The 140634-nt window shown below is 43.6% G+C and overlaps 11 protein-coding genes and 1 long non-coding RNA gene across 18 annotated transcripts; 11 read left to right on the top strand and 1 right to left on the bottom strand.

The window, feature by feature from the left end:
- Positions 1 to 8480: 8480 nt before the first annotated feature.
- Positions 8481 to 10907, top strand: HOXA13 (homeobox A13). The gene is made up of 2 exons (XM_088150713.1): positions 8481 to 9213; positions 10663 to 10907. The coding sequence occupies exons 1-2, from the start codon at positions 8481 to 8483 to the stop codon at positions 10905 to 10907; spliced, it is 978 nt and encodes a 325-aa protein (XP_088006839.1).
- A 16936-nt stretch (positions 10908 to 27843) lies between these two features.
- HOXA11 (homeobox A11) lies at positions 27844 to 32156 on the top strand. The gene is made up of 2 exons (XM_007428227.4): positions 27844 to 28555; positions 30342 to 32156. Exons 1-2 carry the CDS (start codon positions 27844 to 27846, stop codon positions 30572 to 30574), a joined length of 945 nt encoding a protein of 314 aa, XP_007428289.1. The 3' UTR covers positions 30575 to 32156.
- A 9352-nt stretch (positions 32157 to 41508) lies between these two features.
- HOXA10 (homeobox A10) lies at positions 41509 to 44427 on the top strand. 2 transcript variants are annotated; one of them, XM_088150711.1, is made up of 3 exons: positions 41509 to 42194; positions 42261 to 42512; positions 44153 to 44427. In XM_088150711.1, exons 1-3 carry the CDS (start codon positions 41543 to 41545, stop codon positions 44425 to 44427), a joined length of 1179 nt encoding a protein of 392 aa, XP_088006837.1. In that variant the 5' UTR covers positions 41509 to 41542. The 2 variants fall into 2 exon arrangements, with proteins under 2 accessions (XP_088006837.1, XP_088006836.1); XM_088150710.1 differs by having other exon boundaries at positions 41509 to 42512.
- An 8313-nt stretch (positions 44428 to 52740) lies between these two features.
- Positions 52741 to 56098, top strand: HOXA9 (homeobox A9). Its single transcript, XM_007428228.4, has 2 exons — positions 52741 to 53559; positions 54740 to 56098. The coding sequence occupies exons 1-2, from the start codon at positions 53025 to 53027 to the stop codon at positions 54976 to 54978; spliced, it is 774 nt and encodes a 257-aa protein (XP_007428290.2). The 5' UTR covers positions 52741 to 53024; the 3' UTR covers positions 54979 to 56098.
- Positions 56099 to 63147: 7049 nt separating this feature from the next.
- Positions 63148 to 66668, top strand: HOXA7 (homeobox A7). The gene is made up of 2 exons (XM_007428229.3): positions 63148 to 63589; positions 64786 to 66668. Exons 1-2 carry the CDS (start codon positions 63211 to 63213, stop codon positions 65082 to 65084), a joined length of 678 nt encoding a protein of 225 aa, XP_007428291.3. The 5' UTR covers positions 63148 to 63210; the 3' UTR covers positions 65085 to 66668.
- Positions 66669 to 72248: 5580 nt separating this feature from the next.
- HOXA6 (homeobox A6) lies at positions 72249 to 75395 on the top strand. Its single transcript, XM_088150714.1, has 2 exons — positions 72249 to 72730; positions 74443 to 75395. The coding sequence occupies exons 1-2, from the start codon at positions 72271 to 72273 to the stop codon at positions 74700 to 74702; spliced, it is 720 nt and encodes a 239-aa protein (XP_088006840.1). The 5' UTR covers positions 72249 to 72270; the 3' UTR covers positions 74703 to 75395.
- Positions 75396 to 75600: 205 nt separating this feature from the next.
- Positions 75601 to 80602, top strand: HOXA5 (homeobox A5). The gene is made up of 2 exons (XM_025170395.2): positions 75601 to 77658; positions 78865 to 80602. The coding sequence occupies exons 1-2, from the start codon at positions 77001 to 77003 to the stop codon at positions 79113 to 79115; spliced, it is 909 nt and encodes a 302-aa protein (XP_025026163.2). The 5' UTR covers positions 75601 to 77000; the 3' UTR covers positions 79116 to 80602.
- An 8692-nt stretch (positions 80603 to 89294) lies between these two features.
- On the top strand, positions 89295 to 95128 carry HOXA4 (homeobox A4). The gene is made up of 2 exons (XM_007434016.4): positions 89295 to 92809; positions 93281 to 95128. Exons 1-2 carry the CDS (start codon positions 92182 to 92184, stop codon positions 93610 to 93612), a joined length of 960 nt encoding a protein of 319 aa, XP_007434078.2. The 5' UTR covers positions 89295 to 92181; the 3' UTR covers positions 93613 to 95128.
- A 905-nt stretch (positions 95129 to 96033) lies between these two features.
- HOXA3 (homeobox A3) lies at positions 96034 to 119244 on the top strand. 6 transcript variants are annotated; one of them, XM_025170392.2, is made up of 5 exons: positions 96034 to 96153; positions 101045 to 101126; positions 102907 to 105585; positions 114303 to 114909; positions 117507 to 119244. In XM_025170392.2, the coding sequence occupies exons 4-5, from the start codon at positions 114420 to 114422 to the stop codon at positions 118268 to 118270; spliced, it is 1254 nt and encodes a 417-aa protein (XP_025026160.1). In that variant the 5' UTR covers positions 96034 to 96153; positions 101045 to 101126; positions 102907 to 105585; positions 114303 to 114419; the 3' UTR covers positions 118271 to 119244. The 6 variants fall into 6 exon arrangements, with proteins under 6 accessions (XP_025026160.1, XP_007434076.1, XP_088006835.1 ...); XM_088150709.1 differs by lacking the exon at positions 96034 to 96153 and adding an exon at positions 98993 to 99206; XM_007434014.4 differs by lacking the exon at positions 102907 to 105585.
- A 16-nt stretch (positions 119245 to 119260) lies between these two features.
- On the bottom strand, positions 119261 to 130884 carry LOC148214592 (uncharacterized). The gene is made up of 3 exons (XR_015797866.1): positions 130564 to 130884; positions 120837 to 126979; positions 119261 to 120298 (listed from the first exon to the last, which is right to left on the bottom strand). It is a non-coding gene; the product is annotated as an uncharacterized LOC148214592 (long non-coding RNA).
- HOXA2 (homeobox A2) lies at positions 124216 to 126069 on the top strand. Its single transcript, XM_007434012.4, has 2 exons — positions 124216 to 124591; positions 125292 to 126069. The coding sequence occupies exons 1-2, from the start codon at positions 124216 to 124218 to the stop codon at positions 126062 to 126064; spliced, it is 1149 nt and encodes a 382-aa protein (XP_007434074.1). The 3' UTR covers positions 126065 to 126069.
- A 107-nt stretch (positions 130885 to 130991) lies between the features above and the next one.
- Positions 130992 to 133881, top strand: HOXA1 (homeobox A1). The gene is made up of 2 exons (XM_007434011.3): positions 130992 to 131666; positions 132162 to 133881. Exons 1-2 carry the CDS (start codon positions 131012 to 131014, stop codon positions 132515 to 132517), a joined length of 1011 nt encoding a protein of 336 aa, XP_007434073.2. The 5' UTR covers positions 130992 to 131011; the 3' UTR covers positions 132518 to 133881.
- The last annotated feature ends 6753 nt before the right edge of the window (positions 133882 to 140634 follow it).

Here is a 140634-nt window from a genome sequence, read left to right as displayed (position 1 = left end):
ATCAGAACAGGCCACACCGAGTTTTAAATCCCTGTTTATTCAAGTAGTAATTCTTTGAAAGATTGTTTGGAGCGTACATCGACAATGTAATTTAGGAAAACTCTGCTCAAAATTCACTCCCATTACATTCAGTGGGACTTACTCCTTAGAAGATTGCAGTCTTATCCATGCACGTGAGAAATAGCAACTGTAAAGTTGGGTTCACGCAACTCAGTCAGCTACGCTAACTGACTGGGGTGGTTTACAGTTCTGCATATTATGGGAACTCAGTCATCTTCTTAGCAAGTTGTGTGAAGCGGGCCATCACAATAAGTTTTAAGATGGTTTCGGCAGAGATAGCATGCTATCTGGACAGACAAAATTGTGATTGTTCTAAGGTCTAAAGATATGATAGTGGCCCTATGTCAAAACCCTCATACAGTTAAGATATTTTTCAGTCATAAAACTAGCCACTGGAAAATAATTCCACTGATTTGATTATTTATTTATGGTCCATTTCCCTCCCCCCACATGACTTGTCCTGGAACAGAAATAATATTGTTCCAAAGCAGCTTTAGTTATCTGGATTAAGTCAGTAATTCTGGAATACACTGAGCTTCATGGAGTTCTTTCACTTGTAAGATGTATATTCATTAAATAATACTATGGAGGTTATTGTAACTGGAAGCCTTAATTTAAATAGAAAACAATCCATTAAGAAGTTACTCCATGTATGACCTTCCTGCATCTTGGTGGTACAGTACTTTTTAATTTTTCATTCAGTCAGTCAGTCAGTCATCAGATTTATATTTGGCTTTTCCACCTTATATTTGGAACTCAAGGTGACATAAAGTCCTTCCTTCTCTAGTTCCATTCCCACAACAATAATCTTATGAGCTGGTTGAGCTGAAATTAACTGGCCCAGTGATATCTGGAGAACTTCCAAGGCTGTGTGCATCAAAAGATGGGTTTTCTTGATTGTTGGACAACACCTAACCATTATACCACATTTCATGAGAGAACCTCCCCTGATAATATATTCTTTTAAAAAAAGAAAAAAAGCTTCTGAATCTGTGGACCATTCAGACTGGGGAAGGGGGACTGAAGAATGGAGCACACTTCTATCTTAAATATACATACTTGGGAATTCTACTGAATTCAGGAGATCTTATTTCAAACAGGGTAAATAAATACTATGCTCTACCAAATTCAAAAATACTTGGATTGTAGATTGAAGAGGTTTGTTGTTGAGGCTACAAGTCACAGAATGGGTAAAACCATCAGAAGTTGCTCAGGCATGCTTGTCTCTCCGTGGCGAAAGAAGGTAGGATTTTAATACCATAAACAACCACCATCATTGAACAGAGAGCTGTCCATATTCTATGCAACTTCATTTTTAGGCTGTGGAGTGCCTTTTAGTAATGATCTCCTCCCTCCTCATAACCATCTAATAATTCTGGCCACATTCACAGTCCTATTTCAGTCAGGGACAGGTAAGGGAGAAAGAGAGAGAAGGCAACACCCATATCTTTCTTATAATGGCTTTCCAGTATGGGTCTATCTCAGCTCAACGTCTATGACGCCTCACCCAACTAGATGCAGTTTCTTTGTTCTCGAATCCTCCCTCTCCATTAAGCGCTCTGGCAATTGCTCTGAACTGCCCTGATTTTGGCCTGTAATTCCTATAATTTCCAATGGGGCGGAAATTAGAGGAATTGTAATTGCTTCCCACACATTGGAAGGCACCAGATTAAGGGAAGATGGTCTAGAGTATTTTAGTGTGATGTAATTATTAAAGCCATCTACACTAATGAATTTTCTCCCTGGTTATCAAACATTCTTATAGGCAGTAGGGTTTGTTTGTTTTTTAATTTTTCCCCTCCTAAGAGAATGGAGGTGGGCAATTGCAGTTGAAGTATCTTGGGAGACCCACTCAAGGACCACGAGCCAGGTTAGTCCTTCCTTGATGTTACTAATATTTTTGCCTGAATCAGAAGGATGATACTGTGGTCACAGCTCCATCAGAAAAGTTATGGAGTTTGTTCTGCTGCCAAACCCTAGACACAATGGGAGCAAACCTGACATCTATCAGAGTCTCCAAGGATTTATCTCAGACATGTGAGCTGTGTGGATAATTCTGCCTCCCTTGGTTGTATTGCAACAATTCACACAACTCTTGACCCAGGATTCTTCACATTCCCAGTGAGTGACCTGCTGGCATAGGGTTATGTTTGGAAATATTTTTCTGCAACCATTTTGGCTTAGCAAAGGATGGATCTCAATGGAAAGAGTTTCAGCTCAGGCTAATGGGATGGGATTATTACAGTATAATGTATCCCCCACCCCAGTAAACAGAGAAACGGTGACTGCTCCTGCACTTTCCAGATCTTTGTGATAAAATGGGTCAATTAGCAAGATTCTCTCATTCCTTCAAAGAGGAATTCTTCTGCTTTTTCATCTTGTATCAGCCCTCTATGGATGAAGGAGGAAACACTCACCTACTTCAAAACAGGATCATATCTAATATAGTATCCCTTTCTCTTAAATTGGTTTGTCCATTGGGAGTATCCACAAAATAGGGAGAGTATGTTCATTTCTAAAGGATGAAATAAAAACAAGAAAAGATAACACAGCATAACTTAACACATTCCAGCACAAAAGAGTACTGGGCACTCCTGATTACTGTATACTTTTAGTTTAAAAATATGGTTATTCTTCTTAAATGGCCAAAGCTCATCTATTTAGGTAAATTCTAAGAATTATGAGAAATTTGAAGTGGAGTAAAGGAATTTTGTGTTATACGTTCAAGAAAATCTCTTTTAAAACACCTTGTTTATCTTTCTGTCTTAAAAATGGGATCAAGTGCTGGCTTCAGAATCGACTTCAAAACAAATTCAGAAAAAAAACTTTCTATAAAGCATAACCTGATAAAAGAATAGCACATTAATTTTAAAATAAAGTTTTGAGAACACACACGATATATAAAATGTTATTTCTGATATTTTTCATACATGCATATCACAGCTAAATGGAAGTTCAGGAATAATCATAAATAATATCAGAGATATCTTTAATCATTATTCCTCTGCAACAATGCAATAATTGTGGAAGAAATTAATATAAGCTCCAGGCAGAAACAAGGAAAGGAAAATATACCCACAGTTGTAGACAACATTATACTCAAGAAAATTTTATTTTCAAAATAGTAACCAATCTGTATGTCTCTTTGTATATTTGATTATTGAATCAATAAAATATATTGATATATAGCTATTATCAGTCAGTCAATTAACAAACGTTTTTTTAAAAAATCCTGGTTTTATTTTGCTTTCTCCACAGCCTTTTTCCATAAATTTTTGGATTGAACATCCTATTTTGTTTGCAGAATAGTAATTATAATAGTAATTATGACTATTTACATCAATCGGCTAATCCCAAAAACAGATCCGATATCTGCTTTTCATCTAGGTATTCATATATTTTTTCCTAAAAGCCTTTAACACAATGCTAATATGCTAAAGTTGCATCACAGAAATGTGGTTTGAAAGGAGAGAAATAAATTAATCTCACCAATTCCAACTCAGTGTATTTGTCATTAGATATACTGAGAGAGAGAGAGATTCTCCACCAATGTCTAATTCACAAATTCCAGACAACAAAAAGTTTGACAGAAATGTACACTGTACATTTTGTCAATACTGGCAAAATAGACACCAAGTCATCTCCAGCCTGACTCTGACTTATTTATGTTTCCTAAATGTTTTACGCTTCTTTTGAGTTCTGAATCAAGGTTCGTAAAATGCTCAGTTTTTAAATCACAAAACCAAAGACTGTTGAACATTGTCCACTTTTTTTTTTTTTTACTTTAGTCTACCTGTGCTTTTTTTTTTTTTTTTCATATCTACCCTCTTATTCAAGAGAAATCTACTTTTGGGGGATTATTCTCTGCACCCGGCTGCCTTTTGAATATCTTTCTTATTTTCTAATTATCTAAAAAAAAAAAAAAAAGCCCCAGCGCTCAGTGGGAAAGGAGGCTATGGGAGGCAAATGCTGCTCGTAAAGCTGTTTAGTTACATGAGAAACACATGAATATCCTTAAACGTAACATGTTCTTAAAACTGGCTCCGGAATGTTGTTACAGAGAAAATTATAGAGAAAATAGACTTTTCCAGCTCCCCTCCAAAATAAATACAATGGCTGGTAAATTGGATGTTCTAAGGAGACTTAAATCCAATTAAACGATTTTCCCACTATCATCCAAGAGTTTACTTCATTCCTGAGAACGGGATTACTAGGGAATTTAATATGGAAAACACATACATACATGCATACTGTTACTACTATTGTGGAGATCATCATGTGGCAAGGCCCAGATTAATTAAAGTGAACCAGATTTGTGCTGTTGGCTACAATAAGAATGCTCAATCTAGTGAAATTTAAGAGTGAGATTTTCCTGTTGAGCTTCATTACAAAATTCCATTCATTACAATGTAGCATACAACGTATCTTTAATCAGGTTTCTACCTTTGAAATAATGCTTCAAATTATCTCTGTGTAAATCCCAGTGAAATCAATGGGGCTAACTTTCTCAGTCGACACACACAGGAGTGTGGTAGCAAGTTTGTTGATTTCAGTGACATTTCAGTACGGTTGTTGGGGGGGCTAAGGGGGGGAGAGCAGGGCCCTGTATTGCCCTTCTGTGCACATTCTCTTGATTAACGCTAGGTAAAACTTTGTGCATGTACCTATCATTTATTTTTGACCTGGTTTTAATGTTGTGCATTCTGTTAAATCTTGACACAATATTCTTTCATGTAACATAAAAGCTCATTCCAAAGTGGCACCACCAGCTGTGCATGAGTGGAGGGCAGGGCTGGGATATCAGCCCTGGTCTTTTGTTTCTAGGACCGTGGGAGGTCCCCCATCTCATTTTTGCTACCAATACCTTAGTATATGAGGAATACTGGGAGGACAAATCTCAGATCGTCAGCTCTTCCCATTTTCTGACTTCAAGAATCAACGGACCATTTTGGTCTCATTACTTTTAAGATTCTCAGATACTCCTGGATAAGTACAATCCTTTGATTCTTAGCTAAGTTGGAAGAGGCAGAACAGGAAATAGTCAAATGATTTTTGTTCCAGATAATTTACTTTTATCTATCAACTTCCTCCAAGGGATAGGGTAGGATACAGTTACAAAGTAGTTGCTACCAATTACGTTTCAGCCATTTCTCCTTTCCTTTCCTTTCCTTTCCTTTCCTTTCCTTTCCTTTCCTTTCCTTTCCTTTCCTTTCCTTTCCTTTCCTTTCCTTTCCTTTCCTTTCACACACACACAAACTGGGCTGGGAATTAAGTTGCAGTCCTCACCATCACTGGATAGGATTCATCCAAATTTTTCGTGATGAATCCGGAAGACCATAGTTACGAGCAGTAAGCAATTCTCTCTCACCTTGGAAATAATCTCTTAGGCCACATATTGAGAGGGGCGATTCCTGATGGGTCATGATAGCAGCGAGCCAGTTCCACCAAACTGAAAGATTCCGGCTTAGAGAAAATCTCTAACAGGCGGGCAAATTAAACTGGGGTATATATTTATATTTCCTGCGAAATTAATATCCATCATGAAAGAACCCAATAACACAACCGTCTATATGGACCCCCAACTCGCAGCCCCGGACGGATTCACGTGCAAAGCAACAGCGAGGGAAGGAAGACTCATTTTGTGTTGCGTGCTGGTCTCTTTTCTACACCATGTTCCAGTCTTCATTCGTGCCCTTTCATCCACCACCCCGACTGGAGTGCTGAGTAGAACAATTTAAAACCGAGGTGCGTTAACCCGCGAATCTCCCCCTTCTGAGAAACTGGGCCAGCTGCGCCTTTGAAAGAGCTTCACTTAGGAAATCAGAGAAGGCTTCACGCAGATTTTGACTTGTCCAGTCCAGCGAGACAAAAAGCAACATGGCCCATGTGATAATCTTACCCAAGGCTCATGGTCCGTCTTCCCTCTTGCTCCTAGCTGGATAGTTTTCAACTTGCGCGTTTGACTACAATTTAAGACGTACCTTTGCCTTTGCTCAATTATTTATTTACCGGGTTCTCTCATCACGGACATTATCAAATGGAATATTTGGGACACTTTTCCAACAATGATGAACCCAAAGTCTAGTCTCTTCTTTTCCTTGGAAACCATTTGGAACCATTGGAGACGCTCTTAATAACTCTTTGCGCGGAAAGAAAGAGAGAGAACATATACATAAACGTCTCTATGCATACATATGGGTCTCTGCATATGTGCTTATACAGACACATGCACACATACTAAGTGTGAAAGTAACACAGAAGTGGCTTTTCCGGGGGAGGGGAACAGGAGAGAGGAAAGAAGCGATTCGCCTCTTTTCGGGGGCTGCCTGTGCGGAGGCTCCAAGCGCTGCTGCTGCTGCTGCTCTTCTGGCATCGGCCGGACCGCAGTTTTCAACTTGACCTTGGCCTCTAGTCAAGTCTAACCGGTATATAGAGGAACGCTGCCTCTTTAGCCTCTGCGAAGGGGGTGAAGAAGACGGGGGTGCGTGTCCTGTGCAGGGTAGTTCCCTTTGGCCCGGCTGTGTGGCATTTCAAATCCCCAGCTGATCAGGGACAGAGAGAGCCCCCCTCTCCCTTCCACCGAATAATGGAAAGATTTCGAAGCCCGCATTTTTCCAAAGGTTCAAGTCTTTACAGAAGGGAAGGAAGGGGGGGGAGGTTTTGAAAATATGCTAGGAATAAATATTTGCCTTTGGCCATGAGAAAGAATGCGGAAAAGATAATCCAGGAGAGGCTGGGACTGGAGGGAAAGAACCCTTTACTGGCTACAATTAAAAGAATTTGCTGAAATATTGTTCAGGGACAAGCTCCCTGGATTGCATACCATTCTCAGCAAAGGGCTGGCCGGACTGGGGGCTCGGAGAACTGACAGATCGGTTCCTTCCTTACAGACCAGGGGAAAGAAAGCTGCTGAACAATGCACAGTTTAAAATGCCAGCCGGAGAAAATAGTGCGGCGACGCCCACAATTAGCACAGCCGTTCCTTCATACACACCAAGGGTACGTCAAAAACTAAAACAAACCACCAGCAGCACCCCAATAACAAACAAAAAAACACCATCAGGCATGGAAAACAACATCAACCTTCCCTCTTCTTTTAGGTCTAGTGATCGTCATAGTTCTAACAGACCTCTTTCGGTGACATTACCTTTAATTTACTTGTTGTATGAGGAATGCCTATCCTCAATAGCTCTCTGTATACAGGTTTCTCTGTAATAGTTTCTTCGGGAACACCCCCCCCCTCACAGTCAATGTTTTTTTTTATTATTCAAAGAAGAGCAGTGTTGAGGTTGCAGGCTTAGAGGCATCGCTGTTGGTATGTATGTTTATATTAAAAAGCTTGGTTTAAAACATTGTTATTAGTAGTAGTAGCAGAAGCAGCAGCAGCAATATTAGTTCCACTACTATTAGGAGGCCTCTGTGGTCTCTCAGACAGTACATTTTCCCAGGTTTTTTTTTTTTTAATGGTAAGGGATGATTTAAGCAACAATTACAGGCTGTACATTTTACTGTTGTAGTAATGATGTAGTGAGGTTGATTCATTTCTGAGGTCTCCTTTAACTCCTTCTGTACCCTGACAAAGCCAATCTACAGTCTGCATTTCTAATAGTTTTCTCCCTTTTGGGGACTCCGGGGTGTAAAAGAGAATGATAGCATTCTCTATCATTCTTGGAAAAGTAAATCAGCACTTGGAGGAGGCAGAAGAAAATGTGTGGCATTAAGCGTTTACCAAAGTATTGTCACGTTCTTGTGGTTTGAAAGTAGCTCTTCGCTCTTTCCTTTTTAAATGTGGTTCTGGTACATCCAGTTGTAGTCGGAACAAAGCTAGACGCTTCTGCAATTCGAGCAGGTGAGAAAACTTCAGTTTGTAGTGAGGTGGGGTGGGTGGGATGGAGGACCTAAACAAAACAAAACAAAACAAAACAAAACATAACATAACAACCCCCCCAAACCTACCACCAAGTAGATCAGCAAAAACAAGTCAGCGAGGGTTTGACATTAGGGCGGTGGATCTCCTGCTGAAAGAACTTCCTACAGGCCATGTGCTGAAGAGAGGGGAGACAAGGGGGACAGGCATACTTTGCAGAGGGGAGGGAGAAGTACCTGTTCTTAAGCACCCCCGTTCGTGCCTCCCTTGACCCACAAAGTCGTGAGTGGAAGGGGCAGCCGCGCGCCAGCGCCGTCCGCGTGCAGGAATTCCAGCCCCAGCGCGATTAGGACATTATTGAATTATCTGCACTTTATTCCTCCGATGTTTATCAGCTGCTTTGCATATCACGTGGGGCTTGGCGGGCCAATGAGCGCCGGCCTGGCGCGACACTGGCGCGTCAGCCCTGGTCAAGTCTGAGAGATTGAGTATCTCTTTTTTCAGTCTTTGGGGCTTTTAAAAAAGAGCCACTGGTCTCAATGCAGATCGGGCTATGACAGCCTCCGTGCTCCTCCATCCCCGCTGGATCGAGCCGGTCATGTTTCTCTACGACAACAGCCTGGAGGAGATCAACAAGAACATGGAAGCGGGGTTCCACGCGGCGGCCGCGGCCGCGGCTGCAGGCACCAACTTCGTGGCGGCCAACCAGTGCCGGAATCTGATGGCTCACCCAGCCTCGCTGGCTGGTCCGGGCAGCGCCGCCGCCGCCGCCTATCCGTCGAGCGAAGCGCCCAGCGCCGCCGGGATGGCCGAGCCCGGGGCAGCTGTCAAGCAGTGCAGCCCGTGCTCGGCCGCCGTGCAGGGCGCCTCGGGCCCCGCCGCCCTGCCCTACAGCTACTTCGGCAGCGGCTATTTCCCCTGCAGCGTCAACCACCACCACCACCACAACGCCTCGCTCAAATCCTGCGCCCAGCCCGCCGCCTCCTCCTTCGCCGACAAGTACATGGAGACGTCGGTGGCGGCCGCCGGCGAAGACTTCCCCTCGCGCGCCAAGGAGTTCGCCTTTTACCAGGGCTACGCCGCCGGACCTTACCAGCCCGTGCCGGCGGGCTACCTGGATATGCCGGTGGTGCCCACGCTCGGCGGCCGCGGCGAGCCCAGGCACGACTCTATGCTGCCCGTAGAAGGCTACCAGCCCTGGGCCATCCCCAACGGCTGGAACGGGCAGGTCTATTGCCCCAAGGAGCAGAACCAGCCGCCCCACCTCTGGAAATCCGCTCTGCCGGGTAAAGCACCTGCGCGGCCCTTCCCTTACCGCGGGTACGCGCGCAGGACCCGAAGTAGCCCAGCAGCCCAAGCGCCAAAGGGCGGCTGCTGCTCCGCTGCCCCCTCCCCCCGCCCAGAATTGCCCGCCTTGCCCGCCGCTCCCCTCCGCTCTGAGCCCGCAGCACAAAGGGAGCCCTTTCCCCCCTCCTGCGCTTTCTGCCCGCTCAGACGGGGCCGGGAGGAGGCTGACGTTTGCGACGCCCTTCGCGAGCTGTGCAGGTCGGGGGCCTTCTCCACCTTGCCTAGACCCTGAGTAAGGAGTCTGCGGAGCACTCCCCCATGCGGTGCCCCAGCTTTTTCCCAGACGTGGTTTTCTTCACCCTGAGGGGGATGCCAAGGAGGCTGAACCATGGGGTTCAATGGAAAACCGCGCATTCTTGGTCGGGCAATAACTGAGCTTTTTAGCAAGGAGGCTCTTGCTCCCATCTCCTCAGCACCCAATTCCCAGCAAGGAGGAAGCATTTTAATGTTTTGAGCCTATGTTTGCTAGGTTGATAAGAATAATAAGAATTAGCAACAGCAGCAGCAGACATCCTCTTAAGGACACTCCCAATTCTCTTATTAAATCATCACTCCCAGGAATACGATTGTTTCGGTTAATTGTAGTTTCTGCCTTCTACACATGAATGCTCCTATCAGCCATCTTAGATTAGAGTTTCCATCTTCGGGCACAACCTTTGCCTACTGGTGCTTCCCCCCCCCCTTCCAGCGTACCACCTTCTCATTAATAACATTGCTATTTGGATTTATTTATATTATTTAAGCAATTGATATAGCCACCATCTCATGACAGTGACTCTGTGGGTTGTGCTGTCATCAGAATCCTGGACTCTACTCTTCCACTCCTGACTACCCCTTAAGAAAAATATTGGGGCCTCTCCCTTTCATTCTAATGTCAAAATGTAGCTGTCAGCAATGGTGGCTCTGCTGCTAAATTATGTGGGCCAGCAGCCTCCCAGCCCCAATTCCATTTTGCAGCTGTACTGAGACTAGATACCCGTTGTCTTGGCTGTGAGAACAGGGGCAAGAACGTTGTGTTGGTTTTCTTTGAATGTGTGCTAAGAGGGAATGGGGGGGGGGAGCAAAGAGACTGCTGAGCACATTAAGTTAACTGAAAAGTCATTTTTAATTCTCAGCTTGGCCACCTCGTAGGTTGTGACAATTCCATATGATTTTCCTAGAATATTTTTTTAATGTAAATGCCAAGCAGTCTGCAAGCAAGGTTAATAGTCCTACAGAAGAAGGTTCTCACCTGGAGGATTTGTGCAGATGTGTTGATTGAACTTTATTTAACCCAACCAAGATGCAAAAGGATGATCTAGTGATCCATAGCACTCAATAATTAGCATGTGTTCAGAATTGTGAATAATAATAGCACCTGCCTTCTTGTTTTTGGCTTTCTGTTCTAGACGTGGTTTCACATCCTTCCGATGCCAACTCCTACAGGCGTGGAAGGAAGAAACGAGTGCCTTATACAAAAGTTCAGTTAAAAGAACTCGAGAGGGAATATGCTACAAATAAATTCATTACCAAGGACAAGCGAAGAAGGATATCTGCTGCTACAAATCTTTCAGAGAGGCAGGTCACAATTTGGTTCCAAAATAGAAGGGTGAAAGAAAAAAAAGTCATCAACAAATTGAAGACGAGCAGTTAATGGATTTAATGGAAACGTAGCTGCTTTGAAGCCTAAAAATTCTATTTTTCTCCCAGCCCAGGTTAAAATACTAATTAGAAAGACAATGAACATTTTCTTTCAAAAAAACCTCTGTCTTTGGATATATGGCTTTTGAAAAAGTATGGTTATTAGACACCCTTTAAGACGCTCTCCTGAAAATCCAAAGGAAGCCACTTCAGGGACTGACTTGTAAAATCCGAACGGACCAGGGATATTTCAGTTCAATTTTTAAAAGATACACATATTGTCGAAAACAGTGTAAGTATTACTTGTGACTATTTTAGGATGCTTTTGGATAATAATTGGGAAGATTTTTTTTAAAAAAGCACACACACACACACACACACACACACACACAGAGTATTCCATTGCTTCTATTGCTATCCCCAAAAACATGCCAAATAATGGCTCAGGTAAATTTGGTGCAGGAAAAAAAAGTACAATTACTGTACATTTAAGCAATATATTCCATGTTTTCTTTTCTTTTAAAGGAAGGTACTGAGTAAGGGTTTTGGCAGACAGCAATGAGGCAAATTCTATGGAGGATTAATCTTGAAAGGAGGTTAAAAGCAGGATAAACAGCTAAGAGAACCTTTCTTGGTAAAGCTGTTAGCATATTTTTCAGTATCTCATTTCTTGTATAAATTCAGTGAGGAGGCAGGATCTTCTCTAGTTTTATAAAGGGGCTTTATACATTTCAAGGTCAGTGGCATTAATTAATTATCAAGTGATAGTTAGTGACATTAATTAATTATCAGCAATCCCATACATTGCTCTTTTAAAATATGTGACACTTGGATAGAAACCGGCAGCTCAGCCCTATCAGACCTGTGAAGAAGCTGTTCTCTAGAAGAAAAAAATCTCCAAGAAGCCCATAGTGAAAATTATAATGTGCTTCCCAGAAGTATTTTGATTTCTGTGTTCTATATTTGATCTATGAGTAAATAGTCAGTTTTCCGTCTTTATTTTTCAGTTATGAGGCTGCATTAGAAAGAATAGGAACTCATTTTACAACATCCCGCCCAATAAATCAGTTATTTCAACCAGCACATTCTATGCTTTCTCCTGTTCACTAGGTGATACTATTTTGTAAATAATAATAATAAAAAAAATTACACTGTGAAAATGTACTTCTGCACCCCTATTTTTTTATATTTTTACTGAAATGAAAATCTAAAATCTATAGATAGATAATAGCATTACGCCTGTTAATAAAATAGTCACTATAATAAAAAACTGTACAAACCCTTCTTTATTTTCTCCGTTACATGCTATATACGTCTTGTGAAGACTGGAATTTCTGGCAGACCTAATACATTCTGTCTTAAATATAGCCCTTTTTAAAAATGCTACATTGCTCAAGCAGAGAACAAACATAGGAAGATTAAACAGTCAGGTATTTTGAAATTGGTGGGGGGAAAACTGAAAGAAATATAAAAACAGGGCCCAAATACCTCTTCCAAAATGAAAAACAGTTAACACTGAAAATGTAAGGACTGTCCATATTTAAGATGTATTAGCCAATCTGGTTAAATGGTGGAGTGGTGGCGGGTGGATTTTGGTACTGGAGAAAATGAAATGAGTAGAAAGACCTCAAACCTTGACCTTGATGTGGGGAGAAGGGGGAGACAGAGACAATATGTGACCTTGACTTTTGACAGCTCATGACTAGTCTTCTTCTGGATTAGTAGATCAAGGGCGCCACCTTGTGTCCCTACTTTAGCTCTGTTGGCATACCAAGTTTCTGAGTCCTAAAAAATCAAGCAAGGCAAGTCACCTGGCAGACGTCTCTTTGCCCAGACTGCTCGGATGAAAGCTTGCTGTATTCTAGTCTCTAGCTCACTTCACGTTGCCCTCTCCCCTCCCCTGCTACTGGAAGGCTAGAGCCAGGATGCTGGTAGGGTGTGGACTCCTGAAAATGTCTCTGCAGTACTTTGTGGGGACAGCTTCAAAGGCCCTAAAATAGGGAGGTGTATGCTAAAAGCAAAATATCACAGGCTACTTTAAGCAGTGATTTGCTTGGGTGATCTTGCAGCTTTACCAAGACATTTGCCTCTGTCTATACATTATGTATGCATCCCTATGGTGCCACAATGATTTCATTCATCTCTAAGGTATCACAAAATCATCAATCATAGCCATCTTCAAAGCAGAATCAAAGCTATACAGTATGCTAAGTGAGGTAATTTGAGAAATGGAGGGAAGATTAAATATCTATAGTGTATATATACTATATCACAGATTTAGTATAATATATACTGTACTACAGAGAGACTCTTATTTGTAACCTCTTATGGCACAAGAAATATGCTAGGATCTTCCTTTCTTTTGTTAGTACCGTCTCTTCATTTTTCCTAACTGATAAATAAGTAGGGATCTCTCTTGTTGGAAAAACAAACTTGGTGGAAACTTGAAACTGCTAATCCATAGTTTTAGGAAATTGCACGAAGAATCTCCAGAGATAACTAACTGGTTCTGGGGAGTTTCTTTTTGGAGATGTGAAATTCAAAGTCTTTACTATTGTGTTGACAAAATGCCTACCAATTCAGCATTCTGTTTCCCCCCAAATATTTTTTTAAGATTGCTTCACTTCTCAATGCAAGTTACCAAAATGAAATAATCCAAGTAATATTTTTTCCAATAGAAGCGAATATGTGTAGCTCAGGGTTGAACTATGGAGTCCTTGGGGTTCTCTGAGCTTGGCTATTTTCTTGCAAACATTTCATTACCTGGCTTGCAAACATTTCATTACCCAGTGCACTGAAGATGTTTCCTAGCCAGGTAATGAAACATTTGCAGGAAAACAGCCAAGCTCAGAGAACCCCAAGGACTCCACAATATTTTTCCCCTCTGGATATCCACGTTTTGAAATACTCAGTTGTAGAAGATGGATGGGACTAAACACTCAGATGGTTCCAATTATATTGTTTTATTTATTAAAAGTTTTTTACATCATTTTTCATTATGGTATATGATAAAAATTTCAGTTGCCCTTTTAAAAAAATCAAAACAAAAGCAGAAGTAGTACAAAAACCTCTCTGTATTTTTAAAACCCTAAACTGGTGCTTCAGTTAAAATGTAATGCTATGAATCAGTGAAAGTAAAATCTTTTATGTAAGAAAGTTAAATGTAAAATCAGAACATAAATTATAGTTTGTAAAAAATGTTTTTGGGAGGGCTTTGGAAATTGCTGGGGGCCTAAGTTACAATTCCTCACATCAGGAATCTGTTTCCAGGAACTGAGAAAAAAAAGGTCTCCATTGTGATTATCCCTTAACAGGAAAAACATCCTTATTGAAGTGCATGTGTTCCTAATTTTTCCTATACATTCAAAATCCATCTTCCTAAACTAATGCAAACAGATATTCTGGACTCCCCTAAAGCCTGTGGCAATTTCTTTGCTTTGCCTGCTGCCTATTACTCTGTTCTGCAACAGACCTTCTAAGAAGGTTTTTTTTCTTGGGCGCTCTTTAGCCATTTCCTACCTGCATAGAACAAAAACAAGCATCTCTTGGCAATGTCCTTCTGTTGTGTTGCCTTGATTCCTTGCCTTCATTTTATCCCCATCCCATAAATGAGACAGGCTTACATCCTCCTTAGCTTCACCATTGGTAAAATAGCATTTTTCACATTCTGAAGGTGTGCAAAATCTGCTATTGTTTCATACCCATTACCTTGGAGGGAAGTCATTTGACTGGCTGTGCCTGGGAATAGAGGCAGGATAGGGATTGGCACTGGGGACAGCAAATGCCACGCTGGTATAGTTTTCAGCTGAAGGAAAGGATTGGTGGAGAGCACTTCAGCTCAGGTGTGGGGAAAGGTTTTATGCGGAGGACAAAGTGAACCCAGTAACTGCCTTGGATTCTGGAGCTAAGTTGTTCCTAGCCCCTTTCTGAAGCACCTGATGTAGAATCCAGGTCTTCACATTTGAGGGATAAAGTGCTAACTGTTCTCTCTGTATCCAGAACTAGGTGATTGTACCCAGTAGCTGTTCGGTGCTATCGCTCCTCTTTATAACCTCCAGTTCTGAGATTTTGAGAATTGTGTTCCTGAAAATAAATCTTTTCAAGGGTTCAGACAGAGTGGTCAAGGCAGAACCAACACACGCAGATGCTTCTGATTCTACCAGACAAAAATCTGCTGGACAATTCTCAGTGAACATGGGTGTGCATGCTTGTGTTTGTGTGCAGTGTGGTGCGCAAATAATCTGTGTTTGGGTTACTGGTGGATTCAATGTGTCCTGGGCAAATACAAGAGTATGAGAGACCTTTTTTATGCAGACTGGAATTTACATATCTTATAATACTCCTTATATTAACAAACTATTGTCTTTCTATTGCATATGTGAAGATATATGTTGCCTTATTATAAGGCAAGAAAGTGCCAAGTTACATGCACACTTATGAACATGCTGTACATTGTAGTCCAGAATACCCATTTATCACCTTTAGATGTATATCACCAGTATTCCAAAATAAGTCCAATAACTTCATTCAGTCTGATTTGTTTTCACTCAATTCACTAGTTGAATTCGCTTGGAGTAACTAAGCTGCAGAGCTGGACTGCCTCTGTTTTGGCACATGAGGTACAACCCACAGAAATCAACAAAACTTTTATGTGAGATATTTAAAATGAAAGAGCTTAAGGTATACATAAAAAGCAGTTTTTTCCCACATTCAAAGCATACTGAAAAGACTTATAATTCTTTCCAGATATTCTCCCCCCAGCACAGGGCGACTGGAGAATCTGCACACCACTATCGCTTGAGGTTTCTGACAAATGTGATCAAGAGAGATGGAATGCAAAAAAAAAAATAAACATTTTATGAAATGACTCTGGGAAAGTTTTGAAACCACACGTTAAGAATGTGTGGACAGCTTGAAATGAATACTTTGGCTCTGAAATCCATTTTCAGTGGACTTCATTATTTTTATCTATATGCATTTCTTAGTTCTAAAAGAAGACTTTTCCTTAAGTATATAAACATGTAGCAATAATAATGGCAACAATACTAGTAGCATCAACAGTGGTATAGTAAGAGCTGCAGTAGTTATAGTTCTTGCAATATTAATAGTGGTGGTAGCTACAGTAGCAGCCATAGTAACAGTAACAGCAATCCCAAGTGCCAAATGGTATTAAAACCACTTACAAATATATGGTTTGGGGCTGCTTTTTCAAGCAGCGTGAAGGTTTCCTTTGAATTCAGTGGGTAGTTCAGTTCAGCTGTTCAACATTGGTCTCTCTAATCTACAAAGGCCTATTACTACAAGGGTGGCCCTAGGGCAATAGAAAAGGCCTCCATGGCTTACCCAGGATGATGAATATGGCAACAGCATGTGATCGCCATCCAGTTTATCTGATGAGTTATCAGACGGAGCGCCCTGTGGCAATATGGATCCAGATGCGGGCATGTCTAGAGCACAGCCATGGAAATGAGAGGGATTTCAGGACATCACGTTGATTGCATTAAGCTTCTTTGTGGTGTCCAGTGAATCTCCTCTAGGTAGGGCTAGATCTGTCTCGAACCCTCCCTCTTAGCCAAAAGCAAAAACTTCTAATATTGTCAAGCGATAGGTTTTAAGAGCATAGCATATATTATAAAGTAGCTAAGACAACAAAATTCTGACATCAATAGTTTCATTAAAAAAACTAAAAATTAAAAGTCTATATAACTATGTGCAGGAATTTCCTATCAAAGGTTATTATAAGAAATCATCAGAAGTCTTCAGATGTGGCTCCTAAATTTCAGAATTTGATGGAATATGTACCCCCTTCCTCCTCCTGTTACCTTGAACATTCCTCACGTTGTGGCTGAACGCTTAAATGCTCCATACTTAGAGAGCAAATTGTTACCTGGGGGCTGTAAACCAGATCTGTTCACAAGTAACCATATTATAGGACTTACCACAGGTAATGTAGTTAGGAGTTCAACTTAACTACAACTTCCAAACAAATAATAAAAATAATATCAAGGTCTGGCAGAAAAGCCAATTTGAGAAACTAAGTCTGAATAATGGTGCTTGCTTCCTTTTTTGTTTTATATTCATTATGTTCACATAGCCACTTTGTTCTGACATGGCAAGAAGAATTCATAAATGTTTTTATATAGGGCATATACCTAATGTTTATTGTTTTAATTTACCTTTTAAATGGAAATACTGTTTATATTTCCAAACATAAATTGCTGTTGTATCAAATTTTATTTTTTCTTCTCATTTGGACCCTAAAATATGTGTGTAGTACTGCTTTACAAGAGCATATAACACTAATGAAAATTGTTCACTAGCACATATCACACCTTGACTTCACGGCATATTTCCATGAACCATTCTCCAAATAAGGTGCTGTAGTTGTGAATTCTAATTTTTAGGTAGCTAAACTGTGCCAGAGAAACTTATAAATTTAAGAATTTTTCCTCCTTATTTTAAATTAATTTAAGACTGATTTCTAAAGAACTGGGTCTTTGTCGTAAGTCCTATTGTTCGCTTCTTTTTTTACTACTTGCCCCCCTCCCCCAAGGAAACATTCATAGCCACAGAAAATGTTCAATTCTTTCCTTAATTAGGAAATAAAATAACTGTTGACTAAATCATTGTATTGTAAGGAGTTGTGTGTAACAAGAGGGTTTCTCATGGCTCGAAGGAAAAAACAACTTCATTTTAACAGGTTGGGTGACTCTCAAATGCTATCGATCCTTGAAAATTACAAGCCTTCTATTTATCTGGAAGTCTACGCATGATTATATAACTCCTGTTCTTCTTAAAAGCATCATTTTAGAAGCCCTTGAAAAGAGAGGATTAAAAAAAAAAGACAAGATATGCTTTGCTCAAAAATAATGTATACTCGAGCTATCTCTGCCTTTTAACTCCTGGAAACAACAGATGTGTTTTTTAATTCGGATTTTTATTTGTTTATTTTTATTACTCAATGGAAATAATACTCGGCAAGAGAGGTCTTTCCAAGAACTGTAACTGAGAGCCGTTTTGTCCGTATGTGTCTTTAAATATACTTCCATTTCAAAATATTTAGCATTTAGCCCTTCAACTGGAACCAAAAGAACATAAATTGGATCTACATGTTATGTTTTTCAGGAAAAAGCTTTCTGTGCGTGGATGGATGGATGGATGGATGGATGGATGGATGGATGGATGGATGGGTAGAAAATCTACAACTCAGCAGGGTTTTGCATTAAATATTGCCCCAAATATTAATGAAATTTTTTGGAGGCACATCTTATTTTTCTTGCAAAAAAGTCGTAAGTGACGGGGGACACCGGATGAATTCGATCCCAAAGGACGTTAGCAATGGGAACAACCTGCCAGGGCTGAGACATTAGAAGCGCCTTGTGACGGCGACAGTTGCTCACTCGCTCATTCTGCAGGTTGGGAGAATGTCCCCGACCTGTCCCCAATTCTGCAAAGAGCCGCCGTGGTCGAGGAAAATGTGCATCCTTCCCTCTCTCAAAAGAGGCCACGTCCCTATTCTCCTCCCCCCACCCGCCAGTATCTTGATCTGGATCCTGTGTTCGCCGCCCTGCCCGCCCCCCATCCTCTCGTTTGTTTTCGGGAAACTGGGGCGCACGAAGGGAGGTGATCCCATTAAGAACGAAGGCATCTAACCCGACTCTTGATCTAGCCTTCCTTCTTCTTCCTTTTTTTTCTGGAAAGCAGACCTTCCTGGATCGTTTTCCTGGGGTTGCAGGCATTTGGCTCATAAGTTACGGGCTCTGGAGAGGGGAAAGAACATCTCCAGGCGCTGGTGAAATAGACCAAATATGGCGCTAAGGAAAACTCAGGGCCGCTGCCTTTCCTTCCTCTGGTTTCCGACGAGAGGTCCCCAAAGAGAGCATCCTTCCTCCGCCCTCCCCCTCGCCCTCGCCCTCCCCCTCCCTCCTCATCTCTTCCTGCAGCGTGAAAAAAGAGCCCTGTTCGACGTAGTAAAGGTCAAGTCCTACAGCGCACGATCCACGGTCATTACTGTACGCTGACCCCTGGTGAATTGGGGAAGCAACGCCAGAGGGTCCCGTCAGGAAAAGCAGTGGCTGCTTCCGAGACCGGGAAGAAAGGGGAGGGGGAGAAAAACAGGAGATTCGTGGGATTACGCAACCCTTGAATCTGATTTCCTGGACTTCGTTCTGCTTAATCATCTCCGCCGCCGGCCCTTTAAGCAGCAGGAGTGGGAAGGAAGAAGCCGCCGACAAGCCGAGCGGTTGAAGGACGTTTGGGCTCAAGTTCGCGGAACGGAGGAAGGCGAACCGGAGAGCTTCCTGACCGTCGGGGGAGCCGGTCCCGGAACGTCCCCTCCTGCAGAACCGTCCTCGGTTCTTGAAATGGTGGGGGGCCTCTCCCGCCACGGACCATCCAGGCTCCCTGTCGGCCAAATCCCCCCCGGATGTTTTACGCCGCGTCACTGGATCTTGGCGACTGGGGTAAGAAAATTCATGAACCTCCAGCCACTGAATGTGGATAAATGTTACATGGCTAGACAATTCAGACGCGTCGTGCCCGCTGAGGCAAAACAACCGGTCCCAGGCCGCGGTGGTTGCAGAGGTGCCATTCCAACTGTCTTAATATGGTCTTCTCCCTCTCGGTCTTCCCCCTTCTGCACGGTGTGATTTTCTCACTCGATGCAGCTTCTCCTCACCTCCTATAAGACATAAACAGGTTGCTAATGCATTTCGAACATACCTTAGGGTCGTTAATGCACTTATAGCAGCAGGTTCTGCAGGAGGGAACTATGGTGATGATGATGATGATGATGATGATGATGATGATGATGATGATGATGATGATGATACAGCTTTTTGTCCCTCTCCAACAAGCGTCCTCTCCAAACTCCCCACTTCCACCCTGCAGGGGGGAAAAATCCACCCACCCACTTTGCATAGGATAGCCTTAGAAGAACAGATGTGGAAAAAGCCACCAATAATTTTTCCAGGCTTGGCTTATAAACAAAAATGCATTTAAGAAATGAAAGAGGGAGTGTCATAGCAGGCAGGCATGAATGATGCATGCAATATTTTCCATTTGGCAGTCCATTGCCTTATACACCAACCTCTTTTCTGTCAGCTAGGGAGAAAGGAAGCTTTCCCAAAGGAGAAGAGCATCCATTCATTCCTGCAACTGCTCATGTGATTATCTTGGAGGCAGCATTCATTTTTTTAAAAATGGTCACCCTTCCGCCCTAATCGTTTTTCCTTTTATTCATATGGAATCCTAGGGATATCCCACAAGGCCTATCTTGTAGTTGTAGAGTGTTTCTATTACGCAGCAGAATTTGGTTGCAAATACTAGTTGCTTTGCTCTGTGCTAGAGATTAGTGGCTTTGATTTCCCTGAATCCAATTTAGATTAACACAACAAGTACTTCTCCTGGGAAAAACTGTATAAATCAAGGCAGGTAGGAGGAGAAAGATGTTACAGAGGAAGAAATCAGTGCAACCTCCCCACTTAGTTTTATCCTTCTGGTCATTTCTTAGGCAGTTCTGATATCAATGCATTCAGAGGATACCCACCCTCTAGAAGACCAAAAATGGGGAGTGGGTGTGTAGCCTTCCAATGTAACATCAGATCAGCCTAGGGCTCCTTTTTAAACGAACCAATGTATTATGCAGTTTATATTACAATCTGCATCTGTCTCAATGCTCCTGGTAAATTAAAGCTATAGGGCATTCCCGTTCAACTCTAAGACATTCAGCGGCAGCACTCTGGTAATTATTTGTGGTAGAGGTTCCCCAAGCTGACATGAGAGCAGAAGACCATAAAGCAGAAGGGCACAGAGGAGGCTCTGTGCCTGAATCCCCTCTCAGCCAAATGGCTCCATTGCATCGATCTCATTGTGCCTTGCTTCTCCTGTCCCTAACGTGGCCACTGCAAAAGACAACTCTCACATATATAATTTGCCATCAGACCAGCCATAAAAGCTATTATTTCTTGCCACCCAACCTTATTTACATCAGTTTATTCTGCAAATAATAATAATTGCAATCCTTGACGCAAATAACGCAGAAAGGTAATGGCTATATATCATTTTCACTTCCGCACAGAATTAGCTATCAGACTGGAGGAAGATAGGAGGTTTATGCTGAAACTAAAATATATGCAGACCATATCAGCCATATTAGAGTGCTTTAGGAAGAAGGAAAAAATGGTACCTTTCTTCCCCTCTCAACATGTTAATACCAATAAACAGTAAGCTCCAGACCTGTCTTTGTCTAATTAGTAGGTTTATTATCCAACAGGAAACTCAATTTTAACCATTACTAAATTAAATTCTAACAGTGAATTTCAGGGAAATCAAGGAATGTTCCTAAGATTGAATGACCCAACAGGAATACACTTGTTTTAAACCCTTTTGGTACCCTGTTGTGGCTTGCAGTTTTGTTTAGTTAAGAAAAGTACTACTGAAGCACGTAATTTGGTTATCTAGAGGTTTTCTGACTTGTGAGGGCCCTACCCTGGACTTCTGAGAAACCTGGTGAGAGAGATGTATGATTGGTTTGGTGCATATCAGGATGTGTAAGAATTATTTTTAGAATAGTTTGGAGAACAGAAGGAGAACTCTTGTGTAATTGCTTGATGCTGTAGAAAAATACAATATAATAAAATACATTGGAAAATATTATAACTGGCAATCCAGTTCTGCAGTTGTTCAAACAAACATCTATATTATTCTGTATGGATTGTATAGGGATATGATTTTAAATAAACATTTGCGAAATCACCTGTAGCTGCAATAAGTAGAATGAAATAGCCTTGTTTTCTTTGGATCTTAAATAATTTCATTGGTAAAGTTTTTGAAATAAAAGGGAAAAAAAGGAAGGAAAAGGTGTAATTATTTTCTATATTTGATTTTTTTAAGAAGATATGATCACTGCAGGAAAGGGTTTTATTTTTGTGAATTTCCTTGATTAACAAAACTGAGGTCAAGTTCAAGGCATCACCTGTGACAATATATCTAAATATGTCAGACTTGGAATGTTGTCCACTGGTTGTTTGTTGTTTAGAAACTTGGAACAGCTTTTTTTTTTCCAAACTAGAAAGAAAGTCATAGCCTCTAGTTGTTGGGGAGCGGGGGAACCCCACCAGGTGCAGAATCCATGGCTGGACTTCTAATTAGGAATGGCTCAGCAAAGTGGTTCTTTAAAATTTACTGGAGGCCAATCTGGATTTTATTGTTTGGATGCAACAAATTGTAAACACAGAAATGGAGATATCATGATCTTTTGAAAAAGATGAACATGTACTTTGACATATCATTGTAGCCAGGAAAGATAGGAAGTTCTGTTGTTTGTATTAACAATTACACTCAGTTGGGGCTGGTTAACTTCCACTTGAATGTGGAAGAGATTCTGTATAATAGTGAAGGGCCGACAGGATTTTCTTCCCCAAGGAAAGTCCTAGAATGGAACTGGGTCCCTGGGTGACTTGAGATAGACCAGCAAGGGTTTCTATTGAGCAAGCACAAGTGCAAAATTATCCGTCAGCCTGAATTTTACTACTGAAAAATTGGGAAAGGGGGAGGCGGAGAAAGAACTGGTTTGGAATTTTGTACTAAAGACTTGTAGTTCAGTTCTAGTACTTAAAATTAACCCCAGATTTAGAATATTTAATTTTGAATTTAATGTAAGTAAATAATGTATACTTGTTCCAGTTTGTCAAACTCGAGCGGTCAAGCAAAAAATGAAGTAGAGTCAGTGTAAAGTTTAATGTTTGCTGAGCCTGATTTAAAGAGCCAAGCTACTTGCATCTAAAAGCCTCCTGTATCAGTATCTGGATATTGGCATTTGAGTATCTTGTCCATATTTTCATTGGGTTGGGGCAGGAGAGGAAAAACGGCTGTTGGGAACTGTACGTGAAACATACTAGGGCACCGGTTTAGGGCTTTTCATATTTGTCAGGAAAAAATTAGAACCTCCAAAAATTGTTTTTTCTTTTGTACATGAAATACTAATGCAGAGAGTCAGCTATTAAATATAAACGTCCATATTATGCATGCTAATTTGAAGTAAAGTACTATTGAACTCAATAGGACTGACTCCTGATGAGACATATCTAGCCTGCGCCAATGGTGCTCAAACTGGCATAGAAGCGATGAAGAGCAACAAGAGGGAACAATAGACAATGAAGTGTATTTCCAAGAAAATGCAGTTAAACTTGGGTGGGGTTTCCAAAGTGACCAGTAATATCTAATAAGCATAATGAAAATACATAAAGAGTCTCCAGAGGAAACTAGTGGCTATTAAGCATATTTAAATGTCTTTCAATCATATCACTACATTTTAATGGCATTTATATTTAGTTTCATTAGGATTAAGCTCTTATTTAATTTCTAACTAAATGTCAAAATAACGTTCTATTAAGAAGTAAAAATTCAATGTCATGTTAATAGTTTAATTTGCAGTAGCAATACTGACTTTAAATTTCTTAGATATTAAGCATCTTATTCCAAAATTTGTGTTTTGCTTATATATATTTTTGTTGCAAGGGAAAATACAAAAGATGCGACCATTGTAAACATTTATTTCAACATAGAATCATTTCACTTTCCACATGCAGAACACAATCCAAGAGTCAAGCCATCTAATATTCCATGGGATCCCTGTTCTAGGAAAATATTTCAGAAGTTTATATCTCATTTTAAAACAAGTTTGCACTTAAGAATACAGTAATATTATAAAATGATCTAAGAAAAATGCTGAGGGAGAAGTTGATGAAATGGAAATACTACATTTTTTAGTAAGGTAGTCCTCATTTTAAGAACGAGTTCTGTTCCTAAGGTCTGTCTTTAAGTTGAATTTGTATGTAAGCTGGAACAGTATCATTATATAATACTGTATAAGTACTATTGTGTAATGAACTCGAACCATTATGTATTTAACTCAAATTTTGCTACAATGGGCTCCATTTTTAACTATGGGTCATCTGTAAACCGGGTGTTCTTAACCCGGGGACTACCATATTTGAGCATTTAAACTATATTGCAATAATAAAATCTGGTTTTATTTGGGAGAGGGGATCAGGAACATGAACATTTAAAAAATATGAGGCAGCTTTAACACCCACATGACTATGATATTTTTCTCTCTCTGTTTGTATCCATTGTGTAAAAGCCTCAACCTTTTAGAAATTCAGAGCAGATAAGTTACAAATCCCATAGACATAAACAGAGCTGCATGAAATGTACACTGATGTATTCAAATCTTGAAATTAAAAAAAAAAAGTTAAAAATCCTGAGATGGGTACAATAGCAGACAAGTGATACGCAGAGAACCTGTTGTAATGAACTTGTTTTTGTAGACATGTGGCTAAACATAGCTATCTTCAAAAGCAAATGGAATGCTCTGACATGTTCGTAACCCTAATTTTTAAAAGCGCTTCTAATTAGGAAAATAGCTAGACTTTTAAAAAAATATATTTTATATCGGGGATTTCAGAGAGCAAAGGAAGTATTTTAATTATTCCCTTTTGTATTCTTTCAAAGCCAAATAGAAATTCCACATTTCCCCTGCAATACTTAATTTGGGTGTGGATGACCAACGTTCTTGCTCTCCTAAACTCCCCACTGCCATTCACTGCAACCTTATTCAAAACCTGAGACCATTTTGCTCTGACATTCTTCCTTGTGCGGAGAGCCCCCGTTGATTTTCTTTTTTGATTGTCCAGCAAGGTAAATTGGGATGAGACGGGCCCGGCGCTGCTGCCCTGCTCCTTCCTTGCCTCCTCTCATCCATTCTCACGTTCCAGGTATCATACGAAAAGTCAGAAACATTTCAGGAGAGCCCCCCGTAAACTCGCGTGTAGCGTGGAGAAAGGGAAGAAATGAGAGAGGGAACGAGAGAGACACAACCTTGGGAGCAGGTTGAGGGTGCCGGCGGACCATTGGGAGGACTCCGGGTGTTCCTTCGCTACCTAGGGGAGAAAACAGAGAGGTCTGCGGAATGGCACTTCTCGCCCTTTCAATTAAAGTCTCGCATGATACCGCCGATATGGGAGCTCGGCAGGAGGCCCTTAAATGCCTTGCATTGAGATACACTTTGCCCAAATCTCCAAGCGCCCTGTTAGTTGCGTAAGCCCAGAAGGAACAAGCCGAGCCAGAGGGTGGGGCTGCAGGTCACCGCACCCACTTTCTCCATTCCATCTCTCCCCCCCCCCCCCGCTTATCCCCTCCCCGAGAGCGGGTCCGTTTCTCCTTTGTCTGAAAGTATTACACGGACGGGTTCTTGGTTGTCCAAAGGAGCCCTTCCATTACAGCGCTTGCCTTCCAGGCCTGTTGCTCCTTTTACCCCAAAGGGCACCGTTTCTTGAAAGCATCAGAGAAAGGTGGTGCCGTCGGTCAGCTTTCTGTCGCGTCTGCTCGAGACAAGCTGAAGTTGACTGCCAAAAGTGCTATAAAAGCCCAGGTCAGTGGAGAGCTGTTTTCCGCCCCTTCCTAGGCGCGCCGAGTTCAATGAGCGCCTGAAAAGCTCGTCTCCTGCAAGGGCAAGGAAGCGGTTTGCTGTAGAGCAACAGAGGCGGGGCGAGACTGAGCAATGGTGGCGCCTTTGTTATCACTGGGGTGGAGGGGGGAGACCCGTTAGAAAAGGAGAGGAAGGGCTTTTTTCGTATCTAGAATGAGGGCAAGGGAAAGGTTGGAGCGCAAACCCAGAGTCAGGTATTTTGCTTGGTTCGAGAGAGAGGGGAAAAAACTACGGAAAAGCAAGAAGGCTGTTGTTGAAGCCAACTTGGCAAGCATCCCTGTTGCATATTTCTGCAAAAAAAAAAAAAAAAAGACACACACACACACACACACACACACACGCTGAAAGAAAAGAGAAATAAAGCCATTTTATAGTCCCACACAGACCCTGAGCAAGCTGTAACCGGTCCTTTGATGACACCCTTATCTCCTATTTTCATCGACTCTTTTGGCAAATGTGACAAAGAGGGAGATTAATTAATAATTTCAAGTTCAGTTTACAAACGTTGAAGGCCCATAAAAGTTATTCCAGTGATCCAAAATAAAGAGTTCATTAAAGGGATATGTCCAACGTGGTTGATTTGTGATGGGTTACCCTTGTAAAAAAAAGAAGAAGAAGAAAGGGGGAGAGCAGAAAGAAAAGAGAGGGAGCATAAAAAGCATATAATCATTAATGCTAATAAATTAGTGTGCTACACTACAAAGTACTTACTAGATAATATTGATATTTACAACTTGGTATACTTAAATCAAAGATAAAGAAAATACATAATCAAGGTATTTTTTTCCCCAGGACCCAACATTGTTAGACATATTATTGAGTCAGTTAGAATTAATTCAGTAATAAACAAACAAATCAGTCTTGACATTTAAATCCCAAGCACCCAGAATGTAGAGCAAGACTTTTAAATCTCCAGGGTATAACAACAGGTTTACTTTCCAAGAAGGGAGAAAAGGAATTGAGAAATCATTATTTCCGCTCCTAAGAATTTCACTTTTTCTTTTCCCTGGTATTCAAAGAGACCAGATCCCGCTGCCGCTTGGAAATCTGCCTGATTTTCTTCAGTAATTTTGGAATCAGTTGCCCATGGCCTAGTGATAGATCTGTTTCCTCCCCCCCCCCCACGAGATTCTAATTAGATACAACCAAAAAAGTTTCTTTTCTTTTCTTTTTTACCTACAGCTGCAGAATAGCACAGGCCACAGAAGTATGAGGTTGCTTCCTGCATGAAGTATGTTGTTCAGCAGGATTTGTCTTGTCTTTTCTCTTTTTTTGGCTCTGTATGGATATAACAATGTTCTTTTTACTGTTAATTTTGAGCTTGAGAAGCAATTCTTTTTGGATGCCACTTCTGAAAGCCTTTCCACAGGCTGGTGAAGAGTGCTCGGGAAAAGGGTAATGCTCTTAACTCTGAAATGCCACTGGGTTTTATGCAATCAGCTGGCAAAACCTGGTCCTTATTTCAAAGTCACAGCTTTCAGGGTCAGGTAGGAGAAGGGGTCATTCTACCCCGGCTGTTTCTCAGCTGTTAGGTCCTTTTCCTGATTACTTGCTGTCCCCAAGATCTTTTGCTATTGGAAGTCATGACAAAATCAGCAACATGAGGGATGGGTGAGAGAGAGAGAGAGAGAGAGAGAGAGAGAGAGAGAGAGAGGAATCAAAGTCCGGTTAAAGGTGCTTAATGTATAATTCAGCTTCCGAAGCAGAGATCAGATGTCTCCCAAGCTATCTGAGACGAATAGGTACCCACGGGAAGGAAAACACTAATGCGCCTTCGGAAGTAAACCGGGATAGCAGCATGTCATGCGTCTAGCAAGAAAATCATTGTGCAGACTTGACCCTGGCACATGCTGGCCGGCCGAGGGTTTCGGAAAAGCCTGCAGGTCTGGAAGATTATCTAATCGAGGGACCTTTCAGGAAGACCCCGAGAGGTTGCGGAGCGGCGCAGACCTGGAGTCAGACCTGCCTGGGCAGAAGGGGGGGGGGCGACATTGCTTCAGACTCGGGAGGAAAGAGAGGAAGGGGCATTCCATTCCATCAGAACGGGTTAATTGAGGGGGGGAATCTGGTGAAAAAGACTACGCACGCCCAGCCCCTTCTTTTGGAAGTTCTCGCTCGATAGTTAGAGAGGCATAAACTGCATTTGAGTCTTTGTGCTTCGGTGTTTTGTTGTTTAAGCCTGAAGACCCAGGGACGATCTGTTGCTTCCCTCGAGATGGCTCCCAAGGAGGGGAAGGAGAAGGCGGGGGGGAGAGGAAGAGGGCCCGCACTCGCAGCTTGTCAATTTCAACATTTGGTCACGTGAGCAGCGCCTCCCTGCTAAGGAAGGGGAAAGCTTTCCACGTCAGCCTTACGTCTCCCAATTTCTTACTTCACGGCTCAGCTTCCAAGAGCAGCTGCATTAGAGCGTCATGTTAAGCTCGGCTAATGCGGAGAGCCCGAGGTAGCCAGCCCCGTGATGGATTTGGACGAGCGAGTTCCCTGCTCCTCGAATATGTATTTGCCCAGTTGTACTTACTACGTTTCCGGTCCTGACTTCTCGGGCCTCCCTTCCTTCCTGCCCCAGAGCCCGTCTTCTCGCCCCGTGCCCTACTCCTACCCGTCCAACCTGTCCCAGGTCCCGCCGGTGCGAGAAGTGACCTTCCGGGACTATGCCCTGGAGCCGGCCAGTAAGTGGCACCCCCGCAACAGCCTCCCCCACTGCTACTCCGCCGACGAGCTCAGGCACCGCGACTGCCTCCCGCCCGCCGCCGTGGCCGCCGCCGCCAGCCGGGGCGAGATGTTCGGGAAGACCGCGGCCGGCGGCGCCTACCACCACCCGGCCGCCTCCGCCACCGCCGCCGCCGCCGCGGCCTCGTCCAGTTTCTATAGCACGGTGGGCAGGAACGGGGTGCTGCCCCAGGCTTTCGACCAGTTTTTCGAGACCGCCTATGGCCCGGCCGAGAACCACGCGGACTACGCGGGCGACAAGGGCGCCACCGGGGAGAAAATGCCGCCCGGAGGAGCCCCCGCCGCCTCGGGGGCAGCTGCAGCCGCGGTGTCGAGTTCGGAGACGGCCTGCGACCGGGAGGCGGCGGCGGCGGCCGAGAAGGAGAGGCGGAGAAGGGCCGAGAGCAGCAGCAGCCCCGCTTCGTCTTCCGGCAACAACGAAGAGAAATCCAACAGCTCCAGTACGTATAAAGGCAGCGCCCTAGCGCTTTTTATGAACGGGACTTGGAAATCTTAGCGCACCGCCGCTGTTAAATTTTTATATGCTGTTTTATAAGCAGAGAAGGTTTATGAAGGGCCGTTAGATTTCCCCCAACAAAACTTTGTTGTAAAAGGCGAGATCACGTGGCGAGGACTGAAATTGGCCATGAAATGCTTATCCGCCAATGGATGCCTTTTTTCCAAAAAAACAAAAAAAACCCCAAGAACCCAAAACAAAAAACAAAAACCCAACCCCAAACTACCCCCCTCAGGTGGTGTTTTTTCCTTAAATCATTAAACAAAGGACTAAACAGGGAGAGGAGGGGGAGGCTCCTTGTTCAAACTCCCGAAAATATAATGCACGTTTTGAACCTGTAAATTTGTTCTTTGATAGCCATGTAATCCTGTGACTAATACATACACACGCTTACACACATACTATAAAAGTCGTGTGTGTTGCCCCTAAAAGTCTAGTGAGAAACTTGGATTCAAAGCCATCCCAGGGCTTTATGGATTGCGGGAGAATAGTGTCTAAGAGATGAAGCAACTGCCTGCAACGCAGCTATATATATTAAGAGCAACAACTTTAGCTAAAACTAGCTCTTTTGTCTAAAGGAATCAGCTTCTCCTAAGCCACTGTCTGAGTTAAGTGTTGCCTTGTGTCCAACAGTTGGTTCCTTACAACTGTTCTTCAAGCTGTCACAGCTTGATTTTTTTAATGTGCTTTTTTCTCTCTTTGACAACTTCCTTCAAGCACTGAGGGGGGAAAAAGACCTTTCTAACACTGAGCAGTGACAAGAAAAGATGATGGGTTTCTTATTCAAGTGGGAAAAGCCCCAATATTTATATTTAATCCTTTCAAAGTTGAGGAAAGAAAATACAAAGCTCTGCTTTAAGGGAAATTGGGGTGGCTTAAGGAGGCTACATCTAGTGTAGCTGAGATTGGAAGAAAATTTTTGACAGGGCTGGGATTTTGAAAGAATAAAATAGGATGTTCCCTTGGTTAAAACCAATGAACTGGTGGTTATCTGGGTCAGTGAGAAGGCTGTTATTAAAGAGAAAGATATTGCAAAAAACAAACCAAGATTCAGATTTAAAACACGATTAGTACGTACATATAACAGGGCTCTTTTTACTGAATCCCAATCATATAATGGATTGAGGAGTGGAGTAAATACAGAGATAAACATTAAGACTGAGATTTTAATCAGAGGATCCAGAGGTTAATGAGTTCTGGAAGTCCCATGGATTTCAGTGGAACGACTAAGACTGGAGCCAGCCCAATATGTTTTTTTGCTAAGCCTTGATTGTAGAACTCTGGTAAATAACATCTTTCTTTATAAAATAAAATTTTAAAAAACCCTCTGATATATAAAATCTTTCTTGGCAGGAAATATTGCTCAGGGCCAGTTGGGCAGTACACGCGGAGACATTGCCCATTCCCAAGACCACAAAAGCTCCAGTATTAAGCGAACATGTTTAGAGCAGAGCTATAGGTCTATTGTTTGAAGCAAGGCTTCAAAGTGAAGTCTTTTTTGGTTTAAGGCAGCACCTGCAAGTGATTTCCCTAGATAAGGTGAAATTAATATACACAGCTGCTGAGTAAGATCATCACCATAATGACGCTTTCTAATAATGAGCTAAGAGTTTCTTTTTTTAAAAGAGAAACATAGGGACGTCCATTGCTTCAGTATTAGCAGCAGTCCTCCCTCTAGCCACATCTGATTCCAGACTTAATGGCTTCTGCCTTTATGTTTTGTTCCACAGGTGGACAACGCACCCGTAAAAAGAGATGTCCATACACCAAATACCAGATTAGAGAATTAGAAAGGGAATTCTTCTTCAGTGTTTATATAAACAAAGAGAAACGCCTTCAGCTCTCACGAATGCTCAACTTGACCGACCGTCAAGTAAAAATATGGTTCCAAAACAGAAGAATGAAAGAGAAAAAAATTAATAGGGACCGATTGCAGTATTACTCAGCTAATCCACTACTTTAAGCCTGAAACTTGTAGTGTTTTTCAATATGAGATTAAATTCAGATCTCACCCTTGACAAGGTCAAGCCACAGGGTTACTAATAAGGAGGAGGTGTGCAGAGGGTACTAGGACTCTGAAAAACTAAGAGGTTTTTCTGCCCTACCTCCAACATTGACCAAGTGTTTTTGTTGTTGCTGTTTTCTTTTCAACTGCTTTTATACATATTTAAGCATCAAGTGGAATCCATTTAACTCTTGGATCCACCTTTTCAAAAATCCATTGTATCTCTACAACTACAGTCCCTACAACTTCTTCCAACTGGGGTGAGCACATGTGAAAAGCTGAGAGCGAATTCCTGGCTTCGTATTATGGTTGTGGATTGAAAACTATGTTACCTTGGCTTTATTGTGGAAAATCAATGGGAAGACTCCTCAGGGCATCATATATGCTGGAGGACAACTTCAAAAGGAAACCTTCCAAACGCTTGCCGTCTTACTCGGGCAATCCCTGGTCCATCTATCTGTCCCCCTGAATGACAAATTAATATTTCTCCCCACAATTACACACACACCGACAGAGACGATTCCTTTTGAAAGGACTTCAGGTAATAATTTGCCATATATGGTAAGGAAACAATCACTGAGAAGACAAACACGGGTAGCGTGTGAAATAACTCTCATTTTAATTAATAACAATACTGGAGACAAATCATTATGCCCATATTTAAATACTAAAAGGAAAACTTATTTAAACCTGTGTGGGAGGAGAAGAGATGAAAGACTAATATAATAGTTCCAAAATAAGAAAACAAGTTAAAGTGAGACAGAAGTTTCTGGCTTCTGTCTCAGGAACTTTCTCCAGGAAATGTATCTGAAAAAGTGCAGTGGCAAAGATCAGACCACATTTAATTGAACTTTAGATGTGTGCAATGCCCTGAAATCAAAGAATGAAAACCACTAGTATTTCATAAGAAGGCCCAGAAGAAGGCAAAGTTTGTAAATACAGGGAATTTGTTGCCATATCTTGTTGCTCACATTTAGCCTCATATGTCCTACTTAGCTGCTTAGGCGGCAGAGTAAAAAAAAAAAAAAAAGTTCCTTGCAATGTGTGCATGTGTATTTATGCACATACTTAAACACACATGCATATATATTTCTTTGAAGGAACCAAAGAGCGTGTGAGAGGGAAAGAGACATGGTTTTAAGGGAAAAAAAGCTATTTAAAATTCTGTATCAGTTTACAAAGGATATGTATTTTATTGTAAAGGTCACTTGCTGTTGAGAATACCTGAATGTATGTTTCATACGAGGATGGTGTTTTACAAGACTTGTACAATTTAAAATGGTTTTTGTTGCCATTTTTCTAGTATTTTAAGTGTTGTTTCACTTGGAAGGTGTCAGATTTTTCTTTTCTTGTTTAACGTGTATATTGTTACCGAGGCTGTTTTTACGCTGCTTCTAGAATGGATGAAATTTCTTTCATGGCTGATGAATTGCAATACGTTTAGATTCTATCACTGGGGGGGAAAACGTGTATTGTGCTATATGTATATACCGTTTTCTTTGAATATGGGAAAGCTCTTTCTTGCATGAGTACAGTGGAATCGTGCACATTGGAAATAAACATGTGAGAAGTTTACAGTTTTTTAAGATTTATGCTCCACTCATGGATTTTCTTTGACCCAGACTGGAAATCTGAATCGTGAATTTTGAATTAATTGCTTTGGTAGAAATCCCACTCACCTATTGGTTGTACTGAATCCTGAGATGCCAGGAGATCAAGTCTGGTATTTATGAATGCGTGGGCAGACTGCTGCTGGTACCAGGCCAGGTTTGAATGGATTGCAGAGAAAGGGGCGAGTTATGGGGGGAATCAGCCCTTGAAATAATTGCAGACTATAGACTTGGTTCTTTTGTTCATAGATGTAAAGCACATTGCAAGAGCTCATTTTTTTGGCGTGGGGGGGGCGTGTGTTCTTGTTTGTTCCAGGCACCACTTACCTGAACCCAGAATTGAAAGCTGAAGGGGGCCTCAGACAGAATTCAAAAGTGAAAGCGTGCTGACTGAAATGGGCTTATCTGCCTATATGGGACTTGTTGGAAAAGATGTGTCTCTAAGGGATATCCCTCTGGCGAGCCAGCCAAAAGCGCCGTATGGCATAGACTAGCATTTACACGGGAGCCTGCACTTTGGGTTGTTTGAAACCCCACCCAGTGCCTTTGGGCGGACAGGGGCTCAGCCTTATTTCCTCCTTCCTCCTCGCAATTCATAATTAGAAAAGTACGTATTCTACCCCTCTAGGTTTATTGGCTTTGAACTTCTGTATTGCTTTGGACATCACCCATAAACTTGAGGTGAAGAGCTCTGGACTTCTGCTGACGACCCCCACCCAGCCAGACAGCGTCTGGTCAAAGGAAATGTACGAAGATGGGGAGGGGGAGAGGGGGGAGCTTGCTTGCTTGTTTATTTTGCTAGCATGCTACAAAGGAATGCAACTCTTAAAAGGCAGAGATAGAAAGATAGATGGAGAGAGGCAGACAGACAAGCAGAGAAATAGTGGGGTGGCCATAAACATCCCGCCAGCAACTTCCTTTGCCAGTTAAAAATTAACTGGTTATTCAAGGGCTAGGGTTGAGTCATGGAGTTTGTCTAGTGGTGGAGGGGCAGCTGGTGATTTCCTGACCCAGTAAAAAAAGAAGAAAGGGCAACATCCGAGTGTGTTGCTAGGACAAGCAGTCATAAAAATGCCCACGACGCTTCCATTTGCATAGTGAGAAAGGAAGGGTTATAAGCCAGAGAGAGCTTTCAGGAATCCCTAAACTGTGGAAGGTGATCCGTATTCAGCAGTTGTCTGCGCTACTTTGGTGTTGTGAAGACTGTTTTGAAACTGGCTAGCTGCTCTGCTCTGCTCTGCTCTCCACTGCTCTGCTGACAGGGCTGACAGCCACAAGAGGGCGTTCTTCAGATCAATGTCAAAGCCGCACCAGGAGGGGAGGGGGAGGTATATTCTGGCCTTTGTTCTCCAAACATCCAGGGAGCAGTACATTATATTATTTCACTTTTTCATGATCATATTTGCAAAGAGAAGGTGAATCTGATGGCTCACTCCTTCAGCGGGAACTAAAAAGTTGACCAGAAGTTACTTCAGAAGGTTGCCTTCTTTAGGTCTAGAATACATCAAAGGGTGAGTATCTCTTTGGGACTTAAATTGGGAAATTAAAAAGGAATGAAACAATTGTCAAGATACAGCTGGTGTGTCCTTTAGGACAATTTAGATAAACTCTTGATTTAGCTTTTGTGAGAGGCGGGGAGCTAAATTCTAAAAGTGTGCTAACTTTTCGGGAAGCCGATGAAGCTAATGATTAAATCTACGGTTGTGACTGTGATTTAGAACCTTTTAAAGTTTGAGGTTGAGCTCTTTGAAAGCAACAACAACTTCAGAAAAGGTTCCAGACTGATGTTTGGAGACTAGTCCATGAAGTAGTAAGAATAATTATAAGATAAAATGAATTCCTTTTAAAAACAAATCCGTGGATATTATGAATCTTGAGGTTTATAAGGAAAGAGGTGCTGTCTATCAATTGGATCAATAGCCATGCAGACTGAAAATGGCAGCTCTTTCTGGTGCATTATTGGATTTTGGTTGTGGTTTACTTATTTCAATTTGATTGAGCTCACGTACACAGAGTTGATTAACATCAATATTTATTGTACACCTTTTTCTTAGGGGGTTAAGTTATTCCCCACCACCATCAGGAAAAGTTGGAAATTGAGATAACTAGGTGTCAAGAAAATGTCCCTTCCCCTTAACTCTCATCCCCATTTCATATTGAATCAGGTCTTGAGTAAAGACTGAATTTAAAACAGCTACAGTGATCTATATTTATTGATTTGTAGGAGGTGTAGCCATAATCAAAAAGGAAAATTATGTGAAAAGAAAGTTAATAGCCTAATATTTTAATCATGCTAAACACACTAAGAGTTCAGTGGTGTTAATTTTATTTTATCTTTATAAAAAACTCACTCAGATGTACACTGAAAGGGAAATTATGGCTATATTTATAAAACACAAGGCTCCCTGAACTCACAGGATATGAGTGAATGCTGTGCTTCCCATTTAGTTCAATACACTTTGAGGTGCATAACATTATTTCGATTGGAAGATAAATTCCAAAGAGGAAAACAAGTGTCTCTTGACTTCTGAAGCATTTAGGCAATGAACTTAGGAAGAATTAGATATATACATAGAACTGACGTATGTATGTATATCTATCTATACAATGTAACACGTAGGCTAGATTAGAGGGAACTTTCTTGGTTTCCGAAGGCAAGCATTGAGCTGGTCTTGTCATATGACTACATGTATCAACAGGCAGAGAGAACAGAGACTATTCATTGTGTTCCTTCCAAAGGCCCAACTTTCTGTCAAAAGTCGTCTTGACCTGTGATCTTGATGTTCTTTGGTCCAAGTCATATGATGTATTAAACGGTCTATTCTCGATCACAATCTTTGAAATAGAATTTCTGAAGTCCAGAGTTGAATCTTCAGAGGATGATTATGAGTGGTGAACCACCCTTTGCTGCGAAGTTCTAGGCAAAAGCTTCCATCCAATTCCTTAATTTCTAATCTTGTTAGCAGTTATCACACTCCTTTATACATCCCTGTCTTGGAGTAAGAAATCTTCATTTAAAAAGTGGTGCCTAAATAAGTTAAGGACAAGATGGCTCTTTTAAAGCTTTCTCTCCCCCATCCTAAGATTTCAAAAACTTCTAGATTTGCTGTAACCTTTGGATATTGTAATAGAGATTTTTATTTTTATTTTCTTATGACTGAAAGGCCATCTTGCTTTTTGTACGGTCCACAGAATGAAGACTCTCCCTTCCATTATTTTTTACAGCATTATAATATCTGGCCTTGTCAAAGAAGAAATAAAATATTATATAGTACATATATGCTAGCAAGTCCTTCTTTCCGTTTAATTTAAAATATATATATAAATCAAGAAGACTCCTACAATGCCCCAAGCATTGCCTTTTTTAAAAAAAGATCCTTTAAGGACTTCAGTAAGAAATTTACAGTTTTTCTTTATTTATTTGGGTTAACAAAATAGCACACACTCTTTTCCTCCTATGAGCTGAGACAGACTTTGGAAGAATAAACAAACAAACAAAAAATGCATTTATAATACATTGAGTCCAGAGGTTAGTCATCCTTAAGAGTCTTCAAAGTCAATAAAATTAAAAGCATTCATTACAAACTCACCCCCTTGACTTCAGTGGATCTGCTATATAGTATATAATGTGACACAAACTCATATAAAGCATGCTTTCTCTACATCCTCTTTTAATAATACTGAGTTCATATTTCATTTCCTTGTTCAGTCAGCGCAATGAATTTCCAGTGAAGTAAACCAGCATCAAGGTTGAAGAATTTTTTGACAAGAACACCATCTTAGAAATGCAGACATCCTGATTTTCTTCAGGAATTGTCATTGTCTCTTTATCTCAAATGTCATTTATAGAGGAGGAAAAGTACAAAATGGACTCATCACTTTACCTATAATCTACCTGGCATTGCCTAGACTAAATCTTTTTGAAAGAATGAACCCACTTACGTAGCACTAATACAGAGATCAATACCCTTCTAAATGTCATTTGTGAGTTTAAATGCTAATGGATTTTATTACAAAATGAATCACATGCAGGGTACAAATAATAGAGAAAATACTAAATATTTGTGGAAATAATGACCTAAAGCTATGTGAATTTACTCAGAAATCCCACTGAATTCAAAGGAACTTATTCTCACCTAAATCCTGTTACTGTGTATAAAATTACAGCCATGAATCACTTTCTTACAATCCAGAGGCTCTGGTGTAGATCTCAGAAAGGCCTTCCTTTGAATTTACACCCCACTGAGATGCAAAAAAATAATAGATATTGCACCCCTGCTCCAAAATGTGTTGATTTAGGAAAGATGGTCTTGATTTCAGGCTAATTTTTCTCTGGGTAAATATACGCATTAAAAAAGGCGTTGCCTTAATGTGACAGGGCACACCATTGAACTCAGCAAACCAATTTACAGATCCACATGTTTGGCTTGGCTTTGATTGCAAGGGTGGGATTTTTACCACAAGTAAATCCCATTGATACCAATAGGAAGCCAGATAATTACCAGAAGGTGGGATTTCAGCCAGCCGAACATTCAAGCAGGCAGAAAATCTGCATTTGGAATGCAAATACAAACCATATTTTAAAGGGAATAAATCTCCCAAGCCTGACCTTCACTCACTCTTTTATTTTTCTAATTTTTTTTTAGCCTCTCCTTTTTGCATGACAGATCTTCAAAGAGAAGATGAAAATTATTTTAGTAGTTATTTTTCACCTTCCTTGCACAGAGATACATTCAAACAGCAACAATAATAATAGCCACCTAATGGAAGACAGCCTTTCTGAGAGTTTATCCAGAGGGAAAACTGGCTTGGTAGCAGTTACCTTTTTGACAACTTGATACTTTTAACAGTAAAGAAGAATGCACTGATTGCATTAATTCTATTTATGATTTATGGAATACAGGCGGCAACCATAAATTTGGAAGCAGACGGCTTCAGACTTCAGACTTTTTCTTCTTCCAACTCACTTCCCTCTAAACTCAGTCCTTAAATCTCAATTTGCCCATAACATAAATATAAAGCCCAATTTAATTAGCATACAATGCTGTTTTCCATGATTAACCTTGTTAGACTTTTTCCATCACTCTTGGAAACAATAAGTGGGTAACACCCCCTTCTTTTGCAAATGGAAAAGGAAGGAAGGAAGTGAAAGATCCACCTATCTTTGGTGTTTAACATTTTATTTGTTCTTCTAGTTTTAATTTTTTAGTCTAATTTCAGAAAAATGCCTAACATCTCTATTAGTATGACCATTATATTCTCCTTGATTCAATAAAGATTTGAGTGCCTGCAGTCAGTATGGGTGGGTTCCATCTACTCGCTTGGCTTGTGGAGAATCCAGGTCCTTTTCAGTTCATTGGTAATTCCAGTAAGGTGGCTGCAAACGTGAGCTTGTTGCTTCACTGGTCCAAACCCTTTTAGCTCCACTCGATTGTGGAACTGGCTGGTTGTTTTCTGTTGTTTCCACACACACACACGCACCTCATTTCCCCTTCACCTCCTAGACAAATTTCTTGTCAGGATGAAAATGCAGTGATTTCTCATCGTGTGTTTTACAGAACGGTCCCAAGAAATGCAATCATGCCCTGGTTAATGTCCAAGACACATTGTTAAGTGTTTAAAATGTGGCCACTAAACACAATGCACACCAAAGTAGTTTAGTTGTTCCACAATTGACCATTATCTTTTATAGTTAAGAATCAACTCCACATTATTAGTTTTACTCCACTGGCTTTGATGAGGCAATTTGCTCTTTGCTTGCCTTGGCCTTGTTAGAGATTCAAAAAAGCCCCACAGAGAAATCCAGGCACTTCTCACATGATCCAAAGCCTAAGTCAATGTGCCCCCTTTTATCGTTGACCTCTCTGGGGTTCGGATCAGACCCGAAGTGCCTTGACCATCAAAGCCATGTGTTTGGCTCCTAATACATGCCACAATAAAAGCAACTTGAATGCGAACGAAGGCTGGTTGCTGTTGCCCTATACCTGGGATTAAAGGAACCCACAGCGCACATAAAAGCAATTCCTGAATGTCTCAGGAATACATTGTGAAATGCCACAGCCTTAAAGAAAAGAAAGGGATTTCCATCCTTGCTCATGTCTCTTCTTGCTGCTTTTTCTTGAGCCTGCTGCTGTTGAAGCTTAAAGGCAGAAATGCAGCCTTGTTGGACTGGGCCAGAGATCTGACTGATCTCTCCAATCTTGGGGAATGAGGTGCTCCTGACAAGCTGAGATCCAGGTTGTGGTGGAGCAAGCCTCCCCGAATTACCATCTCCATTTGGAGATACGTATGTTCCTAATTTATCTGAATGCTTAGTCTCATCCCGGCTCGCGCTCTCTTTTTCTTCGTCTGCCAAACGTCGCCATCACCATCAGATAAATTATGTTTTATGTTAACAATCCAGAAAACTCCAAGGTCTCTAGATTCTTGCTCATTTTTTTTAGTTTGGAAATGATACAACACTTGCTGATGTTGCTCTGTTCAGTCCAACAATTCCCTCTTTGCACCTAGGGGTGTGGTTGGTAATGGCCACGATCATGAGATGAGACTATTATTAAACTTGGAAACCATTTTTTGATGGATTTGAAAGTTTGCATCTCATTTCTGTTGGCTTTGACTAAGAGATGAGAAACAGGCCACTCAAAGCAAAGGGGTTTATTTATCTATTTCTTCCTATGACTCCTCTGAGTCGAGCAAGATCTTGGGAAGGAGAAGCTAGACTGGGGTTGAGTCGCACTGCAGTATCTATCTTGCTATTTCTATTCACGGCTATGCTCACCGGTACTAGTTTCCCATATACCAACAAAACAGTTCTCTCTATAGCATTAATTTTGGAAGAAATGATGCCACTCTGGAAGGAATATCTGATAAGGCTTGTTCGCTCCACATTAACAGCTTGTAATGTAGGGAGAGCTGGAGAAATATAAGCAATCTTCCTACAAGGTGTGGGGAGGAATGGAAAAGAGAGAAAAGTATTTCTCTCTTTTACTGAGTCACTCTTTCTGGATAGCTTCCATGGTTCAATTCTGCTAGAAGCCATCTAATGATGAAGCCCTGGTTACAGTTCTTGGATGGTCATGGTGGGAGAGGAGGACTTTAGGGGGAAGGTGAGGGTGAGAGGGGAAGGGGGATTTTGTGCCTCTCCATAAAGATTTTATGGTCCTGCAAAGCTGCAACAACCCCTTCCAGGCTTCGCCTGCACAAACCCAGGAACCTGAGGAGGGCCATCTCTTTCTACTCGCCTTCGGAAAATTCCCACCGGCGAGCCCGCTGCCTTCTTCACACTTCAAAGGGACCTGTCTGCGGGAAAGCTCTTAGGAGAAGAAGGCGATTTCCTCCCCATGGGCCAAGCAAGCCCCGCGAGCGTTGGCAGATCACCATTCTCGCTCCCCGGGTTGGGAAGGGCGAGTTGTTCTGGATAGCTTTGTGTCTCCTATGAAAGCCAAGGGTAAGTACTGCAGATGAGGGCAAGGGTAAGGGAGCCTCCGGGCAAAGCTCGGGCAGAAGGGAAGCCCTCGCCTGGCCTCCTCGGTTTCCTTGCATCCCTAGCATTTTGGAGAGCGTTATGGGCGAAGACGTGGAGGCCAAAACGGAACCGAGCAAAAGATTTACTGCACAATATTGAATTGTTCAAAAGAATATTTCTTACTCGCTTGGGAACTGAGACAGGCGATCAGTTACGTGCTACCAGCTGGGGCGGCTTGGAGCAGGACAAGCTAAAACACGAATTGGTAACCTTTTCATGTTACACAAAGAGAAGAACATTTAAAAGGAAGCCTTCCAAGAGATGTCACGAGCTCTTGAGAGTTGTTCTTGCTCCAGACCTTGTTTGCATGACTTCCAAACAGCATCAGAAGCCAGGCAAGCGAGAAGCATGGAGTCTTCCCGTGCTTCTTCATTATAAAATCCATCTCCCTTGTCTGCTGGTCTCCCTCTCTTGTCTGCTGGCTGTCGACTCCCTCCGTCACAGTTATATATTGAGTGTACAGTATTGTCTAGCAGTTTCACTATTGCCATTTCTGGATGAAAGGTCTTCTGTTAAAAAAGGGGAGGGGTCCCTCTTATCTAAATGCAGATATTTAGAAAGAATTGTACATTATTTCTTAATTTAGGGTGCGTACTCTCGAAAAATCCTTAATCTGAGCCGGGGCTTCTGGAGAAAAGAAGTGTTAAGATGTTCTACCAGATTTTGCTGCTTTTCTTTTTGATGAAACGTTTTTGTTAGGCTTGTAACTTGGAATTCTGGCTTAGTGAACAGTTACAGACTGAATCGCCTTAAAACCTAAAACTCTTCATCTTGCTGCTGGGGTGGTAATTCTATAGAGGATGCTTGTGCTGTGATATTTTTGCTAAGCGGGGATGAACTGCCCCTCCTATGCAGAGGTATTGAGAAGTAAAGCTCTCGATTCCTATTTTTTAATGTAACGTGCGTAGGACGAGAGAGAGAGAGAGAAACACAGGTGTGAGAATTGTCCGCATTGCTGCAGCTGGTATCTTAAGGAGTCGTGTGTGTGTGTGTGTGGGGGGGGGTGTCTTCTCGATGTCGGTAAGCCTTGGCTGCTAATGGGAACTCGGATCGGGCTCCCAACTTGCAGCGGCCAGACTGAGGTGGTCACCGCGCCCAGTGTAACGCCTAGGCGAGCCACGAGAGGTACCGGACGCTTGCCCCAGATAGTGAGCCTGTCCGAGCCTCCGAAATGTCAAGGCGGTCACGAGTTGTGCAAAGAGCTGGTGAAGCGGATGGGATGAGAAAAGGCTGAACGGTTCGCTTACAGGTGGCTTGGTGATGTACAGGTCGTAATAATCTGCTCGCGCCTTTGCTGTGTTATATTAGTGCATATGCTAATAGTCCAGAACGCGCTAAATTATGAGTCCCACTAAAATCCGGCAATGTTTTCTCTTGTTTTCCTCCTCCCTCCACCTCGCCCTTCGTTGTATAACCCCACACATGTTTCGCCCCCTCTCTGAGAACTAGCAAAGGCAGCCTTGTGAAGACATGACCATCTACGCGTGGAATACCCCCACACTTGCATGTATGCATATATGCACACACACATACATATTTTCATCAGTATATCATACTTTCAAATCGATACGCACACATACCCATGCACGCACCCCTCCATACACATCTACAAGTACCCGCACGCACGCACGCACGCACACGCGCCATTCAGACGTGGACAGGAGAGCAGCTCAGCGCCTACGAAACCAAACTGGGAGGGGTTGCGAGCGAGGGCTGGGTTTCCATTGGCTGCACGCAGCCGCCGTGGCGCGGGGGTATCTCTCATCATATTCAGCATGTTTTGCACAAGAAATGTCAGCCAGGAAGGGCTCTCTGCTCTCTTCGCCAAATTATTCCACGGAAATGGCATGTTCGGAGACCCCAGCTGCAAACGCCTTTTTGGTGGACTCTTTGATCAGCTCAGCCTCAGGCAGAGGGGAAGGAGGGGGAGGCTGTGGCGGTGGAGGCGGCGGCGGAGTTGCAGTAGGAGGAGGAGGAAGAGGCGGCGGCGGCGGCGGCTACTACCCGAACAACGGTGGCGTCTACCTGCCACAGGCGTCCGATTTGCCGTACGGGTTGCAAAGCTACGGGCTGTTCCCGGTCCTGAGCAAACGCAGCGAGGATCTGCCGCCGCCGCCGCCGCCAAGCATGGTTCCCACTCCGCACACTTACATGTCAGGGATGGAGGTCTGGCTAGATCCCCCGAGGTCCTGCAGCCTTGAAGAGCCCACAAGCCCACAGGCGACCTCCTGCTCCTTCGCTCCCAGCATTAAAGAGGAGAGCTCCTACTGCCTCTACGACTCGGACAAGGGCCGCAAAGAGGCGACGGCCACCGACTTGTCGCCTTTCCCGAGGCTAAGCGCAGAGGTCTGCGCCGTGAATAACGTGGCGGCTGGGGTGCCTGTCCCGGGCTACTTCCGCTTGTCTCAAGCCTATGGCACCGTCAAGAGCGGCAGCTGCTACAGCAGCCCCCACCACCAGCACCACCAGCACCACCAGCAGCAGGAGCCGCCGCCGCCGCCGCACCCAGGGCAAATGGTGGCTGCTTCCCCGTTCGCCCCGCAGCCCCAAGTGAGCTTCGAGTCTTCTCCGGCGTTTCCTCTGGCCGCCCCGTTGCCCGAGCAGGGCAAGAAAGACAGCGAGGATTCTTCCCCACGCAGCACTCTGGCCGGGGATTCGCAAAGAGGAGAGGAAGAAGGGCAGGGTTCCTCTTCTGCCGCAGAAGAGCTGTCGCCGGCCCCCTCGGAGAGCAGTAAGCCTCCCTCCGAGAAAGAAACCCTAGGTAAGGATTCCTCCTCCACCAAAGGCGGGGAATTACCAAGGATTTTAAGCCCTTCCCCCGCCCAAAAGAGCTTTTGCCTGGTCAGTCCCCCCCCCCCCCCCCGGGAGGGCGGCTTGGGCAGACCTACTCAACCGCCACAGAGATTTTGGTGCAAGGATGCAGAGATACCACAGAGAGAGAGAGAGAGCGATAGACTCCAGAAAAAGCCTATACAGAGAGAGGAAGAGGACAAACACAAAGCATATCTCCTTTCTATTTTGCAACGCTTAATGCGCCGGTTGTGGGCAATAGAGCATGGGGGGTGGGGGCCAAAAAACCACACCCAAGCCAGTCCTTCGTGGCCCACCGCGATGCAGAAATGCCTGAAGAGATAACAGAGACGTTCGTTAAAAGGCCAAAGTAAGCAAGAAGAGCGCCCATAAATACACCCCCTCAGAACCTAAGTTCTAGTTTACGATCTTGGATGCCTTTACAGACCCCTCCTCAGAGCAGTAGCTGGGTTGGAATTCTCTTAGGCAGCCGGGTCAGTTTAGACTGCAGACTGCCCTGCCAGGGTTCCTCCAGGCTTTAACTAGCCTTCCGCGATAAAAATCCGAAGGGCCATTTCCATGAATGGGAACGGCCTTAAGAGCGCCCTGGGATCGCTCTTCGAATCCCTTTTATTGCAAAGAAGTTTGTGCAGGAGGCATTCCTGCTACAATGGAAGATTAAGTGATAGCAATAGCAACGTAGCAGTAGTAGGAATATTTCCAAACTTTTACGAAGTAGGACATTTTAATTACTGATCGCCCATAATTCTGAAAAGCGATGCAAGGGAGACATGATAAGTATACCCATGTTACCCATATCCAAATACATGCAAGAATATGTCTCTGTACTGAGTCTCGAGAGTGGAAGGGAAAGAAGCACACACACACACACACACACACACACCCATCTTCAACTCTGCAGACATTAAAGAACCACGTATCTCTCTTTTTCAATGTGCCAGGTGCAAGTCAAGTGGCTAACCTCTCAACCCGGCAAACCATGTAAATGTAATTAATCCGCAGAAGAGGGAATTGATCCTCTGATCCTATGCATGTTTGCTCGTCCTATTGAATTAAACGGCTTCAATTTCCAAATAGGCAGTCGTGGGATTGTATTTATTTATTTGTTTGTTTAGCCTGAGCTGAGTAACAAATTTGGGCTGGGAAAAAAGAAGTGAGAAGAAATCTCAGAAGGGGAAAGAGCGGAGCAATTTTAAATTTAGCACCCTACTCGTGGGGCTGTATTTTCACACTATCTGTCTCATCGCTTCGGAAGGACCTTCTTCGAGGAGAAATGGTTCAGGGCAGGACGCCACTGCCAAAGGCACCGGCATACCTCGCCGGCGTCAACTCCAAACGTCCGCCGCTCTTGCTCAGGCGACCGAGAGAGAAGCAACTCCAGGAGGAGGGCGCTAATTGTGTCTCTCGGCGCTCGGGCGGGGGCGGGGGCAGAAGTTAAGCGAGACCCTCGAAAGGGCCTTAGAAAGAGGACTGGGGCCCCTAGAAGATTGTCTCAAACTGAAGCTCAGTAGGGAAGTCCTCAGGTGTCCCTCCCATCCCCTTCCTGGTGTCCTTGGTAATGTCCCTGGCTGACTTTTTTTTTTAAACTAGGCGGCTCGAAGGGAGAGAACGCAGCCACCTGGCTCACTGCGAAAAGCGGTAGGAAGAAGCGGTGCCCTTACACCAAGCACCAAACGCTGGAGCTGGAGAAAGAGTTTTTGTTCAATATGTACCTGACTCGTGAGCGTCGCCTAGAAATCAGCCGTAGCGTCCACCTCACGGATAGACAAGTTAAAATCTGGTTTCAGAACCGCAGAATGAAGCTGAAGAAAATGAACAGAGAGAATCGGATTCGGGAGCTCACAGCCAACTTCAGTTTCTCCTGATGGATCTATGGACGCCTTTGAATGGTCTAAACAGCCAGTACGATCCTGCACCCCACCCCACCCCACCCCACCCCACCCCATCTGGTCAGGCTTTAAGCTATTGGCATCTGTGTGGATCTGAACCTTTCGATCCCATTCTCAGTCTCTCCATAGTCCTTTGTGATTGATTTTGTTGGGATAAAGCCATAACAAGGCATAACCCCGCATTCCTTCTGGACTGCCCTTCTTCTGTTCTTACTTCTGGAGAGCCTGGCGCTGAGAAATAGGATTTCCAAAACCCTATGTGCCTATTCAATTTTCCTTACCTACCCCTTAAAAAAACAAACAAACAAACAAAAACAATCAGAAAAGAAACCTAGCCAAAGGAAAGGTGCATTCCGAACCTCTCCGCTAAGCTATGCCATATGTTGCGAACTGGGGTTGAGTGTCGTTTTCAATCATTTAAACATTTGACCACACCACCCCAAATATGGATCGGGTTTGATATTATTATTATTATTATTATTATTATTATTATTATTATTATTATTATTTTCATTTTCTTGTGCAGCCAATGTTAAGCAGCCATTGTGGAAAGAAAAAAAGATCAGACTGTACGGTGTAAGAAGCCAAAACTGTTCATGTGTTTACTCATTTATTTTCCTAAATGCTTAATATTGCAGCTTTAAAAGTTTCCTTGGGAAAGAGAGAGAGAGAGAGAGAGAGAGAGAGAGAGAGAGAGAGAGAGAGAGGAACTGCTCCCCTCTTCTCTTGAAAGATAAGAACAGTTTTATGTTCCTTAATGGTTAAATTATTACATTTTCTGGTTGTAGGTAATGACTGAAAGTTGTTTTTGCTTTAGATAAATGGTTCTTATCATTCCTTATGCTTGACAAGCACATACAAAGAAAGATACGAAGGAACATTTATCTGAATGGAAAAAGGGGTGGAAGACCCCAATTTTGCCCATTCTGTTCCTAGAGATGTTTTATTTATATATATATATATATATATATATATATATATATATATATACACACACACACACACACACACACACACATACACATACATGCACACACATACACACATGCGCGCACACATACATATATGTGTGTGTGTATATACACACACATGTATGTATGTGTGTGTATGTGTGTGTGTATACACACACACACACATATATATATCCCCTACCCCAAGAACTGCCTGGCTGTATGAGATAGCAAAGAAGAAAACACCCTTATTTCCTTGATACTGTGAAGTTACATGCATTGAAAAAGTCAAGCGTGTAGTACAAAGAGAAGAAAAAAAAACTATGAAACAGATATGTATAAATGTCTATTATTATTAAAATAATTAATATTATTAAAATACCGATACAGTTGGAAGCAAAGCATTCTATTTCGTTATTTTAAATGCTAACTTTAGTTCGATCTCGTTCTTGCTCTTACCTTAAATCTTGAATAAATTAATATCCTAATGCCGCTGTGCACGAAGATGAACCAAAATGGAGACGCTGTTCATATTTTATTGAAAGAATAAAAAGATGTGGAATGAGTTTTCATAAAACAACAGCAACCACCACCACCACCAAAAAAATAAACTGGTTTGATGGCTGCTTATTCTCAGAATCCTACTTTTAAATCTTCAAGAACTTTTACAGTGAAGAATAGTTGGACTGAGCCGCCTGCAATTGCTTTAGGAATCGACTTGAATATTACCTAGACAATCGTAATCTGTCTGGGTCATATAGCAAAAGTGCAGTGAGATTTGTTAGCTTTTGTTCAGTTTTATGACTTGCTAGTATATCTGAGTTGCAGCCGTCTTGGAGGAAGAAGTGGTTTCAGTTGAGCGAAGAGCTGTGCAGACTAAGGAAGCTGAGAATCCTATCTTTGAATGTAGAGAATTGGCATTGTTGTTGTTATTATTATTACTATTATTTAATGAGTATGACTCTCGATTCATTTGGTAGAGTCTCTGAGTGTGAACTCCAAAGCAGAACCTAAAAGACTAAAAGGAAAGCAGTGTGAAAAGGTGAGCACTGAGAATTTGGATCTTAAACTTCACTCGCCTGTTACAGGTCTTCTGCCATGATCCACCTAGTTGCAGGATGTGACTAGGCAGAAATGTCATCTTAGGGTTCTATATTAATGCTTATTTATCAACTCTAAAATCCAGACAATGGAATCAATGGAGTGGGGAGGAAAGAGAGAGAGAGATAAGGAAGGAGGGTGGGGTTGGGTGGGGTGAGGTTGATGGGAATTTGAATAGTTGCCTCCAGCCAACAACAACAACAACAACAACAACAACAATTCTTCTTCTTCTTCTTCTTCTTCTTCTTCTTCTTCTTCTTCTTCTTCTTCTTCTTCTTCTTCTTCTTCTTCTTCTTCTTCTTCTCCTTCTTCTCCTTCTTCTCCTTCCTCCTTCCTCCTCCTCCTCTTCTCCTCCTCCTCCTCCTCCTCCTCCTCCTCCTCAATACCAGACTTTAGATCCAATAATCTTTTTTTTTTTAATTGACCATTTACGGAAGACTTTTTAATCACTCTCAGCCTGTCTCCCCACTCTTCCTTTACTCCTTCTCATCATGCACCTCTTTTAAGTTCTAAAGGATTTTGCTTGTGCAAAAACGTTTCTGCTGAAACGATTAAAAAAGACCCATCAGACTCCATGATATATATAACAAAGAAGTTTGGTAAGTGGAGATGGCGGAATGATGGTGGGAGAAGGGGAGGGGGACATAAGGAAGGGCTGGGCTCTCGTTACTGACTTGTATTTATTTATGTACTAGGCTGGGGTCCCCCCCTTCTTTCTTTCTTTTTAATTTTTCCCCCCTACCGGGGCTCTTTTGCTTAAGGGAAAGCGGCCACGGGGAACCCTGTTAATTAGAAAGCTGAGAACTGGTCGGTGATTTAGGTAGTTTCTCGTTGTTGAGGCTGAACATTTCTCTCTCTGCAGCACGAAACTGCCTTCATCACTTCAGTTTATAATCATCAGATGGGTCTAATCCCAAGCAGACGCCTAAGGAGGATAAAAACATTGCCTTTAACTACCGAAGGAATCCGGGGGGGGGGGGAGACCCCCCCCCACACACTGTCTCCTGGAGGCGTCAAGTCCCAACGCCATTGTTTCTTTCTGCGCGCCGAAATGCTGCTTCCAATCAGCCAAGGTGGAGGAGGGGGGCATTACAAAAAAAGAAAAAACAAAACCGCATGGATGAGACCTTCAGGGCTGGGCAGGATCCGCTGGCTTCGAATTTTTATTTCTATTTAAAGGGGGATCCTTCCCCCAACCCCGAGATTCCTTTCAAGGTCAGGGGCATTAAAGAATTATCATTGCTTTTCCTGTTCGAGGAATCCACTGGATTGCTTGTCCTTGCAGAGTACTGCTGGCCCTGGTTGCAGGCTCTGCTGTAAATGGGACACTATTACCGCCTTTCTTTTCCGTAGCTCTACCGATTTCAATTCGCTCTTATTTACGGGAGGGAGGGAGGGAGGGAAGGATAGGAGGGAGGGAGGGAGGGAGAGAGGAAGGAAGGAAGGAAGGAAGGAAGGAAGGAAGGAAGAAGGAAGGAAGGAAGGAGCTATTTTCAGCCCAGCTTCTTGGCGACGATTTTTCTCTCGCCGTCTGTTTTTAAGCTATATTGCATTAAGAGTTGCTCGCGGGGGCGCGCGCGCACTTTGACGCCTCCCTGGCTCTTCCTGACTTCCAGCGCGGGTCTTCAGACCCCCCCCCCCCCGCCTTTGCGTGGGACTCTCTCTTTCTCCCACTCCCTCCCCAGTTCGGTTCCTCGTTCTCTGAAGCGGGCAGGGGAAGGAGGCATCCAGGCGCGCGCTCACACACCCGGTCTCGGCAAGGTGGAAGGAAGAGAGAGGGCCACGGAGGTGAGAACGCAGCGATTTCTCGAGGGCTGGCAAGGCCTCGGTTACGATCATTATTGGAATGGGTCCGGGCGCCTGCATTCCAGTGAGGCGGCATAAGCAACAGCGACCTCGCTCGGGCTGAGGCGGCGTGCCGGCCCGTCGCCTTCCCTTTTATGTCCGGCAGCCTGCGAGAGGGAAGGAAGGCGCTGCGGCGTCTTGTTTACATCCCGTACACACGTTGTTTACCGCTAGTGTAAATGAACAAGACCGCTCCCTCGGGTATCAGGGGCTGCGGGGGAGCGAGCGAGCGGGTGGGCAGTCGTGGGGTTTGCAGGAATGGGACGTTTTTTGGTCTCTGTTTTGTCTCATCCCACTTTTAATTAAAAAATACCTTTCAGATCTCAGACTTCAATTAAAGGAGGCCTGGAGGTGGAAATGCGATTTTTGCTTAATTTTGTTTTCCCCTATCTTGTTTGAAAGCCGGGGCTTCTGCCCTGTTTTAACAATTTTAATGAGAGGCTCACAAGTTATGCAGGCAAAGTTTTGCTTGCCTATAATACATGCATATGTATAAACACACACACACACACACACACACAAACACACACACACTGTATTTTGCAGATTGGTTATGAAGCATATAGATAGATACATACCTACACCCCCCCCCCATATACACATATACATACATAAACGTGCAAGCATATAAACATGTGTCGGTGTGAATGCACATAGACTTTGGACTAGGAATCATACTTTTTAATGAAATATATAAACAGGATATGGCTCCCCATAACCACATTCAAGGGCTATTTTTGGGTGTCTATGTCCTATATTTCTTCCCTATTGTTTGATAAGCTCTTATTTATTTGCCATGGCCTCCAAAGTCTCAAAGCAAAACTTCTGAACTCCATAGAACGGTGTGCAGTTGAGGGCCTTCTACAAAATCCTTCTCTAAACCCCAAATGCTTTTGGGTGGGTGCTGGAGAGAGAGAGTCTGGTCTCCCTGTCTGTGGACAGGCACAGGGGCGGGAGCCTAAATATAAAGGCATCCAACCTCTGTTTGGAAGCAATAAGTTTATGAAACATCTTATCAACTGGCAGACTCTATGGGGAAGAAAAGCAAAAAAGAAAACAGATCTCAGTAACTCAAATGGCCAGATGAAAACTTACTTTCGTTTGCTGTGTCTGAGAGGCAGGTTCAAATATTTTATCTTTAAAAATGAACAGATATTTTAAATGGCCCAGTGCTACTCCATGGATATTAAATAGGAAATCTGTGCACACTTGCTGAGGTAGAGCCCATTGAAATCAGTGGGGCTTACTTTGAAGTAGATATGCATAGGATTGGGTACTAGATTACGAAAAAAAATGGCTGAGAACTAGTATTTTAGAATTAGGAAATAAATATCCCAAAACTCTCTCTAGGAATCCCTATACTGTACATGAGTGGATTATGTTTAATGACTGCATGTCCAAATACACTTCCTTGGAAATAAATCCCAAATATTTTTGTTCAAGGTAAAGAAAGTCTGTTAGCTGCCTTATGCGGCCCGGCACCACATTAAGTAACTTAATACTTACTTAAAGGATAATAGAATTATAAGTACAATCAAACCAACCAGTTTAATCCTTTTTCATATTGTTATTATAGTAAAATTGTCCAGATTGGTTACAAAGCATAGTTACAAAAATATAGATGTTATTGAAATAAAATCTCGTCATAGAGAAGAATACGAAGAACCTTGGAAGTGTCTGCTTATCCCTTGCTATACATTATCCATTTCTATAATTTCAAATTGAAATATATCCCCTATATCTACATTTCTTAATTGCAGTTGTTCCACAGCCACCCATTTAAAGAATTTATGTAGACTTTATTCTTTTATTATAAATAGAACTTAATTCTTCTAGTTCTCATTTAAAGAGGTTAATGAGAAAAAAATAACTGTAGCTTCTGAAATGCAATACAGTATAGAATATAAACATTGAAGAACCCTGTTGTTAAGATTTTTTTTTTCTTCTAGGAGGAAGGAAGTTCTCTACACATATTTCACAACAGACTCTAGATTTCAAACAAATATTACATAAGGCATCCATGTGCATACATACACACAGAGAGACATCCACATTTATACAAATATATTACATGTATGTATAGAAGACAGAGAATACACACACATACACTTGCACATACATATACACTTACACACACACATATTCATTCATTCCTTCGTGGCCTATACCCTGTCTCTCACTAAGACAGCCATAGAGTTCAACTATTTTACTATAGAAAAACCTTTGTCTGATTTTAAAATAACTTTGGGTGGGGGTAAGATGATCAATAATACCCCCTTGAAACTTTTCCTCTTCATATATGTAACACATTAATTATTTCTTGTAATTTCTAGATATCAGGTCAAAAAATATATGGCTAACTGCTAATTTTAGGGTTTTCCCCCCCAACTTTTAGCCATTGGAGGGGACCGAAAAAAGAGCAAAGAATACTGAGGTGATGTAAAACAAATAAGAAACATACCTTTTGCGTGCTGAATATTCAGACATGAGTTTAATTAGCACGCGATTCCCCCTACTACTCTGAATAAGTCTTTTTCCCCCTAAAGCATTTTTTTTAAATAGAGGGGTTGTAGAGATCTTCTTTTTCTTTCCTTCCACTGTTGAGTCAGGTTCCCCACGCCAAAAAAAAAAAAAAAAAACCAGGGAGGAAAGTGTAGGAATCCTTCGAGAAGATAATGGATTCAAATGTCACAGACACCCCGCATTTAGCCCTTACTTTAATTCACAACACTGGACTTGATCTGAGGACCGAATCACCTTTTTCGTTTCCCGGGGGGATGTAACCCTCCGCTCAGTTCCGATGTGCCAGGTTCTGCTCAGAAGCCGCAGAGCATATCCGGAAAGAAAGAACTACTTATACCCCAAACCCAGTTGCTTGGGATTGAGATCCTGGTTAAAAAGCCCAACAGGGAAATGCTTCAACCAGGCGAGAAAGGCGGGTTCTGTTTCTTATGGCTTCCATTCATCCTTAGGAATGAACCATAGATGCAGAGATACAGATATTATATAAATATATATGCCACAGACATCCCAGGCGATCGATATGCCTGCGATACCCCCCGCGCGCATACACACGTATGGTGTGTGTGTGTGTGTGTGTGTGTGTATCTATATCTATATCTACCAAGCGCACAATACACCCGTCCCACATAACCTTTCCGTGCTTGCGCCGTCCTAAGGAGAAGGTGTCGTTACACTTCAGGAAGAGGCTTACAAACCTCGGGGCGTGGATTCTCCTTGCAGTCAACTTGATCGAGGGTGGGGGTCTTTATTTCCTCCGTAAAAAAAGTCCGGGTCTTCCCTTCAGTTTACGCGCGCTCTCTCGCTCTCTCTCCCCCTCTCGCCCTCTTTTTCCCCCTTCCTTGTTCTTGTTTAAAAACGCGTCCTTTGCTGGCTGGTCCACGTGCCGGAGCCCGAAGCCCGAAGCATATCTCTCTTCCTCCACCACCCTCAAACACAGGGAGATGTCACGGATAAGATTGCGGAAGTGCCATAGAAATAAAGAGCCAGCTACAAATGCGTGTGTCCGTGCGTGTGTGTGTGTGTGTGTGAGTGAGAGGGAGAACGAGCGAGCGTGCATTACCTCCCACACACCTGCAAGTTACCTAACCTTCGTGACAGAAGATAAAGGGATCGATTGACCCCCGGTTGAAAAAGTTATCTTCTAATGGGGGTGGGGGCGCAGGCAAACCCCCAGTTTCCTAGCGAATCTGTTGGGAGCTCCGGCGACTCAGCCCGTCTTGTGACTCGGGGAAGATCCGCGTCCGAGGCGCCTCCAAAGAGGCAGGTCTCGCTGGGGGCTGGAAATCGCTCCCGCGCCTTGCCTCCGCTGCTGGGGCGCCCGAAAGTTGGGAGCGGAGCGTCTTTCGAAAGGAGCCCGGGGTTGGATTTGACTTTTTTCCTGCCAGCCCCAGTTAGCTCTGAACTCTGCGGCGCGCTATTATTTACAGTGAGTTTCCAAACTAAACACAATAGTATAATTTAACCTTTCCAGGCACTCGTAAATTTTTACGGCTGTGAAACAGAGCAACGCAAATGAATATGCCCGTAGTTACTGACTTAATAACAGCCCGCGGCTCCCGGAACAATAACTCCTTATGAAATATAATAAATATGTATTTAAATACAGATTGCCGCCAATGTTATTTTCTTGCTTTATGGCTTAAACGATTGTATAATTTTATGTGAAGGTCTCCGATCACAAGGAGAGCAGCATGTCTGCGCGGTGCCCTCTTTCTCTCGCTCTCTTTCTCTTTTCCCAAGGAACAAGAACCATTGATGGAATGATTAATTATGATATAAAATAGTCCACTTAAAAAGAGTGATCATAATAGACCTCCTCAAAAAATAGTCTGATCTTTTTATCTCATTTGGCCACAATTAAAACAAACTTTGCCGTACAACTTGCTTATTCCTTTGCATTAAAAAAAAAGAGCATATGGCTTTGCTATAAAAATGATGACTGGAAAACACTGACCCATTAATAGCCTGCGGACTGATTTATTCTTTATTGTTCTGCTGCCCGGACACGTGACACCCGGCAGCCAATGGGCTGACAGGCAGCCTTCAACTTATTAGGTGACTGTACTACTTCGCAAGGACCAAGTTGTTACATGAAATCTGCAGTTTCATAATTTCGCCAGGGCTCGCCTCTCCTTTGGCTCGGCTGGGGTGGCGATGTCTTCGTCGGGGACGCTCAGCAACTACTACGTGGACTCGTTCCTCCTCCACGAGACCGAGGAGCTGGTGCAGTCGCGCTACGCCTCGGCCCCCCTGGGCCAGCCGGCCAGGCAGGCGACCCTCGGCGAGCACCCCGAGTTCACCCCCTGCAGCTTCCAGTCGAAAGCGTCCGTCTTCAGCACTTCCTGGAACGCCGTGCACCCGCCGAGCGCCAACAATGTGCCGGCCGTGTACCACCCGTACGTGCATCACCAGCCACCCGACGGCAGGTACATGCGTTCGTGGCTGGAGCCGATGCCGGCCTCCTTGTCTTTCCCCGGCTTGCCGGCCAGCAGGCATTACGGCATTAAACCTGAACCGCTCACGGCCAGGAGGGGTGACTGTACCACCTTTGACACGCACGCACTCTCTCTGACTGACTATGCTTGTGGTTCTCCTCCAGCTGATAGGGATAAGCCAGCCAACGACGGGGCGTTCTCGGAAAACAATGGCGAAAGCGAGGCAAACGGAGACAAACCCCAGCTGGATCCAAGTAAGTGCACTTGCTGCGGGGCCCCGCTGGACTTGAGGAGAGAAAGAGAGAGGGAGGGAGGGAGCGAGCGAGCGAGGGAGGGAGGGAGGCAGGGTCTGCTGAGGCTGGCTTCTGAGGCGGGATCCATCTTGAGCTATGCGGCAAGGGCTGGGGGGGCGGGTAGGTAGGTAGGATGGGTGGGGGCTTCTCCGGACAGAGAGGGGATAGAAAGTGCTGCGGCTCCCCGGAGCTGGGGCATGCGAGCCCGTGTGTGTGTGTGTGTGTGTGCGCGCGCGCGCGAGAGAGAGAGCCTGCCTCTTTCTTTCTTTCTTTCTTTCTTTCTTTCTTTCTTTCTTTCTTTCTTTCTTTCTTTCTTTCTTTCTTTCTTTCTTTTTCGGAGTCTGCAGGCACAGTAGGCTTGGTAGGAGAAGACCGTTCATAGAGATGGTCTGATTCTCAGCCTCAGCCTGCCTCTCTCAGACACTGGGTAGGGGAACGTCACATGCATGGTTTCCCTGGCTGTGGCTTCCGCTAGAAGGCTGGATAGGGAAAATCCGGGTGGGGCAGGGGGAAAGGGGGGGGGTGGAGAGAAAGAGGGAAGGAAATCCAAAACATTGGGTGTGAATCCGTTTCCGTTAGCTCACAAAGCCAAGAACGCCCAGAACGGGGAAAATTCATCCTCTTTCTCTCCTGATTTTTGAGAGGAACACACCCACAAATCAGGTTCATAGGCAAGTCAGGTTTATCATTAAAAGCTGAAATGTGAGTAGGTTCTTTTGTCCCCTTATCCTCATATAAGATTCAAGGGGAGAAACGGGAGAAGGTCAGAAAATGGACACATTTGCAATGGGCCTTCTGTTCTTATGGGTTATCCACCACCATCTTTTTAATAGCTGGGGGGTGGGGGGAGGTGAGGAGGAAGGAAGCGAGAGCAGGGACTGACTGGGTGGAGAGAAAGCCGGAAATGCCGGCTTTAAAATTACACTCTGGATAAACAATATGAAGGAAGGTGGCCGCTGACATTTTACTGCAATTCCATGTGACTCTCCAATGTGTCCAGTTTAAAGCCCGTTGTAGCCCAAGTGAAAGAAATGTGGGAAACTAGCAGTACAGTATTTGGTGTGGGAGTGGATATCAAGGGGGGCAGAGAAGTATACATTTGTCTTCACTTCCTTCAACCTGTAGTGTTGTTTCTCTGCAGATAATCCAGCGGCAAACTGGTTACATGCAAGGTCCACTAGGAAAAAGCGTTGCCCTTACACCAAACATCAGACACTGGAGTTGGAGAAAGAGTTTCTGTTCAACATGTATCTCACCAGGGACCGACGGTATGAAGTAGCCAGGCTCCTGAATTTAACCGAGAGACAAGTGAAAATCTGGTTTCAGAATCGTAGGATGAAAATGAAGAAAATTAACAAAGACCGAGCGAAGGATGAATGATGCTGGGTGGCAGGTTTAATTGTGTGTCAAAACAGCAAAATCTGCCCCCCCCCGCGGTCCTTCAACGCCACACAACGCAACTCCCCTCCCCCACACCCTGAAACTGTGTCCAGGCCTCACATATTTTTATTTTTTCATTGCCATTTGTCCTTGGTCAATTCAGCTCTTGAATGTACCTCGCCAGCGTGCAGAGAGACCACCGTGCCCCGGTGCTATTCGGAGGTACCGTGTTTTTTCCGTTTTTCTATTCATAGGAAAGCAAAGGAGGGACATTACCGCACCAGGGTGATATGTTGCTTTGTCTAAATCTACCTGTCAAGAAAGAAAAAAGAAAGAAAAAAAAAAGAAAGAAGAAAGAAAGAAAACTACCTTTTAATGCACAATTCTTTATGGACTGTATAGGTTAGTTGAAGTAGTTAAATTTATTTGCTCGTCGCACGGCAGAGAGAGGTCTGCTGTAATACTTGAACACTGTGTTTTATTGTGGTATTATATTTGTGACTCAATTTTTGTGCTTGGGTGCTGTACCAGATGTGATTGTGTAAGCTAGAATACAATTTGAACTCAGGTTGTTTATTATAAAGATTGCATAGAGTATAGCTCTGTAGTGTAAGGACGGAGTCTTTTTTTCTGTACCATTAAACAGTTAACCTTGGATTGTACGGGATAAAAGTTATAAATCGTTCATTTCCTATCCTAACTTTTAAACATAAAAGAAAAGCAAATATTATCTGGACTAAAAAGGAGCTTATCGGTTCCTCTGAAACCAGTCATTTAAGTATGCACACAACCTATCTATCTATATATATAGTACAGTTTTCGTCAGTTGTATATATATAATCTATATATTAAAGAAAGAAACCCTTAATAATCAAATTAGCTTGAATATTGTTTTTGCACCCGTGAGCAGTTCTCAGATATCGGAGCTATACCTATATGTGAAAAAGGTAACTACTACCTATGGTTTACGTTTTAAGATTAATCAAATAATTTGATTCCTATTGTAATGAAGTTTAATTTTATTGATAATAAATTATACACTAAAAAACTACCTTTGGTTATTGCAGATGTGTATTAATTTTTTTTAACAACCTGAAAGTTATGTTTATGCAGAAGCTACACTTTGTATATTTGCAAGACTTACCTCGTGGCTTACTGACCAAATAGTTTTGTCCAAAATGATATTTAACTTTTTTGCTAAATAAAAAAAAAAGTATTGATTCTTTTATATTTTTGTGCTGTTTTAAGATTATTGTGGGCACTGCTCCACAAGCTCAGCCCACAGATGGCATCTATTCTGGTGAACAACCAGCAGCGTAACCTTGATTCTAAGCCCAGTTGCTCAGAAGTAAGTCCCTAGTCTTTTGACAGCGTTTACTTCCAAGAAATTATACTTCGGATGTTTGGAGCCCTTGAATGAAATGGCCTATAAGTCAGTGCATCATTTTCCTGACATCACAGCATTTAAAAACCCTGCCAACCCAAGTGACTATTGAAAAATAGCCAGCTTGCTGGAAGTCCTCAATTCTTGATGACACATATACAAATCGAGGCTTTATTTAAAAACAAAACACCAAGCAGCTCTGTTTGTGACTGTCTTCTCCTCTTCAGGGGTAGAAAACATTGCTGTTCCTTTTGTTGGTTTCATTTTGAACTTTCATACAAAACCAAATTGGTTCTCAGAGGCAAATAGATATGTAGCACCGGCATGAAATATCCCTTTGTAACTTCATGGAGAATGGGCTCCCTCTGTGAAAGGTCCCTTTGCATCTTCATCTACAGTGTCTCCCAAAATCAAGGTGCGGCATTTGAATGCAACGAAAGATACATGTTTATTCTGATAACGAAAGTCAGATTCTAGTATGATTACCCGGGTGGTTGTTTAAGCCCAGCTCACAAAATGAAGTTGTTCTAGCAACAGCTTGCTGGACATAGCCAACAGCTTCAAGAATAAATATGAGAACGGGTGGGGTGAAGTGGTAGTGGTGGTGGTTGGATTCAAGCCAATAACAAGACAAGGAATTATACTGAGATGAATGCCAGGTGAATCTCAGGAAGGCAACTAGAACCTAGTTTTAGCATCCACAAACTACTTGAAGAGAATTTTGCCCAGTACCAGAAACTGTTCAAGTGCCCCTCTTCCTTTCAAAACTAAAAACACGAGGACACCCTCCCAGCTCGCCAGTCTGGGATGGAGACGCTGTCAGGAACATGCGGGCCATCGGGGGCCATAAAAGAAAATGACGGCTGTAACCCTTCCAGGGTGTAAAGGCGCGGCGGGTGAAAGAGAACCTCGTCCGGGTCTGTAAAAGTTCCCCCCACCCAGGAAGACCCGGGACGGGTCTGGCTGACTGTTATTTTTGTTTTTGTTTCTGGCTATGCCTTGAGTGAAAATAAAAGGTGGGAATTATCTCTGAGTTATGCTTGACAAGTGGAAAAAACGGGATCGGCGTTGGCGACGAGAAAGGAAGACAGGAGGGGCTGGGGTAAGCTGGAATTGCTGTCTGTCCCAGCAGTTTGGGGTGCTGGGACGCCCTCTGTTGTTGCGGACAGGGGGGACTTCAAAGCACCAGCCTTCGAAGGCCCTAATAAACGGCGGGTCTGCAAACTGTCTGGAATTCGGTCCTTAATGAGTTTACAACTGTCCAGCCGCAATTAAGTTTTTCTACAAAAGCCCTTTCATTTGTTTTGTCTGGCTCTTTTAGATAAAGCGGGGCTGCGGAAATAACCTGCCTTTATGAGTCTCCTTCCTCTGAAACGTAGGCTGAACTGTGGACGTTTATCTATAATGAATTTGCCGCCGGGATCTTTTGCTATAATAGTCAAGGCATGGCGAGGCAGATTATTTAAAATGTTCGCAAGTGCAGGGAGCTCCTCGGTTTTTACGCCTTTGTAAGAGTCCTGCACCTTTTGGATCCTTTGCAAGGGCCAGGAAGCAACAGCAGATGGCAGTGTTGTTCCATGAAAACGAGAGCGGTCGCCTAAAAGCCACGGGAAGAATCTAAAATGTCGACTTTCTCGAAGCAGCCTAGAGTATGCGGATCTGCAACTGCTGATTGGATTTTAACAAAGGACAAAAGTGCTCACTGCCTATTTACCCTTATGGACACCTTAATACTTAAAAAGGAATGCAACAATGCTGGGTTGGATGCAGATTTAGTCATACCAAAACCAGGCTTGCAGATAATAGTGGGAATTTAAGCCAGTTTTGGTTAAAACTGGATCCAGTTATTCATCAGTATGTCATTTATTGTTAACCTTAACTTCAGCACTTGGAACGGTTAAGTTGTTGTCGTTGTTGTTATTATTATTATTATCATTATTATTATATATCAAAGATCAGTGTTTGTGAGCTTGTGACTTCAGACTTGTGAGCAATATGTGATGTGTATGCATATGCATATGCATATGCATATACATATACATACAAACACATACCTATGGATGTGTACACATAAAGGCTCATCTATATGAATATACTTTATAGGCTTAAAAATGGCTCATTTCAGCACAATAAAGAGGCTGAAATGGGTTCTGTCTGTATGGATATCTGTGAGTGTGTATCATCTTTGGTGAGATTAAATTTCCAATCGTTAAACCTATAATGAAATACAAATACATTTATGTTAAGAACCAATCCATAATTTAACTGCCCATGATATGCACAAATTGATACGCACAGTGATATCTGTATGCAAATACAAATAATGTAGGCAAATATATTCACACAGTACAATCATTTACAGATCTCAGTCCTGACCAGGCAGCAAGCTGTTCCATGAAGTAAGCCCCGCTAAATAATGTGGGGTTTACTTTCAAGTAAATACACCCAGGATGGCCTTATGACGGTGTGATTGTTTGCAATTTTATTCCATCAGAATGCCCTAATTGGAGATTCAGTAGGGCTCCCCAATAGGTGTATGGAACTGAAACATATGCAGACTTATTGAAAGCATAGAAGCAATATTATAGCTGCAAAGATTCAAATCCTTGGAAAGCCTCAGTGGATGATTGAAAGATTGCATTATTGGTACAAGCAACCCTAAGTAGGAGCTTAAAGGCCATGTTTCCAAGTGCAACAAATAGAATCATTTTTTCTAAAAAAAACAAAACTGAACACAACAAAACAAACCCCCTTTAGAGGGATTTTAGGCAGTCCTCTGTGGTGCAAATATCCTTCTGTTCTAATACAAGGATTCCTTTGCTCAGCCTCATTTACATTCCCCAAACGTGATTTTGTCTGCTTTGGGGGTCAGGCTGTCCTTGAAATGGCTTTTTTTCCCCCAGAACCAAAAAAACTGAATTGCTAGGATAAAGCAACCAGGCTGCAATTTTTAATTTGAAAATTATTTACCAGCCACTGAATTTTTCCAGCAGATGCCTTTTCTGCAATTAAGGGCTCTGTTCTGTCCTAAACAATTTTGACTCGGTGGGACCCGATTTAATTATGTTATGCAAATGCTCACAAGCTGACATATCACCGGCTGTACAAATGTCTGTACATTTTTATTCTGGGGCTTTTTTTGTTTCTTATATTTTCTGTTTCTTCTGATCAAAAATTAATACCTCTTTTTTGCTTCTGCTCTGGAGGGCTCCATTTATTCTCATTTAAGCCGAGCAAGGCACACACCGGCATCTGAAAACAGATGACTAGAATTCATGTTTAGCTGTAATAGGTCTTCAGAACATAAGAAACATAAATGCAATGCATCAAAATGAAAGAAAAATATGACATTATTGGGGAAATATTGACAATGTGCATCTCTTTCACACACACACATGCAAACCCGTCGCCAAAGGAGCCATACAGAACCAGCGAAGGAGGATTTAAGTGAGAAAGGTATTCTGGTTTAATTCTAGAATAAGAATCCAGGAAGGGAAAACAACCAATTATATCTGATGTTAAAAATAATGGAAGCCTATAGAGGGAATGTAACATTTACATTTAATAGATGCTCCTAGTGGAAAATGTAATTTATATGAACAGATTATGACCTATCACAGTTTGTAAATTTAATTCTTATTGTTAAGGGCATGCCTTCAATATAGCTTGCTGTTGTTATCTTGAACCACTTCACCCAAGGTGAAATGCAAAACGAAAGTTAAGTAATTCATATAAACTTTTAATTGAACAGCCAAGGCTAATTAAGGAAAGGGAAACCCATATATGCCAAATAGCAAAATCAAAGCTGTGATCGAACCTAATCAATAAATATTTTGCTTCCAACTGCAGAAATCTTAAAGCATTAGCAATTGGTTATTATTTCACAACAGCACTCTTGCGTTTTAACAAAGACTTCCCAGAACATAACAAAGCAATTTACGTCTTTCTATGTAACAGAATATTTTTGAGGAGCATGGAGCTCGTTAGATAGAGAGCAAAACATAGGAGGTGTAGGGGTTTTATTTGAAAACGCAGAAGTAAATGAAATGCAATAAGCAATACATTGTAAGACAAGGATCATTCCAGGCAGTGTTTGCGTGGGTGTGTGCGGGGCACACCTCCAAGCAGGTTTTTAGAGACAATGCAGCCTACAGGATCTTTTTCTTTTTGAACAGCAGAAAATTTCCGCATTCGTACGCCAGAGCCAGAACAAGGCTTAAAATGGAAAAAGAGGGAGCTTTTCAACCATACTTCTGTGGCAAGCAGGGAGCTTCACTTTGGACGTGCTTCTGAACTTATTGGGGCATTCTGATGGAATAGATTTGTACAGAGAGGATTAGACACCCGTCTGTTCAGAAAACCTTTCTCATGTTCCGGGTGAGCGTGTGTATCCACCCCTTACTACTACACCGTAACTCTTGTGAAAAATTTCGAACGTTTCCAAGAAAAGACTTTAGAAAACATGATCATTTTATTTTTTATTTTTCAGTCTGTCCCCCGCGGAACTCAGAAACCAGCATCTTGTCTTGATCGCCCCTGACTCATTTTAAGGGGTCTGGTTACAGAGTCATCTGCAAAGCCCCGCTCTGCCTTATCAGGAGCCGCGCCCCGAGCGCCGCTTCTGCTCGCTGTCTTGCTCCCCTCTTCCATCTTGCGGGCTGTTCCCGGAGAGGCATTTATTGGTTCAATGTTGAGGCTGGCCGGCCCCTTCTTTGATCTCGGTTGCCTTTGCAGGTTCCCTTTGCTTTCTTCCCACTTCTTAGCCATTTCGTTGGCTTTTTAGGGTTGTTTGTTTGATTTGAAAAAGATTTTCCAGGAAGGCGGATGAGGGTGGTAGAGAGGGAGCCCTCCCTTCCCTTTCCTTTGGTTTTGACAGCCATCTTAAGATGCGGATCAAAATTGCGGGGGCAAAAAGAGCCTAAACAGCGCGGCTGCGGATTCCCTCCCTCAAGCGAAACGCTTGAGGGGCAGACGACCTCATCTGAGTCCATATGATTACATATTAGGATTACCATTTCAGTCCGCAGCCCCACTGTACGACGGCCTTTATTGGTCCTTTCACTGGACCTGCCGGGCCGGTGGCACCGAAATAAACCCTCTCAAAGCTCCGTGAGAAATATCACTAGGGGCGTTTCTAGCGCGAGAGAGGCTCTTTGTAGACACAGGATAGCCAATTCCATAATTTAAGGGGAGAGTTTCCGGGGCAATTCCATTGTCTTCCTTCCAGTTTATGATGTGCAATAGAGCAGGGCAGTAAAAGATGCCTCTGTGCAAACTTCTCCTCGGAGGGGAGGAAATTCATTTTACGACCAAGGGGGCGGGGGGGGGGAGTAGGAGACGCACCACATCCTCCCTGGATGGGCTGCATGTGCCTGTGTGCGTGGAGGGGGATTCTTAAAAATTAAGGAGTCCTGTTGTCTGTGATCTGGGGGGAGGGGGCATTGCCTTTTCCCCAAGCATAGAAGATCCTCAAAGGTATGTGTTTCCTGAAGAAGTTGAGCGCGGGCGATTGTGGATAGAAGCAGGGCTTTAAAACAAGATGCATTTCAACGTCCTCATTCCTACTCGAGGAGATTCCCCTTCCCAAAGGTTATGAAAGCCCGTTTATTTTATTTGTCGCTGCAAATACATTTTTTAAAAAATCGGGGCAGTGCTATTGGGCAGATCAGGCCGGCTAATAAAGGCACTTCTGTGTCGTAATTCCCGCAATAAGTCTTCTGATGTAGCCTTCCCTGGAATAGCAGGCAAAATCAGGCACATGAAAGGCCTTGGAAGATATTTACCAGTCCTCTTTGAAAAACTTGCAAACAAGCTAGGATCCGTTCTCCCCCCCCCCCCCCCGCCCCTTTTTAGGCAGGGAAGTTGGTAATAGGAGAAGAGAAACGGAGGAGCCTTTGGCATTCCTAGATTTCCGCATCTAGCCTTCAGCATCTCAGGAAACCTGCTAGCAAAATAGGAAGGGCAACCCTTTTTACCGAATCATACAAACCCATCAATACGCACACACACAAAGAGAGGTGCACCGGCTGAAGGCCACCACGTGCGTGACGCCGTTTCCTTTTTTGTAGGAAAAAGAACACGACCACGGTGGTGGCAATGCGCTTGTGTCGATGTCTACTAATGCGCACGAGCCCCCCGGCCAGGAGTCAAAAAGAAAGCCCGTGTTTGCAGTTGACTGCGGGGGGAGGGCCTATATTAATGAGGGAGGCTGTTGTGTGGGTCCAACTGTGCTCTTTTTCCGAATAGGACACGCCGAAAGGCTGCCCACGGCACAGAAACTAGAGGGGAACTCCAAATCCATCCGGTAGCTTCTCTCAAGCAGTGGGAAGGAGACTGTCTCGGGGCTGGGGGAGATTTAAAGGAAGCACATGACGACTCCGTCACCCCCAGCCCCGTTGGCAGCAGCGGAAGAGAAGGGTGGGCGAAGGCGAAGACGGCCGGCCTTAGCTCTCCAAACGCCGGGCTCCAGTTGCCTCGTCACAGCCCGAGCCAGCCCCGTTTCTCGGCGCTCCTTCGGCTTCCTCCGGGGTCCCCGGCGTGCCGCCGGCCATGTGGCAGCCCGCCCGGGGAACACAGCCGCACGGCTGCTTTCGGTCATTCGCGAGGCACGGCTGTGATGCTCTTCCCCTTCCATTATAGGACCTTGTGCGCTCCCCTGATCTCTACCACCTGTGATGCAGGAGGAGATTGGCGGATGGGGTCATATGACTGGTCACGTGGTGGAGGCAGCTCGGTCCAAAAGAAAATGGGGTTTGGTGTAAATCTGGGGGTGTAATGTTATCATATATCACGCTACCTCGTAAAACCGACACCGAAGCCTACCGGACAACAAATCACCGGTCAAAATTATGAGTTCTTCGTATTATGTGAACGCTCTTTTTAGCAAATATACGACGGGGGCTGCTTCTCTCTTCCAAAATGCGGAGCCTACGTCTTGCTCCTTTGCTACCAACTCCCAGAGAAGCGGCTATGGACCAGGCGCTAGCGCATTCACCTCCTCCATGCCTGCCTTGTACAATGTGAACAGTGCCATATATCAAACCCCGTTCTCTTCCGGATACAGCCTGGGCTCTGATGCCTACAACCTGCATTGTTCCTCTTTTGATCAGAACATTCCCGTCCTCTGCAATGACTTAACCAAATCCAGCTGTGAGAAAGCGGAGGAAAGCAACCTGCACAGCCAGGCTGAGGGTAATTTCCGGATATACCCCTGGATGAGGTCTTCAGGTATGGGGAAGGCGGGGGGAGCGGGCGGGGGCGACCAAAAGCCTTGCTCAGAAACATAAAAGAACAGCCCGACCTGCGGGCGAACGTTACGCGACCTCAGGCAGGCGAGCCAAGGCGGCGCATGCAAACTTCCTCGCCAAAAGTGCGCCTGCCTCTCCGCTTTTAATTAGAGCAGAGGCGCCATTGCGCAAAAGCCTGTGGCATTGTATGTAAATGAACCTCATAAAACTTTTTATTGCCCAATTAATGAGTTCGAGCCTCGTAAATTTATCTAACTCCTCTTCGCGATGGAACTGGAGCGTCGGGCTGAACGCCGGGCTGCGCCACAGGGAAAACAGGCGAGGGTGGCGAAGGGGTCCGGAGAACACGCCTGGCGACGGGGCGCCTCTCTCCGCCCGCAGCGGCAGAGAAGGGGAATCTCGGGTGGGAAACGGGGTGGCGGGCAGAGATGGAGGAGACCGCAATGACTGAGAAGCCACCTCTGCGTGGATTGGGCTAAAATGTGTGATTTCTTTCTGTTCTCGAATTTTCTTTGTCAGAAAGGGATGATCCTGTGGCAGGCAGGCAGGCAGGCAGGCAGGGGTTCTTGGTGCAGCCTAAACCTCGCTGCGCGTCCTCTAGACCAGGGCAAGGTGGGAGGCGAAGGTATTCTTTTAACTTACACTGAATAGAGTTTGCGAGCAAGACTTGAACCTAGGTACTACCTAGAATGTGACCCAATATTCGGCAGAGTTCCGCTAAACCACTTTGCCTCTGGCTCGGATTTTTCTTTGAGATTATGGATTAAAAACCTAGAATCCAGCGCCCAGACTTCTAATGAAGGTGCCTTCAGTCGGAAAAGCAGAGCTACAGTCCCACGGAACAGGGCCGAGTTTATTTCGGAGGTGACAGAGATTCTAGCTGAGTGGAGAACTATCGACTCAGTGGGGTTTACTTTCAAGTAGGGGCTCATTAGGGCTTGCTTTCAAGAAGACCTGCCTAACCCTGCGCTGTTAATGGCCTTTGGGGCCGGCCGGGTATTGTAATCTGGCAAAAATGGAGGCGGGGGAGAGAAACAGGAGTGAGGCTGACTCCATTTATCTGCCGACTTGTTTGTAAATTCCGAGTTTTATTCAGGTGGATTGTCTTCTTTTCCTGCCTTTTCTCCCTTAACTTGGATGGTCTCCGCCCCCCTGTCTCTCCCTCCCTCCCTGTAGGTCCAGATCGGAAGAGAGGGCGTCAGACTTACACCCGTTATCAAACGCTGGAGCTGGAAAAAGAGTTCCACTTCAACCGCTACCTGACCCGCCGGCGGAGGATAGAGATCGCTCACGCCCTGTGCTTGACCGAGAGGCAGATCAAAATCTGGTTTCAGAACCGTCGCATGAAATGGAAGAAGGAGCATAAAGAAGACGCCGCTGGAGGCGCCGCCGCGGCCAACGAGGGGGCACCCGCCACTACCTCGGTGGAGAAGGTGGAGGAGGAGGAGGAGGAGGAGGAGGAAGACGCGGAATGAATGCCGGTGGCGGGAGGAAGGGAAGGCTCACCCGAGACTCTTCTCGGATGCTGTTTGCACGTGACAGCTGTAAACGCTCTCCTGAAGCTTTTTTTTTTTGGTTAAAAAAAATAAACATAAAACTACCCTTTTTTTAAAATGGCCATTTCCACTGTAAGAGGGGCTGGAGAGAGGACAGGCGGGATAGATCCTTCCATTTCCTCTCGACATCCCCTGGATTATTCTCAGTCTAAACTGCAAAGTCCCATTCTCGGTCCAACATCTGGGCTAGATTGGCTTTGGGCATCCAAGCTTGTCGTCATTTATGTTAACAAGTGATAAACAACATAATATTAATTTTTTTACTGATATTTGTGAAAGGAAAATGAACCCAACAATGACCCGTTCTTTGCACACGAAAAGGGGGGAAAGAGCGAGAGAGCGCGCGAGAGCCCCATCTAAGTTAGCTTCCAAATAAACTACCTGACTGCACAAATCCCCAAAAATCCGAAAGGGAAAAGTGCATTAGGCTTAATTTCAGACTACCTAATTTTTCACTAAAGTTCTATATACTTCCAAGTGGTTGGACTTTCTGCTTATTTGTTTAAATAACTGGGACAGGGAGCTGGGGTGGGGGAAGAAATCCTAAAAAAAGAAAAAAAAAAAAGAATAAACCACTACACTCAACTGCAGTGATTCATACTACCTATTTTGAAAACTACCTATTTTCTAACTCCGCCTACCTATCACCAAAATTGTATTGTATAAATGAAAAGGGGGCGAGAATAGTGTTGGTGGGAGTCGCTGATGGGACCTGAAGGTTAGAGGAGATGTTGTCAAGCAGAAACTGCGAGGAGGCCTGCCTCGCATGGATCGAAGATTTGGTGTGGAGTATTGATGAATATAATTTAAAGTTTTTAGACATAATATATTTATTGCAAGGCTGTTATTAAATTAAATCAAATATGCTGCAATATAAGCTTTCTTCTCAAGTCTTCGCTAGCCCGAATTTTATGAGATAAACCCTGATTGTAACCATTGTAAAACCTGTTTCACCTTTTCTTTCATATTGCGCTCCTGAAGGCTGGTCTGTGTTTTGTTTAAAATTTGTCCATCGTTAATTCTGCTTGATGCAATTAAAACAAACAAACAAAAAACTTAAGTGAATTTAAGCAACAACCACCTGCTCTTCCACCAGTTTCTTCCCTCATCCTATACTTGCTCAATACAAAAGGCTGCAACTTTCCTACATTTCAGACAACTTGTGTATTGGAAATGTTGGCTATTTCTTCTGTCTTGAACTCCATCATAAACTGGGAAAATCTATACTGAACCGGGTAACTTTATAGCATGATAACATTAAGAAAAACTTCTGTATAAACAAATTCTACCATTAAAGTTTTGGCTAATCTTTATTCATAACTTGTACATTACAAATGTGTTTTTTCCGCTCTGTTCACTGTGAACGTTGAGGTAGTTCATGTTAAAATTAGAAGGGGCAGGGAAGGGCGCGTGTGTGTATATGTGTGAATTATCTTTGAAGTTTGCTTTCGTGTATCACCCAAGTTTAATTGTGTTTTATGTTACACAAATAAAAATGCTTGTTGACAGTGCATTGTGTTTCTTTGCAAGCAAAGAATGTGTGTGTGCATCTGTGCATACGTCCTACTGTTCATTATTCATATCATGAAATATAAGAGATCTGAGCAAATAAATAATCTTCAGCAAACAAGGATGGTGCCATCACTACCCCTGTTACCTGAAAGAAAACAGCGGCACAAACTCACTTGCAGAGTAAGTCACCGAGAGGGGAGGCTAATACGGAGCTAGAAAGTAGCTTGGTTCTGTGGGCACAGTCCTGATGGATTTCCTGTGCAGTTTCTTCCATTGGTACTAAAGGTGATAAATGGATCGTGTTCTTCTTTACTTAGGCATCTAAACTGGTTCCATGAGTTTGGCTTCAGTAAGACTAGGATTATGGTTTTAGCTCAAACTTCATCACATAAGCCTAGTTCAAATTTGGGGCTTGTATGCAGCTTCCCTGCCTGAACGAAAATCCGCATTTCGGGTAGGATACAATTGCCAACATGGATATTCTCAGATCAGAGGTCTGAACAGGGGCAGAAGGCAGAAGTAACAGAAACAGACCTCGTCTTCCATGGTGTATTTTCAAATATTTCTGAAATATTTTCCTATTTTTGTTCTTTGCCTCCATTATCCACCCCCATTTTTTAAAACTGAAGCAAGACAGGCTGCTTTCAGATTGAAATTATAAGGAAGGAGGTAGAGGATAAAATTCATATGAGTGGAAAGTGGGCCAGTGTCTGATACTTTGTTTGGTTCTAAATGTATTTAGCATAATTTCCATGCAAAAAGCAGAGGAGGGTTGTCCAAATGGTGGGGTCCTTTAAAAATCTAGGACCGTCTCTCTGGTAAAATGGCGCCTTTCTAAGTCCTGCCTCTTTCTTAGTGATGAGGAAAAGGCCATAAATCCGTTGTTGTTTATGAAAATTTACAACTTTGCAATACAACTTTACGAGTGATTCGGGTTCTCCATTGGTTGTCGACGGTCATGTGGGTGGTAATCGTGAACATGAACTTTTTTATAATTTCCCTGGCGAGAATAGAGCTGCATTCTTTTGCTCTGCTCTGTCCTGCTTCGGATCTCTCTGCCTTTTCAGCCCCACCCCCCCCCCTTCAACCACCCACCCGGGTTTTCATTTGTCCATTGTAAGTCAAAAGGGAGTCGAGTGGATGGAGACTGGGTATGGGCAGTCGCCTCGAACGCAGGTCTGGAATGGCATTTTCCAGTTCTTTTGCCGGAAGGTGTGGCATCTTGGATTCAAAGCTGTGGGGTGGCAGATTTTCAACTCGCAACCTGGCTAATTTCCTGCTTCTTCTGGCACCAAAAGGAAGGCAATTCGTCTCCGCTGCAGCCAAAGCGACAGCTGTCAAAGTAGCAGGGGCTCCTGCCAGCCAGGACCTACAAGGTGAGAAATGCAGAGGAGAGCGTCAGCAAGCAGACCTGGTTAGTGACAAGAGGCAGCCTGGCGTGGCTAAGTCTCTTTCTGTCTCGAGCAGAAGGTCGATTTGCCTAAGAGTCAGAATGAACCAATGCAACCCGGGGCTTCCGGGACTTTGCTTGGCGCATACAAATCAGAGTCGGGCTCGAAGTGTCATCCTGTCACTGTTACTGTTCCATTGGCTGCATTAAAAGGCTGCCTTTGGAAAGCGTGGTGGGTTTCTAGAAACCCTCTCATGAACAGCTGCGTTCGTAGAAAGGCGGATTTGGAAGACCCAGGAAGGTGGTGTCTAACCCACGCGGGCTGGCTTGGTCCTTGCGAGGGTTTAATTTGCGGTCGAAGCTATTAAGAGGTTGCGTTTATTTTGAGGTGTGTGTAAGGAATGGGCATAGATTGGTGGACGGAGGCGGGTCCTCACGTGTTTTAGAATTTTAGACGGTGATTAATTCTGGCGATGCCTTTAGAGGCAGACCTAAACGCGATGTTATGGTGCTGCTTATGTGCACAGTTGAGAGGCAGGAACATATGCGAGCGTTTTAAGAACCCGAGCGCTTGTTTTATTTTGTCATTAATATACATGGGGTGTGTGTGCGGAGGAGGGGGGAGATTAAATGCTTTAAGGAACCTTTTGGGGCATTGCTTAATGAAAAAAAAAAAACCCAGTAAATTCTCTTAATAACTGGTATAGCAGGTAAGATGTAGTGACGAGAGTTGTATGCAGTATTTTCGTAGAAGCAATTGTGTGTAGTTCAGCTAAGTCAAGGTTGTTTCTTACCCATTTGTAAGGAGGAAAATATTTCTGACTGGGCTATGTCCCTGTTCTTATATTTATCTCTGCCGTTGAGGATGATTTCAACCCCCTCCCAACCCTTTCTCAACCCGAGTCGATAAAGAATTGCGTGTGCATCGCATTACCGTATCTGCTTGACTACAGCTGCAGTGAATGTCGGATTATTTATCGGCGAGAGAAGCGTGCTCAGTACTGCCACTGTGTGGCTCTTGGAGGTACTAGGCGCTGAGAGGGCCGGGGGGGGAGCCACCAGGTACATAAATAAATAATTAAAAGGGATCCGATAAATAAATCACGGCTGAATGGCTTGCTTATCATTGGTCGGAGCGTATCCACACACGGAGACGTCGTTACCCTTTTTCAGGCGATTTTTATATTTTAAGCGTACGCAGGGGAAAGCGGAGGCACCCTTGAAAATATGATTGCGCTAACTCCTTAGCAGGGCGACCTAGAGACGCTGAGTTTATCCCACGAGGGTTACTAATACACGTCCAATCTAAACAATGGCTGGGATTGAGAGATCTGTTTGGATTAGAGGCTGTTAGCTAAATCTTGCTTCTCGTTACCTCCGTGAACATGAGAAGAATTTGTAAGTGGATTTGTACCTTCATAGAAAAGGAGCTTTTAAACTTAAGAGGGCTACTGCCGCCCCCCCCCCCCCGCACCTGTGTTCTAACTTTGTTTGACTTATGGCTTGGATTGAATGAAAGAGGAGAGGGGAGGGCGGGGGAGTGGGAGGCCCTCATTGTTAAAGTGGTAGTCACACGTTTTAAATCAATGGAGGTTGTTATTTGAAAGAGTTCTGAAGTTTGACCTGTTTTGCCGTGTGTTTTTCAATGGCCCACTCAAGCTGTTTACCTTGCTTCATTAAGAAAGTATCTCAGAGAATTTGTCTGGATTCTTCTGGGAAGGTGCAGACTTTGCAAAACTTCTGTTTAACAGATGTGTGTCTCCAAACATCTAGATGGAAAGGGGGAAAGTACTATTAATACCATTTCATTTGCTGGACCACAGCCACTTTTTTCTTTTTTAATTTACTCTAATTGGTGTTCTGGTAACTGTGTATAGATTTTATCTCTTTTTCTATTCTGAATTATGCTTGCTGTGGATTTAAGAGTTCGGTGAGAATTCCCTGCTTATTGCATTAAATCTACAAATAATTCCCTAATCTACATTTTCCCCTAGCTGCTTATATTTTTGTAAATTTGACAACTTGGCAATTGGCTAATGAAAATGAACTGATATCTAGCTATATTGTATCCTTTGTAAAGTCTAATAAAATTTTTTTTACCTGGACTCCATTTATAGGAACTTTAGATTCCATGTTTGCTGATAATTAGTATAAATCAGCTTTCTGTGTGTGTGCATGTGTGTGTCTCATTTCTTCTGCTTTCTTGTGTTGTAAAATATTTAAAAAGAATTCATTTTTGGATTCAGTAATAACTATTCTCAACTTTTGGGAGTATTTTCCCTGACACCCCGACAATTTACGTTTATAGATCTTCATTTAGTGTGTGTGTGGGGGGGAGATTAGGAAATCTTTTCAGGGAAAAAAAAATCCATTGTTGGAAGGGTCTCTGTGAAACTCCTGTGAAGGACCAAAAGAATGCTGGTGACAAGAATGGGGTGGCGGTGGCGACGGTGGCTATTTTAACTTCTGTTTTATAGATACCCTATTCAGATTCAGAAATAAAAAATAGCCAACTGAGCAGAGGCCTTATGGTTTTCAAGCCAACAGAGGGCCAGTTATTAAAGTGGTCATTCTGAAAGTGGAAGAACGCCTGAGAAACGACAGAAGCGATTGGCAGAAAATATGGGGCTTTAATCTTATTCATATTTCCTGGGGGGTAAGACCAAGATGATTCAACGGAAATAATTTCGGAAGTTGCCAGCCTCCGTGTTAAAGACCTCATTGCTTTCCAGGTTTCTCACTCCCTTAAGAGTTTTGTAACTTCAGGCCTAGATATTTTCTCCATTGTATTTTGAAATTACCGCCATGTTTGCAGATTTCAAAAGAGCTTATCAGCAGACACTCTTTTTACTAGTGGTTTTCTTTTCTTTTCTTTTCTTTTCTTTTCTTTTCTTTTTTCTTTTCTTTTCTTTTCTTTCTTTCTTTCTTTTTTTTTTTGGCTAATTCAGTTTTATTGGTCTCTCTTTTTTTTAAAGATGGGGTGGCTTAATTGCTCCCCACCTTCCTGTGAGATTCATTATAACAACAGACTGAAGTTACAAAGATATCATTTGGGGAGTTAAAAGACTAACAACAGGGGGAAAAATTTATTGGAATAATTTCCTCTCTTCAAAGCAGCGGCTGGCATCCTCAGAGAGGTTTCCTTTGAAATACCCCCACTGACAACAAATAAAGAGCAGCAACAACAGCAATTGTGTCGGAGAATCACCGTTTCCTGTCCGGCTCATAGCTGAAGATTAAATTAAATTAGTTGCATTATATTATCTGGTTCATCTTGAACAGAAGGGATCTTTTTCCTTAGCCATTCACGGGGATGTAGATGCATGCACACTGTCTCCAACACACGTAGACACGCGTTTCATGACCAACAAGAAAGGGAAATCATGCAACTCGGCTGAATTACGGTTGCCCATTGCATTGTGCTGGGAAATATTTCAAGTGCCTCGGGCGCCTTCGTTTTATGGCTTTTGACTCGGGCCTGAAGGTAGGCGGTAATGACGGGATCTCTTGTTCGTCGGTTTGTTTCTAAACCAGCAGATCCTCCCTTTTGGAGACGGCTGGTCAAGTTTCCAGTTTTAAGCGTTTCTTAGACACCGCCTGTACACCATCCGGTTTCTTTGCTTTCGACTCTGCGGGGCCGGGACAGAGACCGCGAGCTCCTGGCAAGAGGGTGAATGAACTGGGGGGCGTGGGGGAGAACTGGCTTCTCCTGGGCAGACCGCGGGTTTGGCAAGTTAACTTTCCGGGGGCGCCTCTTTGCTCCCAGCAGTCAGCTGCCCGGCGCTCGGGGTCTCTCCCTGGAGTCATTCATTGAGGTGGGAATATCCCGCTCGCCCTACAGACTCACGAGCACCCACTTCCTCCCCGGGGGTTACCCGAGGGCAATTCCTCCCTCCCACCCCCCGCCCTCCGTTTGGGCGCCGGTGGCCAGTTGCCATCTGCTAGGCGCGGCGGCGGCGGCGGAGGTGTGTGCGCGGGGGAGGGGGCTTGTTTGGAACTTTGCTGGCTCGGTAGCGGCGGGTCCCGGGGGAGAAGGCCGTCCGCCGCTCGCTCATTGGTCGCCGCGCCGTCAGCTGGTGCGATTTGCTGCTGTCGCTTTTGGCGCTCGGCCATCCAGAAACAAACCACTCGCATGACTACTAATAGTTATAGCCAGATGTACTAATACACAACAAATCACGGTCCGGGATCTGGGGAGCGTCCATGAGTTCCTATTTCGTGAATCCCGCTTTCCCGGGAAGCTTGTCGAATGGGCAAGAGTCCTTCCTGGGGCAGATCCCCCTCTACCACCCCGCGGCTGGCTACGAGGCTCTGAGGCACTTCCCAGCTTCTTATGGGGCCGGCAGCCTGCAGGAGAAGCCCTACTCCTCCCCTTGCTTCTTCCAGCAGTCCAGCCCCAACACGGTCATCGCCTGCAACCGGGCGTCCTATGATTATGGAGCCTCTTGCTTCTACTCGGACAAGGACCTGGGCGGTGCCTCCTCGCCCTCCGGCAATGGCAAACCGAGGGCCAGCAACCCCGGGGACTACTTGCCCTGCTTTGCCTCTGACCAGCAGTACAAGCCCGAAAACGGGGCAGCCAAAGCCCTGAACGAGGAAAGCAGCGACCGGAAGTACACCAGCCCTGTTTACCCTTGGATGCAAAGGATGAATTCGTGCGCTGGTAAGTCACTGGGAGGTAACCACAAATCGGGAGGTGGGATGGAGAGGTGATGGTGGAGGGGAGCCTTGCTTTCTCTCTTTCCGTCTTAGGGATAAGGGTCGTTTTGCGATGGGCCATCTTCAGGCTGTCTGCTATGAGCAGTGGAGGCTCAAAGCCCAGGGATAACCTGAGACTTTCTCCCAGGAACTCCCTTCAACCTGACAGGTTGAGGGCTACATTGACAAGGACGCCTTCTGAAGGCTGAGTCAGCACATGAACCCTGCAATTGCAGTCTCACATACCTGGAAGCAAGTCTCATGGAAATAAATATTAGCACCCTTCAAAATCAATATTTTCTTAAGCACTGGGTGGCTGCTGTTGCTGAACTGGTCATCCTCATCTTCATCACCATCCCAGGACCTTCCCTTTCCATCAGAGCCAACGACTGATACAAGGGAAGAGTTCTGGCTGCTCCATATATTAGTGAGAGTTCTCTTCCCCCTCCCTTCACCCACTCATTAGTGTGTAAGAATGAGCTATTGAATGCACATTTTCTAGTAATATCTGCGCACACACAAATCATCTAATGGCGTGGAGGGGGTGGGAAGAAAGAAAATTTGATCAATGGCCAACAACCCCCCCCCCCATTTCAATGTATCAGAATGTCATTCTTTGTCCTTCTTCCAGTGGAATTAAAAAGTATAGGAAGATTTTAACAGTGAAGCATTAAAACTGAAAGCTTTTGGGTAGTTTCAGCCTTTTTTTTTTAGATTTTTTTTATCCCTCCTTTATTATTTTTATAAATAACTCAAGGCGGAAAACACACCTAATACTCCTTCCTCCTATTTTCCCCACAACAATAACCCTGTGAGGTGAGTTGGGCTGAGAGAGAGTGACTGGCCCAAAGTCACCCAGCTGGCTTTCATGCCTAAGCTGGGACTAAAACTCACAGTCTCCTGGATTCTAGCCTTCTGCCTTAACACTAGACAAGACTGGCTCTCTTTATGTTCTCATTAAAACATTAATGCCATTCCTTTAAAGCAGCATAATTTAATTTAACTCTATGCTGTATTTCTATTCTACCTTCCTAAAAACACTTGCTTCAAAATAGGTTTTACTGAAATCACCGGGGCTTCCAAATAAATGCATTTAGACACTGGTGTCAGTTGGCTGAACTTATCAGGAGAATGGGCCGGGCCAAGCCAAGCCAAGCCAAGCCAAGCCAAGCCAAGCCAAGCCAAGCCAAGCCTCTTCAAATTTCACCTGTTTAAAATGGGAAAGAATTAAGAAATAGGATTCCTAATTTCTTCCTTTGGAAATCAGTGCCACTGAAAGATATTTCAATTTGGTTACATCAAGCCAAAATCCTCTTGCGGGTCTGGACATGATACACATAAAAGCAACTCTTCTGTACCTAGGCCTATTCGCATATTATCTGAGGGAAATGATCATGTTGAATACAATCTCGCAGTTCCTTCCTTTTATTAAAAAGGAATGCTTTTGCTCCCAACGATCCCAAAATTTAAATAATAATAATAATAATAAACAATAACAGTAATAACTTTAAAATACCCAATCCCGTGAGCATGAGGAGAACGCGAACTTGTCTCCTAGGTTAGGAAGCGTGAGTAAACAAGGAATATAGCTCCAAGAGGTTTTCCCGGATTTCTTTGTTAATCGGAAGCGCCAAGGCGGGCCTGCTGATCGGCGGTTCTGTGTGTTTGCTTCCTTAGGTACAGTGTACGGAACGCACGGGAGACGGGGCAGGCAGACTTACACCAGATTCCAAACGCTAGAGCTAGAGAAAGAATTCCATTATAACAGATATTTAACCAGGAGGCGACGGATTGAGATTGCAAACGCTCTCTGCCTTACCGAACGACAGATTAAAATCTGGTTTCAAAACAGGCGCATGAAGTGGAAAAAGGAAAGCAAATTGATCAATTCCACCCAGCCTGGCGAAGAGGAATCAGAGGAAAAATCAGGGGAGTAAAAGTACGCTTAAGGAAAGTGAATAGTAGCTTTTCCTTCTTCACCATGCCTCCCAGTTGATACACACACGCACACACATATGCACACACACACACACGCACACACAATCACTCACATAGAGCCCTACACATTCCTTGGGTTATTGTTCTTTTTTGTTGTTGTTGTTATGCAGATGTTCCCAAAGGCTTAATTAAAATACATACATATTTATATATCTATATATATTTGCAGTAAACTGAATTTCTATATCAATAGAATTATTGACAGTAGAAAAGCTTGGTAATCACAGTCAGGTTTCCAGACTATAGATTTAGGTGCTTAAATGCTTCTGATATGAACTTAAAAAAAAAAAAAAGTTTTAAGCATTTGTATGAAAGTCTACCATTTGATGGTCTGGCTTCGATGCCTAAGAAAGGGCCAGATGTGGGTTCAGAGAGGGATTCTAGAAGGATAGAGAGATTCTTCTGCATATTTTTGCTGCTAACTCTAAGAAATAGTTGCGCTTTGTTCTACCCCTTTTCATCTCAGACCTGAACCCATTTGTTTGGCAGTAATATTGATTTCACTGGGACTTTATTTGAATGAAATAAAATGGCACCCTCATGTGGTTTAAGGAAAAAAAGAGGGGGGGACTGTTAGCATGTATGCTTGATTCCCAATATACAATTAGGATTTTGAAAGGGGATAATGGGGGAGGGGAACTATAATAAAAAAACCCTGCAGTGCTGTTTATCTGCTATATATTTTTATTTTTCTAAATGTCTAGGAGTTTGGCTTTTCTTAATAATTAAAATTCTGCCTTTTTAAAAGGGTAAAAATATTGTATATACAAGTGGAAAAAAGGAAGGATAGACTTCTCTCTTGATGGGCAGATCACTAGGGTCCATATAATCATTTAATATAATTGATCATGAAGCGTGTTTTCATTTTCTTCTTCTATTGACCTAGTTTTAAATTCCATTAAGAGAAACCCTAGTCCTAGATGTGTTCTTATCCTTTTCCCTTTTTAAAAATATTTTAAAGGAAACAATATTTTGGGAAAACACTGTCCCCCAGTCTAAAATAAGAATGCGGCTATTTCGTACTCATTGTGTACCAGAAGGCACAGGTGAAGGCTTTATTTACTAATAGCATGAAAAAATATCATTATATTATAGTATATTGGTGCCACTGTGTACATGTAAATATGGAAGCATGCTTATTATTTTTTGATACTGTGAAAAGCATAGCACTTGGAGTATAACTCTCTTAATTAAAAAAAAAAGAATAATTCACATCCTCCTAACTAAACACCACCACTATGCTTATATTTATGAGAAGAAATGAGGTGGGGAAAAATTGCATGCCCTTAAAATGCTCCTGGATTCTTTCTTTCTCTGCGTCTCTTAAAAGCCCATGAAATAACCCTATTAAAAAAAAAATACTGCAGGAGACCTCTGTTGAATAGAAATTTGAAATCGGCACTGATTTTAAAAGCATCTCCATTAGATGTATTTCTCTCTTTCCTCTTGAAGCTGTTGCCCAGTTATTGTTGTTACCGAGATTCATTATTTCTTATTTTTTCTGAATCAGTTTTTTTTAGTGCTAATTTTGGCCCCCAATTTCCAAAGAAATCTACGTTGGTTTAGTTTACTTTATCCTAATTTTTGTTTTGATTTTTTTAAAAAAATCTCTACCTGAATGATGGAGATATATTTTTTGAAAAGGATCTCCTGCGTAAAAGGTGGCTATAGATTCCCCAGCAGCCCGCATTCTTGCTGTTTTTCTGGTCTAGAGTCCATCGCCCCTAACAATTGGTACTTACTAATGGGACTCTGAGAGAGATGTCATAATTTTGCTAAAATGGGCTGTAACCTCGATTCGACCTCAGTCCTGCAGCAGCCCCGGGCTGAGAAAGGTGAAGCTCTAGCGAGTCTCCAGAGGGTGGCGCACGAGGCCGACTGACAGTCGGGAGCTGGCAGCGGGCGCGCGCTCCAGGCGCGCGGCCCAGCCCTCTAGCATCCACCCAACTCCCCCATTTAGTGCGCGAGTTTACCTCTAGAGGTCATCAGGCAGGATTTACGACTGGACAACAAAAGCACGTGATATGAAGCCTTACCCCATATTTGGGTGCCTACGTAGGAGGGAACCAAGTACATGTCCCAGTCATTTCCATAATTCATCATAAATTGTGCAAGGGTGCTATAGACGCACCAAAAAACGAAGCAAAGAGCCACAAATCAAGGCCCCCCGATTAAAAAAAAGCAAAAGCCAACAACAACAACAAAAAAACCCCAACAACCCCCAACAACAACAACAAATGAGCTCCTATTTTGTAAACTCATTTTGCGGTCGCTATCCAAATGGCCCGGAGTACCCGTTACATAATTATGGAGATCCGAGTGCCGTGAGCGAGCAATTCAGGGATTCGGCCAGCATGCATTCCGGCAGGTACGGCGGCTACGGCTACAATGGTATGGACCTCAGCGTCGGCCGCTCCGCTTCCAGCCACTTTGCGCCAGGGGGGGCCACGGAGAGGGCTCGCGGCGGCAGTTACCCCTCCAGCGCCAGCGCCAACGCCACCGCCGCCACCCCCGACGCCAGGTACGCCAACCGGGCGGCGGCCGCTCACTCTCCTCCGCCTGACCCGCTGCCGTGCGCCGCCGTGGCCGCCTCGCCTGTCAGCGGCGACGCTCATCACGGCGGGGGGAAAACCTCTACCGTTAACTCGACCACCAGCACTTCGTCCACGTCCAGCGCCAGCGCCGGCGGCAGCGCCAGCGCCAGCAGCAACGCCAGCGCCAGCGCCAGCAGCAACCACCTGGGCAGAGAGGGGCTTAGCACGTCGCCGGGCGCCCAGGAGGACCCTCCCGCCAACAGCGAGCAGGCGACCTCCCAGCAGAACGACCAAAACACAGCGCAACAGCCTCCCCAGCCCCAGATCTACCCCTGGATGAGAAAACTGCACATAAGCCATGGTAAAAGCATGCCCGGTTTTCTTTATGTGTAACCTAGAGCAGCAGGTCTAGAGGCAGGGGGGGAGCAGGAGCAGGAGCCAGGGAGCCGAGGGACACAAGGCTGGCAGAAGAGAAGCAGGGGGACGAGAAAGTTCCTTCTCCTTCCACGTCTCTCTCTCTCTCTCGCTCGCTCTCTCTCTCTCTCTCTCGCACGCGTGCCCCGCGTCTGTCGGTCTAGCTGCGTGTTCAGGTGGTCTCTCTCTTGGGGAAGCCACAACCTCTTCCCACCCCCCTTGGAAAGGGCAGTGCAGCTGAAGGCCAGTGGAGGACGGAACTCGGGGTAACGCGAGACAGTCTCTCCTAAGGACTCTTCCCAGGTCTCCGGGAACTGGGCGCTTGAATGGAAATGGTGGGAGCGAGCCAGCGAACCAGCCTGAATAGTGCGTGTCAGCCTCGATAATTTATGGCGAAGACTGTCCAGTGAAAACACCGTTACTAATTATATCCAAAAAGAAGTTGAGGAAATAGTGTGTGCGTGCGTGTGGCTGGGGGGGGGGGCGAGATTTCCCTGGGAGAAAAGTAGGGGAAACTTAGGAGACCCTGGAGGGAAGAGTCTGGGGGAAGATAGTTCTGCAGTCCTTCAGGCGTCGGCGTGGAAGTCATTTCCCCTGGAGGGAGAGGACTTGGCTGGCAAATAAAGTGAGCTTGAAACGAGAAGTGGCCTGGGTCTGGGACCTGGGTGAGGGGGTTTGTTAGCTTTTCTTGCGGTCAGAGCTAATGCCACGATCCTAAGCAAATAATCGGGAAGTACGTTCTCTAGGAAGCTAGAAGACATTTATGTGCAGGGAGTACAGAGCATGTTAGGGACCCGGCTGGAGAACAGCTGCAGGGAATCTTGGACTTTCCAGCTTCAGCCCTTGATTAGGAGAGTCAAAGGGGAGGCTATTTAAACTCACCATGCTTGAAATTACTTAAGGAAAGGGACTTGCGGGTTGCGGGGGGGGGGGGGGCAGAGAGAGAGAGAGACAACTGAGGAGGAGGAGGAAGAGGAGGAGGAGAGAAGGAGGTACTTGTTGAGCCTTTCCCTCAAATCAACATACTAACAAGAGAAAGAAATCGGAGCAAGAGAAGATCGGAGAGCAAGGAGCCAAAGTGAAGGGGGAGGGTACGTCCCTTTTGCCAGAGTCTAAACCGGTTCCCTTATTATTTTCTTCTCCCCTGTTGCAGACAACATAGGGGGGCCCGAAGGGAAAAGGGCCCGGACTGCTTACACCCGCTACCAGACCCTGGAGCTGGAGAAAGAGTTTCACTTCAATAGGTACCTGACCCGCAGGAGGAGGATTGAAATAGCACATGCTCTTTGCCTCTCAGAGAGACAAATCAAGATCTGGTTCCAAAACAGGCGCATGAAATGGAAAAAGGATAACAAGCTGAAGAGCATGAGCATGGCAGCCGCAGGAGGAGCCTTTCGCCCTTAAGAGGAATGCCAGCCCTGCTTCTCCCCCCCCCACCCCGGAGAGGGGAACACAATACAAATACAAAACCACAACAATTGAACAGTATCATAAGCGCTGACCCTGCGTGGAGCGTCAGTAGTTTCTCTTTCTCTTCCCCCCTTTCTCTTCCTCTCTGCCTCTCCCTCTCCCTCTTCCACTGACTTGCTTAACTTCCCTAGGAGGGCGAACCAACCCTCTGCTGATGTATCTTTTAATCATGAGCCTGTTTAATTGAGCCTCCCTAGCGCGTATTGCAGTAGATCGGCTTCCCGTGCATCTCTTTGTCTTGAATAGCTTTGTCTTTTTAAAAAATGTAGATGTTTTAACTTATTTATATGAAGCGAGTGGTGTTACTTGAAGTAACTGTAAAAACGGGAAAAAATAGCCCTACGCACACATTAAAAAAAAAAAAGGAAAGGAAAGGAGAAAGGTTTCCTTCCTTCCTTCCTTCCTTCCTTCCTTCCTTCCTTCCTTCCTTCCTTCCTTCCTTCCTTCCTTCCTTCCTTCCTTCCTTCCTTCCTTCCCCTCCTGCTCCCCACACTCAGTCCAGTTTAAACCCGGTGTTTTTCTCTGTGTTGTTGCCCTCGCTGTGCTTATCTGTGCATGTGTGTTTGAATGTGTCAGTGTATGTATAACTCCAAACTGTGGCCAAGATTTCCAATCAGAAAAAAAAATACTACCTATCTAATTCCTGTGTCATTAATGGCTGTTGTAGAGGTGAAATGATGAAATACAAACTGAACGTGTCCTAACGTGTAGTGAATAGTGAATCTGTGACGAAAACTGTGATTCCAGACAGTATGTCCTTGCTGTGCCTTTGTATATGACTTTTTGCACGAACTCTTTAAAAATGGCTTTTATTAAGCGCAGCTTCGGTAAAGTATAGGGCTTTTTGGGGGGGTTGTTGCTTTTGTTTTGTGGACAAAGTTACAAATAGAGTCAAAGTCTGGCTGTTTGGACAAAAAACAATGTGATTTTTTTAAAAAAAAATGTGGATTTTTTTTTTTTTAAATAACTGACTGGAAAAAAAATAAACTTTTTATTGTAAGGGATCTTTCCCCACTTTCTTTCTCCTCTCCTCTTTTGCCTTTTGAGGGGAAGCTGGTCTGTACCCTAGAGGAACGTTATATCTTGTTTCACATTTAGTCTGGAGACGTTTAGTCTGGAGACTAAAATTGGAGAAGAAACTGAGCCCATTAGCCCACGTAAAGATGAAGCAAAGATCCCGTGTTGCTTTCTGGGTTGAATGTTATATAACAAACCCAAAACTGATTCCTTTTTCTGGGGAGGGAAGATACCCCACTGTCAACTCTTTCTCCTTAACAAACAAACAAACAAATAATTTGTTTTCCTCAACTTCATTTCTCTCCGAAGAACCTGCTTTAGCTTTCTAGAAGTTTATCCCTGCGACTAAGAACAGCTAACCTGCCGGACAATCATAGAGACGTTCCCGAGACTTTTAGGCGCTACTGACCATGAATTACACCTTCCTTCCCCTTGTGCATTCTTAACAGATATTGGGGATATTGTCTTAGATCAAATCAAATAAATATGTATTTCTTTGTTTGGCTTTGCTACAGTTAATTTTGCTAGAAATGTAACGCTACTTACCCAACCCAGGGCTTGAATGGTTAATGCTTCTGAGTTCCTAAGAGTAACTAAAGATCTGCAGATTTACAGGCGAGGTACATTGATATCTTCCCTTAAAAGTTATAAAGCAGTAAACTTTATAAGCCCAAGTTCCGGCTATATGACATTTGGATGCCAAATGAATAGGGTTTTGTCTATGAATTAGATCGTAAAATCATCCATAGCACAGACAGATAGGCTTACTGGCTATAAAATGTCACGTGGTGCCATTAAAGTAAGTTTTATGGTTCTGGGGAGTTGTCATCCAACATTATATACCACATAACATATAATCACACTGACGCTGGACTTCATTTGACTCTCTTACAGGCTACGTGTGCCTCCTGGTCATTCAAATTGTCAGGGTTTAGGTACAGAAGTATCTCTCCCCCAAGTTCTCACATACTCAGTGAAAAAAAGCGCTTAAGGTAAGTTCTGTGCACAAGTTGCTTAAGTTTGTTTTTACAGTAGAGAACTCGGCTGTCGTTTGCCTTGCTCCTTGCTTTAGGATCTCACAATATTTTGAAATAGTCCTATAATCTCTTCAAGGTGCCGCTTTAAAGATAGGGTGGCTTTTTCCAACCTGCCCCAATTCCTTTTTTAATTTGAACTTCTCTGCAGTTGGGCTAATACATATAAGAACAACAAACTTTATTGTCATCTTAGTCCAGAATCAAAAATTGCAGTCTCAAACTGGTAGATAGATAGATATAAGAAAAGCAGAGTAAGCATCTTGGGCAGAGATGGATTTTGAGGCCTAACTTTAATTATGTTGGCTAAAGCAAATGATAATGACTTCCTTTGCTCCATGAAGGTTTTTTTTTTTTTTAAACTTTCTATCAGTTGTGTTTATGGGAGGAAGAGTCGGCAGGCCAATTTGAAAAGAAAGAATGAGGGAGGGGGAGGAACATGGTTCTGGCTATAAGCTTGTTCAAGGGTCAACAACCCCATCATTATTGGGGTGTCTGATGGAATATTTTCATCTAGGTGAAATATTTGCATGTAAGAATAAGAAAGGAGTTCTAGCTGATTTTAAATATCAGATTCTTTGGGTCTTCTCTGCCCTCCAGAATTAGTCACACTTGGCTACGTGCACCTCGTACACTGTACACAAGTTGTTGTATTTTCTGTAATCTTAATATTTGTACACTGTACACAGTGCATTGTATATTCCCCACTCTGACCATGCATTCTTTTTTGTCTTCCTCCTGCTCCTCCTCTTCCTTCCAGTATGAGCAAATTGTTCCTAACTTTAGATTCTGCATACTACTATACCGCTGGAAATTACTGAAGACTGTCTAGGTTTATAGGACATAATAAACAAGCCCATTTATATAGCTAGCTACTTTTCTCTTCTTTCTCTGTTCTCTTTCTCTCTCTTTTTTACTGGCTGGCAATTGTAGGGGTAGGCCGCCAGCTGCCTGTTTATTTCAACATCCTTTTTTTATTTAAGCAGACACTTCTCACTAGAGTGTGATTACTCAGCAATAAAGTTTATGGCCGGATTTAGATCTAAGTCTTTGAATTTCCAGGGTTGAAAGAAAGCATGAAAGGACTTTTTTTTTTTAACTTTCCCCTGCCTGCCTGCCTGCCTTCTACAGCATCATATCATCAGAACCTGAACATTCGTACTCTTAGAAATACAGGAAAGCAACGGATGGGGAGATAGTAGTAGCTGTTTAAGACAAAACAAAATGAATGATTTTGCAAATAAGTAAGGATCGGTGTGTTTAAGGAGAGGGAGATAGAGACTATCTACCTTATGAATCAGCTGATTTCTGTACTAAAGCAGCCTAAGGATTACTTGAGATTTTCAGAGATTCCCTTCCCAAACTCTTGCTTAAATAATAGTTCAGCTTTTGGCCAGTGTATAGATCACACTAGACTATTAGAATTTCTTTCAATTAAAATATTAAATGGGGTTTTATTTTCTTCTCTATGTTTTAATTTCTTTCTGCACATTATACAAAATTAAAAGCAGTTTGCATCAGTCTTAAAATCTCAATTGTGTCTGGCAATATAATTAAAGCTTACTCTATTCTGGTTGCTGTTTAGAAAGAGACAGAAACTCTTTGCGGAGGCATGAATAAATAATATTTGAAGACCTGGAAACTTCTATCATTTTTAGGGTGACTCTAATGATTAATACATGTATCCAGAGTCATATAAGTTGTGTGTGCATGTATGTGATCTGTCTTCACACATATGAGGTAGAATTAGTGGCATAGAATGTAATGTAATTTATTTTCCATTTTATGCAGTGATATTTGTCTGGCTTCCATAATTAATTTAATAAGGATATGCTGACTTTTCAATAATATATAGGAAGAATTAGAATGGGGGGGGGGAATCTATTATTTTACCTTTGTACCCTGCTTGTTTTCTTAAGAAAAATTAAAATGGGAAAGACACACAGGTTTAACTAGTGCAAAAGCTAAAATATAAGTCCACAAACCCAGTTACAAAGAAAGCTAGTTTTATCTGTTCTGAATGGTATTGCTCTCTGCAGGGCTACTGATAAATTCCTATACATTCAAAAGCGAAAGTCCTAGATGCCAAGGGGATAGGTCTCCAAGATAAAATGTTACTCCAGCCATAGTGCATTATTTACTTCAATTTAAATGTGCCGCATTAAAGTTTTGCTGAGCTTCCCCGTTTTAAAAACACGGGAGAAATGATGTTTAAGCCAACTGAGGCCAGGGGAGAATAGCCTGATTCTTTTGCCTTGGGTTTGTTTTAAGATTGTTATGCTTACTCCCACACATATGAAGAAGAAACTCCTTACACATTTGGTCTTAGAACCGAATATGGTAGTCATCCTTAAGACTATTTACAGTTAGGGAACATAATTCCATGATTGGAAGACTAAACGTTGGTCAGTTTGTTTCTTGCCCATGTTTCTTTTTCCATATCTGCCTATTTCCTGAACTACCCAACCACTTAGCCAGTGCTCAGTGGAAAGATGGCTGGATGACCAGACGGATTTCACAGAAAGAGCAGGGAAACACACACAGCTCTATCAAACGTGTCTACAAATCAGTGACCCTATGCTTTTCTACTTAGAAGTACACACTCTTAAATTAAATGGGATTTACTCTCAAGTAATTGTGCATACTAGCCTACAGATCACAATAAAGAGAACTAAATTATCCAATCCACCTAATGCTGAGGGGGGTATCTCAACATGTGCAGGAGCAGAAAACTTCCCCCCCGCAAAAAAATTATGATTTTTTTTTTTTAGTCTATGTTTCTCTCATTTCATATCAGAGCAGCGGGTTGAATAAACAGGCCAAAAGGCATTCATCCACTCAAAACACTTATTACTCCAAAATAGAATAACCCAAATGTAAAAATTAAGAAGCTTATGTATTTTGTTAAAAAATAAATATCTGGGATGACAATAACTGCCCTTATTGCTGTAGTTTCTTCTGTTAATACATGTACTTTCTTTTCCTTCACCTTACCAGCAGCTATTTATGGACATTAGAAAGACCAATTTTATCAGCTCAAGTAAGGGTTTTTGACTTTAGCAAGGTAACTGTGGAGCTTCATTGTATTGAAAGCATAAAGATGGCTTTTGAAATTCACATGACATTGGATCAGCATGCCCCTTCCATTCAAAGCTTTGTGGCAAAATTATTAACACCATTATGCAAATGAAAGAGAAATTGCTGATATTTTCTCCTGTTTCTATTGAACAACTTAATATTGAGAAGAACAGCAATTAGAACTCTTGGATCAGATCTTCTTACTTGTCTTCTTCCTCACTTCTAACTTCCTCTCCCCTTGAAAGAACAAGGCTGTTTCTGAGAGATATAATTCAACTTTGCAGTTTCCTATTAACTCTGGCCACGTATACTTTTATGTCTGAAGACCTCTTCTTTGGATTCTCTAAAATCCAAGTATCTACCTTACTTTCCAGTATTTCTCTTACACAGGATTTTTCTGGGAGCAAGGGTACATCTTTGTTGCTTAGATAGAGGCAGTCAATGCTATATAATTACAAAGAAAAAGACATCATACTGTATTTTGGAAAAGGTTGTCTCTTCAGAACCCACGGAATCTGCTCCTCTCATCCTGTTCCCCCATCTTCCACAATGGCTTTTCAATAATAATATTTGTTATGAAGGTTATTGGGTAATTATTGCAGTTTTGTGAAACAATCCTTGCTCGAGGTGAAATCTGTCTCTGGATAATAAATGGCAGCTCTTGCAGTTCATTGCCAGGTTAAGTAAATGCAGAAAGGAAGATAAATCTGCACACTCTGGGACTCACCAGCAGAGCTCGCTTTAGACCAAGTTCATAGTCAATTTGCTTTTCCTTGGGCAAGGTTTCACAAATCCACTGGATCAGTTCTTCAATGTGTTGTTGGTAACATCACTATTTTTAAAAAGACATGGTAAAACAACCAAGATCTTAATATTATACAACTGGACAAGTCTATTTCAGAGCCAGAATTTACCCACCTGTCACAGAAACCACATAGCTCCTTTCAGTTTAGTCTGCTTTCTTCAGCGGTGGTGAATGGGCTTTGCAAAGTGATTTTAGGTTTTGCTTACAATGATAGACTTTTTTTAAAGACTTCTTTTTCTTCTTTTTGAGAACACCATATTCCTCTAAATTCTTGGGAAAGCCTAATGGGAAAAGGAAGGCTGTGGAATCAAACAAGAGCTTAATCCCCCTTTAAGGAGATAGAAGCTGCATTGCTTTTGTATATCTTTGTGATTAGGGCGTAACTACTCCAGGTCAAAGAGTTGAGGGTCAAAAGTTTACATCTTGCACTGCTCTTAGTCATGAGCCCAGACAGAGTTTGATGTCAATGTTATAGCCAAGATCTTGACTATCAACACAAAAGATAAAATAGCTTTGAGTTAAGTGTGTATCACAGTATGGACTCCAGCTGAACTCTAGTGGTTGAATGACCTCAATTACGGAGGGAAGGATAGAAAATTCCTCTTTTCAGAGAGGAATACACATTGTATTTCATCTTGCATTATCAAGCACAGACTTTCCCTGAATCAGGTGAACATGATGCTTAGACACACATAGCTCAATTATTCTGCACAAATGCATGGGAGCCCACATACACCAATAGAAATACCTTTCAGAGGGCAGTGCGAATGCTAACCAATTCATCAAGAGAATTTCCACTGATTTTAATGATTCAGAGTTGCGACCTCCATGAAGAGAATTGCAGCCTATGAAAGCTCCTTCTGTCATTTGTATACCTGAGTCTTGATTACAGCTTTCCCTAATTTGTGTCCTCCAGAAATTTTGAGGTACAGTTGCCATAAGTGTCCAAATGCATTTATAGGGTGCCATGTTAGGGAAAGCTGCCTTTACCTGAGTTTTTTGCTGTAATGGACTGATACAGCTGTTCCTTTGAGAACTCTTCATTTCCAACTGTCCTCTTACCTCTCTTTTCGAGAAAGGAAGCATGGTGCATATGAATACGTAAAGGGGTCCGGCAAAGTGGGGAGATTGTGATACATTTTCTGTGTCTCAGTATACCCAGAAAACAAGGTATAGTGAACAAGACAAAGCTTGTTCAGTCCAGTAATAACTGAATTTTTGGAGTGGAACATCTGGAATAATGTGTGCAGTTTGCTCTTGAAGCAGCAATTGTATAATCCTATTTTTAATAAGTCAGAAAATATATTTCCATCACTTTGAGCATCCATGTAATACGTACATGTATTTGTGTGTATATATCCCTTCAGTGAAACTCTTTTATCTAGTATCACATTTAGATAATAATTTCCTTCTTCTTCCAAGGAACAGAGAAGGATGATTGGAAGGATTTATTTAATCTGCTAAAATAGGGTTATTTTTAGCACAATTGCTCTTTGATTTGTTGATTACCAGATTTTTGCGAAAGATTTTCTGCTTTATATATGTTGCCTATAAGATAGGTGAACAACCACAGATGCCTGTTTTCAGATTGAGAAGGCACTATCTGTACCTATTGCCTGAGGAGTGGCTCCCTTGAATTCTTACTACGAATAGCTTACTTCTGAGCAAAGGGGTAGAGCTGAACTTTACGTGGTGGTTTGTTTTGGAATTGGAAAAGGTTGCTCCGTATAGAGGCCATCACAGAAAGATCATAAAAAGACCGATCTAATGGAAGAAAATAGTTTTTTAACAAAATATATCCATGTGTTCACTATACAAGTACAGCAAAAAGTTTACCCTGTCAATATAAACTGTTTAAGTTAAAAGGCAGAAGTTGACAGAGGTGTTGAGTTTCTAGAAATTTGGCAATCTGTTTTGATTTCTTTTTGGTGTATTTTTCTTAGAAATTCTTCTAAAAGACAAAATATTCTCCCTCTTCCATAACTTGAATTTAGGGGAAGATAATCCTCAGAAAACACTGTTAAAAACATACCTGAGTTAGATATGAAATTAAGGAGGAACCCTCCCCCAAACCTGATTGTCGTGTTTGCTCGTAATATTTTGGGTTTAATGGCCTTACTCCCAGATAAGTATATATGGGAATGTTGCCTAACATAAAACTGCAAGGCAGAATATGAGCTGAATATAATTTCTCAAGAAAAAAGAAAAAAATATTGGGCTCCATGAGCTGAATATAATTTTTCTACCTGCAGAAAGTGGTAGATGTCTTTGGACTATTTCTTTTCTTTAAAAAAATGTTATCTTGATGAATTAGAGCTTTGTAAAAGCTGGCAAAGAGAAACCTGCCTTTCCCCTCTCTTCTCCACTTGTCCCATTGCTCTGGTTTCTCTGACTTTCATTAAGGTGGAATTTGAAGGCAAGCAGCTTAAGTGTCGGAGAAAAAGGAGTTTTTCAAATACACGCTGATGTTTTCAGGAGTTTTCAGCATTCTTTTTCAAATTAAAAAATGATATTTTGGAAAGAAAATAATTTTTAAAAGCTTTTTATTTTTTAGCTACTTTGGATGGATTTAGAGCAAGATAGAGATTGTGTGCTTGTGTGTATAACGCATATAAACACACACACACCCTGTTATTTCCACCTGGAGCTCAGCACAAACTCACTGGTGAAGTAAGATAACCTGACTCTCAATCTTTCCAGCTGTTAAAGACAATTCTGCTGTACCCTTTCCTTTCTTTTTCTCTGAATTTTCAACACCATATTCCTCTATAAGAATAACCGCTAAGAGAGTACAAAGACCAGAAACAGTCAAACGCTTTTGATGAAAATTCATAGATACCTAAAATGTTCAGCTAGCATCTCTTCCAGTGTCAAAACCCAACCGCGTGATGCTGAGCTTCAGAAAAACTTGGGCATTCTCATCAATTCCTTTTAATGGGCTTTTTTAATTCTAGAAAGCAAAGGGCAAATATAGTCAGTCCCCACGTTTCATAAAATTTACATTTTTCTCATAGAAGCATTCAGGGGTTTTCCCCATTTAGGAGTAAAAGATTTGATCAAAGCCTCACCCCCCAACCAGCTTCACCCCCCCTTTTTTTTAAAAAGACACCCTCAAAGACCTCGTGAAAAAACTAAGTCCAAGGCCGAGGTGAACTTCAGGTCAACGCGTCTAACAAATATGAAAATGTCGCTTGGTGAAGGGCACGCCTTGTTATTTAACAAAGACTGTCAATGTGTAAGATTAATAAGAAACAAAATGCGCCCGGTGTCACTTTTCGGTCACTTTGAAACTTGGGGCAGGGTTGCATTGAAGAAAGGAAAGCTGCGTTAAATATATTCAAAACGCATCAAATCAGAGTGCCGGGCGTCGCTTCCCCCACCCAGTTCAGTTCGTCGCCCCTCCTTAGCCATCTCTTCCTCTCGTCTTCTCTTCCAGGCACGTGGGGCAAGACAAAACGTTTATTTTACCTACATACACACATGCACACACAATACACACACGCACGCACGTACTTTTTTGCCTCAGATACGATCTTCCTTCTCGAGGCAGCGACCAGCAAAGGAAGATAAATCTGCAATTTCGCTCCTCCTAGATCGGATGTTGGGAAAGACCCCTATAGCTTTATTCGTTTCCACTTTAATTTCGGTGGATTTTCTCTCACCCCACCCCAGCCACAGCTAGAACTTTTGATCCGGAGGTGTGGTGCGCCCTCCTGTCAGTTGAATCTTGCCCCCTCCCCAAAAGAGTGCGCGCGCGTGTGTGTTGCTGGGAAAGAAGGTAGTCAGTGCTGGCTAGGCCAGGTTTCTGGGTTCAGCGTGCGTGGCTGTGGAGCGGAGCCATAAATCTCTGCACGCATTAGGTGGGGGGGGGGCGTGCGAACGGCCGCAGGAGAGATAATCCTCGGTGGTCTTGGCCCGGCTCTTGTTTATGATAGGGAAACCGCCAAGACGAGGAACAGGCCCATCTCTGGAGCCTGAGAGAATCGCCTGAAAACCAGGCGGCGGCTGATCGGCTTTGGTCACCTTGGAGATTTACGGCCGCAGAGCAGAATCGTCTTCATTTCTGTGGCGCTGAGCAAAAGGAGGCACCGAAGTGGAAGGCAGTGCAAAGAAGAGAATCAGGAGCGCTACTCTTAAGCAGCCCCTGGGACGTTCTCGCCAGGTCACACCAGCAGATGGAAAGAAGGTACCTGCTTCCCATGCGTTGTTGTTGTTATTATTGAAGGAGACGCGGTTTTCCGATAGTTCTTGTCGCCCTCAGATCCAAGGGGGGCTTTTCTTTCAGGAGAAACCGCTACTGTTTAGAGGCGCTGATTGCAACTGCAGACTTGCTGCGTTCCAGGTTGAGCCACAAACGGGGCCTTAGCAAGTCAACTCATCCCAAGCGCTTGTCGCTGTTTGTACCGATAAAATATTGAACCCCACCTCGGGTGGCAACGTCCACACTTCCTCCCCCACCCCTATTTAAACCATAAAACAAGAGTGGAGGCGGTTGGATTAAAAAACAAAACAAAACACTTCTCTGTGGGATCCAGCGGTTGGGTCTCCCGTGTTGCCTGCAAGTGTTTTACGGCCTGCCCCAAGGAGATGACATCTGATTGCTTTCCACCGATAGCGCATGCCAGAGAAAGCGCTTCATAGAAAGTCTACTGGAGATGATAAAGGGAAACTGCTGTGCCCATTAATAGAGAGGGCATATTTCTGGTATTAGCTGGAAACCTGGGCATTGATTTTATAGGTCAGAGCTAGCGCATTAAAGAAAAGGGGCAATGGGGAAAGGGCGGTGGGTGGTAGCCAAAACAGCAAAGAAATTATCATCATCATCATCATCATCATCATCATCATCATTATAAAAATCTTAATAGAAGAGTAACGCTGGGACACGCACAGCTCCCCCCACCCGCCTCAAGAGATCTGGTTACAAGATTTTAATTTAGAAGCAATCGTTATCCTTATCCACATATAGATCGTGGAAGATTAACAATATAATCACAGCAATCCACATTTGTAGCGAAATAACCGGAGTGACTCTGGCCACTCGCGTTCTACAGATTAAGAAATCTGATTAAAACAATGTCAAACTGGAAGGTAGAGAAAAGGGTAGAGCACACGTTTATCTATGGGATAATCTTAAAATGCTGCTTTTTAACGGTATGCTTTTTGCAGAATAATCCTATACCTGTCTATTCATGAGAAGCTCCTATGGAGTTCACTATGATTTATTTTCAAGGAAATGGCCATAGGGTTGGTTCCCTGTTGTAATGAAAAAGGAAGAAGGCCTCTCTCTCTGCTTATGTGTGTGTTAAACAGATTTAAAACATCTCAGTTTCCATATTCCTGTTTTGTTAAGGGATCCATTTTCAGCAGTGATAGCAGAGATAAAAATTATTTATCTCATCTGAAGGCAATAGTTTTTGATATTTGTGAAAGGTGACAAGGCATTCAGCTTTTCTTTAAGATACGGAGATATGGTTTGGAGATTTGGAAAGTCATCTGGGCTTCAAGGAAAGCAGGGTTTCTGGTAATCTCTTGAATTTCTATGCTTCTTTATTAATTCTTGCAGGAATGTTGATATGACTTCATCCTTCTTAACTGATCCTCAAATTCATTGGATTTCTGTTTATTTTTGTCTATTAGTGTTCATTTCATATCCGCGCCCCTAGGTAATGATCTGACATTCCAGATTTGCCAAGGGGTGTCTGGTTTTTAAAATAACTAAATTACGTTAAAAAGAGCATATCTGAAAGCTCTGGAGAAGAATCTGAAGTAAACAAATAGCTCCTTGCAATTAGTTGGCCTTTGTTTCTTAGGATCAAATGAATTCATTGATTGCTCTGCTACCATTCCTTATTCTTCATTAATATTCCAAAATTCACTGAATACACCATGCTCTGTAAGATATTCTTTGTTTCAGAAGCACACGCAAGTTTCTGATCTTTAGCTGACTTGGCTGCCCTTTCAAAAACGGGGCAGGGGAAATGGAGAGAAAATACAAGGGAAAATCTTTGCGCTCCTGTCATGATACTCAGTCCTACTGCTTTGCTCACACAGTTTGTGCCTCCTGGAAAACCAACTTCTGCAGAACGAATTTTGCACTAATAGCCAAAATCCACCCATCTCTCTCTCTTCACATACTCAGATCGTAGCCGTGTATACAAGAAAAATAAATCTAGAATATAGATCACCTCTGGTTCCTTTCTCTTGATCAGATACACAGCTTGAAATCTCCAAGCCAATTCTTAGTTGGTGGAATTCCTCTTTGTATTTCTCCTTAAAAATTATAAAAACAGGAAACAGGCATTCTAGAGATTATTGCTCGGGTTTCCACAAGGAACGTTGTGGAACCTTGAAGGCCAACCGATTTGTGATCTAGTGAACTGCATTCAGGAAAAGCTCCTGAGCTAATAAATTAGGCCATCTTTCAGAAGCTACAAAACTCTTGGCGGCTGGCATTTGTAGAATCCTTCTCAGGCGACCCTCATTCTATACCCTCTTAAAACTTAAATACAGATGTTATTGTTTTGGGGGGGAGAACCAGGAACGCCAAATTAGGGGGTCCTTCCTTCCTTCCTTCCTTCCTTCCTTCCTTCCTTCCTTCCTTCCTTCCTTCCTTCCTTCCTTCCTTCCTTCCTTCCTCGTTTTACCGGAGAAAGTCGGACTGGATTCCTTCTTCCCTGTGTGGGGAAAAGGCACACAGGCCCATCCTGGACTTCCTCGGCAAATCTTCCTTCCATTTCCTGATCCGGGCTCTGCCACCCGCATAGCAATTGGCCCTGCCGGTCAGGTGGTGGGGGTGGCAGCGGTGTGTGTCTGTGTACGTGCGTGTGTGTGTGCATCCGAGCTCGCGCGTGTGCTTCGAGCTTTTGGGGTGGGAATTCGAGAGGGTGGGGGGAGGCCCAAACTTTGGCGGCGGGAGCTTGACAACAGCGGCGGGAGGGGGGGGAGAGAAGAGGAGGAGGAGGGAGGGAAGGAGGGAAGGAAGGAAGGGGGAGGAGGGGAGGGGCCTCCTCGAGACCAGAAAAACGACAACGCGAGAAAAATTAGTATTTTTGCACTTCACAAATTAATGACCATGAGTTCGTTTTTGATAAACTCCAACTACATCGAACCCAAGTTCCCTCCTTGCGAAGAATACTCACAGCTCGGCGGCGGCGGCGGCGGCGTGAACAACTACCACCATCCTCACTCCCATCATCACCCCCACCCCCACCACCATCATCCCCAGCAACAGCAGAAACAACAACAGCAGCAGCACCTGCGCCAGCCTCTTCCCGATTTCTACCAGCGGCCGAGCAGAGAGCCGGGATACCAGCCGCCGCCGCCCCCGCCGCCCCCCGAGGCGCGGTACCCCGCGCAGCCCTCTCACTACCCCGAGTCGCCTTATAGCTACGGCAGCCTCAGCGCCCCTCCGGGGCAGGAGCAGCCCGCTCCTAGAGCCTCGCCGCCCCCTTCCGCGCCGCTGCCGCCGGCTTCTTCAGCTCCTGCCCGGAAGGGCCATCAGGTGGCCCCCCAGCCCCTGCTCCAAGGCCACGGCCCACCGCCTCAGCCCCAGCAGCATCCCTGCGAAGCAGCTCTGGGGGCAGCTTCCGGGGGGAGTCCCAGCTGCCCCCTTTTGCCCGACAAGAGCACGCCCGGCCTCAAAGGGAAGGAGCCGGTGGTGTACCCCTGGATGAAGAAGATCCACGTGAGCACGGGTGAGTTGGCTCCAGGGGGACTGGGGACAGAGTGCGCGACGAGGTCCAGGAGGCTGGGCTAGGGCTGGACTCGGATTCTGGTGCGCGCGGGATGGCGCATTTCCTAGTTGTAAAGCGACACCCGGAAAGAAAGGAACAGTGAGAACCCCTTTTGTATGCGGGGCCCTTGAGCGAGAGATTTACGAGACGCCAAACTGTTAGGGCAGTAATTATGGCCCCCATAAATTTAATAGCCCTGGCAGTGGCTCTGGGCTGTATGTCTTTGAAGCTTTCCTTGAATCCAAACGCCCCAGCACCATTTCTATTGATCCCCAATTGTCCCCTCTTGCCAAGAGCCTGTGAAACCTTTTCTTCCCATTTTAACAAGGAGCCCAGTGTTGAATTTATGATACAATAATGATAACATTCCCTTGCCTTCTTCTTTTGTGCATCTGGGTATGCGCGCCTATGCCTGCATGTGCGGACGCTCAGTCAACCCCAGTTACAATGGAGGGGAGCCCAAAAGGTCTCGGACTGCCTACACGAGACAACAAGTCCTGGAGCTGGAGAAGGAGTTCCATTTTAACCGCTACCTGACCAGGAGGCGACGCATCGAAATCGCGCACACACTGTGTCTCTCCGAGCGGCAGGTCAAGATCTGGTTTCAGAACAGGAGGATGAAGTGGAAGAAGGACCACAAACTGCCCAACACCAAGATGCGCTCCTCCAACCCTTCTGGTCTCCACCAGCCCACCAAAGCTCCAGCCCAGCATCACCCACCGCCCCCCAGGAGCAGGGCCACCTCAAACTCAGCTTCACTATGATGGCCCGACTCACACAGGGAGGGACACCACCACCCCCGCCTATTCTCGCCTCTTTTTCCTTTTGGCCGGGGGACGAAGCAATTGTATTGAGTGGGGGAAACAGCAGAACAAAAATCCGTGGGAAAAGAGCACGTGTGTTCAAACCAAAAAGTATATAAGCTCTGGACAGTGTTGATCCTCTGTAAATATGTCCTTCTTTTGCCCTCCATGTTCTTTTTTTTTTTTTATTTATGGAAGATGCCTGCACCATATAATGAGGTGTGGATGGACCCAATGCTTAAAAATCATCATTTGTATAGATGTTTCAAGGCAACAGAATGTTGATAAGTGACTTTGTGAGACATGTGTAAATCCTAGGCTTGTGTTGTTTTGTGGAATGCTTGTTCCAGGACTCTTGGATAGAGGCAGAAGTAAACTGGTTTGATTTCACTGAAGTCATTTGGAAATTAGGGGAGGGGGACACTCAGCGGCCAACTAGCCTCATCCCTAACTGGCTGACAGAAGGTGTTTTCCATGTACCAAGAGTAATATTTTTTTTAAGTGTAGTTCTTGCTCCACTTGTGACATGTTAGTCTCCCTAATGTTGCATTTATTATTCTTTTTAAGAAAAATGCACCAATATTGCTATAAAAGCTCAGCCTATATTCATGTCATGTCACAGTCCAAGTCTATGAACAATATGTGAATTCTGTATGTACGCATTTGTGAAAGTGTGATGTGTGTGTGTATGTGTGTGTGTGTGTATATATATATAAATATATAAATATAATGTCCAGTGCTGTTAATAAAGAATATTCTGTACACAAATAAAATTAAAAGCACTAGACACATTGCCAGAAGTGTGCATTTGCCAAGATCTGGACTTTGGTTGATATGCTGTAGCTGCCTTTTATTTAAACATGTAGATGTATTGCAGTGTCTAATGTACACACACCGAGATAGGGTTTGCCATTAGCTGGTAAAGGCCAAGTCTTAGTATTACAGTCGAATAGTATCATGAATAGTATTATTTGGGATCAACACCCCAATCCAAATCAGATTATTTACTTCTTTAAGTCATGCTGATTTCCAGGGTCCTGGTTTTCATACAGCACCTAAGCCTTAGGCCCCTATGAGCCCAAGAAGGTAGAAGCAAGTCCTGTTGAAATACACTGGACTATGGTGGGGATGACGGGTTAAGTAGGCTGTCTGTAAGGTACGCAACTTGTGGCACCTATCTTCTTAAGTAGGCAACTGAGTTTATGACACCTATAGTTACTCACCCATCATGCAAAAACCAATCTTTTTCCATTGTTCAGAGGCTTCATCTTTCGTGCTGCGTATATCACTATTTCTTGCTCTATGCAGACTGTATAACTGATTCAATACACTGGAGGGAATGATTAATATTATTACTATTCTTATCATTACACTAGCATGCTTTACACCATATTGCAACTGAATCTTCCTTTGTTCATTTGTTAGTGTAGCAACTTTTCTTCCAGTTTTAATAACACACCATTTCTTGGGGACTATAATAAACCGGAATCCTTGATGCTAAATAATGCAGAGAGAGAGAGAGAAGGAGAAAAAGGCCGTGGAGCCAGGAAGATGGTCTTGATATAACAGTTTTACAGCTGATCCTTTGAATGGTTTGATTGTGCAATGGGCACATATGAAAAATCTCTAGCTTAAAGATAATTTGAGGTCTTATTCTAAGTAGCAAAACACATTAGGGCCTTTATTGGCATCTAGAACAAGAGTCTTCTGATGGGTGGCAAATATATATGGTGTAATTAAACTTAATTAGCTTTTAGTTAAATAGCTTTCACTGGTAGACGGGCCTTTGCAGAGTTCTCAGGGAGGAAGTGGCAAAATTTAATTTAAAAATATGAGGATTCTTTTGAGCTGGGGAGGGTCACAATATTGCCAGTATTAGAATGTCAATATTGTTATGGAAAATAAATTCCAGGCCAAACAGAACAGCCAAAACTGGGTCTCCCTTAAAACTTGAAAGACTTGCCTGGCCTGAATTCTTCAATGAAATAAAAGAGAATAGGACAGAAAACCCGGAGGCTTTTCTCCTTCCCCTTTATCCTGAGTGTCTTTGTTTAAAGTCTTTGTTTGGCATGAAGATTTTTCTTCTGCTAATTTACAGAAACTCCCAAATTAAGAGGAATCTCAAGATGTTTAATCAACTACATAAGCAGAAGATTATGGATCCTCTTTTACTTCCGTGGTCTTATACTGGATGCCCTCCTTCCCTCCCCCCTCTTTCCCTGTAGTTTAAAAAAAACTAGAAATGAAATCACGCTGAAAATAGCAATTTTACTGGGAATCATTAATCACCTCCTACAATAAATACTTCTTTGTAATTCAACAGCGATTCTGAAAGGCATTCTCTTGGAAAAGGTCTGCGAAGACACGAAGGATTTTCTTGGGGAAAATGTGTTCATGTATAAAAGATACAGTCCCTTGGCTGTGCCCCGAAAGTGTATACTTTCTGGGTGGAGTATCGAACCTGGGCGGAAAAATACATATGGCAGATTGTCATCATTCAAGGTAATTTTTAAAAATTATTCTATGGATTTTTTCACATTTTCTTTTAAGCATGTAGTTGCACTTGAGAATGGGGTAGGGATGGGGGAGAGAAGCTGTGTTGTTGTATGTTAGTGCCCTGGGCTTCTACCTTCCTGGCCTAATTAATGTTACAATCATTCCAAAAACAACAGGGTAGGAGTTTAAACCCTACTATTGTCCTGCCTGCACCAGGGCAATGAGGAGAGTTCACCGAAAGGACACATTTTCTATCCCATTAATTGCCTTTTTTTTTTTTTTTTTAAAGAAGCAGACTGACCCATCAAACCCTTGACCTTTAAAGGCATATTCTTTCTAATCTGCCTCTCAGACCTAAATATGCTTCTCTTTCTTGGCCTCCTCCCCTCCCTCTCCTCCTCTCCCTCACACACATATACAGGCACACATCTTTGCCCTGTTATAAAGGAAGAGGACTCCAAAATTGACTGTTTCTTTATGTTGCAGATAGGAAAAGAAAGAAAGAAAGAAAGAAAGAAAGAAAGAAAGAAAGAAAGAAAGAAAGAAAGAAAGAAAGAAAGAAAGAAAGAAAGAGCCCCCCCCAAAACAGTCTAACATAAGCCTGGTGCTCCCACATAACCCAGAGCAGGGGAGGAGAGCTATTCCTCCTCCACACTCCAATTTGTGGTATGCACCCGGAGGTTTGTTTATTTTTGTTTTGTTTTGTTTAATCACTGCTTGTGGAATTCATTCAAACCCTTAAGAATTCTTGCTATGCAGGCTCTAGAAGGATGGCCTGCCATTTTAGTCAGCAGCCACAAGAAGATTAGGGTACACGGCATGGCTGGAGGGAGGGAGGGAGGGAGAGGATGGGAAGAGGAGAAGAAGGCTGAACCTTTCCCCAATATTTCATGTTGCTGGTGGTTTGCTGGTGTCTCCACTTTCCAAGCAGGAATGAAGGTGTAGATTGACCAAAGTACAGCCATCTCTTTTCTGACTTTCTACTCTTGTCATCTTGTTTGCTCCCCTCCCCACTTTGAACTTATTTCAGTTCTGGGACTGATCCCCCCTCCCCCGCTTTCTTCTCACTCCACCACTCCTGGTCCATGACTTACATCCTCTGCTGAGATTGCAGAGCTGGCTTGAAGTGGGATTTCCCCCCTTCCTCCCCCTAAATAAAAATTAAAGAAAAGTGCTCTTTTGTTTGCTTAGCTTGCTCCCTACAGAAATATACAAAAAGATCAATATCGCAGTGACACCATTACACAAAGCAACCTTAGTGTGAACCAACTGGAAGACCAATAAACAAGAATGGGGAGCTTCCCCTGTGATTTATGACAGGCACAGAAGAGTATGTTTCAGATTGTCAAAAGGAATACTCTGCGTGGCTTTTTTCCTGTATTTGTATAGCAAGAGAAAGCAATGGAGGGAGGACACCTGATAGGGAGGTTCTAACTCAGCCTTCCTAGCCTGATGCCCTCAAGATTTTCTTGACCCCAGCTTCCTTGTTGAGAGGTGCCTGGCTATGGGAAGCTTTTCTAGCCCTCAGCATATACAGTTTCTGGAAAAATCTAACTAGCCTTAAGAAGGCGAATGGGTTAACCATGGATAGATAATGAAGATGACACTACTTTTGAGCCCTGTGGAATTTTGCAGATTTGTCTGAGCTGGCCACCTGCAAAGGCATCTAACACTCTCCTCATTCCATAAGGAACCTTCAGGCAATGGAAATGAGGCAACTTCTCTTAAGCTCATGCTTGGATCACAGCTGAACCTGCTGGCCACCAACAGGCCAAAACTTAGCTACGTCTCCTTCCTGATATGTTTTTGGCACAAAATAAGCCAGATTCTGCTGAAATCCAGCTGAATTCAGTGGGATGGATCCTGACTAAATTAGTTATATTTAGTTCCAAATTACATGAGGGAGACATTGATTGACTTGTCTCATTAACTTCAATCAGACCTAAGTGCAGTTAAAGCCATTTCCACTCTACTGATTCTAGCATCTTCTAGCATCATCCAGCCATGCTGTAATGATAGAAAGCCTGTTCTCATTGATGATAGTAGCATAGTGATGGCTTGACGTGGCCAATGACCACAATCCTATACTCACCTACCCGAGCATAAGCCTGAACTTAGAGGAGCTTGGCTTGACTCCTAGGCAGGTAAGAATAACTCTGCTGTAACTTAGTCCAGCTCCAGCCCAATCAAGCTTAATTGCAATTTGGATTGTTGTTATCTGCTGGCCAAAGCTTTTCATACCTTCCACATCCCATTTCAGTGGAGTGTTGGTGTTCCACAGGGTTCTCTCTGGATTTGACCAAAGGCTGAGGCATTCCCTTCCTAGAAAGGTGCCAGCGTTCCTGCAGGCTGCACAGTTAATCCAGATTTCATCGCCCTCTGTATCATTCAAAGAAATACCGTTAAAAAGGGGATTATGAAGCACTTGATAGCCTTTCTTTTAAGAGCCTGGCTATCTGGTACTCCTATCACCAACACTTCTGCCCGGTGTCTTGGCTGCGATAAAGAAGCTGGGCTTCTAATTATGCCCCTACCTGCTGCTGACAATACAAATTCGAATCCCAGTGACTGATTTGGGGGTGGGGGTTGCCTGTTTCATTCTTCCTGAGTTTGACATTCCCCCTTCCACCCTGCGTTATTGATGTCCAAACGATCTCCTCGAAAACGGAAAAACTCAGAAAGTGGAGAGATTATAAGGGCTCAATAAGCAACGTAAAAGCTTCTGCTAGGACAGATAAAGGTGTTGCCTCTGTTCCTGGAGTATTGAAATTTTAATCTGAAAAGGGGGGCGGGGGGAAGGGGGAAAGCGAGGGGCGTCACGTGACCGGTTAAATAATTAATGCTGGTCTCCAGCTATGAATCGGTGGCCGTCAGTTCTCACTCGAAGTGATTCTTTCCGAAGTGAAGGGCAACTTCCTCTTTCTTACCCCCAACTCTTCCACCCCCAATCTTTTCGTTAAAAAGCAAAACAAAGCCCAAACCCACCAACCTTTCTGATGTATCTTTGCAAGAGGCCTTAAACCTCCTAAGCAAGCAATAAGGGGGAATGAGGAGGTTTGGTAAGTACACAGGGACCAGTCGTGCGCCTTGATCGCCGTTCATTGTTTGCGCTGGCTTGCTTTGTTGGGCAGTTTTACGAAGGGCTTAGATCTCGCTGACAAATGTCTCGGTGGTCAGTTCTGCCGTCCGGGCGATTCACCCTCCGCCGAGGCGAAGCCGAGTTGATAACGTGCTTCTGGTCCTCATTCCCCCTGGGGAAGGTTGCCTGCCCCCGCGCTGGAGGGCGGTTTTTGGTGGCTGGTTTTAAATTTGCCAGGGCTTCATAAATCACCGGCTTCTCCATCAGGGCCAAACAAGAAGCGGGAGAGGGGGCAGCACGCATCGTGAGAAAGGGAAAGGAGATGCGGGTGGGTGGTGGTCCACACCGAAGTCAGGAGGGAGGCGTTCTTCCTGACTCTTACTTAAACCGAGCGATTTATTGCCGAGTGAAAATATCGCAATTAAGGGTCGACTTTGGGATAACGAGAAGGGCTCATCTTCGGGTAAGAGCTCCGGGGCTACTTTACAGCTTTTGAGATGGAAAGAAGTCTCCTTCCAACTGCTCTGGCAGTCCAAAATCCCACGATGCGTTACTTAATCGCACTCCAATACACCCAAAGTTTCTGAAGGGCAGGATGCATATTTAATAATAAATAAATGTGCACAGGGAAAGAGGGTTCAACCCAATTGAGGCGACTAAGATCAACTATTTACAAGGCGATGGTTACTTATTTATTTAAAGGAGATAATGGAAAAGTGGCAGAAGTATGGCGGGGGGGGGGGAGGAATATTGTAGTAGCTGTGAGCCCCGTGAGTACTCTCAGTTTAGGAGTAGATGTCTGACACAACCCACGGGCAGTTCCAGAAAGCAAGGCTCTTGTTCAGGTGAAAAAATAAACACGCAGTAAACGATTATGGCTGCTTTTCTCTTTCTCAATGACTGTTTAGCATCAAAGTTGAAATTATGCTACTCATAACCAAACCCTACCTCTACCAAATGACCCAGTTACCAAAATCCAAATTCTATGGGGCAAAGTTCTCCCCAAATGGAACAGAGACTTTTAAAAATTTGGGGCGATGTTCCTCCATGAAGACGACAGAGCAATAATACCCAGCACTCATTTTTACTAGCCATGTGAAGAAGGATTGTGTATACACCTTTTAGAACCTGCTGATGATACAACCAGAGGATTGGAAGAAAAGAAGGGGCAAGCCACTCTTTATTATTACAAAATGGTTGAAGAAAACTTACTATCAAGGTCAATGAGTACTCTTTTTACTAAGGAACTAACAGAAGACAGATACACAATTATTTTATCTCTCCTGCTTCCAACTTCCCACTCTTTTTTTTCGGTAATGTTCTTGATTCTGAATCAACTGGAGACAATATTATATTGTACAGTGCTGGTAGATCAGGCCCAAATAGTCAAAGATGCATTCACATTCAATAGTGGTAGATAATTTTTTTTTTACCATTTTAAACAAAGATGAACATTGCCAGTAGTATCTCATGGCTTTATTTGATTAAATGATGCTAAACAATGATTTTCCAGAGACATAAAAAGACATATTTCTCATAAGAATTATATTCAAAGAGAGCAGAGCTCACTACATACAAAGCTATCTTTCAGTTTCATTCCATGCTATTGCAAAAGGCATCATCATCATCATCATCTAGTTCCTTTTACTAAAGTTTATGCTGCTGTATGACCAGAATAAAAATTGATTTGATTTTACTAATTTTGTATCTTTTAAAGTTGCTAAACTATCCTGTCCCTTCTCTTCACTTGTAATTAATATCTATAGCCTCAATAATGTTTTATTTTTAGTTTAGCTGTTGCCTGTTCTTTGTTTATAGCACTCCAGGACACTGGAAAATACGATTTAAAGAAGTATACAATCTGGAAACAATTCTGTCTCGTGGTTGGAAGCACAAGGAGGTAAGAACCTTGTTGGTGGAGGTGGGAGGAAATGAAATCTCTTGTCCAATAGTTTGAAATAGTTTTGTGTTGCAGAGAAGAGGACTTGGTTTGCCAGTGCTTGTTAGAGAGGTTACTGTGAGTTTGGGGTTTGATAAATAGCTAAATCGGTTGGAATTTTCTTCACTGCGGTCTATTCATCTTTCTTGGTCAGTGAATGCCCGTCTTGTTAAACAAAGAAATACACAGAGCCTACGTAAGAGCAGTTCTCTGAGCGCCATTCAAATCAAGCAGCCTTGCACACCGGCTGGAAACAGCCAAAGAAGTAAGGGTGTTATTGAATATGCATTGGGGGTGGGTGTCAAGATATAAGACTAAGTTGATGATTAAAAAGTTTACACTGATGGACTGTTTATTGCTGTGGATAGTGTTTTTCTTCCATGGTTCTCCAAGGTGTCTCATAATTTTAGAATGTTTTGGGTTTGTATAGGGGAGAATAAATACACTTTTAGAATTTAGAAAAATGTGGGAATATTATCAATGAGTGCTGGTAATTCCTAGAAATGTGGAGAATCACTTTTACTTATTAAAATTCCTTGGAAAGCCTCCGGTCTACACTCTACTGAAGGCAATGAAAATGGATTAATTGAAAACTATTCATTGCAATCTACTTTTGATGTTAAGGTTTGAGCTCTCATTTCATTCAAAGTTCTGCCGATTTTAAAAATATTGTTCTACCAGGATTACAGACTGAAGTATGTGGATAGTTATTTGAATTTTCTGATAAAATTACTCAGATCTGAGACTGAATTAGGTCAGTACCTGTTAAAAGGCAGCCATAAATTATAAGCTTACAAGGGTTTATCGTGCTGAGGTAACTGCTTGTTGACATTCTTCCTTTTAAAGAAGCCCGAGAATCTTGGGTCTTGGCTGTTTCAGAACAAAATATTGTATTTCACATTTTAAAATATATAGAAAGGGGGAAAATTAAAAATGTTTATTACTTAAGTGCTTGAGATTCAACACACAGCATCATTCCAGATGTAACTTTAAATGTTCTAACTTAACCTTAGAAAAGATCCTCTTTATTTATTTATGTATTTATTTATTTGCACAAAATTTATCCTTCCTTCCCCACATTTCTCTAATTGGAAAATACTCTATTTGAATAAGTAAGTTAGATAATAGGAGTTAAGATGTATGTCTTCCAGGACTGAAACAGATTCTGCAAATGGAACCATAAAATTAAGCAACACACACACACACACACACACACACACACACACAAACTCTAATATAGAAATCTTGTTTCTTTTTAGGAGTAAATGTTAAAGTAAAAGTAAACAAAAACAAGAACCATCCTCATACAGTACAGATATTGTATGTGTAAAATTTTAAGGCTGATGTTAAAAAAAGAAAATTATTGTAAATAGGATCTAACTATTCCTCAAAGCTAACCAAATTCACCATAAAAAGATACGTCTTTTGTTTTTTTCAGTTACGTGGAATTGGAAGCATGGTTAGTGAGAAGAAAAGCCTGCTTGTTTCTGAGGCTTCAATATTGTGGATATTTACTTGACAGAAAGTCCCACTGAAATCAGTAGGACTTATACTAAATATGGTTATGATCACTCTTGGTAGCTTTAGCTCACATAGAGATTAAGAATCCATTATGCTTGGATCCAGAAATCTTAACCATTTATTTGGAAAGCAGTGACCAGGGGTATCAGTGCCCTGCTCCCTTTTCTTCCAAAGAAGCTTGTCTAAGGTCTCGGCTAAGATCTGTTTCTTGTTTCTCCAGGCTGGATTCTGTGGCTGCATGAACAAGTTTATCTTCACCCCATCTAAATCCCAAAATAAAATGTAACTTTTTTTAGCTCTCCCAAAGTGTTCAAATTTCCAGTTCCTTGAGGTGACAGAAAAATATCATGTTGAATTTCTACCAGCAAGGCAAAAAACCAGGCTGCCATGAAGTTAACTTTATTTTAATGGAGTCACACACATTTCTAATGAGTACTGGAGTTAATAGTTCAACAGCAGTTTTCACATTAACTGAACACCAAGAAAGATCTTCAAAGAAAAGAGATCTTCTTTGAAAGGAAGCTCTTCTTGGTAGGCCTGTAATTTGAAGTTGCATCCCACATTTAGGATGACCATGATTGCTTTTGTGATTTCTTTTGGCTTTTGACTCCATGCAAAAACTTTTGCCAGCGACCAAGGAAGGTTTGCTGTTTTTCTGCACATCTGCTCATTAGCCATTAATTTCAGCTTCATTGTTGCCCAGAAAGTTCTGAGGGTCTCTTTTGACTGGGTAGAAACATTCCCTTAAATAACCCATGAAACCCTCCTGAGCAGAAAGTTGCTCTTGGTTTCAGCTTACCTTTTGCCAGTGGAACTCTGAATAGGCCATCATGGCTGAGCTGTAGAAAACTATGATGCTAGCTTTTAAGGTTGTAAAAATGCATTGTGAATAATGGCAGTCTTAGACAACAGTCTAAATAAGGATTGAGTTCTGCTCTTTGGAAGGTTTAATCCTAGGCACACTGATCTGAAAATAAAGCCATGAAAATTGTCTCCAAGGAAAATTTGTTTGAAGGCCTTTTTTTAATTGACTTCAGTTAGTTTGGGTTTGCAACTTTCCAAAGTGTGATTCTATACTTGTTTACACAATGAAACTTACTCCCAAGTATATCTGCATAGAATTGCAGCATTGTAGCAAGACTTTTGCTCTCCTTTTAAGACAGTCTGTTGTTATTAAAATGCCTACTGGTACTTTAAAAATATCTTCCCTAAGAGTCAATGAAGCTGAATAGCCAATCTTAGACTGGGGAATTCTCTGACAAACTTTATTGAATCCATTGCTTCCACCTTGTTGTTGAACATTTTTTTCTGGTGTAACTATTATAATCCAGCAACCTCTTAGTCAAACACTCTTCAAGTCAGATTAAAGTTGAAGGAACAAGACTGCTCATAATCGAACTATAAGCTGGCAGAGGGTGTAAATTTCATCTTCTCACACAGTATAAATTCATAACAAAGAGAGGGAATGGAAAGAAGGAGCAATGGCTCAGGAAAGCGTTGAAAGAAGCAGAAAGCAATGAGCTGATTCTCATGGACCAGTTGAGAGAAAATCACTTGCTAAATGTAAAATTGGAGAAGATATTCTGGATTAGAACTACCAAAATGGGTCTGACAGTAGAACTAGCTTGTCTCTTCATTATTAAAAGTATTCAACATCTCCTTGGTTTGAAGGCACTATGAAAATGAACTGTGCAGAAGTAAAAACTTTTAGATCCACCTAAAGATGAATTATAATTTCTTACGTTCACTCAGAGGACTTGTGTGAGCTTTCTCTTCCTCTTCCTCTTTTTTTTCCCCCAAAGTTCTCCATCCCTGGACAGTTATATCATTATTTTCCCTTAAACATTTCATCGCTCCAGAACCCTGCAATTTTGCACATCACTCAAGTACTTGCATAGGAAATGCGTAAGTGCAGGTTGAACGAGAAGGTCCCCAAAGTGTTGGTGTAATTCAGATCTACCACCCAGCAGGCAGACACTCTCCTCCTCCTTCTTCTCCTGGGCCGTTAACAAGGACAGCAATCCAGTAGTTTCTATCAGAAGGTCCTTTGTCAGGTAATTGCAAATCTTTGGGGTCCCCACAACAACTCTGGTGTTCCATGTGGGTGTTGAGCAAGCCCCATTCAATAGACATACAGAAGAGACTGTGGGATGGCTGATGGTCCTCCTAATTCTGAAGGGCTTCCCTATGGAAATCGCAGATGAAGTTCATCTGCTTTGTGCCGGGTGCCCTTTCCCCCCACCTCCGAAGGGTCACCAGAGAGGTTTCCTTCTAAAGGACACTTGATTAGCCTTTCAGTTCCACATAATCACGCCCTATGAAAATAATTCTTCTTACCTTCCCTCTAAAACTTACATGAAAAAAAATCTTAATGTGTGGGTTGGGAGGATAATAATAAACGTCTCCAGCTCATGGCTTCCCCCTCCCTCTTCTTAAATGCCCTTGCTTAAAGCTTAAGAGGAAAGAAGGGAAAGCAAACACATGCTCTCTTGCGTACACACTCACACACGCGCACGTACACACATACAGCAGAGGCTCGCGCTTCCAACCCTGGTTCCTTCAGCGATTCCCGATTTCAAATAAAAGGATTTAAGTTGACGTATGACCACGTGAGCACATAATACAGCGCATTATTGTGCCATTTGGAGTGGAGACCCGGACTGGCTTCGCCTGTGATTACGCTTCCCCAGTTTCTGTTCTGAGCGAGGACTGCTTTCTATTATCCATCGCCGATCCCCCCCCCCCCACCCACCCCCCAACGCTACGCTCACCCTCGGAAAGTCTCCGTTTGGGCTACCGCACTCGATCCCGATGGAAAGGTTATTGCCCGGCTGTTAGGACGAAATGCTTCGTTAAAAAAAAAAGAGGGAGAGAGAGAGAGGATGGATTTTATTTTAAGGTATTTCCGTTGATTGTTCCTTGCGCGCGCGTGACTTCTGGCGGGGCGAGGCAAAAGTCAGGGGAAAAGGCTTAAGGGGGATATGGACAGCAGTTCACTTCGGCTTCCTCTTTGTTTCCCTGGGCTTGTGAGGTTGGGAGAGGGAGCCTTGCAACCAACAGAGAACAGCTCCCTCCTCCCCGCCTCCGGCCCCATACTCATAAAGGTTTAAGGTTCCTGTGGACTATTCCAGACTGGTTTTTTGGCTGAATGGTATAATGGTTCCTTTTAAAAACCAGCAGATGGAGGAAGAAGAGAGGCTCGTTTTGGTGCTGTTGGTTTCTTAGTGCTTATTACATTCTTCGGATTCGTGTTTTGAGCAATGTCAGGAAATTGTGATCTGAGCCAGATATTAAGTGGCTTTCTCTTTCCTTCCTTCCTTCCTTCCTTCCTTCCTTCCTTCCTTCCTTCCTTCCTTCCTTCCTTCCTTCCTTCCTTCCTTCCTTCCTTCCTTCCTTCCTTCCTTTTTCTTTCTTTCTTTCTTTCTTTCTTTCTTTCTTTCTTTCTTTCTTTCTTTCTTTCTTTCTTTCTTTCTTTCTTTTCTGGACTCCAGTTGGATGTATATGCAATTCAGCTGCCATTTTATTTATGATGCATGGTGATACTTTTGTTTACTGGTGGCCCACTTAGCCTGTGCCAGGAAAACCTTTACCAATCCAGTATGGAAGCGAGGTGTGCCTCCCTCCCCTCTTCCGCTTCTCTCTGAGAATGGAAGAAAAGCGTCCATCCATCCGTGCGCCATAATAATCAATGAGATTCTTTGCCGGGTGTAACTTGCTTGAGCAGGACTCTGGAAAGCAAAAGCAGATGCATGCATTCCTCTCTTTTTCCTAAAGGTTTACATTAGGTATCACCAAGTCCTAACCAGTTATTCATTCCTTATTATGGAGGGAAATGCCCCCTAAATAGAATGGGGAGAGGGCATGAAAGCCCTCCTTGTGTTATACAAGGGGACAAATGTTATATAAAATTGCATCCACCACTGAGTCCCAGCATTGCTAAAGGTCAGAGTGCTGACTGTTGATTTATGTTGCCAGTGGGCTGGGGGCAGTGTGCTTGCCTTCACTCTGCTATGCTTTCCCCCTCCTTTTATTGGCAGTTGCAATTATTCAATTTAGGGTTAGACTTTAGATATATACAGATTGGAAGTATCAAGAATAAAACTTTCTTTGCAAAAATAGTATGGATATTTAATAGCCGAAAGTGTGTGACTGCATCTCTCTGTGTATATATATGTATATGAGAGAGACATGCATGCATACACATATGTGAGTCTGTGTAAATTAGCTCTCCTTTCCTGATCTGCCAAACAAGCAGGTCCCCAGCAGATCTGTACAAAATAAACTATCCATAAGCCTTTACTATGTATCTCTCTCTCTGTGTATTTGTGTGTAATTAAATAGAACTGTTTGGCAATCCATAATATTTAAAAGTAGCTTTTTCAGAGGAGGGAGCGAAAATTAGATTTCAAATAGGCCAGATCCAGCTGGAAAAAAAGGGGGAAGCGTTAATTTTGGCTCAATTATTTTGTCATCATTTCGTATGATTTATGGCCCAGTTCTGGAGGATTTTGACCCAGTTAAAACAGTCATAAATAATGGTTCCCAATCCTGAGACCAAGGCTTGTTTGTGTTCAGGAGTTAAAAAGTGAACAGAGTTGAGTAAACAGAAATCCAAGTATCAATGGTGGTGATATGATAAACAATATTAGAGACAAGTTTCTTCATCAGATTGAGAGCTTACCTTCTAAGGCTGAGATTTTAAATGCTGTTCGCATCAGGAAGCAAGTCTTATAAAATTAATTATAGTAACTTCCAGGGAAAGCATTTGTAGATTTGGAGTGTTAAGTGCCCTTCACTTTAAAAATCTAGAATCATATTTCTCTTATTATTAAACAATCTTTCCTGTACTTTCTTGTCCCACTTATAGAGTTTTGAATTATTTTATCTCGTACACACACCACGTGCACTTTCTAATAAGGCATACTGAAATCTTTTTTCCTATTTGCTGAGCTGATAGGGAAACTTGTCAATAATTCTTTTCCTTCATTTCCAAACTTTTCTCTGCAAATAAATGCAAGGTAGCATTTCTTTGTTTTTGAGGAGCAACCCTCTTATCTATCTTGCTTAAAGGCTTTCAGAATGAGGGACCCTTGAACCATTTGGGTTTATGCTGCTTTAGGTCTAGTTGCATAAATCCAAACAGAGTCTGACTTTTTAGATGGCAACAAGGGAGGGGAGATTAAATTAATGCAAAGATGTCTGTATAATGTGGTGGTAAAGAGGGAGAAACTCAACAACGAAGGAAAAAAAAATTCTGAAGCTCCAGTGAAGCTAAGGAAAGAGACAAAGATGAGGGGGTAGATTATAGAAACCATAAAGCTAATAAATGGGAGGAGGAAAAGAACAGTGCTGCCTATTAATTGGGTTACTTTTATTGGAATATTTAGGCGTTAAATTCTCCCTTTTCTTTAAACCTTTATTTGCCTTCAGGGGAGGAATCTTAGTATCTGCTACTTCAGGCACCTTCCTAACTAAATATTCTCAGAATCTGGCAAGGTGGATGAAACGCACCATCGGCTATGGCATAATTTTTGTGACTTCGGGGGAAGAAGCGCGGTGGGTTGAACACCCAGTTTTCTTCCCAAATTCTCTCCGGAAATAACTTCCTTTCCCCCACCCCACCCGAAGGGTGGGTTTTCTTTTCCTTTTGTGGAGGGATGGCAAAATGTGGAGGGGGGAAGAGAAGGGTCGCATCAGCAGTTTTCAGGAGAAAAGTGTAGGGCTGATCATTGACAAAAGCAGCGTTTTCTTCCACAGCCACTGTCAAGCGGGAGGTGGTAGCAAAACGGCTGACCGGTGAATTTTGGTCCCTGCTGTCCTCCCTCCTACGCAGCAGCTCAGCTTTCTGCCTTTCATGTGGAGCCCTCGCAATATGCTCTGAGGAGCAAGTGTTTTCTGTTGGGGAGCTCTGTTTACAGCTTGGGCGCATGAAGCCATAAATCTTGCCTCGCCATAAATGACAAAAACCATTGGTATGCATAAGAGGCCACCCTGGACTGAAAGTACGTGTGTATGTTTGTGCGTGCGTGTATAAATCTCCTCTTTCCCCTGTTCTGCTTTGTTTGGGGTTTAAGGTGACAGTGCAATTTAAAGAGGCTTCTTTGTATTTTCCACACCTTTGGTAACGAAGGCCTGTCAAAATCACACCTCAGCTCTTATTCCAAACCGCCTTTGAACGCCCTGCGCACCAACTGGCTGCTTTTCTGGGCCAGTTTAAAGCCTCGCTCTCTGGGTCTGAAAGTGGGTTTTTTTTTTTTTTTTGGCTGCTTTTCTCCCGTTTTGTTTGGTCTCTCTCTCTACACCCCCACCCCCGTGCGCAAGGGTGGGGGGGAGTTATTGGAAACGTGAAACATTCTACTTACTGATGTTATTTTAAACCTCACACTACTTGGGCAGGAGAATGGCTGGAAAGTGCAGGAAGGGAAAGAGGAGGGGGAAAGGAGAAATGGAGAAAAGGAAGGCGAAAATAACCTAAAACACACACACATACACAGAGGAGGAGGAAGAGACGAAAAAACAAGGAAAACTAAAGTTAGCAAAGCAGCGGCGCTGATCAGCATGCACACGTATGGCCGTGAGTATTTGACTAAATGACGCGGATTGAAATCTGGGAGAAGTGGGCATGAAGTGAATGACTAAATCCTTAACCCGATTGTACCTCAGAAAGTCCTGATACAGCTGACTGAGAAATTAGGTCTTTTCAAACAGACCGTTGCTCCTCTGAAATATTCCTGGGGATGTAGACTGGCAATTAGTTCCTAGCCTTTATTTACCGTTGCTTTGGTTTCCTAGCGTTTAGTTACCTTTACTTGGAACTAGACACTTTAATAATTACTGAAGTCCCTTTAGTCCCACCAACTTGGAAGGAGACAGGCAAGTTTATTTCACTGGCTCTCCAACCAGGCGGTTCTTTCTAAGAGTGATTTCTCATTTCCTCTGAACTGGGAGGCAGATTTTCCTTCCATCCTCAATATTAGCTGCTCGTTTTGTATACGGATGGTTGTGCTGTTTCCTCGATGATGTGTATGTGAATGTTTGCCTAGGGGAAGGGCAACCGGAGAAGGGGGGAAATGGGCATATAACTATGGTCACCTATCTAGAGAGCGAGTGCCCTTTCATCAACCCCGAAATGTCATTGTTTTAATCTTCCCTTTGAAAGCACTGTAGAGATTGCCCTGAATGGTAGACAGATCAGAAGTCCACGTATTATTGTGTCTGGTGGTGGGGGTGGTGGGTGTTTGTCCATATGTGGCGTAACTTCCAGATTTCAAACCATGCCTCCCCACACACCCCTGTCTAATATAGAGAATTCTCTGTATTATTCACCAAACTGTTGCCATACTGGTGTGTGAAATATATGTGTGTGTGTGTGTTTGTGTGTGTGTACACACCCCCACCCCCCACCCCATCAAGGGTCTGGGGAGAGCGATGGCCTTTCTGTGAGCATCCTTTGTCTTGATTAGCATAATTTTCCTGGCCTCTAATGCCTCCCTGGCCCTTCACTCTTTCATTCCCTCTTTCTTCTCACTCCCTCCATTCCATCTCGCCCACCCCCACCTCTCCTGCCTGCCCCGGACTTCCCGAGGCAGCTGCCTCCTTTCTCCCAACAAACGCCCCCTTGGGCGTGCAAGGTTGCATAGGCAGCCCTCTGGCTTTTCCGAGCGATCTGGTCCAGGGGAGAGCTTGTCCGGGGGTAGCGGGGCACGACTCTCGCTCGGCCCCAGGGGTGAGGTGGGGGGCGTGGAGGTCGGGGCTGGAGCGAGGTAAGGACAGGGCTCTTCTTCGGAGGCAAGCCGAAGAAAGATCTTCTTGGGTGTCCCCTTCCCGATGGAGGCAGGGCTCCTCCCGTTCTGATTCATGGGCTCGTCCTGCCGGAGATGACTTGAGCGGGTCCCCATCCCGGAGGAGCTGAAGGCACTTAGTGGTCGGGGCGGAGGGGGTGAAGTGAAAGGGGGAGAACCTGATCCCCGGGCTGGCAGGGAACAACTGTCGCCGAGCCTCCAAAGACCAATGCTGGCTTCCGCCTCAGTCGTCAGAATTAAGGTAAGCAAGCCCCAAATACGCGGCTATCAGTGGTGAATGCCGGAGTTTATGTCCTGGTTGATTTATGACCAGAGACTTAAATCTCGGTTCAGGAAGAGTTCACAGGCTGGAGCTTCCTTCCAGGCAGTGACGGATAGACCCTTGCACATCGAGTTCAGGCTGGGTGCCCCTCTCCCCTCAACTTTTCTTTATCTGGCAGGAAATCTCGGGCTGCCGAGAGGAGGCCAGCAGTGGGGAAGTGGGTGGGGAATGTGAACGGGGTCCCTGCGTGGACCACGACTTTCCAGGAGGGGTGGGTGGAAGGGGAAACCAGACAAGCGCAGAGAAAAATGCTCCAAAGCTGTAGTCTGGTCTGCCAGCCAGTTCAAGAGAGCACTGACGATTTGGGGTCCAGCCGGATTGTTTTCCGCAGGAACTCCAAAAACTCCTGTGCAAACATATTCGGTTTTCCTGCGTGGTAGATCGGGCCAATGTAGTGGTGATTGGAAGACTGGATTCTTTGTGTGGGCGTTGGTGGGTAGGAGTCAGTCTTTCCACGAAAGCTTTGCACTGCTTCTGAGGTTTTAGGAGAAGACCTCTCCATTGGAATATTTCATTCCCAAGCACTGATCCCATTTCTTTCTTAGACACCCCTAAAGTATTCCTGAACCAAAGCTGCCATCCTGTGCAGGCTTTCCAGAGAGTCAGCCCCACTGGCTATTATGGGACTTCTTTCTGAACTGAACAGGCACAGGATTGGGCTGAAAGGCTGCAATCCTGGCCATGGGCACAAGAAGTAGTTCCCCTGAATCCAGGGGGAGCGGATTTTGGAATAAACCTGCATCAAGTCAGGCGCTATGAAAAACCCGAGGCATCAGCCTGCAGGGTGGCAAGACTTAATGCAAATGTCACTAGAGAGGCGATGCTTTGAAGTCACTGGATTTGGGGACAAACTTTTTGGTGACCGGATAGTGCTTCTACATGTCTTCCTTCACTGGCTGCTTCTTGTGATCTCCTATATCTGCATTCTCTTGAAACAAGCATTTACCTTTGGTGAAATAACTCAGTGTAAGGTGTGATCCTTTGCATTAATGAGTTTTTCCCCTACTGGCTTTAAACAGGAGCTATTTCGCATGCTTCCGTGCATTGTCGTCAACTGCTTTTTGCTTGCACTATCTGCGAGCAGGACGGGGGCTGCCCAACTGTCTCACCCCAAAGTCTCCTTTGCCCATTCCTCCCTCCTTGTAAGAGTTCTTTCTGCAAAGGGCAGAAGAACAAGTTTTAAAAAGAGGAACAGCATGGAAAGATATTAAACCAACTGCAAGGAAACGGTCATCATCTTACAGTGTCACACTTCTTAGTTAAAAAAAAATGAACAACATGCAACCACCCTGCCAAAAATAAAAGGAAAAGAGTGATAGAAGTCAGAAATTAGGAAGAAATATTAGGAAACAGATAGCAACCCTCAGGCTCCCCAGTCCGATTCAAAATAAAGTTCTGGAGTTAAAGCTCTGGAGTTTTAAGTCAATTTACTTCCAAACAGGATAAAATCAGTTCCCACCCAATCTAATCTGCTGCTGAAGCTCATCTTCTATATTTTTCAATTCAGGTTGTTCATAATAACCTCTAAAAGACTTGATTTTTAAAAGCAAGCAAACAAAAAAAGAGAGCTTCACCCTCTATCCAAAGGAAGCTGCCATCTGCAAGAGGTTTATTAAATTAATCTGTCTCTCTCATGTGCCTTGTTCTTAAAGAAACTTGGGCGAACTGAAATGCAAACTCCTGCAATTAATTTGAGTATGCCTGTGAGATGGTAGTGTGTAATGTTTCCCTCCAGCAAGATACCCTGGCAGCCCATTGTTTTGACTGGAAGCCTGAGCTGAGAATGTTTGTGAGAATATGAGGACCTCGGAGAGAAGGTGCGGAAGTGATAGGTTTTTAAGTGGTGGTTCAGCTGGCCTGTAAAAAGTTCTTCAATTGCAGATAAGAAGTACTCTGAAAGCCCCCCCCCCCTTCTCTAGCTGATTCTGCTCAGACAGGTAAACATTGTTGAGCGAACAAAAAAGATTTGCTTGGGTTGTAGGCGTGTTTGTGGTTTTGTGCACCCATTCGTCCCTCTGCATCCAAATGACCCCCATACATCAAATGACATTGCAGTCTCAGAGACAGAACCTATTATGGTTGAGTTAGGAGGAAGGTTCAAGCTGTGGTCATGGAGATGGACACTAGCGGGTGTGTCTTGCCCCAGATATTTTATTTGTGGGTATAATTCATGAAGGGGGAAAAGGGGAAGAAGAAGAAGAAGAAGAAGATGATGATGATGATGATGATGATGATGATGATGATGATGATTGGTATGGCACCCAGTGTGCCGATAACCACTGGGACCCAAACCGTCAGTGGTGGTCCCAGTGGTTATCAGTACACTGGGTGCCATACCAAAAAAAACTTGGAGGGCACTTAGAAAATCTGTGCATCGACAACATTTCCATCTGTCAATTACGAAAGGCCACATTGCTTGGATCTGCACATATACTATGCCGATACACTACGACATCCTAGGTTCTTGGGAAGAACTTGATGCGAATGAAGGCCAACACCAGCTAAAGAACTGGCAGCTGTGATTTCACGTTGTTGTGTATACAATAATAATAATGTCAGCCAGGTTTGAGACACCATTTAGGACGAAATCCTGCAAGAACACAAGCAACCAAAGGGACAGGCCTGAAACATCCCACAAAGGAGGTCTAGCTGGAAGATCATTTCCGACTGTTATGTTTGCTACATGTGGAGACTATTGGATGATAGAGGCCAGATTTGTGTCCCTGTCTAAAGTGGCAGCAGTTAAAGCTAATTTATGCGCAGGAAGTTGGCTGATTATTAAACGGAGAAGGCTTGGGACATCCCCAGCCACTGTGCAGTTTCATCACACGAGGGCCATTATGGGTTGCATTTATCAAATCTTTTGGTTTCCTAGCCAACATTTCATGAGTTCGAACCCCTCCAGCGCTGGATTGTTGAGTCACCCTTCGTGGTGAGTGTTAGAGATGCATGTATTGATTTTTCTTTAAAAGGCATTGTATCCAACCCTTTAAGTAAGCTACGGCAAGATTTTCTTTTTTTTTCAATAAATAAGGGAAGCGACGTGGTATTTCTCGAAAGCAAAGCCTAAGTGATGCCTTGAAGCCCTCCATAGTTTTAAATCGGATGTGGAAAACAATCTGCTCCAGCCTCTTTCTTATCTGGAGGCCATTTATTGCAGCGATCGATCAGAGCCCTTTTTATGGGAGAAACGATAAAACAATTCTTAGCCTGCATGGGGATGTGAGTGTGTGTGTGTGGTTAGAAATCGCCCAATTCCACCTTCTCTTGGATCTGTAAACCACACAATCTGGGCTGCCAGTAAATCTCTGCAGATCTCTCTCTATTTCTCTCCCCCTCCTCCTATCGAAATTCTCTTCGCCTCCAGGCCAAGTCATGCTGCTAAATATTGCTGACCACTTTTTCTGTTATGGCTTTCATGTCACTTAGCTATTGAAAGTAAGATGGATTTGTACTATTTCTCCACTCTCCTGTGCTTTCCCTACACCCTAGGTCTACCAGGAGAGGCCATTGGAGGAGAAACGTCACGTGACAGAGGGGTGCCAATGTTATTCTTTAAGGGTGTCAAGACCCTGTCAGTTTGTGAAATAAATATTGGGAAACAACGAAATGCAAAAAGCGACCTACTACGACAGCTCTGCGATCTATGGTGGCTATCCCTACCAAGGAGCAAATGGTTTCGCTTACAATGCTAGTCAGCAGCAATATCCTCCACCTTCTGCTTCAGCGCTGGTGGAAACCGAGTACCATCGACCTGCATGCTCTTTGCAGTCCCCCGGCGGCGCCAACAGCACCGTGTCCCACCACAAGGCCAATGAAATCAGCGAGAGTTGTATGAGGACCATCACCGGTCAGTCTCTCCAGCCCCCAGTCTTGCCAGAGCAGCCCCAGCAACAGCCTCCGGCCCAGCAGGCACCACCACTGCCCCCTCCTCCGCCCCCATCCGTGTCACCACCTCAAAATGCCACCACCAACCCCACCCCGGCCAACACCACCAAGAGCTCCATCCTGAACTCGCCCACCATGTCCAAACAAATCTTTCCCTGGATGAAAGAGTCTCGGCAAAACACCAAGCAGAAAAACAGCGGCTCCAGCTCAGGTAATGGAACAGGGGGAGGGGGATTAACTGGAGAAAGCAGGAGGGTTCAGTACTTACTAGCACAAGCAGCTGATCCACCACCCGCCAAAGTTCAGCCAAACTTCTTGGGAGCCCTGCCTGCCAAGTATTTTATGGTATCAGGAAAGAGATGGAATTTTCCCTAGCTATTTCATTGGGAAACTGAACCTGCAGAATCTCTTGAGATCACAAGCATTATTTTATTTCATTTGCGTGTGCGCGCGCACACAAACACACACACACACATCTCCAGAGAGTGGGGAATGAGAGAGACTTCAGTTTGCTTTATGGTGACCTCTGTTCAACTCTGATAAAAGAATGTGAAGTTCTTTTGCTTCTCTCTTTTCAAGCTTGGATGCCTGTTAGAATCATCTTCAGCATTCCATACTCCAGCCTCTCCCTCCCCCTTTGGCAGCTATTAAACCAGAGCCAGATATGCACAAGTCCCTGGCCTGTCTTCCACCAGCGTTAGGACTTTTTTTGGCCTGATTCTATTCCAGCAATAAGCCAGCGACCTATTCCTGCTGAAGTGTAATGAGAATAAAATAGCTCATCATGATCTTCAGTCAAGATCAATGCTTTGTTTGATATTCATAACCTCGTTTGATTTTAGCTCACAGACTGGCAGCCTTATAGGAGTGGGAACAAAGCTTAGGCTTCTTTAGCACTCTGCAGGCAGGTCCATAAATACATTATGGGTGGATTATAGTGTTTATCAACAGTGTTATTACATAAGTAAACCCAAATCGATGAGAAAAGTATTAGCGTCATTCTCCCCAGGCATTTGGCTTCTACTTACCACTTACTTCCGCAATTTATCTTGGGCTGAGAAAGTAGATTCTAAACATTTTTGCAAATGTTTTCCTCAATGCATTCTACTGCTGTTACAGTGGAAAATCAGCATAGGCAGGCTTTATTATTTAATATATTCAGTGCTCTATGGTCTATATTTATCTACATATATATTATGTAGTTTAGAAAACCAGTTTGAACCCATATATCTATTCAATCAGAATACTAGGAGTAGGTGCTCCAGCCTAAATGCTTGTATTTGGAAATAACTACTACAGAGCCTTTCAGGTAGATATACTTCAGACTGCAGCCTTATCTCATTAAGTTCAATGGCTGGAAGCTTAAGTACATAAATTAACCTTAAGCACATAAACCTTGAAAGAACAATTTATACACTTCCCAACTCCCCCCCTCCCCCGAGAATCAGAGTTGAGAGTAGCTTCAGCAATGGTCTCTTCACTCATGTATTGTGCAGAAAAATCCAGGGCATTTTTGAAAACATCCCAGTATTCTTCTAGGCACAGGACAATTAAGTAAATAAATAATGAACAGTCTTACATGTATTCTAAAATCATTACTCAAGGCAGGCCACTTCTACACTCTAAGAGCAGGCGACAAAGGGTCCTCTGGATGATTTGGACTACATCTCCCATAATCCCACTGCACTGCTTATGTGAGCTGAGCCTGATGGGACTTGCAGTACAAAGTCTCTGCTGGGCATCAAATATTGTATCCCTTCAGTCACAGATGTGGCCTTGTATCTCTATTTCATTCTCTTCATTTCAATGGGCCCAAACTGGTTTTAAGCCAAGTAATATTTTACTGCAGGTGGGTGTCCCAGGTTACCCTGGGAAGGAAGTGGAGGGAGTATGGATGTTTGCCTTTAGGATTATATTTTGATTTTATTGACCTAAGATAGTTATATTATTGTGCTGATTACATCTTGAAGCTTTATGGGCTGCTTTGAAGATCACATTCTCCTTACCTCACTAAAGTTAGGTTATTTCAGTTCATTTAAAATGAAATAAATTTTCTTCTTCTTGAAGACCACATGAAACAAACAGCTTCGACTGGACACTCATTCAATTACTTGAGAATAATCCAACTCATGTAACAAGCAACTTCTGTGTTGGGGTTTGGGGCTAATGAAGAATAACCTCAAAGTCTTTATTTGCATTGTTTACCTTTCTTGTAAAGATTACATTTCTGGAGAGCTGTTATTTCTAGTAGATTTTGAAGTTTTTTTGGTTGTTTTTCTAGAAATGGTTGCTTAATGCAGTTGTTACCAGACCAGGGAACAGTAATGGGATGGAAGAGGCCAGAACTTCTTTTAGCCTGGTAGCCTTCAAATGTGCTGGACTTCAATTCTTATGATCCCCACTCTGCATAGCTATTCCATCTGGGGCTATGGAAGTAGAAGTCAAATATATTTGGAGGGCCCTGGGTTTGGACGGACTTGTAATATAATGTCAGTGCTCTTCTTCTTATGATAGCTTGCTAGCCACAGTATGGGGGAGGACACTGACCATTCATCATGATTGATTCAACACTGGATGATGGAATGGAAGAGCACCACCTTGTACTTTGACTCAGGCAGCAAATGGCCTTTGATCAGCCTTCCTTCAATCTACATACATTTGCTATTATTTTGGGCAGAGCAAGTAGTCCAATTCTAACATCAAATCTCTCAGTGTACTTGCAAATTTAGCAAGTAGTAGTTTATTATTTCTGGTTGTAGTATATTAGGTATTGTCCTACTTATTTTGTTCTTTGTATGATTTGTATAGGTGAGAGTTGTGCTGGTGATAAAAGCCCCCCGGGGCAAGCTTCTTCTAAAAGAGCTCGCACGGCTTACACCAGTGCCCAGCTGGTAGAACTGGAAAAGGAATTTCACTTCAATAGATACCTTTGCAGGCCACGAAGGGTAGAGATGGCTAACCTGCTAAATCTCACAGAAAGACAGATCAAAATATGGTTTCAGAATCGCAGGATGAAATACAAAAAGGATCAGAAGGGCAAAGGCATGATGACCTCTTCTGGAGGACAGTCCCCCAGCAGAAGTCCTGTCCCTCCAGCTGCTGGAGGCTACCTGAATTCTATGCATTCCCTCGTCAACAGTGTTCCATATGAGCCCCAGTCACCACCATCTTTCAACAAGACTCATCCGAATACCTACGGCATCTCTACATCATATCCGGCTCCTCTCAATAACTGCCCGCCTCCTCAAAAGAGATACACCGGAACTGCAGCAGTGACGCCTGAATACGACCCCCATCCTCTTCAAGGCAACGGTTATGGCAATCCACATATACAGGGAAGCCCCGTCTATGTTGGGGGCAATTATGTGGATACCATGGGGAATTCGGGACCATCCATCTTTGGTCTAACTCACCTCCCTCACCCTTCCTCTGCCAACATGGACTATAGTGGGGCAATGGGCAACAATCATCATCATGGACCTTGTGATCCACACCCAACATACACAGATCTTACTTCTCACCATCCTTCTCAGGGAAGAATTCAGGAAGCACCCAAACTGACCCATCTGTAATATACCATTGGTTATATAGTGAATCTTAAAAACTTCCCAACCTTTTTTTTTTAAGCAATGGGAAAAAAAAACTTTTAAATTCTCCCCTCCCACCCCCGCCCAACACACACAGTTTTATTTGGTTCTGGGTTTTGTTCTGATGTGTTTCTTTTTGGTAAAATGCGTTTTCCAGTTTATGTGACGTAGCAATATTTGTTGCTTGAATTGCTCTCTAGTTTCAATAGTGGATATTTATCTCCTGAACTCTTGCCTTGTGATCTCGCTTTGAGAGTATGCATAGGCTTTATACTCTTAACTTCGACTCTTTTATCAAAACAGGGTATTATGAACAAATTTTCTAAACAGACAGTTCTTAAATGTGAATTTGTTCGTACAGAATCAGTCCCACCTGGGAAACATTTTTTATTTTAATTGCACTTCTTTTAGATAATGAGAAAAAAAAGGCGCTTGAACAGGGGCTCCCTGAGCAAAATGATTAATACGTGTACGTCTTTCAACGTGTGTATGCTGGTGAACTTTCAGATTTATTTATATTTTTTGCAAACTTTGAATAATCTAAGTGTTTAAATTTTTTATTTATCCCCATCTGTTCATATTTATATATATAAAGATATTAAAAAAATAAACTTCTGTACCCTGAGTATTCAGGAGATATTTACCTGGCTATATGTTCAATGGCATACAAAGAGAATATCATTTGAAAAAAAACCAGAATTCTTTTATTTAAAAAGGAAAAGAAAAAATGCAATAAAATCTGGAAAACAACACGTCAGGGTAGGAAAGGAAATGGATGTCTGTAGACTAAACTAAGTAGAAAACGGGTAAACCCGAATTTGACAACAAAGAATAATAGATTTGTTTTGAAAACGATACATTCCTTGCTGCTCACGTTCTTAAAACTAAATAAATAAATAAAAGTTTTTATTCTGAATAATAGAGATTTAAGGTAAGATCATTTGATTGCCATCCTCCACCCCCCACCCCCAAAGAAAAAAAGGAGCGAAGAAAGAGAACTTCGAGGAACCTGGGTTTTAAATACACAAATTCCCAATAGCCAACTTTTAATTTTTTCTCCCTCTTTTTTCTGACTGGGCTTTTAAAGCAGCCAAAAATTAAGTAACTATTTCCAGAAGGTACACGCGCTCGTCTGTTGCCTTAAAACCTAACAAAGCCTCTTCTTAAAGGCTGGTCGAACAAGCGTTCGTGTTCTCGAGTCCATATGCAGATACCGTGGCTATTTTCCTGAGTCAGCGCTTGTCTAGCGACCTCTCCACATAAAGTCAGACGCGCAGGGCGCTAAACTGCTCCAAGCTGGAAAAGATCCCGGTTTGTGACCATGGCTGATTGTCGGAATCTCTCTCTGCAGATGTTTTTCGGGACCGTAGTCCTAGGTAGTCCCGGTCTCTCGGCTTGGCTACGGCTGTTCTCTGCAGCGTGGACTCGAGTCCAAGACGGGCGAGGTGGGGGAGAAACAAAGACTGTTTCTGGAGGAGCCTCTTCCTTGAACGAAGCTCAGGTGCTGTAACTTCTCTCTGGAGGCTGTAGGCTGATTCGCCGCTCGGGCGCAGGCTGTTCTCTCCTTCGCCCTGTCGGGAAGCCCTCTGCGCGAGGGGAGCCCCTTGAAACGATCGGGGGCTTTCTACCCCCACACTTTCCCTCTGGGGGACAAAATGGACAATCGAGGAACAGTGATGGGCAAGTTTTGTTGTTTTTCTAAAGAGACGAAATTGAATAAGAGTCCGCCGACTTAAAACGAGCGCGTGGGCTCATATTTGCTATGGCACGGATTCAAAGCACATTTGTTTACAGGCAGATACAATTTATCATCCCAGTAATGAAGAAACGGATTCCGCAACAATAAATCTGTTCGCGAGGCGACCTGAGCAGCTGAGAAAGAGCTGTTTCTTACAGTCTCCTCCATCAACTAACCGGCTTCTCCTCTCTGGCTATAAGAATTGAGGAATTGTTATCATTCCGCACATCTTGTTAATTTAATTTCCTTTCACATCCCAGTCTTTCCCACTCTTTCTAGATCAGAGACAGAAGGGGAAATAGAAACAAAATCATCTGTATAATATAAGTGCACGTAATAACCCCCCCCCCAATAAACACATGCGTACACACATTTTCTAAACAAACGTTTGATGTAGCCCTACAAGATCGTTTCTGTCCCCTCAAATACATCTGTGCTAACAAACATGGCGAATTCATGGACGGAACCCTCCCCCCTTTATTTTCAAACAAGAAAACATGTAATTTAAAGACATGAGGTTTATTCCCTGTCTCGAAGTATGTACATGCAGGTCTGCCTTAATATGAATAAGAAGGTAGGATACGTCACCACATGATCTAGCCATTCTGTTTAATCTCAATAAATTTGCCACCATATTAGTTTCCGTTTCTAAAATATTATCAATCCTCTTCTTTTTTTCACCCAAGAATCCCTCTGGTTTTTTTTTCTTCCTGTTATATCTCTCCTCCCCTCCATATCTGAAAAAGCTTCCAGTGGTCAGTGATTGTGCAATTATACGCTATTCCGCATTCTAATTTTGCATTCCATACTTACGGCATTTTATCTTCGCTTAACCATTTTCCACGTATACTTACAGCTGCGGCTCCAGACTGAAGAGGGATCACCACATCTATTGAAATAGCAAAACTATTTAAAAGAGAGTTATGGGGTGGAGGAATCAGTTTGAAGCTCCAGAATGTAGCTTTTGGAAAAAGATGAAGTGGAAAGGGATTGTGGGTGTTATTTTTCTCTTCAAAATTAATCGAGGAAAGAGTGCATTATATCAATGCATTATATCAATTTATGACATTCAAAAAGCGAGAGCAAGAGAGAAAGTGAGAGGGAGAAACCCCTGGCTAGAATGAGGACAGAAGAGCCGATCCTTAAGAAGACATATAAGAGAAAGGAAGTGGTTTTCCCCCCCTTTCCCATCTGATTTCAAAGGCATTTATTTCTCCCTTCCCTTCATGCTGCATATATTTTATCTGCATGCCTTCTTACAGAAAATGTGTGTTCTGGGTTTTTCCTCCACATAGCAGCTTACATTGTCTACTTAGATTTCATTTATAGAAAACACAGAAATAAGAAAGGAAAAAATGCTATTTTTTTTAACCAACTAAGGAGAAAAGCTCTTTGTTCCAGGTGGTTTTTCTATTAGACTGCTCACCAAAAAAAAAAAAGAAAGAAAGAAAGAAAGAAAAGAAAGAAAAAGAAAGAAAAAGAAAGAAAAAGAAAAAAGAAAAAACCCAACCCACACAAAAAACAAAAAACCTTCCCAATAACCTTCCCACACCAATTTAACTCACAAAGCCTCAGTGAACCGAATTGCCCCAGCCTCCTCCCTTGCTCGTCTTACCTCCTTGTGGGGTTCTTTTACACATAACATACAGAAGCGCGCGCATGCACGCACACACACACACACACACACACCAGCAACGCCTTTACTGTTATCAATATTCCATAAATAAATAATGAAATAAAATCCTTAGGACTGTAGCTGTCTTCGATGCAAGTTAAATAACTGAAGTTTCTATCCTTCATTGAGGGGGTGGGGGGTGAAGTGGGATCCATTTGGGAAAATAAGCAGCAGCATCCCTTTTGCTTATTTACTGGAGTTTCTTCCTCCCCCCACCTCTTCTTTTTTGCTCAGCCACATTTCATCTCGGAAAGAGCAAGAAGCTCGAAATGTGTTCTTAAGGGCCAGAAGCTGTCAAGGCATTTTGGCCGAGAAGATTGATCGCGCCTAGGCTTCAGCAGAGCTTTGTTTGAAGTAAAGCAAGAAAATTTTAAAAAAAACCCCAAAACCTCCAACAACATGTATATTTGCAAGGCACCCTCTTTCCCCCCTCCCTCTTTCTTCTTAAATAACAATTTCCGATCTGAATTTTATGTTACAGATTATTACAATATCCCACCCCTCCCCCTCACGAGCTCTCCTTCCGTATTGTGGGGATTTATTCGCTCAAAACGAAAAGGGCCTGTTCCTTTTTGTTTTGCTCAGATATGCTTCATCAGAAGATGGAGCAACCAGTTTATCATCTGAACCACTTGCAAACAATTCCCAGGGTTAACTCAGAATTTCAAAGTACTCAAAGTAGTATGGGATATATTCTGACGTCCTTGAAATATATAGGAATGCCACACAACGTTCTTCTCTTCTCTTCTCTTCTCTTCTCTTCTCTTCTCTTCTCTTCTCTTCTCTTCTCTTCTCTTCTCTTCTCTTCTCTTCTCTTCTCTTCTCTTCTCTTCTCACATTGCACTGGTGTGCTTTGCTTCAGAGGAGAGGAAATACCCTTTTCTATCCCTTGTTACTGAATCCTCCTGTTCCTTCCATTGTCTCTCCCCCTCCCCTTCCTTTCGTTTCCCGTTTTACTTGAGGCGATTGAAGAGCTGTTCTGTCCAAACCTTCGGCATTGTTGAATGAGCAAATCGGAAGAAAAGCAAACCAAAAGATGGTGTCGGTCAAACAATCTTATTTGGACAGGCAATCAGTTTTACGGTCTTTCTCGTTCTTTGGTCGGTTTACATGACTGATAATAGTTTTTAAAAGTCTGATATTGAACTTTGAGTATTTTCACTGCATCAAGACTACTTACCTGACCCATTTTTATTGGGGTTAAGGGGGAAACAATGAATCAGCTGATTCCAATGCGGTTTATGTTAATACTCTGGATTGTTCTTGTGATCCACCACTTTTTTGTGAAACCTATGTCTAAGGTCTGAGTGTCTGATGGAAATGCATCTGATTTCACCTTCCACTTCGGTCCAGCCAACACAAGATACATCCATGAACCCGCCGGGTTGACTTCTGTTACTCTGTCCACGGAAGCGAAGCTCCTGGAGAAATTCCTTCGACACAATGGATACATGCCAAGATCGGCGGCCAATTGTTTTCTGTACTGTACTGTACCGTCAAGAGAAGTGGAGGAAGGAGGGCGGAAAAATGCAGAAAGATGCCAGGTCTTGAGGAGGGATGGGAAACCCCACCTTGTTCTGGTGCTTGTTTTAATTTTAGGAAGTGGTTATTCCTTTCCTTAGAAGTGGTGGTGGTGGGAAGAAATACAACTAGAATGCAAATCTAAAGCGAGGCTCATTGCTTGGCAACCCTGGCCGGGTGCAACTTTCTGATGCGGTTGAGATGCGGAGCCGGCAATGTCAAAACTTTGAAGATTAATGGATTACTTTGTTAATGACTCAAGGCGTCAGATTGGAGGTGCTTAAATGATTTGTGAGGTGCGAAGCGCTTGCCTGACAGTCCCAAACAATGAGAGGGGAGGGCGCGGGAGGGGGACAAGCGGGGCAGAAGCCCTACAGGGCGAGCAGAGCCGCGGCGGCTGCAAGAGCGGCGGCGGCGGCGGCGGTAGGAGCGAACGACCAAGCGGCGACCGCAAGAGACGCAGGCACACAGACACTCACTCACACACAAGCACAGTCACTCACCCCAGATATCATTTCAGATTAGGAGGCAAAAGGGGAGCGGGCGAGCGGCGGAGATAAGCCTCCTCCTAAAAAAAAAAAAAAGTGTAAATAATGCCTCTCCGGCCCCAATGAGGCGTTCCTTCTCGACTTTTTTGGATCAATCAAACAGACAGTGGCTTCTTTTGATTAAAGCCCAAATTGTCATTGGGCAGAGGCAATCATGTGACAGCCAATTCGGTCCAATTTCAACCTTGTCTCCATGAATTCAATAGTTTAATAGTAGCACGGTCCCCATACGGCTGTAATCAGTGAATTAGAAAAAAAACACCCCACGAGCGATCTTCTATGATATTTTTTTTCTCCTTTCTTTCTGTCTCCCCCTCTTTCTTTCTCTCTCTCTCTTTCTCTCTCGGTTCCCCCCCTCCCCTTCCTGGGCCTTGCTCCCCCCTCCCCCCTCCCAGAAGCGCTAAATAAGAGGGAACTTTTTCTCCAAGGGGGCTGCGAGTTGAAGGCCATGAATTTCGAATTTGAGCGAGAGATTGGCTTTATCAATAGTCAGCCATCGCTCGCTGAGTGCCTGACATCTTTTCCCCCTGTCGGTGATACATTTCAAAGTTCATCAATCAAGAACTCGACGCTTTCACACTCGACACTGATTCCTCCTCCTTTTGAGCAGACCATCCCCAGCCTGAAACCGGGCAGCCACCCTCGCCACAGCAGCGGCAGCCGCCCCAAGCACAGCCCCAATGGCAACAGCGGCAGCCCAGTGCCAGCCGGCGCCCTCCAGCCTCCGGAGTACCCCTGGATGAAAGAGAAAAAGGCGTCCAAGAAAACCGCCCTCCCGCCTGCTTCGGCCTCCGCCCCTGGACCAGCTTGCCTGAGCCACAAAGGTCAGTTGAAAGACTTTGCTGCACCATTCTGCTTCCCCCCGATCTGTTTGTTCTTCCCCACCCTCCTCACTGCCATCGCCTCTTTCTTGGAGCATTGCCTTCCTAACTCAAGGCACTGAACCCTGAGAAGGAAGCTGATGGTGGGATCCACAGGCAGAAGCACGAGAGACACCAACCCTCCCTCACCCCCCCCCAAGCAAAGTTTCTTTCCCCCTAACTTGTTTAGCGTGGGATGATTTATTTGAGTTGGAGGTGACCTCCTCTTGTCTCGCTGTCCTAGAGTTGGGATCCTTGACAGTAATGAAGAGTGATAGATTACTCTTGCTCAGCTAAGCAGCTGATGCATTAATTATAATTTGTGGTATGACTAATATCAAAGTTTGCTCGGCGAGGGGAAGGTTTGGGAGATGGAGGCGAAACAGTTCCTCCAGCTGAGTGAAAAAGGGGTCCCGGAGAGCGGGCGCGCAAGGGGGCAACACAATGGCTTTGCTGCATTCAAGGGCGGCCATTTTGTTGCAGTTGAGATGTTTTTACGCTCTGGAGAGAAGGAGAGCGAGCGGGAGAGGTTTCCCACCACCAGTTATCACTCTGTTCTCACCAGGCTCGGGTGTCCTCAAAAGGTCCAACTAGGGGCAATCTTTCCATCCTCCACCCCCTCCATGGCATCTCTTCTAACTGTGGTTGTTTTCTTCATCAACAGAATCTCTGGAGATCTCCGAAAATGGTAATGGGGGCTCCAGGAGACTAAGGACTGCTTACACCAACACGCAGCTTTTGGAGCTGGAGAAGGAATTTCATTTCAACAAGTACCTCTGTAGACCAAGGAGGGTGGAGATCGCCGCTCTCCTGGATCTGACGGAGAGGCAAGTCAAGGTCTGGTTTCAAAACAGGCGGATGAAGCACAAGAGGCAGACCCAGTGCAAGGAGAATCAGAACAGCGAGGGGAAATGTAAAGGCTTGGAGGACCCCGAAAAAGCCGAAGAGGAGGAAGAAGAGGAAGAAGAAGAGGAGGAAGAGGAGAAATCTCTCTTTGAGCAAGCCCTTAACGATGTTTCAGGCGCTCTTTTGGAAAGGGAAAGCTACACTTTTCAGCAGAATGCCCTGGCTCAGCCGCAGGCGCCTCCAAGCCTCCACAATGGAGAGTCCCAAACTTTTCCCGTTTCGCCTTTAACCAGCAATGAGAAAAATCTGAAACATTTTCAGCACCAGTCACCCACTGTTCCCAATTGCCTCTCAACAATGGGCCAGAACTGTGCAGCTGCCCTGAACAATGGCAGTCCGGAGGCCCTGGAAGTCCCTTCTTTGCAGGACTTCAGCGTTTTCTCCACAGATTCCTGCCTACAGCTTTCTGATGCCGCTGTCTCCCCCAGTTTGCCAGGATCTCTCGACAGTCCTGTAGATATTTCAACCGACAGCTTTGACTTTTTCACAGATACGCTCACCACAATTGACTTGCAGCACCTGAATTACTGAGAAAGGACAGACCTTCATGCGCCAAGGGTTATACCTTCCTTTTCTTTTTCCTATCTCTCCTTAATTTTTATTTTCCCTTCCCATTTCGATTTGATTCCTTTCCCTTTCTCAGTTAGTATTTTCGGTTGTCCTATCTGATGTGTTGGAGAACTACTTTGCCGTTTCCCTATGGCATTTTAGTTGTGTTCAGTTTAACCTAGCCACATTCTAGGTCCTTCTATGAAAGCAATATATATGGCCTGTAAGAAAGTGATCATATCGAATTTGTATCTTCACTTTCTTTTTATTTTTGTATTACATTAGGGTGCGTTGTCATAAGTATTTTTGGTAGAATAAATTCTTGTTTACTACAAGCACCTTTTTTATCTCTCTCTTTCTCTCTCTTCATGCATAGCACAAGGAATTGCCCCCTCCCTTCCTTTGGTCTGAAATAAAGCCAAACAATTTGGTCACAGACCTCTGTCCTTTTTCATGAGAAAGACATTTATTGGAATGAAGCTAGCTGAAATAATTTACCTCCCTTTCCTCCCTGTCCCCCAAAATGCAGTGTTACAATCCTTCCCACAACTTAGAATATCTTTGACCCTTATTAAAAATAAATTTCCCCCATTTAATACATATCACATATTAGAATTAAAAATACAGAAACACTGCTTTGGTGCTATTAAAAACACTGTGAGTTTGTCTCTCACACACATATATGTGAAAGAGAATATTTTGCAAAGGGAAAAAGCAAATGCTGCTAGGAGGATTGCTGCATCTATGCAGATAGATCAAAATTTATATTTATATATTAGTCACTGTGTTTATTCTATTTGCGAACCATATCTTGGAAGGGAATGGTGGTGTGGGGAACCAACAAAGGTACACTTCTGATGGATTTTCCAGCGGTCCAAAGGTCCCAAGAAAAGAAATCTAAAAGAGAGAGGAAATCAAACAAGCCATTTGGTAAAAGCTAGTTATTAACTGTGCAAGGCATATAAATTACCAGTTAAAAATTGGGCTTAAAGAACAAAAGCTCATACTGAAGGTGGAGAAAAAGGTGTTCCCACCAAAGCTCAGTCCGAACTAGGTTAACAAGTGTACATTTCAGAAGACCTTTTAGCTATCCCACCAAAGCACATAAAAAATGAAGAGGCCCATCTAAAAGTGCTGTTAATTGAAGGTGGTGTGTGTGCGTGTGTCCTCCAGTCCAAGTTAAATTCAGCTCATTCATACAGGTTGATATGTGTTCTTTTGTGTCCTACAAACTAGCAGTCTGTAAGAGCAGACACCGTTTGTTTTCCTGGTGTGTGCGTATGTGTGAATCTCTCTCTCCCCTTCTCTTTGTAAGGATGTGTGTATGTGTTTGTGTAGAGATAGACATAGAAAGAAAATGGCTCAGGTTTTGCAGGCACGCATTTGCTAGTCCCTCTGCTCCGGGTGTGTTTATTTTGGTGGCAGATTGCTTCCCTGTTTTGCAACCCATATAAGTGGGGTGGCGCTGAACTACATGGGTAATAGCTGGAAGGACTGGATGCAATTCTTCCTAAACTCATAAATCAAACGCTTTCTGTGAATGAGAATGTCATCAAAGAGATCAATTGCAGGAACACATGCACAAATAAAAATCCTCTTACGTATTTGCTGGGGTAGGGGATCCCCGTCTAAAACCATTAAGCTTGGAGGCGGCTAGTCATAATTCATTTTTTATTGCTCTGTTAAAACAACTGCTTGGCTAAGCTTCAGGTGCAGCAGGGAATCCCCTTTTCCTTTTTTTCCCTCCCTTCTTCTCCTAGTACGAAGATCGAAGATCGCTCTTTTGGGGCACAACATTTCCTTCGAAGAAGCACGTTTTCATTTTCGTTTACAGACGTTTTACTTTATAGGCAAGTAAGCAGGTCTGCTAGTTTGGGGACGCCCCCCTCCCACTAACAAAGAAGCCTTCGACACAAATCAACTGCCCGCAGACCCCGAGCAGATTTCCCCTTGAGACCAGAACTATGCTGAGACATATAGTTCTTACACAAAAAAAGGGAGAGAGAGTGAGAAAGAAATCTCAACAATGATTCCGGAATGTAAAGGTTTTCGGGAAACTCTTGGGGTGTCTAACCCTCCGACAAACACAAGAAACGAACGACTTTGCTCCGTTCGGAATACCAAAAACAACCTCGCAACAAAGGCGTCTGCGGGGGCGAAGTGGGGGGGGGGGGAGGATCAAGTCTTCAACTTCGCCTGGGTAGAAAAGATCCGAGAAGTGAACTTTTGGAGAGGACTCCGCCGCGAGTTCGTGAATCGAGCTGGAAACTTTGGTAGCTGCGTCCCAGCGAGGGACAAACCCCCTTCGTTTCTCTCTCTCACCCCCTCCCAACTCGCCTCCTTCTGCACTCTGGCAAGCGGGGGGATTGTGCTGGCCTCAGAATGCAAAGCTCTGGGGCAGAGGCACCCTGACAAAGGGGAGAGCTCCTTGGAACAATGGCAGAGAAATAGAGGGGAGAGGGTTGAAGGAAGCAGCAGGCAGAGGAAGAGAGAGACAGAGAATGTTTGCAGAGAACAGATGGATAGCTAGAAATCGGGCCAAGAGTAAAACTGTTCCAACGACCTTTTCTTATGGTTGGTGTAAGGAAGAAGGCTTATTTTTATTTTCAAAGGTGATTAGCAAGGATCGTGTTTTTCTAGCAGGGAACATGAAATCTGTGTGTACCTATGTTCTTTTCTTTCAGCTGTAATGTAAACAACACCGTGTGCTAACTTCACTGATCTGATCTGTAGCTCCATTATTATCCACTGAATGTGCTTCCAATTCGTGATGATTAAGCTGTGGATGTTATTGCAAATCATGAAAATCGGGGGGGGGGGGCTTGCATTTCCAGTCTATGACTGGTATACTCCCCCCACCAGCTAAACTTTAAAGCAGCAAAAGTTATTTTTTCTTTATTCTTCTGTTCCTTAAAGAGAGAGACCTGAGTGTTAGACAGCAAACTTCCAATCAAAGGGGAGGGTTTTTTTTATTGGTTGGTAGCTGCACATCGAAACTTAGCTCTGTCTACAAAAATGCCACAGACCTTCTTCTAAAAAAAAAATAAGCGTGTCTTCACATGACTCAGCTAGATTCAGTGCAGGCTTACATTTTGATAAACTTTTCCTGGGTCCTAATGTTCATTCTTATCAAAATAGGGACATTAAGTTAGCAGAAGAGCTAACCTAGAGATGTAGCTTTTTGGGAAAGAAAATGACAACCTAATTAGATAAAGACTAGAATGGTATCTGGTAGTGTGAGTGAAGTTATACTAACTAGCTATTTAGAATCAATGAATCCAATAATGCTAACTTGCTAATAAATGTGAGTTAATTCCAACTTGATCATAATACAGGAAGTTGGAAAGGAGGAACGTGCAAGCATTGATGCTTTCCGCGCTTTTGAAGTAAAAGTTCCCAGGCCTTTTTCATGTTTGTTTTGTTTTATGCCTGGCAGCACTTAAATCTCTCCCTTTCTGTGAATATTAAGTCTCTATGAGAACTTTTTTTTTTTAAAGTCCCTTCAAAGCACTTAGTAGAAAATTGATCCTTCGGCCCAGTTCTAAACGCCCTGAAAATTCGGGGATTCTCCTCTTCCCGGACTTTAATGGCCTCTTTCCAAGAAGGAACTTGTGTGGGTGGGTGGGAAACAGAAGGCAAAGAGAAGGCCGTCACTTTGAACGCCGAACCTTTTGTGTTCCCTCGTCCTCTGCCACAGCGAAAGGAGTACAGCAGCATAGTGAGAATGACTCCCGGACCGTTGTCGCCCCGCAGCCCTTTTCCTCAGTCTCCTCCCTTTTAATCGCGGGGCACGGCCATCGAGTATGGGCATTTCAGAGGACACCCTCCTCCGTCTCGTGTTTTCAAACCGGGAGTATATCCAATGGGGAGGGGAAAGGAGGGAAGGAAGCGGCAGGCGAGGCCGCGCGTGATTGGCAGAGGGAGGGAGGGAAGGTAGGAGGGAGGTCGAAAAATGGGGGAGACACAGGGAGGGAGGAGGCCGAGTGTTTGCACAGGCGCTCTGCCTCTTCAGCCGATGAGCTGGGGAGAACGGAAGACCGCTGCCAATGGCAACCTTTGTAAGCGCTTCCTTTCCGCACCGAACGGCGTCAAGCACCAGCAGAAGCGCCTCTGCCTCAGCCCAGAGCCTTGACTTCAACCCAGTCGCCTCCCTCCCACAGCCACCGCCCTTCCTGGGCATTCAAGGACCGCGTCCGCGGCGGCAACAATGGCGTTGCGCCTTATTTCCATGCAAATAGCCGCGGGAGGTTGGACTAAGCGCCGTTAACTCTTGCCGGTTCGCCCCAGGCTCGGGCTGTCCTGAGCTGACGAGTGGGGGCGACGGGAGGGAGGAGGGAGCCCGGCAGCCCCCTTGCCCGGATGAGCGCCTTCTCCCTTCGAACCAGGCGGGCCTTTGGGGTTCTCCCAGCCCGGGCGCTCTATAGCTGGGAGAGGGTCCCGGAGAAGTTGCGACCGATCAGATGGCGAGCGCCTTTGCCTACCTGCAGAGCCAGGCTCTGGGTCCTTCAGTCCATGCTGGAGCAGCCCCCCCCCCCGCGGCGGCTACTTGGTGTCTTCTGCTGCCATAGCCGTTGCTGCCGCGGCGGCTGCTCCGGGTTGAGCGCCTGGACGCACACTGGCTCGCCGGCCCAGCTCTCCAAGCCCAACACGCTGGCTGAGAAGGGAGTGGGAGGGAGGGAGGCGGCAGCGGCGGTGTCTGCGCGTCACCTTGATGAAGGGGCGCTCAGAATTTAAATGCCACAGCCAGGGTGATCCATCACCAGGAAGGAACAGGGCAACTTTGGCAGCCGGAGCAGCCATTGGCTGCCGCCCTCACGTGGTGACCGCCTCACTATACATTCATATCATTTTTCTTCTGGCCCCCATGGAGGAAGTGAGAAAGTTGGCACGGTCGCCCAGGACTTCGAAGAGCCGGTCAATCGGTGATAGATGGACGCGGCGAGGATGAATTCCTTCCTCGATTATCCGCCCATCCTCAACGGCGAGTCCACCACTTGCGCCTCCCGTGCCTATCACCATCACCATCACCGCCACCACCACCACCCCGACCATGGGATTACAACCACCTTCCAGTCGTGCGCTGTCAGCGCCAACAGCTGCAGCGGGGATGATCGCTTCCTGGTGGGCAGGGGAGTCCAGATAAGCCCCCATCCCCACCACCAGGCTGGTACCACCTACCAACATCACCCCAATTTGCGGATGTCCTTTTCACACCCCAGCTGTGGGTCCGGCTATGGCGCGCAGAACTTCAGTGCGGGAGGCTATGGCCATTACCCACTCAATCAAGAGGCGGAAATCAGTGGGGGCTACCCCCCGTGCGCTCCTACTATCTACTCGGGAAACGTCTCTTCCTCCATGGTCCAGCACCCCCAGAGTTATGGTGGGGGCACAACCAGCTCTGCTCAGTACATCCACCCCTCTTTTGGAGAGGAACAGCAGAACTTAACTCTCACTAATTTCAGCCACCCCTTGTCTCCTCTCCACTCCACCCACCCAGAAAACTGCGCTTCTCCTTCTTCAGAGGCTTCTCCACCAGCCCAGACTTTCGACTGGATGAAAGTGAAGAGAAACCCTCCTAAAACAGGTTAGTCCTCACTTGCATGGTTAAGTCACTCTGGACTTCGAAAAGCTTCCTGCAGTTCAACCTGGCTGTCTCAGATATCAGAGGGAAAGGGGTGCTTGGGTCCTGAAGGCAACAGGTTATCTTAAAGTGGACATTGCACTCTGTGATTGCACCATGGTGTTAAATGCTCAGGCTGAAAGGTATATGCTCCTGCTGGCTTTGAATCAACCTAGCTTGCCTGACCTACCTAAGTTCTTATCAGGCGAGATTGGCAGAGTGATATTCAGAAGCCAAGCATGTTGAAGTTAGTCGCTACTAATTCAAATAGGTCTTACTTTGGAGTAAACATGCATAGAGTTGGCCCAGAAAGCATCTTATTTCGCACCCAGCAAGTCCTCTGAAGTTTGTCTTCGGGTTGTGCCTTGATAAATGTCACCTATCAATCAAGGCCTTGAATCCATGCTTAATGCTGCAGGCTGTGATTGTGTGACTTGTCTCTGTTGTTGCCTTTTTCAGGGAAAGCTGGAGAGTATGGTTATATGGGTCAGCCCAACACAGTTCGCACCAACTTCACCACCAAGCAGTTGACTGAGCTGGAGAAAGAATTCCACTTCAACAAATATCTCACCCGAGCTCGCAGGGTGGAGATTGCGGCCTCTTTGCAACTCAATGAAACCCAGGTGAAGATCTGGTTCCAGAACCGCAGGATGAAACAGAAGAAGAGGGAGAAAGAGGGCTTGCTGCCCATCTCTCCGGCCACACCAACTGGAAGCGAAGAGAAGGCAGAGGACTCCTCTGAAAAGTCCAGCTCATCCCCCTGTACCCCCTCTCCTGCTTCTTCTACCTCAGATACTCTGACTACCTCAAATTGAGCCCTGCAGGTGCTACTCATTCTTCATTCCTTGGCCCCCTATGCACACCCCTAGAGTAGTTGATGGTGTCCCAACCCTACTTTTCTGAAGACTGAAGTGGGGTCCCCCACCCCACCCCACCCCTGTCTCGTCAAGTTGGGTTCCAGATCGAATTTTTTCTCGAGCAACTGACACCCCGATCCTGAAACTTGCTGGGACCAAATCTCATTGGTTTTCCTGGAACCTTCTTCCAAACTGGTGGGCATAATCCAGGACTAGTGAGTCACCTAGGGGAGGGAGAAATAATAGAAAGGGACTTTGTGGCATAAACCCGGTTGATATTCCTGAGATTTAGCTAAGGCTAATTTTGGCTGGATTAGGACCCAATGGTTCAGGATTGCAGCCTTATTAACAGACTGAGGGTGTCCTTAATTCAACATCAGGCTTTTTTCCCCTCAGTGCTAAGTACAAGGATTTATTTATGGGTTTCCCATCTCTAGAGTATTTGTGGGAACAGTCAAAAAGTGATTATTATCATAATGATAAAATTGATAGACCAGAATCAAGTTGCCAAAGAATATTTCTGTAGGCTTTCCTTCATGGCAGAGACAAAGAGGTTCACAGTTCCAAGAAGAGATGCACTATTGAAAGCGTTTACATGACTTCTAAAAAGTTCTTGCTTTAATTTAATGTACCTGTTTTTTCATGTGTATGAGTTGTTGGTTGTAAATATTTTGTCCAAGAGATTTATCTTTTTACAGATTTTCTAGAAATGTTTAGATTGATTATGAATTTAAAACAGGGTGGCTACATTCTCAAAACTTGATTCGATTTTATAGCGAAAAGCGAAGTTGTCACAATCGAAGAAGTGTTCAACTCAATCAGATACCTCAAAAAAAAAAATCATAGACTAGTATTCTTCCTCAAATGAGTTAGATAAGAACATTGAAATTGCACTAGATTTTTAAAAAAGAAAACTTGCTTATTAAGGTCTGCCCAACCCCACCATTTCCTTCCCAAAAATCTCTACTGGGTTATTCCTGACCCAAAATTATTATTCAGAAAATGGAGAGACCAGGCCTGCTCCCGACTTCCCATTTATCCTTCCTTAGATTTCTCAGCCGAACTTCTGAAGGTGGTAATTGGCCCAAACGAATGTATATTTCGTGTGATTCGTGTACGGAACTTTGCATGATGCACAAAGCTTTGATGTACTAAATTAACTTAACACTGAGTTCTATCAGTTGTCTTTTGTGATCGAGTGCTTCTGATATTTTCTGTACAATCATTCAAGGTTCTGAGATTCTGTTGGGAAAAAAAAAGAGGATGGAATCCAGAGCAGGATTTTACGGGTCCTAGAAATCTCTGTAATAAATATACTCCTATAGCAGGCTCTTATTTGCTTTGGTTCTTTATTGGAAAGGGGAGCCTGTGACTGAGGGTAAGATTCCCAAGTGTTCTAGTTCAGGCCAGAGGGTTTCAACCAATCTTCCCTTGTTTTCTCTCCCATGTTTGGTCCAAGCTGGATTCTTGCAACCTTTAGCTTCCAGGACCCCAGATTAAACCCAACAGGATCAGTGCAGAAGCTAGAGAAAACTTGCTGATCTTTTACTAGGAAAAAGAAGGGTGATGAACCAAAAACCAGCTCTTTTGGAAACACTGTGGTGGGAGCTTCCTGGGTCAAGTGCTAACCTTTTCACCCCAAACTGCATATTGACCTATGTGTAAATAAAGTCCTCTTCAAAAGCAGAAGCTGTCTTCAGCTGGTCTTGCCTTGCATCACAAGCCACCAGTGAAGAGAGTCATATTTCCTTGTCCCTGTGGATCCAAAGAAGCCAGCTTCCCACCCCCCACCCCTCTTTTAAATTGCCAGAAAGATCTTCCAGGCACAAACTTTGGAAGGGGAGCCGGGAGCGGAGGAGAATCAGCCGGGCGAAGAGCTCCTCTTCCTGGAGTGCAACCCCAGGGGGTCCTGTAACCCCGACCAAGTTCCCTGCAATTGGAAAAACTGGTTTGGGGGGAGGGGAAGATGTCAGCTACTTGGTGAAAAACCCTGGCAAAAGCACACCTTTTATTAAAAACCTGTAGAGCCAATTCACGCGACCGACTTTCAGCCTTTCATTACGATTTCCATCACTAGTAGCATAAATATCGGGTCGTCATGAGAAAGAATGCAAATCCTCGGTTTCATCTCAAAGCAGCCGGTTTCGGTTTGAAAAGTTGTGTTGTTATTACGATTTCCATTTAAAAAAACCGCAGTCCTCTGCAGCTTCTTCAAGAGGCCATAAAGCAGGAGAGGTCGGAAGCGCGAAAATTTTGGGGGATCGCGCGCGTCCGAGCGTCAACGGCCTTCTTCCTCCCAGAACGTCAGTGTAGACAAGCCTTGATCTGCAGCCGCTCCGGCCCTACCGCCAGGGCAAGGCGAAGCCCCGGGAGAGCTGAGCCCGGTCTCCCAAGGCTTTCCGCCACTTCCGGGCAACTTCAAAGCGGGCGGAGACCCGGAGTCCCTTTCACCCTTGGCTCCCTCCACTCCCCCCCACCCCCCGCAGTTGGCTTCCTTGCCTGCTTTAAACTTTCCCCTCTTGTTGATTAGGGTAAGGCCCCAAAGCTAAACAAACGGCATTCTGCCAAAGGCTTTCAAGTGGCATCTACATGCCAATGGGGAGGGTGAGGGAAACCTTTCAGAGCGCTGGGGCTAGCTAAATTCTGCGACCACCTGACTCTGCCACCTCCTTTCTCAAGGTGGCTGGAGAAAAGGAAGAGAAGAACAAGAGCCTGGCCCCAGCTGTTTTCAAACTCCTTTCAGCAGCTACAGAAGGGTCCTGTGTCCTGCCTTGATGAGGGGGGGAAGGAGGGGTCCGGAGAAGGACTTTCCTATTTCAGAGGTTTCCTGGCCCACTTCCTTTGATCAAAGCCTTCTCCAGTCTGGCCTTCCAAATGTGTTGAACTATATCTCCCATCACCCAGCCACCACTCGGGTGGTGTTGGGAGGGAAAACGCTGGCCTATAGCTCCTAAGGTATTAATAAAAAGCACTGTTAGCCAGGGATACTTACTGGAGCAAGTACTACCTTATTTATGGAGCCATCTTTCAAGAATAAATAACTCATTCCCAGGTACACCCGAAGGCATTTATCTCTGAGTAATTTCTGAACCATAATTTTCCAGGAAATAGGAAGTTATATCTCTGAAATAAATCACTTAGAATGGAAATGATTTGAAGCCAGTTAACTGCAGAGGAAAACATTTGCCTTCACAAAGAAGTGACACAGATTTCCTCAAAGTTTGTTCTAGAGATTATTGATCAAAAGGTCCATCAACCAATTCAAATAGTTGACACCTCTCTCTCTCTCTCTCTCTCACACACACACACACACAAACACTAAGTAGGTGTTACTCCCAGGAAAATGTGTATAGGAATTGAGTTTAGTTGATTAACTCGATTAATATAACTGTGGAGAGTCAGAAAACTGCTCCACTGGAGAACAAAGTTTATAATGTTTCTTTTAGAGTAAGTAGGAAGGTGTATTTTGCCTAAAAGAGAACATGTGTAATCTTTGACAGTGCTCCTTTCAGTGCCTGTTGCTCCTTTCACAAATCCACACAACTGAATTCATGTGATTCAGTTAATTGATGGATTAGTCCCAACTATTAATTGATCAATACCCACGAATTGATTAACACATCTCTTCTTTATTGATGATAGACTTTGGGATAGGTCCACCTTCATCTTCCCATTGCATGCCAATAACTAAAAAGTATTTCTTTAAATATTGTCTTAGCTCACCCAGTTGGGATTAGTTAGGCTTGATTTTCTTTTGGGCAAGAAAAAAGAATCCTGTTTTAAAAACCCTGAAGCCCGTTTTTGATGTTCACCTTAAAGTTTGGTTTCAGAGGCTACACTAAGATGTTTTCCTCTAGGCAATCAGATTGAAAGCAATCAATATTTACTCAGTCTGAAAAGGGTTGTTGAAAAGGCAGTGAACAACAAACTGCTTAGCTGCTCACCCCGGTTTAATCTCAGGTTCACCGAAAGTTCAAGCAGAAATGAATTCAGTGATGGGTCACTTTAGAATGAGTCCCAGTGGTTTATCTCAGCTCACTGCTAAAGGCAACAATTATTTATACATACACAGATACAGACACGCGCCTGCACAATTTTCTTCCAGCCTCTTGTTCATTATTCTAAAGATAACAATTTTATCTTTATTTTAAAAAAACAAAAAAAGCAAAACTTCAGTTGTTCAACTAACATCTTTCTTCCTCTTCTTTGTCTTCTTCCCATCCTCTTTATTCTCGTTTTGCTCAGCTTTAATGTTAGTGAAAATCCATGTAAGTTTTCAAAATGAGAGAAAGAGAAAGACGCACCATTTCTTTACAGCAAAGTCTTTTAAAGAGATAAATAAAACATTTTTTCCCTGGGAAGTGAAAGTCCTGTTGATGTTAGCAGGAAGTTCCCTTGAAGCATTTTTATTTTTATTTAATATTCCCACCAGGATCTGCAACTCTTTGAATATGAAAGACTTTATTTTTCATGTTTTAGTGCATTGGCTTAACTGGGTTGAGGGCATGTGTGTATGTATATGCACGCACCAGTAAATTTGAGTTCCAAAGCTTGCAGGAAGGGACCATGGGATTCCACAAAAACCGAACATTTGAAGGTGCTGCACGTTGTGGCTAATTGCAACAACTCTTCAGAGGTCAGAGTTCACCTAATCACTGCATAAATGCATTCTTAATGGGAATTTATTAGCCTCTTTCTAGTGGCAGATCACGTTTGAGGGAGAATCTAACTTTCATTAGCATATTGGTTACTAGAAATGATCAGACATCAGCCTACTGGCTTTGCCTTTTCTGAGTTATTGAGTACATTAAATAGTTCTGTTTATTCTAATGCTCTAGGAATGCTTAAAGTGTTCGGGGAACTTACACCTATGTAGATGATAAATAGATGACAGAGAGACAAGTATGTCTGTTTGCATGTTTATTTGAGAGGAAATTCCACTCATTTCTAAGCCTAGAATCAGATAGAGACAAATCTGGGGTGTCCCACTGAGACTGTTTTCAAAATTCACGTTGGTGACCAAATGTATGATTTCTTGGGGTGGTGACTGTGTTTATATAAATACACATCTGTAAAATAATAGCCCCTTAAGAATAAAAATAAAATACAAGCAACAATAATATACACGGGGAAACTGGAAATACTGAAAACGTAAGGAACACGTGAATGACTAAACGGTGGGTGAACACGCCTGGTTTTTGGATACATCGTAAAATTAAACCAACAACAGCCTGTAACCTTTCTCTTGCCTCCCTCCTGCCTGTCCAGCAATCCGGTGGTCTCCAGGCATACTCCGCGGCTGCTCTCCCGGTTCAAATCCCCCCTTTTTACGTCTAGGGCTGGTGTGCATCCGAACCTCTCCCAGGTCGTCTTTTCCCTCGCCTCAAATGCAGGAATTCGGTGGGAAACCTTGGCTCCACCGATGAAGGCTGTTCTGCCTACTGGAATCGGGGCTTCCAACTTGCCTGCGAGGCCCAGCCCGGGACTTCTAATTCATCCCAGCTGCCCCGTTTGCTCGGGAGCTGCCAAGGGAACGCGAGCGAGGTGAGGGAAGTGGGGAGCAGAGAAGAGGGTCGTCTGGCGCTTACGGAGTCTCTGCTCTGATGTTGACGCTGAGCAAGACCTCTGGGCCAGCTCCCCCTTTAGACTCCCTTTGCCCGGACCCTTAACGCCCGGATTTAATCTAACCCAGGCCTGATTACCTTGGGACTTGCTTCCAGAGAGCGCGTTAAGGGCGGGGATGGAAATCTGCCTGAGAACAGAAACAAACGTCTTCTCTGCAAGGCACTGACAATTCAAGAAAAGCAGATCTCATCGCGCTTCTTGCGCTGGAAAACATCCGGAAGGGATTCCTTCTATAGAAAAGCAGAAAACTGCATTGAGTGTGTCTGTGCGTGTGTGGAGAAAGAGGAGAGACCGGGGTGAGGAAACTGAAGCGGTGGAGATCCAAAATAACTCTAAACGCCTGATCAGTGCGGCGTCTCTGAAGAGCGCAAGCGTGTCTTTCACACACATTTATGACTGGCCGCCCGACTATCTGACGCTTTACTGTCATTCCCTTAACGGAACGAAATCGGGTTCCCCCCAACTTCTCGCAACTAGCTAGTCTTTGGGGCGCAGCAGAATCAATTTCTTATGGGTGAAAGGAAAAACAGACGCGGTTTTGTCAGTAGTTGGACCCGGAAATAATCCGGAAGATCAAGTCCTGCTCCAGACTGCGGTTCTCCCTCCGTAGCATCTCGGTAAAGCTTATAGACACCAAATTATAATCATATCGCTGTAAAGATGGGACTTCTTTATAGAATTCCCCATTCCCCCTTCTTCACGGACGAATCCAATTTTAGGCAACGTTTCTAAACCGTTTACTTCCATCTTGATTTCCAATAAAACGAGTTTTTCCTGCCTTCTCTATAATCTAGAATGGCAGCATTTTCAAAATTACGAATTACCCAAAATAAAATGGCATGTTATTTACAAATAATAATAAAAAAATGCTATTGCTGTGTAACAGAAAAAAATAATATGGGGATTGGAATATTCTTAAAATCTTAGAAGCTTAAAGAATGGCATTCTTTGGGTACCGGAGTGGAGCAGAGGAGGAAAGAAAATGGTTTAAGATGTTGCTTGGGCTGGATCTGCTTTGTAAATAAAAAATAAAGCAGCTATGTTAACTGTCAAGTACCAACCAAAAAAAGAAGACGATCATCACAGGAAATACTGAGCTATTATTTTTTCCAAGTTGCCTGCTTTATATTTGTAAATTAAGTAGACATTCTGAAATAAATGAATAAAGAAATATCTCAATAATACCAGCCTAACATTCTTCACGTAACATCTGCATACATAGGAGTAGCTCCTTGTTTGGGTAGTTAATCCAATTTTACAGGCTTTCAGAGTTATGGAGAGTAAAGCCTGTTTCTTGGCAGCAAGTGACCAGAACATTGTTGGACTGCTTAGCCCAAAAAACAAATATCTGGATGTCATCTGGACCAACATCCCAAGAAAACACATATTTCACCAGTCTTGAAATTAGTATCTTTGCTTTCCATAGGGCTTAATCATATCCTATTGAAATAACAGAGACCAACCTCCAGCATCAATGAACTGTGTGTTCTCTGCCTTTCGTTGAAAAGAAAAGGACAGTGCCCTGACACTATTGATATGGATATATTACTTTATAATTGCTGCAAAAACAACATTGCTTTGATTAAGCCTAAATTAAAAAAGAAGGAGGCAGAAGGACATTAAAGAACTCCCTCCCCAAATAGGGGTCTCTTTTCAAGTTAATCTTCCAGACTAATCTCATTATACAACTCCCAAACTAAGAGACTCTACATTATATTTGCACTGGTACTTCAATTTGACGATCAATGCCTGATAGAAATCAATGGCAGAATGCCCTTGGATTTCATAGCTGTGATTGGCAGGTAGGCAGCCCCACTTCCTTGCATTATATTTGTTTCTCTCTTTTGCTCTCTTTTTTGCTTTAAAATGTAATACCTCTTATTCAAAATGTTTTATGGTGATGATCTTGACAAAAGTCTTGTGGGTAAAATCTTGATTCTGTTCTCATTTAGCAGGTGCAGAATCCAGAAAGCAATCTAGTTTAAGGGCAGGAAACAACTTCATCCAAGTTTCCAAGTCCAGATGCAGATTTATGCCCTCAGGATAACCCTATCACTAGTTCTGCAAATCATAAGAGACAAAGGAATGAAAAAGTGATCTCAGCACATTGCTCCCTTCCATTTCAATAGTGGGCCAAAGTCAAGAGGTCCCATTTGCAAGCCAGCAGCCAGAGAACCTTTGTTTAAATCTTCCCCTCCCAGCCACCCCCACTCTCTCTCAAAATCTCTGTGAGGTTACATAGGTATAGATTGCAAATAAGAGATGAAGGAATTCGATCATTCTCCTATTAAAAATAATTTGAAATGGTGGGATACGAAGTCCAACTATTTGAGTATGAAATCTCACTGGCCCAATAGCAGTTATTAGTGACAGTGGTGGTGGTGATGGTAAAGAATATATGTCATGCCTCTGAATCTTTTGGACTCACGGCGGCTTACAGCAAATACTAA

The sequence above is a fragment of the Python bivittatus genome, unplaced genomic scaffold (genome assembly GCF_059951505.1).
Source record: "Python bivittatus isolate LINGU-HERP-01145 unplaced genomic scaffold, Pbiv_v1 ctg000610_np1212, whole genome shotgun sequence".
Taxonomy (NCBI): Eukaryota; Metazoa; Chordata; class Lepidosauria; order Squamata; family Pythonidae; genus Python; species Python bivittatus.
This window is presented reverse-complemented; position numbering and strand designations above follow the sequence as displayed.

Bases quoted from the DNA above. Each gene is read 5' to 3' on its own strand.
- HOXA13 (XM_088150713.1), top strand. From the start codon at position 8,481: ATGACAGCCTCCGTGCTCCTCCATCCCCGCTGGATCGAGCCGGTCATG. The intron at 9,214-10,662 runs GTAAAGCACCTG...TTTCTGTTCTAG, and splicing joins CTGGAAATCCGCTCTGCCGG to ACGTGGTTTCACATCCTTCC.
- HOXA11 (XM_007428227.4), top strand. From the start codon at position 27,844: ATGGATTTGGACGAGCGAGTTCCCTGCTCCTCGAATATGTATTTGCCC. The intron at 28,556-30,341 runs GTACGTATAAAG...TTTGTTCCACAG, and splicing joins AGAGAAATCCAACAGCTCCA to GTGGACAACGCACCCGTAAA.
- HOXA10 (XM_088150710.1), top strand. From the start codon at position 41,543: ATGTCAGCCAGGAAGGGCTCTCTGCTCTCTTCGCCAAATTATTCCACG. The intron at 42,513-44,152 runs GTAAGGATTCCT...TTTTTAAACTAG, and splicing joins CTCCGAGAAAGAAACCCTAG to GCGGCTCGAAGGGAGAGAAC.
- HOXA9 (XM_007428228.4), top strand. From the start codon at position 53,025: ATGTCTTCGTCGGGGACGCTCAGCAACTACTACGTGGACTCGTTCCTC. The intron at 53,560-54,739 runs GTAAGTGCACTT...GTTTCTCTGCAG, and splicing joins CAAACCCCAGCTGGATCCAA to ATAATCCAGCGGCAAACTGG.
- HOXA7 (XM_007428229.3), top strand. From the start codon at position 63,211: ATGAGTTCTTCGTATTATGTGAACGCTCTTTTTAGCAAATATACGACG. The intron at 63,590-64,785 runs GTATGGGGAAGG...CCCTCCCTGTAG, and splicing joins CCCCTGGATGAGGTCTTCAG to GTCCAGATCGGAAGAGAGGG.
- HOXA6 (XM_088150714.1), top strand. From the start codon at position 72,271: ATGAGTTCCTATTTCGTGAATCCCGCTTTCCCGGGAAGCTTGTCGAAT. The intron at 72,731-74,442 runs GTAAGTCACTGG...TTGCTTCCTTAG, and splicing joins AAGGATGAATTCGTGCGCTG to GTACAGTGTACGGAACGCAC.
- HOXA5 (XM_025170395.2), top strand. From the start codon at position 77,001: ATGAGCTCCTATTTTGTAAACTCATTTTGCGGTCGCTATCCAAATGGC. The intron at 77,659-78,864 runs GTAAAAGCATGC...CCCCTGTTGCAG, and splicing joins AAAACTGCACATAAGCCATG to ACAACATAGGGGGGCCCGAA.
- HOXA4 (XM_007434016.4), top strand. From the start codon at position 92,182: ATGACCATGAGTTCGTTTTTGATAAACTCCAACTACATCGAACCCAAG. The intron at 92,810-93,280 runs GTGAGTTGGCTC...GCGGACGCTCAG, and splicing joins GAAGATCCACGTGAGCACGG to TCAACCCCAGTTACAATGGA.
- HOXA3 (XM_007434014.4), top strand. From the start codon at position 114,420: ATGCAAAAAGCGACCTACTACGACAGCTCTGCGATCTATGGTGGCTAT. The intron at 114,910-117,506 runs GTAATGGAACAG...TGATTTGTATAG, and splicing joins AAACAGCGGCTCCAGCTCAG to GTGAGAGTTGTGCTGGTGAT.
- HOXA2 (XM_007434012.4), top strand. From the start codon at position 124,216: ATGAATTTCGAATTTGAGCGAGAGATTGGCTTTATCAATAGTCAGCCA. The intron at 124,592-125,291 runs GTCAGTTGAAAG...CTTCATCAACAG, and splicing joins AGCTTGCCTGAGCCACAAAG to AATCTCTGGAGATCTCCGAA.
- HOXA1 (XM_007434011.3), top strand. From the start codon at position 131,012: ATGGACGCGGCGAGGATGAATTCCTTCCTCGATTATCCGCCCATCCTC. The intron at 131,667-132,161 runs GTTAGTCCTCAC...TGCCTTTTTCAG, and splicing joins GAGAAACCCTCCTAAAACAG to GGAAAGCTGGAGAGTATGGT.